The 144,179-nt window shown below is 45.5% G+C and overlaps 1 protein-coding gene and 1 long non-coding RNA gene across 2 annotated transcripts; one reads left to right on the plus strand and one right to left on the minus strand.

Moving 5' to 3' along the window:
* The first annotated feature begins 9,773 nt into the window (after positions 1–9,773).
* On the plus strand, positions 9,774–45,715 carry LOC132835102 (uncharacterized). Its single transcript, XR_009647282.1, has 3 exons — positions 9,774–9,900; positions 23,555–23,626; positions 43,120–45,715. It is a non-coding gene; the product is annotated as an uncharacterized LOC132835102 (long non-coding RNA).
* Positions 45,716–49,899: 4,184 nt separating this feature from the next.
* On the minus strand, positions 49,900–112,759 carry LOC132835101 (uncharacterized). Its single transcript, XM_060854415.1, has 7 exons — positions 112,262–112,759; positions 71,271–71,321; positions 62,747–62,826; positions 61,176–61,994; positions 56,066–56,246; positions 54,153–54,300; positions 49,900–51,964 (listed from the first exon to the last, which is right to left on the minus strand). The coding sequence occupies exons 1-7, from the start codon at positions 112,289–112,291 to the stop codon at positions 51,660–51,662; spliced, it is 1,614 nt and encodes a 537-aa protein (XP_060710398.1). The 5' UTR covers positions 112,292–112,759; the 3' UTR covers positions 49,900–51,659.
* Between the last annotated feature and the right edge of the window lie 31,420 nt (positions 112,760–144,179).

Consider the following 144,179-nt stretch of genomic DNA (forward strand, 5'->3'; position numbering starts at 1 on the left):
TTGACTGCTGCAGAAATACAGGCAGCAAAACCCCACAATAACTGGGAGGGTGGGAAATGCAGAACAGGGGCAGCAAAATTAATCTTTACCCTGCAGTCTAACCTACTTCACCAGGCTGGAGCTCATGGGATCATCCAGTTCTCCACACACACACACACACCCACACACACTCACACGCACTCACACTTTCACACAAACACACTCACACATATACACACTCACTCACACACATGCACTCACACTCACACATACACAAACACTTTTGCACACACACATACTCACGCTTTCACACACACTCACTCACACATACACACACACTTTCACACACACACACTCACACATACACACATTTTTGCCCACACACACACTCACTCACTCACACTCACTCACACACACTCACTCATTCACTTACTCACACACACTCACTCACACTTTCACACATGCACTCACACTCACTCACGTACACACACACTCACTCACACACACACACTCACTCTCACACACACATCCTCACTCACTGACATACACACACATACTCACTCACACACACAAACACACACACACTCTCACATAAACATAAACACACATACATACACTCACACATACACATGCACACTCACACACCTACACACACACATACAAACACAAACACACTCACACACACGCACATTGGTAAGACTGAGCTGATCTCTGCAATTTTAAGTGAAAGATAACATCTGATTGTGTAAATTTCCCATTATCAGGAGTTACCACTGTTGTTAGCAATCACCTCATTCACAGGACACTCTCTTTCAAGGTTACTCAAGTTGATTTCCAGGTGCCCGATCCTCTCGCTTTGTGAAACTCCGAGAGCTCAGAGAGATTCTCAGGGAGCACGCCCCAAACGCACAGACACTCAGAAACAAAGAGGCATCTCGTACATGGATACACCACCACTCCAAAAGTTCCTTTCAGCACATTAATGATTCAAACTTTGAAATCAAACAATTTATTAATGACACCAAGTTGTGTGGACTGGGAAATTAAGGAAGACTGCACCAGATTACAGGAGGGACTTTAGCAAACTTGGTGAAATAATTGATAAATGAGATTAATACAGATAAATGTGAGGTGGTTCATTTTGGAATGGAGGACAATAGAACATTATTTAAATGGAGAGAAACTGCAGAACGCTACAATACAAGGGAACCTGGGAGGGGGACTTGTGCACAAACACAGAAAGCTAGCAGCCAGGGGGTAGCAGGTAATCAGGAAGGGCTAATGGAACGTTGGCTCTTATTTCAAGGAGGTTGGAGTATGAAAGTAGGGAGGCCTTACTGCAACTATACAAGGTGTTGGTGAGACCACAGCTGGAGTAATGTGAACAGGCTTGGTCCCCTTATTGAGTTGAGCAACAACTTATAAATCCTTTCAAAATATGCTGGTGGCAAGCAAGAGGAATAGGAGAGACTCCTGATCACCGCCGTCGCAAATTCACCTGCGCCTCCACACACATCATTTACTGCATCTGCTGCACCCGATGTGGCCTCCTCTACATTGGGGAGACAGGCCACCTACTTGCGGAACGTTTCAGGGAACACCTCTGGGACACCCGGACCAACCAACCCAACCGCCCTGTGGCTGAACACTTTAACTCCTCCTCCCACTCCACCAAGGACATGTAGGTCCTTGGTTTCCTCCATCGCCAGACCCTGGCAACACGACGCCTGGAGGAAGAGCGCCTCATCTTCTGCCTAGGAACCCTCCAACCACAAGGGATGAATGTAGATTTCTCCAGCTTCCTCATTTCCCCTCCCCCCCACCTTATCTCAGTCCCAACCCCTGGATTCAGCACCGCCCTCTTGACCTGCAATCTTCTTCCTGACCTCTCCGTCCCCACCCTCTCTCCAGCCTATCACCCTCACCCTCACCTCCTTCCACCTATCGTATTCCCAGCGCCCTTCCCCCAAATTCCCTCACTCCCCACCCCCCCCCCACCTTTGATCTCAGCCCGTTTGGCACACCAGCCTCATTTCTGAAGAAGGGCTTATGCCTGAAATGTCGATTCTTCTGCTCCTCGGATTCTGCCTGGCCTGCTGTGTTTTTCCAGCACCACACTTCTCAACTCGAGACTCCTGATCAGTCTTGAAAGAAATTTGGTGATTCCACCATTACTGTCTGTAACAGAATGTTCAGGAGCTGGTAGCAAAGGTGAGGGAAGGCATTGAGCCGGGCAGCTCAAACAGTTGTGTTGGGACATAGATTTGCCAGGACTTGTCATTCAGAAATATTCCACACATCTCTTTCTCCCATTAAAGTGGACAACCTCACACTTTTTTTCCCAACATTACCTTTCATTTTCCATAACTTTCCCCTTCACTGATTCTGATCAAATCCACCTGAAATCTTCCTCGCTACACAAACTTCCAATTAGCTTTGGATAATACGCAAATATGGAAATATTACATTGCCTACCCATCTCTAAATCACTGATAAGTATTGCCAACAGCTGGGGCCTAAGAACCAGCGCATGATGGTGATGGAGAGCAATTAGAGCAGTCAAAAGGACCTTCCCTGATGGAAAGGGTATGCTGGGGGAAAGGAGATCTCTTGGGAACCAGACAAACATGTGAATCATGGGCTTAATTCTATATCAATACTGTGTCTTCCATTTTTAATCTTAACTTCCTTACATGTTTCTGATGCCAGTGGAATAAAGAATCCCTGCTTCATGATCTTTGGGCCATCTGTGTGTCCAAATCTGATGTTACATTTCCATAGCTCCAGCCAACCACACACATGTATATCCGGTGGCTCAGAGGACAGCACAGGGCCTCAGTGGTTAGCACTGCTGCCTCACAGCACCAGGGACCCAAGTTCAATTCCAGTCTCAAGTGACTGTCTGTGTGGAGTTTGCACTTTCTCCCCGTATCTACGTGGGTTTCCACCGAGTGCTCCGGTTCCCTCCCACAATCCAAAGATGTGCAGGTCGGGTGAATTGGCCATGCTAAATTGCTTATAGTGTTCAGGGATGTGGAGGTCAGGTGCATTAGTCAGGGGTAGAAAGTAGAATAACAGGGTAGGGATATGCATTTGGATGGAATACTCTTCGGAGGGTTGTTGTGAACTTGTTGGGCTGAAGGGCCTGTTTCCACATTGTAGGGATTCTATGATTTAAATGATATGTCACCACAACAACTCTGACTCCATGTGGGGTTGGTTAGCTTAGTTAACTAGTGAAGACCAGACCGGTAAAGCAACACGTCCTTATTCCAGCTGGCCTAGCTTCAGGAGCCACCTCCTGACCCTGAGGTCATGGTGCTGTGGGTTGGCCCACCTTCCAGGAGAGACCTCAAGAAGAAAACACTCAAAGGACAAAGTAACATCTGTGGGAATGAGAAGTGATGACACCCCATCGCAAAGTTAAAGATGTAACAGCTCCTAACCCAGGAAGGAGTGGTGAGAGAAGGGCAGAACCAAAGGGGAAATGACGGACAAGGATCAGTGACAGATGGGATGATGGTGTGAGGTAAAAGGGAAATGGCAATTGGACAAGTAAGAGAGTGTTTATATGAGGTAAAGTTGGAGGAATAACACCTCATCTTTCACTTAGGCACATTACAGCATTCCCCAATGAAAATGCTACTTTCCTGCTCCCATTTATTCGAGGGTAAGGGGAATTGGCAATTGTCACTAACATTTCCTCAAGCCCCATCTTCTCTTTCTGCATTTGGTCAATTTCCATCCAATTTCACTTTCATCTCAAGTGACAGGCAGTGCGACATTTATAACCATGAAAGGTGCTCTATAAATGTACAACGTTGCCTTTGTTGTTATAGTGAAGCTCTATAACTTCACTATATAAATTAAATTCGATTAGATTCCCTACAGTGTGGAAACAGGCCATTCGGCCTAACCAGTCCACACCGACCTTCTAAAGAGCAACCCCCCCACACCCATTTCCCCTTGACTAATGCACCTAACAGTATGGACAATTTAGCATGGCCAATTCACCTAACCTGCACATCTTTGGACTGTGGGAAGTCTACAGTCTGAAGTCTGTCGTTTCTGAAAGATTTCCTATAAAACCGTCGGTTATTCTGGCCAGATTGAACCCTCAGGCAATGAGGTGTGCCGGGTCAGTGCGAGGGCAGATGCAATCTTTACAGAGTTCCAGAGCTGTAAAAACAGTCCAGTTCAGTGTGAATCTGAAATTGACATGCAATCTTTTCGACTTGAGGCTATGGGAAATCTGGAGTTCAGTCCTGAAAGAGTATGAATGTTAGAGCACCAATGTAAATACGTTTAAGATAGATAGCTGCTTTGCTGGGTAAGTAGACCAACAGGTTGTTTCCCCTTTTCTAGGAACAGATAATCACAGAATACACGGTCACACCAGAGGGCATAATCTCAGAATACAGGGTCACACCAGAGGGCATAATCTCAGAATACAGGGTCACACCAGAGGGCATAATCTCAGAATACAGGGTCACACCAGACAGTATAATCTCAGAATACAGGGTCACACCACAGGACATAATCTCAGAATACGGGGGAACAGCAGATGGGATAATCTCAGAATACAGTGTCACAACAGAGAGCATAATCTCAGAATACAGGTTCACACCAGACAGTATAATCTCAGAATACAGGGTAACACCAGAGGACATAATCTCAAAATACGGGGTCAATTGGCCATGCTAAATTGCCCATACTGTTAGGTGCATTAGTCAAGGGGAAATGGGTCTGGGTGGGTTGCTCTTCGGAAGGTCGGTGTGGACTGGTTGGGCCGAAGGGCCTGTTTCACCACTGTAGAGAATCTAATCAAACCTAATCTGATCTAACACCAGACAGCATAATCTCAGAATACAGGGTCACACCACAGGGTATAATCTCAGAATACAGGGTAACACCAGAGGGCATGATCTCAGAATACAGGGTAACACCAGATGGTATAATCTCAATATACACGGTCACACCACAGGGCATAATCTCAGAATACAGGGTCACACCAGAGGGGATAATCTCAAAATACAGGGTCACACCACAGGGCATAATCTCAGAATACAGGGTCACACCAGAGAGCATGATCTCAGAATACAGGGTAACACCAGAGGGGATAATCACAAAATACAGGGTCACACCAGAGAACATAATCTCATAATACAGGGTAACACCAGATGGTATAATCTCAATATACACAGTCACACCACAGGGCATAATCTCAGAAGACAGGGACACACCACAGGGCAAAATCTCAGAATACAGGGTCACACCAGAGGGGATAATCACAAAATGCAGGGTCACACCAGAGAGCATAATCTCAGAATACAGGGTTACACCAGATGGTATAATTTCAAAATACACGGTCACATCACAGGGCATAATCTCCGAATACAGGGTCACACCACAATGTATAATCACAGAATACAGGGTCACACCACAGGGCATAATCTCAGAATACAGGGTCACACCAGAGGGCATAATCTCAGAATACAGGGTCACATAACAGGGCATAATCTCAGAATACAGGGTCACACCACAGGGCATAATCTCAGAATACAGGGTCACATCGCTGGGCATAATCTCAGAATACAGGGTCACACCACAGGACATAATCTCAGAATACGGGGGAACAGCAGATGGGATAATCTCAGAATACAGTGTCACAACAGAGAGTATAATCTCAGAATACAGGTTCACACCAGACAGTATAATCTCAGAATACAGGGTAACACCAGAGGACATAATCTCAAAATACGGGGTCAATTGGCCATGCTAAATTGCCCATACTGTTAGGTGCATTAGTCAAGGGGAAATGGGTCTGGGTGGGTTGCTCTTCGGAAGGTCGGTGTGGACTGGTTGGGCCGAAGGGCCTGTTTCCACCACTGTAGAGAATCTAATCAAACCTAATCTAATCTAACACCAGACAGCATAATCTCAGAATACAGGGTCACACCACAGGGTATAATCTCAGAATACAGGGTAACACCAGAGGGCATGATCTCAGAATACAGGGTAACACCAGATGGTATAATCTCAATATACACGGTCACACCACAGGGCATAATCTCAGAATACAGGGTCACACCAGAGGGGATAACCTCAAAATACAGGGTCACACCACAGGGCATAATCTCAGAATACAGGGTCACACCAGAGGGGATAATCTCAAAATACAGGGTCACACCACAGGGCATAATCTTAGAATACAGGGTCACATCAGAGAGAATGATCTCAGAATACAGGGTCACACCAGAGGGGATAATCACAAAATACAGGGTCACACCAGAGAACATAATCTCATAATACAGGGTAACACCAGAGGGCATAATCTCAGAATACAGGGTCACACCGGACGGTATAATCTCAGAATACACGGTCACATCACAGGGCATAATCTCAGAATACAGGGTTACACCAGATGGGATAATCACAAAATACAGGGTCACACCAGAGAACATAATCTCAGAATACAGGGTCACACCACAGGGCATAATCTCAGAACACAGGGTCACACCACAGGGCATAATCTCAGAATACAGGGTCACACTGGACGGTATAATCTCAGAATACAGGGTCACATAACAGGGCATAATCTCAGAATACAGGGTCACACCACAGGGCATAATCTCAGAATACAGGGTCACATCGCTGGGCATAATCTCAGAATACAGGGTCACACCACAGGACATAATCTCAGAATACGGGGGAACAGCAGATGGGATAATCTCAGAATACAGTGTCACAACAGAGAGTATAATCTCAGAATACAGGTTCACACCAGACAGTATAATCTCAGAATACAGGGTAACACCAGAAGACATAATCTCAAAATACGGGGTCAATTGGCCATGCTAAATTGCCCATACTGTTAGGTGCATTAGTCAAGGGGAAATGGGTCTGGGTGGGTTGCTCTTCGGAAGGTCGGTGTGGACTGGTTGGGCCGAAGGGCCTGTTTCCACCACTGTAGAGAATCTAATCAAACCTAATCTAATCTAACACCAGACAGCATAATCTCAGAATACAGGGTCACACCACAGGGTATAATCTCAGAATACAGGGTCACACCAGAGGGGATAATCTCAAAATACAGGGTCACACCACAGGGCATAATCTCAGAATACAGGGTCACACCAGAGGAGATAATCTCAAAATACAGGGTCACACCACAGGGCATAATCTTAGAATACAGGGTCACATCAGAGAGAATGATCTCAGAATACAGGGTCACACCAGAGGGGATAATCACAAAATACAGGGTCACACCAGAGAACATAATCTCATAATACAGGGTAACACCAGAGGGCATAATCTCAGAATACAGGGTCACACCGGACGGTATAATCTCAGAATACACGGTCACATCACAGGGCATAATCTCAGAATACAGGGTTACACCAGAGGGGATAATCACAAAATACAGGGTCACACCAGAGAACATAATCTCAGAATACAGGGTCACACCACAGGGCATAATCTCAGAACACAGGGTCACACCACAGGGCATAATCTCAGAATACAGGGTCACACTGGACGGTATAATCTCAGAATACAGGGTCACACCACAGGACATAATCTAAAATATAGGGTCACACCCGAGAGCATAATCTCAGAACAGGGTCACACCGGACGGTATAATCTCAGAATACAGGGTCACACCACAGGACATAATCTAAAATACAGGGTCACACCAGAGGGGATCATCTCAAAATACAGGGTCACACCAGAGGGGATAATCACAAAATACAGGGTCACATCAGAGGGCATAATCTCAAAATACAGGGTCACACCAGAGGGGATAATCACAAAATACAGGGTCACATCAGAGGACATAATCTCAGAATAGGGGGGAAAACCAGAGGAGATAATCTCAGAATACAGGGTCACACGGGAGGGCATAATATTGGAATACAGGGTTAGCCAACAGGACATAATCTCAGAATAGGGGGGAACACCAGAGGGGATAATCTCAGAATACAGGGTCACACCACAGGACATAATCTCAGAATACAGGGTCACACCAGAGGGGATAATCTCAAAATACAGGGTCACACCAGAGAGCATAATCTCAGAATAAAGGGTCACACCAGATGGTATAATCTCAGAATACACGGTCACATCACAGGGCATAATCTCCAAATACAGGGTCACACCACAATGTATAATCTCTGAATACAGGGTCACACCACCGGGCATAGTCTCAGAAAACAGGGTCACACTAGAGGGCATAATCTCAGAATACAGGGTCACATCAGAGGGCATAATTTCAGAATACAGGGGCACACCAGAGGGCATAATCTCATAATATAGGGTCAGGCCAGAGGGCATAATCTCAGAATACAGGGTCACATCACAGGGCATAATCTCAAAATACAGGGTCACACCAGATGGGATAATCTCAGAATACGGGATCACACCTGAGGGCACGATCTCGGAATATAGGGTCACACCAGAGGGGATAATCTCAAAATACACGGTCACACCAGATGGTATAATCTCACAATACAGGGTAACACCAGTGGGCATAATCTCAGAATACATTGTAACACCATCAGGCATAATCTCAGAATACAGGTACACACCAGAGGGCACGATCTCAGAATTCAGGGTCACATCGCTGGGCATAATCTCAGAATACAGGGTCACATCACAGGGCATAATCTCAAAATACAGGGTCACACCAGATGGGATAATCTCAGAATACGGGATCACACCTGAGGGCACGATCTCGGAATATAGGGTCACACCAGAGGGGATAATCTCAAAATACACGGTCACACCAGATGGTATAATCTCAGAATACAGGGTAACACCAGTGGGCATAATCTCAGAATACATTGTAACACCATCGGGCATAATCTCAGAATACAGGTACACACCAGAGGGCACGATCTCAGAATTCAAGGTCACATCGCTGGGCATAATCTCAGAATACAGGGTCACACCACAGGCGATAATCTCAGAATACAGGATCACACCACAGGCGATAATCTCAGAATACAGGATCACACCAGAGGGCATAATCTCAGAATACAGGGTCACACCACAGGCGATAATCTCAGAATACAGGATCACACCACAGGGCATAATCTCAGAATACAGGGTCACACCAGAGGGGATAATCTCAGGATACAGGGTCACACCAGAGGGGATAATCTCAGAATGCAGGGTCACACCAGACGAAGTGGTGGAGGCTGGTACAATGACAATATTCAAATAGTATCTGGATGGGTATATGAATGGGAAGGGTTTTAAAGGGAAATAGGCCAAATGCTGGCAAATAGGGCTAGATTTGTTTAGAATATCCGATCAGCCTGGGCAAATTGGACTGAAGGGTCTGTTCCCATGTTGTTATATCTCTCTAACTCCGGCATTTTGACTTTTCTCCCTGTTCAACCTGCTCTCGCTGAGGTGCACCTTCTAGAGAGAGGAATTCAAATACTGAACGAATGCAAGCAGGGGGCAAAAGGAGTGACTCAGCGATCGCCAGGCATTCACTCTTTTTTAAAAAGTTATCAGGGATCCAAAAGTGGTCCTTGATTCACTTACTGGCCTTTCAATCCAGTTGAAAGTGAATTATTCACCGTTCCTTTTTCTACAGAAACTGCTGGATATTTCCGGGATATTATTTTATCTTTCTCTCTCTCTTCAAAAAGCAATAGGGTGAATACATAGAAAAGTACTTTTGATTGACCAGGAAATGTATTGGGTTTCAGGGGAATTCCACCCCCTGCTGGGGGTTACTGAGAGGTGCCATTGTCTTCGCTTTCTATATAAAGGTTGCACTCAGTTCGCTTGTTGCTGTACACTCTCATCAGGAGACGGTCAGGATGAGGACTCTCCCTGTCCTGTGCTGTGTGGTACTGATGGTTCTCTGCATGTCCTCGCTGGGTGAGACTTATGTTAAAAAATTAAGAGGTGAGTCGTGGTGTATTTGAATGTCTGGCGTGAGTGGAGAGACTAAATTTATCCTACTCTCTGTAATACAGGTGCAAGTGACTCAAGTGATCCTTAACATTGCATTGGAGCCACAGGTTTAGACTGAGATGATCACACTGCGTTTCAATTCGGTTCCGCTCCGTTTTAAAGAGTTTTGCTTTGTTTTTATTCGTAATTGTTGGGAGAGTGGTGCCCATCCGTTTAATTAAATGGGAATCCCTTGTTGAACCCACTGATACCCACTGCCCAATCCCATCCTCTCTGCTAAAGGGAGCGGGACTGAGGTTAAGAACCATGAGGCTTCCTGACTCTCTTACTTCTGAGGTACAACAACCTGCATTCAGATAGCACCTGGAACAGGGGTGTTATTCAGTGTTATTCAGCTCAACCCACACCAACCCCCGCCCTCACCCCCACCTCGTCCAACAGCCACATGCGGAGGTAGTGCATAGAACAAGCAAGCTGGTGGGACAAGCTGGTTTAAGGAGCTTCTTAAGGGTTGAATCATAGAAACAGTGCAGATTGAGACCATTCAGCCCATTGACTTCATGCTGAGTCTCAATCCTACGAAGACAGTTTGGATCAGTTAGGATTATACTCGCTGGAGTTCAGACAAATTAAGTTGGGATCGCATATAAAATTCTAACAGGACTAGACCAGGCAAACACAAGAAGGGTGCTCCCAATGACCGGGGAGTCTAGAACCAGGAGTTACAGTCTAAGGATGCAGGGAAGACCCCTTAGGACAGAGATGAGGAGAAATGTCTCCACCCAGAGAGTGGGGAGCCTGTGGAATTCTCTGTCACAGAGCAGGTTTTCAGGAAGGAGTTCGATATAATTCTTCGAGCAAGTAGGATCAAAGGCTTGGGGTGAAAATGGAAGCAGGGAACGGAGTTGGACAATCAGCCATAATTACAGTGAATGGTGCAGCAGGCTTGAAGGCCGAATGGTCTCACCGTGCTCCCGTCTTCTCTGTATCAGTCAGTCCCATTCCTCCTGACCTATTCCTGTAATCCCTGTGAGTTTATTTCCCTCAAGCCCCCAGTTAATTTTCTTTAGAAAGCATGCACCCTCTTCATCGCCCTCATGGGCAACGTGTTCCTGACCACTGACTACCTGCTCCATTCGTACTACATTCACTTCCTTGAAACATTGAAGTCTGTTCCCCACCCCACCACAACTGTGGGAGTCACAAGAGACAAAGCTGGAGAGAGGGAAGAGTGTCAGTCTCAGTAACTGAAGACAGAGCCAGCAATGGTGGAGCTATTAAAATCGGATGGGCGCAAGGCACAAGCTTAGAGGAGACCAGATACCTAAAGAGTTGGCATCCAAGTTCAACAGCTGGAGGTACTGTGTGCATTTCTAGTTACCCTCCTATAGGAAGAATATTATTAACTTGGAGAGGGTGCAGGTAAGATTTATCTGGATGTTACCTGCACTGGAGGGTTTGAGTTATGAGGATAGGCTGGGACTTGTTTCCCTGGAGCATCTGAGGTTGAGGAGCGACAATACAGAGGTTTGTAAAGTCATGAGGGACATAGATAAGGTGAATTACCGAGGAATTTCCCCTTGAGTAAGGATGCTCAAAACTAGAGGGCATTTTTTTTGCAGTGAGAAGGGAAAGATGCAAAAGGGGCCTGAGGGAGATCGTTTCCATACGGTGCATATATGGAATAAGCTGCCAGTGGAAGTAATAGAGATAGGTACAGTTACAACGTTTGAAAAGTATCTGGATGGTTATGTCAATAGGAAAGGTGTAGAGGGATATGGGGCACATGCAGGCAAATGGGCCTAGTTCAGTTCAGGAAACCTGGTTAGTATGGACAAGTTAGACCAAAGGGTCAGTTTCTGTGCTGCATGACTCTGAATGGACTGTTGGCCTTTATTTCAAAGGAAATGGAGTATAAAACAGAGAGGTTGTGGTCCCTTTATCTAAAGACAGATTCACTGGCATTGACTGGTAGAGCAGCCCCAATGGGCTGAATGGCCTGCTTCAGCTCCTGCAAGTGAATGGTTAATTTTTCCATTCCACCAATGGCAGAGAGTTTCCTGGTCAGACAGGGACATGTGATACCTACAGTTCCTGAGCTCTGTTAAAGGACACCACAGGCACACACCATCAGCAAGGGTCTCCCTCATCACAACCAGGGAAGGACCATTCACAGTGTGGCCTGTTAACCAGTCTCTACGTACCAACTTACACATCACAAATAGGCCATTCAGTCCTTCAGCATGCTGTACAGAGCGTTGGTCAGGCTACAGCTGGAGTACATTGTGCAGTTCGGGTCACCTCCTACAGGACGCATGTGATGACACTAGGGGGGTTCAGAGGAGGTTCACCAGGGTGTTGCCTGCGATGGAGAAATTGAACTATGAGGAGAGACTAGATGGGCTTGAGGGAGAGGCTTGAGGGGGGGACATGTTTGAGATGTAAAAGATTGAGGGATATGAACAAATTGACTAGACAACAAGGTGGCATGGTTTTAGGGGAAGGGGGAGGAGATTCAGAAGAGATTTGGTGAAAAACCCTTTTCACTCAGTGGGTGAGGGGAATCTGGAATGCACTGCCTCAGAAGGTAGTGGAGGCTGGAAACTTTACAATGTGTAAAAAATATTTGGATAGGTACATTGCATATCATAATGTTCAAGGATATGGGACAAGTGCAGGAAATTAAGATTAATGCACTTTTAGTGTCGGTTATGTTGGTGCAGACTCGATGGGCCACCTTGTAGGAATCTGTAATCTATTCAATAAAATCATGGCTAATCTGATTGTATTCCTGATTACTTTTCACCCCTTTGTCTTTTCAGGAAAGATTCTAAAGACTTCCTGAGATAAAATAAAAATGCATCTCCTCTGTGTTTCCAATGATTTTTAAACGGTGATCCCTCGTTCTAGGTTCTCACAGAAGAGGAGATCCTCTCTCAAACCTACTCTGTCAAAACTCCCTCAGGACATTATGTTTCATTCAAGTCACCTCCTTCTAAATTCCAGCAGCCTAAGCTGTCCAACACTTCACCACATGAAGACAGCCTCAAGTTCTATGTGTTAGTCAAATGAACCTCTTGAACTGCTTCAACACATTTATATCCCTCCATAAATAAATTGACTTATGCTGTCCACACTTCTCCACTTATGGTCTCACATCTCCTGTATAGCCTCTCTGCTTCTGTCTGCTTCATTACTGAAAGTGCTGGAGATGTTCAGCAGGTCTGCATGGTGGCACAGTGGTTAGCACTGCTGCCGCACAGCACCAGAGACCTGGGTTCAATTCCTGCCTCAGGAATGTTTGCACATTCTCCCTGTGTCTGTGTGGGTTTCCTGTGGGTGCTCTGGTTTCCTCCCACAGTCCAAAGATGTGCAGGGTAGGGGAATGGGTCTGGGTGGGTCACTCTTTGGAGGGTTGGTGTGGACTTGTTGGGCCGAAGGGCCTGTTTCCACACTGTAAGTAATCTAATCTAATCTGTGGAGAGAAAACTCATTTAACGTTATGAGTGTTCTTCTGAATTACAGTTCCGAACGAGAGTCATACTAGATTATAGAATCCCCGGTCTGTGTAGGCTTACTCTGGTTTCCTCCCACAATAACAAAGATGGGCAGGTTAGGTGAATTGGCCATGCTAAATTGTCCATAGTGTTCAGAGATGTGTAGGATAGGTACATTAGTCAGAGGTAAATATAGAACAATAGGGTAGGGGAATGGGTCTGGGTGGGTTACTCATTGGAGGGTCAGTGTGGACTTGTTGGGCCAAATGACCTCTTTCCACACTGTAGGGATTCTATGATTCTTCTGGGATTGGATGTTACCCCATCCCCTCGGAGTTGTTGCTCTGTCTCTGACCCGGTGAGTTTACAGTGTAGCACCCCATTGTCCAATCCTCATTTGTTAGCTCAGACTAAAATGGTGGTTAACCAACAAACCTAACCGAGCCCTAGTAGGAAAGACATTTCAGGGTGCAGTTTTCATGCAAACGTTGCATCAACCACAAGATGTTCTAACTTGTTTCTTCTGTACGAAAATAATACTTATAAACACTTTAACTTTTGTGCTTATATGCAGTTAGATGGCCTATCAGTCAAATTGCCATGAATCATTACCATGGTAATCAGATATCAGGCCCCCGAGCCAACCAGGTTTGAGGCTTGTCAAATCAAGTCATGGAATCTTGGAGACCTTTTGGCCCACCATGGTTGGATATGTCAAATACTTAGTTGCATTGCCCTGCCCTATCCTGTGTTTTTCCCTTTTCAATCGTTTGCCCAACTTTGAAATATACTGTTGGTCTCCAGCAACCCCCCCCCCCTTAACCCCCTTTCCCCCCCCCCCCCATCCATCATGGGGCACTAGCATCAGGTCAGGGGTAGAAAGGAGCTGTTGCACTGGGGCGGGCTTCACTTGATCTGTGCTGGGGCCAGTGTCTAGCGAATCGAATACCTAAGGCTGGGATTTAACTTAAAGAACGAAGAGGGACATCAGGCGAGGGAAAACATTGGCTTGAAACCAAGAAGATGCATGGCTTTAGTGGGTGGCTAATTTGATATTAATACCCAGAATGGAACAGGAAGTGAAAGAGTGTACAAACATGAAAACAAGGAACAAATGGGATCAAAAGGGGGAAGAATGGTAAAAAGGTAAAATTAAATACTCTTTAATCAAACGCATGTTGTAATTGGAACAAATTAACAGCATAAATAGAGGTTAATGGGTGTGGTCTTATAACCATAATGGTTACACTGAGATCAGAGCTGTGAACTAAATATTCAGAGGTATTTGACTTTTTGGGAGGACAGGCAGAAAGGGAAAGGTGGTAAGATAGTTTTGTTATTTCCAGAGATGGAATAAATACAATAGGAAAAAAATAGTTTTGGATCAGATGATTTCCCAGAGGTTTCTGGGAAAGGAGGGACTTCTTATTTATATTTCCATCCTATATAAGTCAGTGTTTTCTAGGGCTCAGACAATTTTAGACCTGGTAATGTGTAATGAAGCAGGCTTAACAATTCATCTTAGTAAAAGATCCCCTCGGGAACATTGACTATAGGAAGGTAAAATTCAATTTGAGGGTGAGAAACTTGAGTCAGAAACAACTATCCAATTATATATAACTGTACAACTACATATAAGCAAGTTATATCAATAAACATAATTTTGTAGGGATATGGGCAGAGTTGCCTACAGTAGATTGGAAAAGGAGGCAGAAGAGAGGACCAAGGATGTTTAAGAAAATAGTTTCTGACTCTCAGCAAAGATATATCCCAGTGTGGAAGAAGGGAATAAAGTGGAAAATGTGAGATCATGTACTTTGGCAGGAAGAGTAGAAGAGGTGAATATTATTTAATAGAGAGAGACTGAAAAGAGATACAGCATAAAGTTATTATAAATAAACATCTAACGTACAAGTTCAGCAGATAAAAGGGAAGGCATATGCTGGCAGTTATTTCAGAGGGAATTGAGTATAAATTAGGTAAGTCTTGTTAAGACTATGCACAATACTTGTTAGACCACATCTAGACCACTGTCAACAGTTTTAATTCCTTTATGTGAGGGAAGATATACCGGCATTGGAAACAGTCCAACTCAGGATCACTGGGTTGATTCCAGGATGTTCTCATAAGGAGAAGTTGAGTAGTTTGGGCTTGTACTCTTTAGTATTCAGAAGAATGAGAGGAGACTTTATGAAAACATCCAAAACTCTTCAGAGACTTGACAGAGGATAGGTTGTTTCCCCTTGTGGGACAGTCTAGGACTAGAGGGTATAATCTCAGAATAAAGGAGTCGTCCACTTAACACAGATGAGGAGAGATTTCTTCTGATAGAGGGTAGGGAATCCTTCACTCCAGAAGGCTATCAAGGCTGGATCGTTTAAGTATATTCATGGCTGAAATAGATACATTTTTAATTGGTTAGGGAATTAAGGGTTATGGGGAAAGGCAGGAAAGTGGAATTGATGATCAGGTCAGCCATGATCTGTTTGCGGGGAAGAACAGATTTGATGGGCAATGACCCAGTTGTGTGTCACACCTAATGGTCTAAGTGTCTCATCCAGCTCCTGCCAACATTTTGCCCACAGTTAGCAGCTTTTTCTGCACAGGATGGCAGCTGCCCAGGGGAGGGACATGCTTTTCCAAGATCAAACCCCCTTTATGTCCACTGGTCTCTCAGACCCGCTTTCCAAGCCACCCTCTCCCACTCACTCCAGCTCAAGCCAAACCCGCTCTGGTAGACCAGACCGGCCTATAACACAGCCTCCATCAGCTCCTCTTCTGCGGACAGTAGTCTCAGTAGTTCGCCACTGTTGGGGCGTCAGGTCCAGTCTATCAAGATGGGCCTTCTTCCCAAATTGAGTCAAGACCACACACTACTTTCTCGTGGGTTGAGGGTGTGGTGCTGGAAAAGCACAGCAGATCAGGCAGCATCCGAGGAGCAGGAGAATCGACATTTCAGAAATAAGCCCTTCATCAGGAATAGAGTAGGATTGAAATCAACCAGGAGCAAGTGAGGACTGCCGATGCTGAAATCCTTTTGCCCGAAACGTCAATTCTCGTGCTCCTCGGATGCTGCCCAATCTGCTGTGCTTTTCTAGCATCCCACTCTTGATCTGCAGCATCTGCAGTCCTTACTTTCTCCTAGGCTTTCTCATGGGGCTGTGGTTGGGCAGGGGTTGGGGTCTCTGCAGGGAATGAAGGTGCTCCGTAAATATAGCCCTTGGGTTCGAATCCCACCACAGTAGCTGCCAGAATAACTCTCGAGGTGAAAATCCGGTCTCCGTGACAGTGATCATGAAACACCTAGATTGTGGGAAAATCCCACTGGGTTGAGAGGTGCTCTTTAGGGAGTGCAGTCTGCTGTCTTTACCTGGTCTGGTCTGTAGCTGCAGGTGACTCCAGACCTCAATGAGGTTGATCTTTTAAATGCTCTCAAGCCATTCAGTTGCAGTCAACAATGTTGGTCCCCACCTCCTTCTCAAGGACAACAGGGAACAAATACTGGCCAGGCATATTATTTAAAAATCCTTTGTGGGAAGTTAAGATTCTGCTGCTACACATTGTCACAATAACCGGATGAATAGTTATGGATGAGATTCGAACCATCTACAGTAAATAACTATTTTAACTGTCTGGTCACAGAGCTGAGTGGGGAGTGCACAGATCAAACAAAATCCAGTTGGAAGTGCAGCTCAGAATTAACTGAAGCCTTTAGCCCTCTCAACTCCCACCTTATCGGCAACGAAACAGTTGATTAAAACCTTGCAAACACTCTCAATGTTTACACTGCAAGGGTACAAAATAACACAAGGCACACAGGGTTTCCATTTTAAATATTGATTGATCACTGAGAACTATTTAAAGAATGTAGTCCCATTGTTACAGTACAGCAAACTGAACAATCCCGTTTTACAACATAGAACAGTACAGGCCCTTCGGCCCACAATGTTGTGCTGAGCAATTATCTTAATCTAAGATCCACCCAACCCACACACCCTTCAATTTACTGCCATCTATGTGTTTGTCCAGCAGTCACTTAACTGTCCCTGACTACTCCCACCGCTGGCAGTGCATTCCACACACCCACCACTCTCTGTGTAAAGAACCTACCTCTGACATCTCCCCTAAACCTTCATCCAATCATCTTAAAATTATGATCCCTCGTGACAGCCATTTCTGCCATGGGCAGAATTTTTAAAGTCAATTTTATCTAATTTATTTTCATAAAATAGGTTTAGTAGCTACTCAAGGATGCTGGGGACAGCACCAAAACAGAATTGTAAACGAGTATGTTTGAGCTATGGAGGTTTGGCATGGTTCTGTTGGTCACAGGTTCTGTTGGACTTGAGCTCAGAGGTTCAAGATCAACACTTCAGCGCCATTCTGAGGGGGTGCTGTCAACTGATGAGATGTTAAACTGAGGCTCCTTCTCTGCCTAACTGAGTGAAGATGTGGAGGTGCCAGTGTTGAACTGGGGTGGACAAAGTCAGAAGTCACGTGACACCAAGTTTAAAGTTCAACAGGTTTATTTGAAATCGCAAGCTGTCGGAACGCTGGTCCCCTCATCAGATGAAGTGGTACTTGAGTGAGCGCAGAAGGTCCCGTTGACACTCTTTCAATAAAGAACTGGCTAATTCTCCCCAATGTTCTAACAAATGTTTATCCCTCCATCAACACCACTAAAGACAGGCTTCTGGCATCTGTGGGATCTTGCTGTGCACAAATTGATCTGCTGCATCTCCAATGTAACGATAATGATCACACTTTAAATGTTCTTCTTTGGCTGTAGAGTGTGTTGAGGTATCAAGCGATTGTGAGAAGCTGCTGTGTAAATGCAGATCTTGCTTTATTCAATAAAAACCCAAAGAACTCCCAGCGGACAACACTGGAAATCGGAAACAAAATCAGAAATTGCTGGAAAAGCTCAGCAAGTCTGGCAGCATCTGTGGAGAGAAATCAAAGTTAACATTTTTGGGTCGAGTGACCTTTCCTCAGAAATTGCTCTTTGTTCTTGCTTTACTCATTCGGACAGCTCTTCCACAGATATGATGGGCCAAATGGCCTTCTCTCAATGCTGTAGGTCCCAAGATGTCGATGTCTTACATTGGCGCACTGAATCCAGGTTTGCACCAGGGCGATTATTTTGTTGTGAAGTTGGATTCAATAAATCTGGTCATTTATGAACCAATAAAAGGTCTAATATTGTAATTGAGGACAGCAATTTCATTGACATCTCTATGTAGAGGTCAGGCCCTGACCCCCTCCCACAACCTGGTCTGGCCTACGTGACCACAGTCTCTGCTCTCAATATTTATATGTTCGGTGCTCTCTGCTGAATCACTCCACCGTGCCAACAATCACAGAGACTCTCACTGTGAGGGCCAGGCAATAAACACCATCTTAGAAACTTGAGGACAAATTAAATGGTGCTATGTATTTGATTCTAGTTGTGAACTGCCATACAGTGTTCGTCCCTTGGGGGATTTGCTAAAAGGAGTTTGTCACAGCAGAAGGTGGGACACAAAATGGCCGCCTCTTCTTGCCCAGCTGGGAGCAGCCAAATGGTGACTGAAGGCCCAACTGAGGTCAGGCACAATCCTGAATCTGACAGCAAGGCAGCTATTAGATGCAAGTTTATAACACAAATGACCAGAGACCAATAATATGCTTGACAGGGTGAACAAAGGGCATTCCATCTGTTAAATTAGAAGATTAAGGAATGATATAATTAAGATGATTAAAGGAGTTAATATTGTATTTGGGAGAAACTATTTTCTCTAATATTTGAAAGTGGGGAGTTTAGAGAGCTATGTAAATAGGGCTGGACAATGGCACTAACCTTGTAGCTCTCTCGGGAACCAGTACTGACATGACAGGCCAAAGGGTCCCCTTCTACAATGTAAAATTCTGTAATTACATGATTCTAATTAGGAGAGCCCAGAACAAGGAAGCATAACCTTAAAGTTCAGAAAGACTAAAGTGGTGGAAACAGGAGGAAATATGTTCATTCTGAAGATCAATGGAACGTGTCAAAACTAGGAGTTCGAGTGAAAATAAACATTTTGTTTAAGGTTTGTCATTTTGCGTACATCAGAATGTTTGCTAGAAATTCTAATGTAAATTCCAACAACATTTTGATGCTTACTGTTTGAGAAGTGGGTGTTGATTGGCTGGCAAGTGGTTTCTGATTGGTAAAGGCATTGCATAGCGAATGCAACAGTCAGATGATAACTGACAGTTAACTGCAAAGCTGTGTTTAAATTTAAAACAGGCTATTTGACTCTAATTGGTCAATTTCCTTGAAAAGTGAATTCGACAATGGCTGTCACCAGTTTTGTTGAGTTGAATCCTGTGCCTTATATGTACATGTCCTTCCTGTCTGCAAAGATTTGGTCTTGCGTATTAAAATATCTGGTTTCCAGTAAATACCGATGCACCACATTGTGAGCCCAACTAACAATCTTAAATTGGTTGCCATCTTAATTAATAGCACGGTCTGGATTATTCAGAAAATGATGTCCAATCATATAATCAGACATCATTTTAAATTTTGTAAACACGGGCTGATTGGGTGTGAACAACTGAAGGGATATGCTGTTTGATACAATGCCCTAGTCTTTGGGATTTCCAGCATACCCACTCCCCCACCCCCTCACACACAGGGTACTCTGAGGTGTGCTGGGTATTTTTCAGGACTGGCTTTTAATTCCTTTTTGTGATTTATCCAATCTGCATGCTCTCCACGTTCAGTATAAAAAGGTAAATTCTTTAAGTCGGTAATCTTGCAAATGTTCTGAAGAGTGCAAGTTAAGAAACTTTGTCAGAATATGTCTCTCTTCAGTTTAGCTCATAGAACCATACAATCCCTACAGTGTGGAAGCAGACCCTTCAGCCTAACAAGTCCACACTGACCCACCAAAGAGTAACCCACCCAGACCCACTCCCCTACCCTGTTATCCCCTGATTTCTGCACCTAACCTACACATCCCAGAAGACTACAGGCACGGCCAATTCGCCTAACCTGCACACCTTTGGATTGTGGGAGGAAATTAGAACACCCAAAGGAAACCCACGCAGACACAGGGAGAATGTGCAATCTCCACAGAGACAGTCGCCCAAGGTTGGAATTGAACCTGGGTCCCTGATGCTGTGAGGCAGCAGTGATAACCACTGAACCATTAATATCCTGTGATTACTGAGATTACTTGTCAAGGCCACTAAATATCTTTTTGTTTTAATTCTCTGATGGGATGTGGCCAACACTGGCAAGACCAAAGTTTGTTCCGATCCCTGGATGCCCATTTCACTTAAAGAATCAACCACATTACTGGGTGGTGGTGGTGGTGGTGGTGGGGGGGGGGGGGGGGGAATGGGGGGGGTCTGGAGTCACATGTAGGCCAGACCAGATAAAGATGGCAGATTTCCTTCCCTAAAGGATATAATTGAATCTGATAGGAGTTTAAAGTAATACTCAATGACACGTTTGCTATTATTGAGAGTAGCTTACAATTCCACATTAAGTGAGTTTCAATTCTTCCAGCCACCATGGTGTGGCTTGAACCCAGAGTGTTAATCTAGGCCTCTGAATTTCTAGCCTATTGACATGACTACTAGATCACCAGCATCCTCTGGGACCACACTGAGGAGCTGGTTTAACAGACATCCAGCCATAGACTAATTGAATTGCGGAACAGGGTGGAGGGGCTAATTTAGTCACTGATATAGGTTCTGCAGCCTAGCAGACTGGAGAAGACTCTGAAAAGGAATCCCATCAGACTCGAAACATTAACTCTGTTTCTCTCTCCGTGGGCCTGCTGAGTTTCTCCAGCATTTTGTCTGCGGTCTGGGATTGCTTCAAATGGACGCCAGCATTTTGCTTCGAGTCACAACGACTGACGCAGTCCGGCGCTGCAAAGCCAGCTCGTGAATTAATTTGGAAGCATGAACAGTGTAGCTCCTTCCAGAACCATCAACATCCCCTTGAAACAGGCGGTGATGGGTACACCCCGGAGTGGCGTTGTGTCATAGGGTTAGACAATGATGGATAGGGCACCGGGAGCCAGTCCACAGCTCCTGGTGTGGAGTTCAGTGGAGGGTTAGCCTGGCACTACTCTTTGGCCATCTGCCCTTTAGTTAGCATGAGCTTGGCCTCCAATGCCCAGTGGGGGAGGAAGCCCTGTCTCTGTGAGCCAGCTACCAAACCATTGGCTGGCAGCTCAGCGGTGCCTCCAGAAGCCGTGGCTCCTTCTGGGATTGCAGCAAGTTGCAGAGGGAAACGATGGAGCCGGACTTTAAAATGGGACAGGGGTCTGGGGTGGGCAAGGTTGGCATGTCCTTGACGGGGGTGTGGTGATGTGACTGGACAGAAAAGGGGCGAAAAGAGAGAGAGACAGAGAGAGAACTGGGGGGTGGGGGCCGTAGTGGAGGAGGTTCAATTGGGTTTGTGATATCTGGGTTTAGCTTTCACTTCCTCCACCCTAGCCCAGTGAGTGAAGTTCCAGAGGTTACCCTGAAATGGCCAGCTATTTCCTGTCTATCCCTACCTATCCCTGAACAGAGTGACTTCTCACGGCCATTTCACACCCTACTTAAGAGCCACTTGGGATCCTGGAGTCATGTGAAGGCCAGACCTGGTAAGGATGGCAGATTTCCCTCCCTCAAGGGTGTTAGTGAACCAAATGGGGTTCTTTCACAACAACATTCCTCAGGTTCAATTGTATTTGCCAGTTTTCTGCTCCCTCCTGTCCAATCCGTTGAGATATTCCTGCAATTATCTTCCTAACTATCAACCAAATGGTTTCTATCGTCAGAAACATTGTGACCACAGTCACAGTGTTTAAGAGTAAATCTCTAATACGTATACATCATAAACAGCAAGAGAAACCATTGAGTTCTGTGGAACCCAAGCACAATCTGGAAGACAGACCAATCCCCCACTAGGGCTCCTTGAAAGCGAAAAGGGCAGAGGGTTACTGGGAAGTGGGATTAAGAGGATACTCTTTCAGAGAGCTATCCAGGCACAAGGGAAAGAATGGCCTCCTTCCGTGACAGTGCCAACCACTTACTGACCAGAACGGGAGAGGGACCGATACTAAAATGAAATACCGTGGATGCTGGAAACCTGAAAGCAAAACCGGGAAGATTAGATTAGATTACTTACAGTGTGGAAACAGGCCCTTCGGCCCAACAAGTCCACACCGACCCTCGGAAGAGCAACCCACCCTGACCCATTCCCCTACATTTACCCCTTCACCTAACACTATGGGCAATTTAGCATGGCCTAACCTACACATCCCAGAACACTACAGGCCCGGCCAATTCACCTGACCTGCACATATTTGGACTGTGGGAGGAAACCGGTGCACCCGGAGGAAACCTACGCAGACACGGGGAGAATGTGCAAACTCCACACAGACAGTTGTCTGAGGCATGAATTGAACCCAGGTCTCTGGCGCTGTGAGGCAGCAGAGCTAACCACTGTGCCACCGTGCCAGGAAAATTGGAGAAACTCAGCATCTGTGGAGAGAGAGAGAGAAAAACAGTTGACATTTTTGAGAGCCATACAGTACGTGGAACATTAGCTCCGTTTTCCCACTGCACGGATTCTGCCTGATCCACTGAGTTTCTCCAACATTCTGTGTTTGCTTGACTCTTAACAGCCCCAGAGTGACTAGATTTCCCGAATTCAGCTGCGCGTCTTGCAGAGGTGGGCTTTGAACTGTCTGTGTGGGTTTCCTTCGGGTGCTCCGGTTTCCTTCCACAATCCAAAAATGTGCAGGCTAGGTGAATCGGCCATGCTAAATTGCCCATAGTGTTAGGTTAAGGGGTAAATGTAGGAGTATGGGTCTGGGTGGTATACGCTTCGGCGGGTTGGGTGTGGACTTGTTGGGCCGAAGGGCCTGTTTCTACACTGTAAGTAATCTAATCTAGAACTCTTGGCTGGTGGATTCCTGAGATCACTCCCCCACCCCGCCCAACAATATTGACCAGAAGGTGGCTGTGGGTGAAGGTAAAGGGTAGATGCACGTGGGGATTGTAGGCAGGGTAGAGTGAGTGTGGATGGGTGGGGGGAGGCAGTGAGCTGAGCGAGGGGGTCTGTCCATTTATGAACGATTGCACATCCCTCCATGACTGTCTCTTTGTTTCAGGCGGAGGCATCTTGTGCTGCAAGAAGAAGCCCATCAGTTGCCTTCATTGTCCAACTGCACCAGCTCAAAAAGGTAATTGGAGCAGCCCCTGATTGGACACAGCGAATGCATTTAGAGAACGAATGGCAAGCTGACACCATGACATGTCCAGGTGCTCAATGGGTCAGAGGTCAGGTGAGGTTAGTGGAGCAGATACATGGAGGGGTCAAATCTTACCATGTGAGGGGTCAGAGGGTAGACACATGGGAGGTCAAGAGGGTAAACAGAAAGGAGGTCAAGAGAGCAGATATGTGGGAGGTTAGAGGGCAAGCTCTTTGGAGATCAGAGGATAAATATAAGAGAGGGCAGACCCTCATAATAGGACATTTTAACCAGTTCACAGGAAGGGCATACAATGGGATTGAGTGAAATTCTGGATTTGTAGCCACCCTGCCAATCCCCACAGGAGACTCAGCCCAGCATTTGCCCTGATACCACCCATCTGCTAGTGGGCATTGCTGGGTCACCACCCGGACAGTCCTGAGGGGCATCAACATTCCTCGGAGAGCCACAGGAGCTGCTCCAATCAGGAGGGCCGAGGGAAAAAGGGCTCAGCCATTTTCTCAGCATTCTTTTGTTGGCCTAGAAACCGGCTCCTGAGCTTTTCGCTCATTTAAAATCACAGAAAAAGATCAAAATTCCTCACTTTGAAATATTATACTTCAAACAGAAAAATACAGAGGGCTGGTGGGTTAAGAGGGTTAAGAGGATAGCTCTTTCAGATAGATGGTGTTGGCATGATGGGTGAATGGCCACCTGTGTCACATGATTCTGGAACCAGTGTTCCAGCGAAAAGGATAAATAGGGTGGTCGGTGGGGGGGGGAAGGGAAAAGAAAAACGACAGGGAGTATGATGGTAAATAAAAAGTTAAGCATCAGGTTAGCATGTGTGCAGGAGGGTTTCAGCTCAAGGGGGACTATGAAAGAAGCAAAAAGGAAGACTAACTCAGGAGATATTATTTAAGATGTTGTGAATTCATGGGGATGAAGAAAGCTAGCATAAGGACACTTTACCTAGATGCTCGGAACAGTCACAACAAGGTTGATGAGTTAACGGCAGAAATCATTGCAAATTAATCTGATTAAGTAGCCATTACAGAGAAATGGTTACAGGATGGTCACAACTGGGAATTAGATATCCAGGGCTACAGACTATTCAGAAGGACAGGCAGGAATGTAAGGGAGGTGGTGAAGCTCTGATATTCAAGGATGGCATCAGGACGGTGCTGAGAGATGATATAGGTTCAATGGAGCATGAGGTTGAATCCATTTGGGTGGAAATTAGAAATTCTAAGAGGAAAAGGTCTCTAAGTGTAGTCTATAGGCCACCAAATAATAACAGGGCAAAAGTGAGGACTGTAGATGCTGGAAACCAGAGTTTAGATCAATGTGGTGCTGGAAAAGCACAGCAGTATCCGAGGAACAGGAAAATCAACGTTTCGGGCAAAAGCCCTTCATCAGGAATACCAAATAATAACATCACATCGGGGTGGGCAATAAACAAAGAAATAACTAATGCCTGCAAAAATGGTACAGCAATTATCATGGGGGATTTTAATCTACATGTCGATTGGTCGAACCAGCTCAGTCAGGGTAGCCTTGAGGAGGAGTTTGTTGAGTGTATCCGTGATAGTTTTCTTGAACAGTATGAAATGGAACCGACCGAGGGAGCAAGTTGTCATAGGTCTGGTCCAGTGTAATGAGACAGGAATAATTAATGACCTCATGGTTCGGGATCTTCTTGCAAGGAGTGATCACAGTATGGTTGAATTTAGAATAACAGCTGGAGAGTGTGCTGATAAAATCCAATCTGGATCAGTGGTGCTGGAAGAGCACAGCAGTTCAGGCAGCATCCAAGGAGCAGCGAAATCTACATTTCGGGCAAAAGCCCTTCATCAGGAATAAAGGCAGTGAGCCTGAAGCGTGGAGAGATAAGCTAGAGGAGGGTGGGGGTGGGGAGAAAGTAGCATAGAGTACAATAGGTGAGTGGGGGAGGGGATGAAGGTGAGAGGTCAGGTCATTGTTTTTAACCAGATAAAATCCAATATCAGGGTTTTTTTTATTCATTTGTGGGACCTGGGCATCGCTAGCTGGCCAGCATTGATGGCCCATCCCTAGTTGCCCTTTGAGAAGGTGGTGATGAGCTGCCACCTTGAATCGCTGCAGTCCCCGTTGTGACTTTCTCAAATTGACACAACTGAGTGGCTTGCTCGGCCATTTCAGAGGGCAGTTGAGAGTCAACTACGGTGCTGTGGCTCTGCAGTCACTTGTAGGCCAGACCAGGTAAGGAGGGCAGATTTCCTTCCGGAAAGGACATTAGTGATCCAGATGGGATTTTCTGACAATTGCCAATGGTTTTATGGTCATCAGTTGACCCTTAATTCCAGATATTTTTTGAATTCAAATTCCACCATCTGCCGTGGTAGGACTCGAACCCAGCCCCCGCCCCCCCCCCAGAACTGTGTTTGAAGAAGGAGGACTACAATAGAAGGAGAGAGGACTTGACTAAAGTAAAGTGGAAACAAAGATTTTACGGTGTGCTAGTTGATAAGCAGTGGAGGACTTTCAAAGCAAACTTTGAAAGGGCTCAGAAAAAGTATATTCCAGTGAAAAGGAAGGATTGTAAGAAAAAGGGGTAATCTCCCATGAGTGTCTAAGGAAATAAGGGACGCTGTCAAAGTGAAAAGCATACAAAGTAGCCAAAAACAACATGAAACTAGAAGATTAGGAAAACTTTAAAGGTCAACAGAAAGCCACAAAAAGATAGAATGTGAGAAAAAACTAGCACAGAATATAAAGGCAGATAGCAATCGTTTCTATAAATATATAAAATGTTGGTCCTTTAGAAGATGAGAAAGGGCATTTAGTTTTGGGATATGATGAAATGGCTGAGGCATTGCCCAGATATTTTGTGTCAGTCTTCACAGTGGAGGATACTAACAACATGCCAGTAATTGACAAAGAGACAAAGGTCGGTGAGGACCTGGAAACAATCATTATTATGGAAGAGGTAGTGTTAGGCAAACTAACAGAGCTAAGGATAGACAAATCTCCTGGCCCTGACAGAATGCATCCCAGAATACTAAAAGAAATGGCGGGAGAAATAACAGGTTTACTGGCAGTAATTTTCCAAACTTCGCTGGCCTCTGGGGCAGTCCCAGTAGATTGAAAAACAGCAAATGTGAGGCCACTTTTTAAAAAGGGAGGGAGACAAAAGATGGGGAATTATAGACCAACAGGCTGTAGTGGGGAAGATGTTTGAGTTTATTATCAAGGAAGAAATAGCAAGGCATCTCAATGGAAATTGTCCCATTGGGCAGAACGGTTCATGAAGTGCTGGTCATGCTTGACAAATCTTTTGCAATTCTATGAAGACATTATGAGTAAGGTGGACAATGGGGACCCAGTGGATGGGGACCTAGATTTCCAAAAGGCCTTCGACAAGGTGCTACACAAGAAGCTGCTGCATAAGATAAGGATGCAAAGCTTTATGGGTAAAGTTTTCGCACGTATAGAGGATTGGATGACTGACAGAAAGCAAAGAGTGGAGATAAATGAGTGTAATTCTGGTGATGTGGCTCAGGGATTGATGTTGGGACCGCAATTATTTACAAGTTATATTGATAATTTGGAGTTGGAGACGTAAGGTGTAGAAGATGACACTAAGATGAGTGGCAGAGCAAAGTGTGCAGAGGACGGTGAAACTTTGCAGATACATTGGGTGAGTGGATAAAGGTCTAGCAGATGGAATACAATGTTAATAAATGTGAAGTCATACATTTCGGTAGCAGTGCCAGTAAAAACCATTATTACTTGAACAGTGAAAAGTTGCAGCAGGCTGCTGTGCAGAGGGACCTGGGTGTCCTTGTGCATGAATCACAGAAGGTTAGTCTGCAGCTTCAACAGGTAATGAGGAAAGTAAAAGGAATGTTGTCCTTCATTGCTGAAGGGATTGAGTTTAAAAGCAGGGAGGTTATGTTGCAGCTATATCGGATGCTGGTGAGGCCATACCTGAAATACTGCGGGCAGTTTTGCTCTCCTTACTTGGGAAAGGATGTACTGGCACTTGAGGGTGTGCACAGGAGGTTCACAAGGTTGATTCCAGAGTTGAGGGGGTTGACTTATGAGGAGAGACTGAGTAGCCTGGGACGACACTCATTGGAATTGAGAAGAATGAGGAATATCTTACAGAAACATAGAAATTTATGAAGGGAATAGACAAGGTAGAAGTAGAGAGGATGTTTCCACTGGCAAGTGAAGGTAGGACAAGAGGGCTTAGCCTCAAAATTAGGGGAAGTAGATCGAGGACTGAATTGAGAAGCAACTTCTTCAACCAGAGGGTTCTGAATCTATGGAATTCCCTGCCCAGTGAAGGAGTTGATGCAACTTCAATAAACGTTTTTAAAGCTAAGGTAATTTTTTTTTTAATAGTTAAGGGATATGGTGAGAGCACGGGTAAATGGATCTGAGTCCATGAAAAGATCAGCCACGATCTTATTGAATGGTGGAGCAGGCTCGAAGGCTGGGCGGCCCACTCCTGCTCTTCGTTGTTATATATGTTCTTATATAAAACATAGAATTACAGTGCAGTACAGGCCCTCGATGTTGCACCGACCAGTGGCACCAATCTGAAGCCTATCTATCCTTCACTATTCCATTATCATCCATATGCCTATCCAATGACCATTTAATGCCCTTAAAGTTGACGAGTCTACTACTGTTGCAGCTAGGGCGTTCCACACCCCTACTTCTGAGTAGAGAAACCACCTCTGACATCTGACCTATATCTATCACCCCTCAATTTAAAGATACGTCTCCTTGTGCTAGCCATCACCATCCAAGGAGAAAGGTTGAACAGTGAGAACCTATCTAATCCTCTGATTATCTTATATGTCTCAATTAAGTCACCTCTCAACCTTCTCTCTAAAGAAAACAGCCAAATGTTCCTCAGCTTTTCCTCATAAGACCTTCCCTCCATACCACGTAACATCCTAGGAAATCTTCTCTACACCCTTTCCAAAGCTTCAATATCCTTTCTATAATGCACCGACCAGAACTGTACACAATCGTCCAAGTGCGGCCGCGCCAGAGTTTTGTACAGCTGCAGCATGACCTCATGGCTCTGAAACTCAATCACCGTACAAATAAAAGCTAACACACCATATGCCTTCTTAACAACCTTATCAACCTGGGTGGCAACTTTCAAGGATCTATGTACATGGACACCAAGATCTCTCTGCTCATCTACATTACCGAGAATCTTACCATTAACCCAGTATTCTGCATTCCTGTTAATCCTTCCAAAGTAAATCACCTTACACTTTTCCACATTAAACACCGTTTGCCACCTCTCAGCCCAGATCTGCAGCTTATCTATGTCCCTCTGTAACCTGCAACATCCTTCAGCACTATTCACAATTCCACCAACCTTGTTGTCATCCGCAAATTTACTAAACCATCCTTTTACACCTTCATCCAGGTCATTTATAAAGAATGACAAACAACAGTGGACCCAAAACAGATCCTTGTAGTACAACACTAGTAACTGAACTCTAGGATGAACATTTCCCATCAACCACCACCCCCTGTCTTCTTCCAGCTTGCCAATTTCTGATCCAAACCACCAAATCACCCTCAATCCCATGCCTCCATATTTTGTGCAATAGCCTACCGTGGGGAACCTTATCAAACACCTTACTGAAATCCACATACACCAAATCAACTGCTTTACCCTCATCCACCTGTTCAGTCACCTTCTGAAAGAACTCTAAGGTTTGTGAGGCATGACCTACCCTTCACAAAACCGTGTTGACATTCCCGAATCAACTTATTCCTCTCTAGATGATTATGAATCCTATCACTTATAACCTTTTCCAACCCAAGTAAGGCTCACTGATCTATAATTATCAGGGTTTTCTCTACTCCCCTTCTTGATCAAGGGGATAACATTTGTTATCCTCCAGTCTTCTGGCACCATTCCTGTAGTCAATGATGACATGAAGATCAAAGGCAAAGGCTCTGCAGTCTCCTCTGAGTTCCCAGAGAATCCTAGTCCAGTAGCCTGTATCGCAGCATTCTCCTTGATAGCATTTTTCTTCCAATGTGAATACTGACGAAAAGTATTCATTTAGTGCTCCCTCTGTCTCCTCGGACTCCATGCACAACTTCCTACTACTATCTTTGATTGGCCATAATCTTTCTCTTGTCATTCTTTTATTTCTGATATACCTATAGAAAGCTTTAGGGTTTTCCTTGGTCCTATCAGCCAATGACTTCCTATGTCCCCTCCTGGCTCTTCTTAGCTCTCTGTTTAGGTCTTTCCTAGCTAACTTGTAACCCTCAAGTGCCCTAACTGAGCCTTCACATCTCATCCTAACATAAGCCTTCTTCTTCCTCCTAACAAGAGATTCAACTTCCTGAGTTAACCATGGTTCCCTCGCTCGACCACTTCCTCCCTGCCTGACAGGTACATGTTTATCAAGGACACACAGTAGATGTTCCTTGAATAAGCTCCACATTTCAATAGTGCCCATCCCCTGCAGTTTCCTTCCCCATCCTATGCATCCTAAATCTTGCCTAATCACATCAAAATTGCCTTTCCCCCAGCTGTAACTCTTGCCCTGCAGTATATACCTAACCCTTTCCATCAATAAATTAAACATAACTGAATTGTGGTCACTATCACCAAAGTGCTCACCTACCTCCAAATCTAACACTTGGCCAGTTTCATTACCCAGTACCAGATCCAATGTGGCCTCGCCCCTTGTTGACCTGTCTATTTACTGTGTCAGGAAACCCTTCTGCACACATTGGACAAAAACTGACCCATCCAAGTTACTTGAACTATAGTATTTCCAGTCAATAGTTGGAAAGTTGAAGTCCCCCATAACAACTACCCTATTAGTCATACTCCAATGTAAAATCGTCTTTTCTATCCTTTCCTCTACATCTCTGGAACTATTCAGAGGCCTATAGAAAACTCCCAACAGGGAGACCTGTTCTCTCCTCTTTCTAACCTCAAGTAAAAAATGAGGTCTGCAGATGCTGGAGATCACAGCTGAAAATGTGTTGCTGGTCAAAGCACAGCAGGTTAGGCAGCATCTCAGGAATAGAGAATTCGACGTTTCGAACATAAGCCCTTCATCAGGAATGAGAGAGAGTAGCCAAGCAGGCTAAGATAAAAGGTAGGGAGGAGGGACTTGGGGGAGGGGCGATGGAGGTGGGATAGGTGGAAGGAGGTCAAGGTGAGGGTGATAGGCTGGAGTGGGGTGGGGGCGGAGAGGTCAGGAAGGAGATTGCAGGTTAGGAGGGCAGTGCTGAGTTGAGGGAACCGACTGAGACAAGGTGGGGGGAGGGGAAATGAGGAAACTGGAGAAATCTGAATTCATACCTTGTGGTTGGAGGGTTCCCAGGCGGAAGATGAGGCGCTCCTCCTCCAGCCGTCATGTTGTTATGTTCTGCCGGTGGAGGAGTCCAAGGACCTGCATGTCCTCGGTGGAGTGGGAGGGAGAGTTAAAGTGTTGAGCCACGGGATGGTTGGGTTGGTTGGTCCGGGCGGCCCAGAGGTGTTCTCTGAAGCGTTCCGCAAGTAAGCGGCCTGTCTCCCCAATATAGAGGAGGCCACATCGGGTGCAGCGGATGCAATAGATGATGTGTGTGGAGGTACAGGTGAACTTTGGCGGATATGGAAGGATCCCTTGGGGCCTTGAAGGGAAGTGAGGGAGGAGGTGTGGGCGCAAGTTTTACATTTCCTGCAGTTGCAAGGGAAAGTGCCGGGGGTGGAGGTTGGGTTGGTGGGGGGTGTGGATCTGACGTGGGAGTCACGAAGGGAGTGGTCCTTGCGGAACGCTGATAGGGGAGGGGAGGGAAATATATCCTTGGTGGTGGGGTCCGTTTGGAGGTGGCGGAAATGACGGCGGATGATACGTTGTATGCGGAGGTTGGTGGGGTGGTAGGTGAGAACCAGTGGGGTTCTGTCTTGGTGGCGGTTGGAGGAGCGGGGCTCAAGGGCGGAGGAGCGGGAAGTGGAGGAGATGCGGTGGAGAACCTCATCCCATTCTACCTCGTACAAGTCCTCAAAATCCTTTCTGCCACCATAATACTGTTCTTGACTAACAATGCCACACCTCCCCCTCTTTTACCATCTTCTCTGTTCTTACTGAAACACCTAAATCCTGAAACCTGCAGGAACCATTGCTCTCCCTGCTCTATCCACATCTCCAAAATGGCCACAACATTGAAGTCCCAGGTACTAACCCATGCTGCAAGTTCACCCACCTTATTCCAAATGGAGTAGACACACTTCAGACCAAGTTCCTGCTTGCCAGTACAACTTTGAAACCTCATTTCTGACCTCAGTATTCTCAACCTCCTGGAAGCTGGAACTACAATTTAGGTTCCCATCCCACTGCTGAATTAGTTTAAACCCTCCTAAAGAGTATTAGCAAAGTTGCCCCCAAGATATTGGTACATTTTTGGTTCAGGTGTAGGCCATCCTGTTTGTAGAGGTCCCACCTACCCCAGAATGAGTCCCAATTATCCAGGTATCCGAAACCCTTCCTCCTGCACCATCCCTGTGGCCAAGTGTTCAACTCCTCTCTCTTGTTCTCTCTCTCTCTCTCTCTCTCTCTCTCTCTTTCAGTCTCCCCATTCCTCGTTTCGCTAACACATGGCATGGGCAACAAACCAGAGATAACAATTCTGTTTGTTCTAGCTCTAAGCTTCCACCATAACTCATTGAATTTCTGCTTTATACTCCCATCCCCTTTCCAACTTATGCCATTGGTGCCTCTGTGGGCCACGACTTGGGGCTCTCCCATTCCCCCTCCCCCTCCAGGATCCTGACAACACAATCCGAGGCATCACAGACTCTGGCACCTAGGAGGCAACACACCAACTGTAAGTCTCTCTTGTTCCCCCAGAAGCTCCTGTCTGTCACGCTAAATGTGGAGACCCCAATGACTCTGCTGCTCTCTACCCTTCCCTTATGAGCAACAGGGACAGACTCTGTGCCAGAGACCTGTACCCCATGGCTAAGCCATCTCCCCAACAGTATCCAAAACAGTACACTTGTTGTTGAGGGGAACGGCCACAGAGGATCCCTGCACTGTCTGCTGGTTCCCTTTCCGTCCTCTGACAGTAACCCATCTGCCCCTTCCTTGTACCTGAGGTAAGACAACGTCCCTGTAACTCCTCTCAATAACCCCCTCCATCTCCCGAATGATCCGAAGTTCATCCAGCTCCAGCTCCAGTTCTCTAATGTGGCTTTCAAGGAGCTGGAGTTGGGTGCACTTCCCGCAGATGCAGTCAGCGGGGACACTACTGGTGACCCTTATCTCCCACATGCTGCAGGAGGAGTATTTACCTGCCCTTACCTCCACTCCCATTGTTCTAAGTTCCCAAAGAAACTGTTGAAAAATAAAGAATAAAAAAAAATTAATTACTTCACCAATCCAATGCACAAAACCATTTTTTTTTGGCTAGAGGAGGAGGGTGGGAGACACTACCTAAGTAATGTTTCGAGTAACGCAACAGCCCAAATATATTACTTCACTTACCCAGCAATCCCGTCTCTGCTCCTATTCAGCGTGTCCTCCGCCTATTCACTAGATAAGTTTTGAAATCAGTGGTTCACCTTCCCGTCACCCCCTGGTCAACACTCCCGCTCTTCCTGCTACTGAACACAAAATGGACAATGTACAATCCCAACCAATCACAGGCCAGACTGCAAGAGAGACGGAAACTAAAGTGAAATACTGCAGATGCTGGAAATCTGAAATCAACACAGACAACGTTGGAGAAACTCAGCAGGTCTGGCGATATCTGTGGAGAGAGAGAAATAGAGTTAACATTTGTGAGAGACATACAGGACTCCAAACATTATTATGTCTCTATCAAATCCCCTCTTCATCTTCTTCTTGCCAATGAGAACAGGTTCAAGTCACTCAGCCTTTCCTCATAAGACCTTCCCTCCAGATCAAGCAACATCCTGGTAAATCTCCTCTGCACCTTTTCCAATGCTTCCACATCCTTCCCGAAATATGGGGACCAGAACTGTACACAATATTCCAAGTGTGGCCGCACCAGCGTTTTGTATTGTTGCAGCATGATATTGCGGCTCCGGAACTCAATCCCTCTACGAGTGAAACCTAACACACTGTATGCCTTCTTAACAGCACTATCCACCTGAGTGGCAACTTTCAGGGATCTATGTACATGGACTCCAAGATCCCTCTGCACATTCACACTACCAAGAATCTTTCCATTGACCCAGTACTCTGCCTTCCTGTTATTCTTCCCAAAGTACATCACCTCACATTTAGCTGCATTGAACTCCATTTGCCACTTCTCAACCCAATTCTGCAGTTTATCCAAGTCCCCCTGCAACCTGTAACATTCTTCCACACTGTCCACTACTCTACCGACTTTAACGTCGTCTGCAAATTTACTAATCCATCCACCAGCAGTGGTCCCAAAACAGATCCTTGTGGCAAAACCACTAGTAACCAGACTCCAGGCTGAATATTTTCCATCAACCACCACTCGCTGCCTTTTTTCAGAAAGCCAGTTTCTAATCCAAACTGCTAAATCACCCTGATTCCCATGCCTCTGTATTTTCTCCAACAGCCTACCATGTGGAACCTTATCAAAGGCATTACTGAAGTCCATGTATACCATGTCAACTGCCCTACCCTCATCAACATGCTTGGTCACTTTCTCAAAAAGCTCAATGAGGTTTGTGAGACATGACCTGCCCTTGACTACCTGAAATTAAATTGTTGCTTGCTAGATGATTATAAATGTTATCTCTTATAATCCTTTCCAAAACCTTTCTTACAACAGACGTAAGGCTCACTGGTCTATAATAATCTGGGTCATCTCTACTGCCCTTCTTGAACAAGGGCACAACATTTGCAATCCTCCAGTCTTTTGGTACCAAACCTGTAGACAAAGATGACTCAAATATCAAAGACAAAGGCTCTGCTATCTCCTCCCTAGCTTCCCAGAGAATCCTTGGGTAGATCCCATCCGGCCCAGGGTACTTGTCTACCTTCACTCCTTCTAGAATTGATAACACCTGTTCGTAACTAACCTCGATCCTTTCTAGTCTAATATCATTCTTCTCCTCTACAATATTTTCCTTCTCCTGAGTGAAAACCGATGAGAAATGTTTGTTTGGCACGTCTCCGATCTCCACAAGGTCCACACTCAACTTCCCACTTCTGTCTTTGACTGGCCCTATTCCTACCCTAATCATCCTTTTATTCCTCACAAAGCTATAGAAAGCTTTAGGATTCCCCTTTATTTTATTTGCTAAAAACTGCTTGTGTCCTCTCTTTGCTCTCCTTAACTCTCTCTTTAAATCCTTCCTAGCTGGTCTGTAACTCTCCATCGCCTCATCCGAATCATCTTGTCTCATCCACACATAAGCCTCATTCTTTTTCGTAACAAGAGATGCAATTTCTGTAGTAAACCGCGGTTCCCTTACCTTGTCACTTCCTCCCTGCCTGACAGGGACATACCCATCAAGGACACGCAATATCTGTTCCTTAAATCAGCTCCACATTGCCCTGTTCCTTTAGCTAATGGGAGTGTAACAAAGAGAGAAAGAAAGAGAGAATGAGAGAAAAAAAGAGACAGAGAGACAAAAAGAGAGAGAAAAAGAAATAACTTGCAGCTTGCATTGTCCTGTGCCCTCTCCAGCTAGTCTTTCCAACCTTTGCTTTACTGGAATTCTGGCTGGGGAGGACATTCATAGTCTTAAAATAATTCACAGAATAATACTACACAAATGGAGGCCATTCATGCTGTCCTGCCAGTACTAGTCTTTGAAAGAGCTACCTAATTAGTCCCATTCCCCTGCTCTAGCCACTTGCAGAAGGCAAACCCAGTAAAACTGGTGAATGAGACACATTGGCCTCACTCCTACACTTCATTTCCAAGTATTACCTTTTTTAAATCATTGATATTGCCATGCAAATCTTTCCTTTTGCTGTATTTATCCAATTCTCTTTTCATTTTGATCCTTGCATCCATGGCCTTTCAGGATGAGCACTCCCTTTGTCCCCTCCTGCCACAGTTACCCCTGGATAGAGTTATAGAGATGTACAGCATGGAAACAGACTCTTCAGTCCAACCTGTCAATGCCGACCAGATATCCCAACCCAAACTAGTCCGACCTCCCAGCACCCAGCCCATATCCCTCCAAATCCTTCCTATTCATATATCCATCCAAATGCCTCTTAAATGTTGCAATTGTACATCCTCCACCACTTCCTCTGGCAGCTCATTCCATACATGCACCACCCTCTGCATGAAAAAGTTGCCATTTTGGTCTCTTTTATAACTTTCCCCTCTCACCCTAAACCTATGCCCTCTAGTTCTGGACTCCTGACCCTGGACTTTGCCTTTCCATGCCCCTCATAATTTTGTAAACCTCGTTAAGATCACCCCTCAGCCTCTGACGCTCCAGGGAAAACAGTCCCAGCCTAAACAGCCTCTCCTTATAGCTCAAATCATCCAACCCTGGCAACATCCTTGTAAATCTTTTCTGAACCCTTTCAAGTTTCACAACGTCTTTCCGATAGGAAGGTACCAGAATTGCACGCAATATTCCAACAGTGGCCTAACCAATGTCCTGTACAGCCACAACATGACGTCCCAACTCCTGTACTCAATACTCTGACCAATAACCAATTATGAAAGCCTCACATGGTTTCTGCAGCCTCTCCTGTGTGTTGCTGTGCTCTGAGCAGGACAATACCAGCTTATTCAGCCTCTGGACACAACTGAAGACTCTCATGTCTGGCACAATTCTCTCAAGTCTCATCTGCTCCCTCCCCAAGGTCCAACAGAATGGAGCCTGACTTGCTAAGTTTAAGGGCATTTAAATGGTCATTGGATAAACATAGGGATGATAATGGAATAGTGTAGGTTAGATGGGCTTCAGATTGCTTTCACAGATCAGTGCGATATCGAAGGCCAAAGGGCCTGTCCTGCAGTGTAATGTTCTATGTTCAAAACTTGAGGTGGATTCCTGCAGTTTGCATCCCAGTCAGGAGAGGGAGCACTTTGCAAACTCTCCAATCAAGATGGCCATGCCCCTGATGACACGTACACGGAGGGGATTAAGATTTTAAGCAGAATAAATCTCTCAAGACACAAGGAGATAAACTTGTTCCTCCTATGGGCTTGACATTTCATATTTCCTGAATGGAATCAAGAATATAAGGCTTGCATTGTGGCTCTTCTTACTCTTGTAGGTAATGTCCCTACCTCTGAGTTAGGAGACCCGGAGTCAAATTCCACTATCCCAGAGGTGTGTCAGACCATCTGTTAAAAATATCAATCAGGCCTCATCTGCGCAAGTGAAGCCAAACAAGGCATTGGTTCAATTCAGCAGCACCACCACCAGTCCCTCTTCAGTACTGCAGCTAAAGCAAGCTTAAAAAGAAATTTTCGAAAAGAAATTCAGTATTTTCATGTCCAGTTTCCATTTCCCTCAATTCTTCACCCCTCTCCATCTCCGCCTATCCCTCTGAGGAGGAGTCCTGGTTGGGATTTTCCCTTTTTTTGTTACTAAATTGGGAGCTGGGTGGGTATTAGATGGAGATTAGCCAGCTCCTCCCCACCACCCCCACCCCCGCCCCGTTCCCATGGTGACCCGCTAAGAGGTGACAGTGGAGTGAGGGTGGGATTCTCACCCTATCACAGCCTTCGACCTTGGCATGCCGATTAGAGGCCAACAGCACCGGCCTAATCTGGATGGGGTCCGGTACCGAGAACGGTGGCCGACGTTCATCGTCTTGTTGCAGGTTTGGGGTCATGGGGAATGGGATGGGGGGAGGGCCGTGCGTGGGGAGTTTGCAGGGTCAAACGCAAGGGCAGAGGATTAGCTTTCAGGGGTCACCCTCTTATCTGTGATCGGTGCCTCTGATTGGCCCCAAATCAGGGCAATTAGAGGACCCCTCAACGCCACAGGAGGTCACCCTGGTTGCCCAGAAGAATGACTCAGAGAAGAGAATTGGTCATTTTGAAGATTGAGGAGGAGGGCAAATCTCGCAACAAGCTATAACCTTCGAACAGGGACTTGACAGGGTAGATGCAGGAAGGTTGTTCCCAATAACTGGGGAGTCCAGAGCCAGGGAGTCACTGTCTGGAAAAATGAGGTCTGCAGATGCTGGAGATCACAGCTGCAAATGTGTTGCTGGTCAAAGCACAGCAGGCCAGGCAGCATCTCAGGAATAGAGAATTCGACGTTTCGAGCATAAGCCCTTCATCAGGAATCTGAGACAAGGAGAGATTTCTTGCCTTGATGGTATGGAGCCTGTGGAATTCTCTGCCACAGAAAGTGGTTGTTGCCAAATCATTGAATTTTCTCACAAATATAATTATCAGGGCTAAAAGGATCAAAGGGTATGGGGACAGAGGACTGCGTTGGATGATTGACGATGATCATACTGAATGGTGCAGCAGGCTCAAAAGGCCGAATGGCCTACTCCTACACCTATTTTCGAGGTGTTACTCTTTCTCGTCTGCTGGGAAGGTGGGGTGGCTCATTGAGGCCGTTGAAGTGCCCATTTATTGACCACGTTAGGGCCTTCATTGCTGGCAACTTGAAAGGGCTCCCAATGAGCCTCTGGCATGGAATGGTAGGGGTTGCACAGAGGCATTGAGTTTCTCTCTGGGATGGGGTCAAACCCACCCAATTATTTCCACTTCTCACCATACACTTCTCATGCCACCGACAGAGATGGGAAAATTCCACCCTCCGTGTTTACATTACCCAGGCAATATAGTACAGGAACAGGCCATTCGGCCTAACCAGTCCACAATATAGTACAGGAACAGGCCATTCAGCCTAACCAGTCCAGAATATATTACAGAAACAGGCCATTCGGCCCAACCAGTCCACAATATAGTATAGAAATAGGCTATTCAGCCCAACCAGTCCACAGTATAGTACAGAAACAGGCCATTCAGCACAGTCAGTCCACAATATAGTAGAGAAACAGTCCATACAGCACAACCAGTCCACAATATAGTAGAGAAACAAGCCTTTTGGTCCAGTCAGTCCAAATTATAGTACAAAAAGGACCATTCAGCCCAACTAGTCCACAATATAGTACAAAAACAGTCCATTCGGCCCAACCAGTCCACAATATCCTACAGAAACGAGTCATTCGGTCCAGTCAGTCTACAATATAGTACAGAAACAGGCCATTAAGCCCAACTAGTCCACAACATAGTATAGAAACAGGCCATTCAGCCCCACCTGTCTACAATATATTACAGGAACGGGCCATTCGGTCCAATCAGTCCACAATACGGAGCATGGAGAACAAGAGTTGGCAACCTATGTTGCAGCTATATTAAATCCTTGTTAGGCCAAATTTGGAATATTGTGTGCTGTTTTGGTTGCCACACTATGAAGGACATGGAAGCTTTGGAGGGAGTGCAGAGAAGGTTCACCAGGATGTTGCCTGGTCTTGAGGGCATTGTCTGTGAGGAAAGGTTAAAAAGACTAGGATTGTTTTCACTGGAAAGACAGCGGCTGAGAGAAGACCTGATAGAGGTCTACACAATTATAGATAGGGTGGATAGTCCGAGAGTTTTTCCCCTAGGGGAAGTTTCAATTAGAGTAGGGGCACAGGTTCAAGGTGAGGGGGGGTGAAGTTTAAGGGAGATGTGCGAGGGATGTTTTTCACACAGAAAGTGGTAGGAGCCTGGAACGCACTGCCAAAAGTAGTGGTGGGACCAGGCACATTGGCGATATTTAAGAGGCATCTGGATGGTGACATGAATAAGGAGGGAATAGAGGGATATGGACTGAGTAAGGGCAGAAGGTTTGTTTTTTTAGTTTAGCTAGGGCATGATGATCAGTACAGGCCTGGATCCCTCCGTGCTGGACTTCTCTTTTGTTCGTTTACTCTAATATAGTACAAAAGCAGGCCATTCGGCCCACTCAGTCTCTGCTATCTTTATATTCCACTCTCGAGAGTGTGGTACTGAAAAAGTACAGCAGGTCAGGCAGCATCCGAGGAGCAGGAGAATCAATGTTTTGGGCATAAGCCCTTCATCAGGAATGAGGCTTGTGGGCCGTGGGCTGAAAGATAAATGGGGTGGGGTTTGGGGAGGCTGGGGTTGGGGGAACGTAGTTGAGATTGAGATAGGTAGACGGAGGTGGGGGAGAAAGTGATAGGTCAGAGAGGAGGGTGGATTGGATAAATGGGAAAGGTAATGGACAGGTCAGGAGAGCAGTGCTGAGTTGGAGGCTTGGATAATGTGGGGGGAGGGGAAATGAGGAAACTGTTGAAATCCACATTGATCCCTGCAACCACACGGCTTATGCCCAAAGCATCGACTCTCTTGCTGCTCAGATGCTGCCTGACCTGTTGTGCTTTTCCAGCACCACACTCTAGACTCTGATCCCCAGCATCCACAGTCCTCACTTTCTCCTTATACTCCACTATGTCTTGTTCCCAGGTTTCCAAAGTGTAACATTGTAGCCCACCTCAACTCTTCATTTGTTTGTCAAGCTGCTCCCTAATTCATTGCTGCTACTGCTATCATTGACAGCCAGTGGTTTGATAGTAAGAGGTCTGTACGATTATATCTCAGAGATTATACGTGCAGCAGGTGTATGTGTGTGTCTGTGTCTGCGTGTATGTGTATCTGAGTGCACGTGAGTATGTGTTTGTGCACGCCTGAGTGTGTGCGTGCCAGTGTGTGTGTGTGTGTGTGTGTGTGTGTGTCAGTGTGTGTGCGCGTGCCTGTGTGTGTGTGTCAGTGTGTGTCGATGTGTGTGTCTGAGTGTATGTCTGTGTGTGTATATGTCTGCATGTGTGTGTCTGTGCGTGTCTATCTGTGTGTCTGAGTGTGTGTGTCTGAGTGTATGTCTGCATGTGTATATGTCTGCATGTGTATGTGTCTGAGTGTGTATGTGTCTGAGTGCATGTGTGTGTGTGTGTTCGTGTGTGTGTCTGTGTGTGTCTATGTGTGTGTCTGAGTGTGTGTGTGTGTGTGTGTGTGTGTGTGTCTGTGTGTCTGTGTGTCTGTGTGCATGTGCGTGTTGTCGGGGGGAACGGCATTACCCAACCTTTGAGAAATATCTGCTCTGTCATTTTGACAGCTGTTGTCTCAGCTTCATTTCCTTTCCTGACTGACCCATCACAGGGAGCTCAGAGAAGTGTGAACAGACAGACATAATCGAACGCTGAGCACCGCAGTCAGTTCCACACTCTGGCTGAAGATGTTCCTGCTCCTTATTGGATTTTGTGACTACTTTGTACTGATGGGCCTCTAGTTCTGATATCCCTCCAAATATCAGCTATCCCCCACTTCCTTCTCCCAATGATATCTGTCGGGTCAGCAGTCTGGATCCTAAGCTCTGGAAATCCACACCTCAAAATTGCCACTTCCCCGAATTTATTTCTGTCTTCCTTGTTCCATTAGAAACTTATTCTGTCATAATCTTTGCTTTGATGTCTATTTTTTCTCCAATTAGGCTCCTCCAGAGTGCCTGGGGGTGTTTCAATAATTTAAAGGGGCTATATAAATACAGGTTGACATTCAACAGGGTGGAGTTGAAATGTGAACAAAGATACTGGAATGAAGGCGGTAAACAAAGTTAATGCTCGCAATAATTTGCATTAAATACATTACCCGAATTGTGTTCAAAACGCTGTTCCAATGAGCAAGCCAATCTGAAGCATGTTTGTATAAGAGTTAACAAAACAGCAAGACACAGATCTGTAGCAAGGTGGTGTCAAATCTGAATGCAGGCAAGGGGTATAGAATCTCGATGGGCCAAATGGCTTCTGTTTCCCAGCAACTAAATTGAGTGAGATTACACACGGGTTTCACCCTGCAGTTTTAGTCCCACTGGTTCTCTTTGTCACTGGAATAATTTTGAACAAATAAATCTCACATTGAGATGGTGACTGAAGTGGCAGGTACTGAAGGGGGCAGGCGCTGGGGATTATCAACTCAGCCATGATCTCTTCAAATGGCGGAATTAATCCAGTGGGCTGAAATCCTGTGTTTACGGGAAACCTCCACCTCCCTGTCCAGTCCCTCAGGATCATTGAGATTTTTTGGCTCTTGTTTCGAGAGTTTTTACAGTGACATGGAGTAAAATTGCCAGCATTCATTTGGAGAGGGCTAGAATGCAAGAGGAGTGATGTACTGCAGGAAGGCTCTGGTCAGACCGCATTTGGAATATTGAGAGCAGTTTTGGGCCCCATGTCGAAGGAAGGATGTGCTGGCCTTGGAGGGAGTCCAGATGAGGTATTTCAGAATGATCCCAGAGTTGAAGTGCTTGTCATATTGAGGACGCCGAGTCTGTACCTGATGGCTTTTAGAAGGATAACAGGAGGGATCTAATTGATGGAATACTGAGAGATGTGGATCATAGAATCCCGACAGTGTGGAACCAGGCCATTTGGCCCACCGAGTCCTCACTAATCCTCCAAAGAGCATCCCACCCAGACTCAGCCCCCCTACTCTAACCCCATATTCTCCATGGCCAATCCATCTAACCTACACATGTTTGGACTGTGGGAGGAAGCCGGAGCACTCAGAGGAAACCCCCGCAGACACGGGGAGAATGTGCAAACTCCACACAGACAGTCACCCAGGGCTGAAATCAAACCCGGGTCCCTAGTGCTGTAAGGCAGAGGCGCTAGCCACCCTACTATCCCAGAGCGGATGTTGAGAAGATGTTTCCACTAGTGGGAGAGACTAGGACCCGAGGGCACAGCCTCAGAGGGAAGGGACAGCCCTTTAGACTGAGAAGTAGTATTTTCTCAGCCAGAGGCTGGCAAATCTGTGGAATTCATCGCCATAGAATGCTACAGAGGGCAAGTCATTGAATGTCTTAAAGGCAGAGATAGATAGGTTCTTGGTTAGTAAGGGGATCCAGGGTTACAGGAAAAGACATGAGAATGGGGTTGAAAAATGTATCAGCCATGAACGTATAGTGGAATGGACTCGATGGGCCAAATGGCCTCATGCTGCTCCCATGGTCTATGACCATCACTGCGTAACCCTTGATTCCAAAGGAGCGCTGGCCATGAGTAAGGCTCCAACTGAAAGCGAACCTGGGTATTGAGGAAGGCTCAAACTTGGTGTGAGGCCCACGCCTCACCTGACCTTGACTCCAATGCTGCAGTTGTGAGTAAGACAGGACAGGGTTTAGGAGGGGAGCTGAAGAGGGGAGCTGAAAGCCAGTGCAACTGGAGGTGAGTCACTGGGGAACCCATTCCGGCTCGGGGTGGAAGGACACTAAGATTAATAACAGCAGGAGCAGAGTCATGGAGTATGGTCTGGGTTTTAACCCACTGGGGTTGCTGAGAGAGGATGATGACTCTCAAGTCTTGATGCCCTGTTGAGTTGGAAACCGGATATCCTCCCATTCCCCTTCCTGTTTGTCCAGTGTGAGATGCTGCAGTCACTATCTTGAATGGAGGGATCCAGGGGGTGAACGTTCTTCCCTGACCTCTCTCTTTGTTTCCTTGCTGTTACAGCCAGGGCTCCAAAGGAACTGATAAAAGGGTGTGTGAGGTGCTTGAAGGTGGAATCTCGCAAAATCCGCAAAAGACACAGGTCTCCGATCATGCCGCTGCCCGGAGTCTAGAGGAGGATCCCAGCCCTCGGGATCATTCCAAAAACCTTCTGTCAGCAAGAAATATATATCTCTTTTTTTTACAGCACTTCAAAATGGCACCATGCTTTCCCAACTGTAGCATCTTCCAGTAAAAAGAATGAACTCATGTGCTGCATATCCTTCATCCATAGCTTCCTCATTATTTGTCGAGGTAATGTCCAACAATCTACTCCATCCACTACTCAGGATCATAGAATCCCCGCAGTGTGGAAATAGTCCATTCGACCCATTGAACCCATGCTGACCCTCTGAGGAGCATCCCAGGCAGACTACCCTGTTCCCGTAACCCTGCATTTCTTATGGCTAACCCACCTAGCCTGCACATCCCTGAGCACTATGGGAAATATAGCGTAGCCAATCCATCCAACCTGCACATCTTCGGACTAAGTCGGAAATCACATGACACGAGGTTATAGTCCTACAGGTTTGTCTGAAATCACAGGTTTTTGGAGCATATTCTGTTTGTCAGGTCATTTCACCTGATGAAAGGGCTACCCTCTTTGAAAACTTGTGATTTCAAATAGAACTGTTGGACTATAACCTGATGGCATGTGATTTCTGCCCTTGTCCACCCCAGCCCAACACCAGCACCTCCACTCATCATCTTTGGATTGTGGGAGGAAACTGAAGCACCCCCACGCATAGAATATACAAACTACACATAGTTGCCTGAGGCTGGACTCAAATTCGGGTCCCTGGCACTGTGAGGCAGCACGCCTGGAATATCCAATCCAGCATGCAAATGACACATACTGATCCAACTTGTTTTGTATCTCTCAGAGCAGTGTTCCAAGACAACCAATACATTCATGTTGCTGTTTTGTTGCTAACTGGTTACCAAACAGGATGATGCATGAATTATGGCTGAAAATGTGTTGCTGGAAAAGCGCAGCAGGTCAGGCAGCATCCAAGGAGCAGGGGAATCGATGTTTCGGGCTTGAGCCCTTCTTCAGGAATCTTCCTGAAGAAGGGCTCATGCCCGAAACGTTGAGTCTCCTGCTCTTTGGATGCTGCCTGACCTACTGCGCTTTTCCAGCAACACATTTTCAGCTCTGGTCTCCAGCATCTGCAGTCCTCACTTTCTCCTCCCTGATGCATGAATTAAGCCAGTTACAGCCATTCATGTCTCATGGATGTCAGTGGGAGTTTCTGTCCCATGTAGCTTTCCTCCCACTATTCCCTTGCCCCACTCTATCCTGCTCCTGTTTTGCCTCAGGCATTCCCAGTCTCTCCATTCTGGGACCCCCCTTTCTGATGTTACCGTTGAATCCCTACCATGTGGAAACATTCGGCCCAACAAGTCCATACTGAACCTCCAAATAGCAACCCACACAGACCCACTGCCCCACCCTATTACTCTACATTTGTCCATGACTAATGCATCTAACCTACACACCCCTGGATAGTATGGACGATTTAGCATGGCCAATCCACCTAACCTGCACATTGTTGGACTGTGGGAGGAAACCGGAGCAGCCGAAGGAAACCCATGCAGTCACGGGGAGAATGTGAGGATAATCTCATTGATGGAAATCTCAAGGGGACTGAGAGGGTGTGGGGGGAGTGTAGGTGCAGGAGACTAGAACTCTGAGGCACTGTTTATAAAAAAGGGCTCCCCCACTTAAGATGGAGAGAAAAAAAGTTTTACTTTCCTCTCTCTCTCTCAGACGCCCCTGAGTCTATGGACTCCCAGAGGGCACCCTCTTTCAGCCTTCTTCGAAGGTCCAATCAGATGCTCTTACTGAATAACAGCCAAATGGCCTATTCCTGCTCCTGTTGGTTCATACTTTCTACTGAATCTGAATCACCAGCAAAACAAAAGTTGAAAGATAACCATGAGCTTTCTCCTGGGCTTAACGTGTCGCCCCTCCCACATTGTTCCACTGAGGTGGGGGGGGGGGTGTCCATGTTGGTGGGGGGATCACGGCTGGGGAAGACCTGCGCAAAATCCTTCCGTCATCTCGTCGATCAGACAGCTCATTCTGGTAACTTACTGGCATCGAGCCTGCAGACAGCTCCCAAATGGGTTAAGAAGCTGTGATGGGTTCCCTGAAGTTCATTGGTGTCAGATAATAGGCTGCATATGTCCTTGAATGGTCCAATCCTCTATATCAGGCAGTGCTGAGTCGGGAATACTGATAGGCCTGAGCATTTCTCAACATATCGTTGAGGCCTAAATATGCAGAGCGTGAACTTCATTACTAGTCCACAAATGTAACAACGTTTGCTCATTTCCAAATTCTCTGAAACTCATTGCTATCTCAAGAACAACCTGCACTGGTGCATTCACAAAGCAACAAAGGGCATTGGTACAACAATGTAACAATACCATAGTGACAAAGCATTTGCTTTCTGAATGACTTGTAGGTTTCTGTCGTATGCCTGTGATTAATGGCTGTGCATAAACTTTCAAATTGAGAGCATTTGATTCCTTAATTAAATACATTTACCCTTCACATGTTGCTTTCTTTGAGAAGTTGTGCGACTGGAAAAGAAATCGCTCTCAACAATGTTCCTCAGAATCTGAACGTTTCTTGCAATCTCCTAAAGCCGCATCTTCCAGCCAGTCAGAATCCCATTGTGTCCACTTCAGGTCAAGTTAAATGTTCATAAAGAGAGGGGAGTCTTCAAAGAACAGTATCATCTAACGGCTAACTGTGTGGTGGAATGAATTAGTCAGGGGGGTAGGAGGAACCTAGACTTGCTTGGGGAAGAGAGGGCATCTCAGAAGTGGGGAGAATGTTTCCCCTTGTGGGACAATCTAGAATGAAGGGCAATGGCTTTAGGATAAGGGTTAGCAGATTTAAAATAGAGATGAGGAGAAATTATTTCTCTCAAAGGGTCATGAATCTGTTGGAACTCACACTCCAGGTGGCTATCAGGACACTGAAAAACCTAAACAGGAAATAGACTGATTTTTAATTAGCAATGGATCAAAGAGTTATGAAGAGTACTACGCGACGAAAATGATTTGAGGAATGGCCAGTTTATTGTCCTAATGGGTTGCTATCCTCTAACTCTGAGCAAAGGCTAGAGGATTTATGAGGAGGAGGCTTGTTGCAGCCAACACGATGTAGGGAATCCTTCACAGACTGTTCCATGTGGCGATAGGAAATATAGATGGGGCTGAAACACAATAAGGGAAACATGCTGGGACTAGTAACCACTCTCTGTAAATAGTTCTGGAAGAGCTCTTCAACAAAGTGGGTAGCGTCCCTACCTCTGAGCCAACACTTCTAGGTTGAAGTCCCACTCCAGGAGCTTGATGAAGGAAGGTGATGTGGCCAAACTGGTTGAGCATCAACCTTCCAATGGACACCAATGGCTGGGCCAAAGAGTGGGAGAGGGTCTGGTCAGTCATGTGACAACGGCCTCAATGGCACTTGTGTCAATCCATTATTGACAACCAAACATGCCTTGTAAACTTTCAAAACTCGATCGATTTATTGTTGTCACATGTACTGAGATACAGTGAAAAGTGTTGTTCTGCATGCTATACAGGCAGATTGTACTATACAAAGTGCAAAGTACACAGCCACAGAGAAGGTGCAGAGAGAGCAAGAGATCAGAATTAACATTTGAGAGGTCCGTTCAAAAGTCTGATAACAGTGGGGAAGAAGCTGTTCTTGAACCTGTTTGCACATGTTTTCAAACCTTTATATCTACACAATGGCAGAGGGTGGAAGAGAGTGTAACCGGGTTGGGAGGGGTCTTTGATGATGTTGGTTACTTTCCCGAGGCTGTGGGAAGAATAAATGGAGTCAATGGAATGAAGGCTGGTTTGTGTGATGGACTGGACTGTATCCATAATGCTCTATAGTGTTCAGAAGAACAGTTGCCATACTGAACTGTGCTGCATCTAGACAGGATACTTTCAATGGTGCATCTACAAAAATTGGCAAAACTTGATAAAAATTGGTCAAACTTCAAACAAATTGGACACTTGTCCTCTTTTGAAGTGTCAACCTTACCTCCTAGTTACCGCCCGTTATAATTCCCCCTCCCAACATGACCATCCTCAGCCTCCTTCATTGCCACAATGAACCAAACCGCAAATTGGAGGAACAACCCCTCATCTTCCGTCTGGGCAGCCTACAGCCCAGAGAACTCAACATTGAGTTCTCCAAGTTCAAATAACCTTCCGTCCCCATCCCCAGTTCCGTTTCCAGCCCCTCCCCCTCCCTTTCGCTCCACCGACCGACCCTTCCTTTCAGCCACTGACTGGATGCATTCTTCCCATTGACCAACCAGGTCATACCCTCTATCTGTGTTCACCTCACCACTCCACCACTGTCACACAAAACCCTCCCTCACTGCCTCCTCGTTTACCTGCAGCTCCCTTTACACCCAGCCCAGTCCTGAAGAAAAGTTATACCCGAAATGTCGACTTCTCCACCGCTTAATGCTGCCTGGCTTGCTGTGATTTTCCAGCCTCCCACTAGTCTACTTTGGAGTGTCTGAGGGCTAATAGTCCATGTACAAATGTTCCCAGAACCAATCTCAAAAGAGGACTTATAAACAGTAATCTCCCCCTGCGAACCATCACTGAGTAATGAACAGTGTCTTCAAACCCAGTCCCTCTGTAAACAAGCTAAACTCGAATTCCCCTCACTTTGACCAGAGACACTTAAAAAAGCGAGCAACCAATGAAACAAACATTCCAGTAAGAAGGGGCACTGCAACCAAGCAATAAAGAAACCCGAACTGAAACCTCATTCCCGGAGGTGGTTCAAGCGATGCCCATTGGGTTGTGAGACATCTCAACTGGGACATTGTGCACAGCGCAGGAGTACATCAGCTCGGATGTAAGTTCAGGGGAGGGGGGAGCAGACACGGGTTCGTTGGGTTGAACAAACCCCTCCACAGCCATCTTGGCCAGACCCAGGAGGAGGTCTACTCGTTGGACTGAAGGGTCTGTTTCCATGCTGTATGGCTCTGAGTTACCCCAGACGGAGTGACCAAAGATCAGGAGCGTTGAGCTAAAGTCAAGAAGCAACCCCTTCAAATAAAACACCAATGAGGTGCTACAATCTCACCGAGCCTGCGGCCATGCAGGAAACGGACACAAGATCTTAAAAAAGACAACTAACCTGGGATCGCCCTGACCGCTTTGGCCAAAGTGATTGGTGGAGATCATGTGGAAACAGAGACTTGACGGTCTATTTAACCTTTTTTTTGAAGGTGGTGGGATAGGCTGTAAAAGCCGGCTTCTCTGAAAACAAAGAGACTAGGTTTTGTTAAACCTTCAATAAACACTGGAAACGTTCCAGTTGCTTTAGTTTCTTCAGCACGTTAAGAGGGTTATCAAAGCCTGGGAGATGCGGATTAACTAGAATGGGAGTGGGTATGGGGCACCTCAGACTGGAAAAGCGGAGGGAAGCTGTTCTATTTTGAGCAGGGAGGTCAGGTTAGATTTGATGGCAATGTTCAAAATTATCGATGGAGTAAATAAAGAGTTTCTGTTACCAGATCAGAGTCAAAACCAGATTTTTTTTAATTCATTCATGGGAATGGGGGTGTCGGTAGTTAGACCAGCATTTATTGCTCATTCCTAATTGCCTAGAGGGCAGCTAAGAGTCAACCACATTGCTGTGGGTCTGGAATCACATGTAGGCCAGACCAGATAAGGATAGCAGATTTCCTTCCCTCAAAGACGTTAATGATTCAGGTGGACTTTTCACAACAGTCAATTCATGGTCATCATTAGACACCTAATTCCCGATTCTTTACGGCAAGATTTGAACCCGGACTCCAAAACATTAGCTAAGTTTCTGGATTAATAGTCTAGCAATAAATCCACTGGGACATTGCCTCCCCAATGGACTGTGACTGGTGAAAATAAGATCAGAGATAACAGGAGAAAACATTTTAAAAACTAAAGTGTTTGTGTGAGCTGATGCCCGAAAAGCTAAAGGGTAATCGGGTAATAATGGGATAAGCAGTATATTAAGAGGGGTAAGTGCCATGGGGTAAAAGCACTGAGTTCGTAAGCCTGAGGCCTAGCTCACTATTTTTGGAACGTATGTTCAAATCCCAACACGGAATTTAAACACTCTTAGTAAAATCCAGAATTAAATGCAAGTTTCAGTGATGTAACCATGATTGACTGTTGCAAAATGAAAATTCCGATGGGTTCACTCATGTCCTTTAGGGAAGGAAATCTGTGTTCTGGTCCACGTGACTCCACACCCACAGCAATGTGCTTGACTCTGAACTATCCCCTGAAATAGTCTAGCGAGCCACTCAGTTCAATTAAGGTTAGGAATAAAGATGCAGGCCTCACCCAGCGACGTCCACGTCCCACAAAGGAATAAAAAAAAACACAGACAAAATGATTCCAGGGCTACAAAGAGGTAGGATTAGATGTGACAAAAGGGTTAGACCACTCCTATTGACAGACAGGTAGAAGCTGGAGTATAATATTGTCCTCAGGACACCCAGACCGGGTAGGGAGGGGAAGTAGTGGGAAGCCCAGTTGTCATTGTCTGATTTGCACTGGAATGTGCAATTGTGAATGTCAGAGTGAATGCAGGATTGTGATGCTCCCACAGTCAGTCCCTGCCTATTCCAGTTCAATTCAGGTTCAATCCAAGTCCACAAATAAATCACACATGTACAACAAAGTCAAAGTTTATTGGGAAACTATGCAACAATGTAGTAGACTATACATTTAATACTGTACTGTGAAATAAAAACACAATGAAGTACAAAACTATACATTTTAAATACAGTTCAAATGACTGTACCAAGAAATTCCTTTCACCCAACTAATGAACTAGGTGCAATTCTCATCCCAAAGTGGCACTGACCACTCCTTGAACAGCCATGGAAATCCATTCAAACAGGAGCCTTGAATTTAATTTAGCTTTCCTTTTTAAAAAAATGCAGAATTGCAAACGCAGGCTAGAGCCATTTGTGACGACATTCACAAAAAGTCAGGATTGGTGATGGGTTATAGCTGCAATGTAGTTAAAGAAGAAACAATGGCAAGAATACTTTTGGCAGGTGAATCTTTTTTCCAGGTAATGATATCGTTCTTCTTTCACATTGTTAAAAAAATGTATCATTTTCTTTGAAGGAATGCTTTGATTAAATGTTTCGTGTTTATGAGAAATTGGTTTTGCTAATTGACAATCCTGGGCGTCTTGGCAACATAGAAAAGATCATAGAATTTCCTCCCTCATAAAATGGTATATTTCCAGATTCCCTGACAACAAAAGGGGAGTTTGGCTTTAATCTCCATGGCAACATGAGCCTGGTGGTAAGTCGGCCATTTTGGAGGCACGGCCTGCATATAGGTACTGGGCGTTTGAGTTCAAAGGTCAGTGGTAAGTGGCCACACAATGCCCTCAAGTTCAAATATTGGTGGTGACAATACAAATTTAGAAACTTTAGATGCAAAAAGCTGCTACATTTATAAACAAATAGAAATAAATGATATCTTAAAATTTATATTAATAACTTATAGAAGTAGTATTTGTTTCCCTTTGTCTTGCTGCTTATAACAATGACTAAATAACAAACCTGCATATAAAAGGAAAGATTCTGGTCCCAGACTTTCCAAGTGCATCTTTTTACACATGTATTTTCCAATAAATAATTATCCAAAACAATGGAAAGACAACAGAAGGAGCTGGTTTCTAAAAATGGAGACATCATAATATTAGAAAAGAAACAATTCAACAAAAAAAGGGGAATAATTGCACTTGAGATGTAGCCAGTGAGATTATCTTGGTAAATAAAATCTTTCTCAAGGACCTTTTGGAAGAATCATTGAAAATAATAAACCTGACTGTCGCGAGGTTTAGTTATCCCCAGTCTGAAATTATTACAACTTTCGTCAAAAACTTCTTCAACATGAAATAAAAAATATTGGGACTTATTTCCATACAATCAGAATTACACCGAAACATACTGTCACAGGACACACAAACTTTGATACAAAAGAAAAGCCTCATTAAAAGTGCTAGTTTGCTACTTGGTGTTTCGGTAATTGTGGAGTCTATTTTGTTTTTTGCAAAGTCACTGGCAAAACAGAGTCTTTGTTTGAGATTGCAGTGATATCAGCAAACGATCACCTCAGTAGTATGTTGAAATGTTGTTTGGAACGGTGGATTCCCGAAGATCAGAAGTACCTCTCACCCTGTTGCAAAACTTTAGAGTCACAGAGAAACAGAGGGAAGAGAGCGAGAGAGTGTGAGCGAGAGAGAGAGCGAGCAGGGGAACAATCTTAACCATGATTGCCAGACATGACGTGATCACCCTGTCCAGTCCATCTTCACTGGAGATCAAAATTAGGCCTAGCTGGAAATCTAGTGTTGCACACCATCTCAGCAGTAACTGACAGGGTACGTTGGGTCAAATCTGCTCCCCACATAGAGAGTCCATGTAGTGTAAACCCTACACATTTAGTATCCCCACCCCACAGTCCTCAGGCTCTGTGCAATGCAGAGAGTTAATCCCTAACCGTTGGACCGAAGATTCTTCCTTGTTCTCCAGGTTCTGCTCAGTCAGTGGCGGCTTCTCCCCGACGCATTTCCTGCTGCTCTCTGGGCAGTTCTGCACGTAGATGACCCTGTTGTATGCCTTCAGTCTCTTCCACAGTTGCACGTACACTTTGCACTGCACGTACATGAACACAAGTCCCCCAGTGAAGCCAATTGCCACAACCACCAGCTTAGTCCAGAATGGCCACTCCAAAATACCTGCAAGGATGATTAAAAATACGTCATTTAACATGCGGTCATCACCGGTTCACGTTGCCGTGCACTTGGGCTGGAAGATGGAAAGAAAAACCATCAAATTATTCCTGATACTATGAGACTTTAATTCCCAAAGCACCACCTCAATATCTTAGTCCCTCAGCCCTGCCTGCCTGAAACCACAGACACATGAGGAGCATGAGGAGGCCATTTTAGGCTGCGTTGTCTTTCCATAAGATCGTGGATAGTATGACAGTGTTTTGCATTCTACCTTCCCATCCACCCCTGATGATCTTTGATTCTCGGGCCTAGCAAGACCTGAGCTATGTCTACCTGAAATATATTCAAGGACCGCAACTCCAGTGCCTTCTGAGGCAGAGAGTTCCAAAGTCACACAGTACTCAGAGCAAAGACCTTCCCCAGGGCTTTCTACATCTCCATATCCAACCCTCAGCTCCCACGTTCCTCTCAGCCATTCCTACAAGACTCCCCTATGCCATCCGCAGCCAGTTTCAGCCCGAAGGTCATCACACACCTCCTCCCTCTGATATCATTCCTGAACGTCTGCGAATCTTCAGGTCCCACCTTTCTGCAACATCTGACCAATCTTACTCAACTCTTCACTCCTCAGAGTCAAAAAGTGTGGGACTGGAAAAGCACAACAGGTCAGGCAAGCATCTGAGGAGCAGGGGAGTTGATTTTTTGGGATGAAGGGCTTAGGCCCAAAACATCAATTCTCCTGTTCCTTGGACCTGTTGCGCTTTTCCAGCCCCACACTCTTCGGTTCTGACTCTCCAGCATCTGCAGTGCTCACTTCCCCTTCACTCATCAAATCCGGGCTCACATTCCTTCTAGTCCAACATCTGAATCAGGAGATCGCACTGTCACACTGAACACACTGAAAACCAGTACTGTACCCCAGTGTTATACAGTGACAGACCTGTCCCCACCAGTACTGTACCCCAGTGTTATACAGTGACAGACCTGTCCCCACCAGTACTGTACCCCAGTGTTATACAGTGACAGACCTGTCCCCACCAGTACTGTAGCCCAGTGTTATATAGTGACAGACCTGTACCAACCAGTAAGGTATCCCAGTGTTATACAGTGACAGACCTGTACCAACCATACAGTACCCCAGTGTTATACAGTGACAGACCTGTCCCCACCAGTACGGTATCCCAGTGTTATACAGTGACAGACCTGTCCCCACCAGCACTGTACCCCAGTGTTATACAGTGACAGACCTGTACCAACCAGTAAGGTATCCCAGTGTTATACAGTGACAGACCTGTACCAACCATACAGTACCCCAGTGTTATACAGTGACAGACCTGTCCCCACCAGTACGGTATCCCAGTATTATACAATGACAGACCAGTCTCCACCAGTACTGTACGCCAGTGTTATACAAATACAGACTTGTCCTCACCACTACTATACCCCAGAGTTACACAGTGACAGACCTGTCCCCACCAGTACTGTACCCCCATGTTGTACAGTGACAGACCTGTACTTAATGGTATGAATGATCAAAGGTCTGCCACAGAGAGAAGTACCAGGAACTAGCAGTTCCCAATTTTAACTGAGGAGCTGAAGAGGCAGAATGAAGTGTCATTGACAACTGACAGGGTCATGCTCCCACCCCAGCTCCGCCACATGCCCCCAGTGCAGCCAAGCTACAGGTTTAAGGGAATGGATGAGATATCCACCCAATGCAACCCCCCAACACCCCCCTCATATAACCACATATTTTTCAAAAAGAACTGTCCCAAAGGGAGTTCTCCACTGGGAGCCATGAGGAGGATCTCAGTCTCGTCTCGATGAGTTCAAGCAGGCAATTCAGCCAAGCCTCAGCAGCTAGGCCTCAGCTGTCTCAGAACCGCCTCCTTCCCCCTCCAACCCAGAATGGGTGAGATATCAGTTGCACACTGAGGGAGGAGGTGAGGATTTAGTGAGGCATGGATTAAGTGGAGGTGCAGAAATTAGAAACACCCAGCGACTTCATCCCTGGCTTCAACAACTGGGTTCCTAACCCACATCCCAAAGGGACAGGCCCAGAGTTAAAACAAGCCGTTCTGAGAGATTTACCTTTCAACTCACAGGTGGGAACAGAAACATTCCGAAAGGTATGAAGAATCTCTCAGATATTTGGAGGGGAGGACAAGAAGGAGGAGGGGTTTGCACGTACCACTGGTCTGGCCTTGTTTTATCTCCTCCGCTGTCCTGTCAATGAGGACATATAGTGACCACACCACACAGGTAATGGCGATGATATGGAATGTGACAGAGCACAGTATCTTTCTCCTCTCACTGGACGTCATCTGCAACCTCTCCCACTGTGTAAAGAAAGATGACAATCATTAGACTGAAAAGAGGTCATCAGACCATAAGCTATTGGAGCAGAATTTGACCTTTCAGCCCACTGAGTCTGCTCCACCATCCAATCATGGCTGATTATGTTTCTCGACCCTATCCTTTCTACAAACCGCAAAAGCACCAGCTCAATCTAACTTTCATTTCTAGATTCACAGGAATGTCAAAATCTCGGTCATTGATGGACAGCTTGGCTCAGTTGGCAGATTTCAGCCGTGCCAGAAAATGGCCTGTGTCAGCCCAGGCCATGAACACAATCTAGATCAATACTTCAGTGCTACACCAAAAGGGTATATCCAGATACCCCCTGGTCAGCTCAGGGCTACTTTGAATCCCAGGTAATTATCACCCAATGAACTTCGCTAACTCTGCCTCCATGCGCGATCTTATTCTGCACACATTGGTTGATATGCTCGCCCACTGACTGAACTTCATACATACATTAGGAAAACTGTGCAATGGTTTTGAACAGGTAAAGTTGCTATTTATATATGGATTCTCTCTTTTCAATAGACAGACAGGCTAATGTAGATTCAATCCTTGACCAACTCACTTCTGGATGTGAACAGCACAAAGTGGGAGGCACCCTTGGGCACAAAGTGCATTGTCTCCCTGTCCCTGTAACAAGGACAATTTGCCCTGTTCTGAGAACAGGCTTTCCTCCCCCCACCGCCATCACACGCACACAGACACACACACATGCGCACACATAGACAGAAGATATACACACACATAGAGACACACAAAGGCACACAGTCACAGAGAGATACACACGCACACACTGACACATGCACACAGATACAGCCAGAGAGATACACACACACAGACACCCGCACACAGATACACACACACACACCATTCACACAGACATAGACAGAGAGATACACACACACACACTCTTACAAGCACACAGAGACAGATACAAACACACACACAACCCACAGCTAGAGACACACAGACACACACATAGACACACAGACACAAACACAAAGTCATTGCATAGCAGAACAACAATCAGAAAAATAATTTAAACAAAAACAAAATCAGAGTGTGTGTCTCTGCAGCACCTTCCACAGCCTCAGGATGTCCTGAAGGACTGCATGCCCGGTGAAATACACTTCTCAACTGCAATATGGGAGCAGGGAGGGGTCCAGACAATCTGCACACAGCAAAATCCTGCAGTTTTTGAGGGGTTGGTTCAAGGGATAAACGTCAGTGTGGGCACTGGGCCCTCTTTTCCAAAATCATCCCGATGGGACCTTTGCTCTAGCTGGGATACTGCCACAGCAGAAACTGGCACAGTTCCCTCCGGTCACTGGCTGGTTTGTCTTGTGCCAGGAGGAGTGGGTGAGGGCTCCTAATGTCTGATCCAGAGGGCGTTAAAGTAAAACAAAAAGAGGTGGCAAGATGACGCCACACCCTGGAATTCCTTCCAGTATAGCTTGGTGCATCTGTTTCTGTTTCAAAAAACAGAAAATGCTGGAAAAGCTCAGCACGTTATGGAGAGAAATCAGAGTTAACGTTTCGGGTGGAGTGACCCTTCCTCAGAACTGTGCCTACAGGAATGTGTGACGTTAATTGTGGGGGGAGGAGAAAGGCCACCTCCTTTCTGGAGAAAGCCTATATTCTCCTCAATGACTTTTACCAAATCTATAGGCAAAAGTAGGTAGTCCCACTCTGTTCTTCCCTCACCCACAAATCCCTACATCCTTATTGCTTTGTACTTACTTTTCTCAGTGGTTTTAATTTGGTTTCCATGATGAACTCATATTTGCAGAGCTCACAGCAGCGAGTGTCAGAGCTCTTGATCCACTGCTGGAGACAGGCTTGGTGTACGTAGCGGAGGCTCCCGGTGCAGTGACACGGCGTGATGAGGGGTCCTTCATCATCTCCTTCACAGTGACAGATCCTGAATAAAGGGTAGAGTCCATTAATCACCGCGGTCCAACTCACACACAACTGCGTTAGGTTGCTGCTTTGCTTAAACTGGGGTTATGCACTACCTTCTCTTACACAGAGCTTCATCTACCGCGGCCAAACGTCAGCATAAACTATTCACTACAGCAGCGGCAAGTATTAATAAAAGATAATCGGGGGACAGAATTTGAATATCACTGAGAAAAAAAGACATTTTGTTGAAGCTTGCATCAGGACACTTCACAAGAATGCCAGAACACAAATAATTATACTACATGAGAGGACGGCGCTTACTGGTTGGCAAATGGAGTCTGACTGTTTGACATGTTTCCATGGAGAATACATCAGTTAATTGACTGATTATTACCTGGTGCATTGTCCATTGCAATGCCTCTACCAATTGGAGTCCACTTGCCAATCAATTAACATTCCTGATGAAGGGCTCTGGCCCGAAACGTCGAATTCCCTGTTCCTTGGATGCTGCCTGACCTGCTGTGCTTTAACCAGCAACACATTTTCAGCTCTGATCTCCAGCATCTACAGACCTCACTTTTTACTCTAATCAATTAACATTCTCCTGTACAGTATAAATATTGATTTTTCCCTTCAATTTGTATTCTTGTGAATTGTTCTGATTCACCAATGTTATCCAAACAAGTTTAATCAAGGCACTCATGTAAAAGTTGAGCCATCGCTTTTGTGCTAAACTCAACTGGATGAGGAACACAAAGTGACTGTGGTCAAGTGGACAGGGATTGAGATTCCAAGAGAAGGAGGCAGGAGTTTTATGGAAATGGGAAAAGCAAATCTTTCTTCAGAGCAAGTCAACTGGCCTCATTCAAAGTGCAGCCCAAGGAGTTCAAAGTTCACAGTCAATATTTGACAACCACAGACTGGTAACATCATGGTTCCTCCAATTTCCCCCATTATTGGGCCTCTTGTACTTCATTCAGGTCAATAAAGAAGCGCAGGTTAAAATAATTCCCACCTAATGCCACAGTCGTTCACTCACTGCCTCTGGCATAAACCTCCTCCAGTCCATGTCAAAGTCCTTGGAAAATGCCACAATCGCTTTACATCGAGACTTGATGGCCCAATCCAGTCTGGATTATAAATTCCAAACCAGGTCTCGATTCCCTCCAGGATGAAGGTCATATGCAGGCACCTCAAAACGTGGAAAATCAAGAAGGGCAGCATCCCACCAAATCCCATCTCCTCAAAAAGTTTCCTCTCACTCTCATTTGCCCCAACTTTTTAAAAAATTGTTCTTCCAATGGGACGTGAGGGCAGCATTTGCAGCCCTGGTATTGAGAGACTTGCTCAGTCATTTCAGTTAAGAGTCAATCACATTGCTGTGGGTCTGGAGTCACATGTAGGCCAGACCAGGTAAGGATGTCAGATTTCTCTCACTGAAGGGAACCCGATGGGTTTTTCCAACAACCATTCTCATCACTGAGTCTTGGATCACTCAGGCATGTGAGGTCTTGACCATGTTTGGGTGGTTAGTTCAGCTAAAGGCTTCCTTCAAGATCCTCAATTGTGTCTGCACCTCCGAAAGCTCGCGACTTCAAGTGAACCTGTTGAACTATAACCCGGTGCGACACGACTTCTGGCCTTGCCCACCTCAATCCAACACCGGCACCTCCACATCAAAGAAGCAACAAACATTTCATTGAATATCTTTTAAAAAAAAAGAGCTTGTTGCCAGCTCTCACTAGACCCCAGAGGCAAAGCAAATTCAAAAACAAACTTAGATCCGAACGTGCCTGCAATAACAACATTCAAAAGCCGCTCATGACTCGACAATTTCCTTTTGAAAATTTGAGCAAAACACAAATGTTTATACAGGAGAGGAGAGTGCTTATTGGTTGGCAAGTGGAGTCTGATGGGTTGACGTGTTGCCACGGAGAATGCACCAATTAATTGACTGATTGATCTGGAATAAGCAAAGGCTTTGCATCACCAAGCCACAGAAACAGGCCCATCACAAATGGGACAGTGCGATCAAACCAGAGCCTGGAGGTCACTTGGCCCTAGTCATCTTTCTTCCAGTTTCTGATGGGACCTCCGCTGATGATAAGCCTAAGAAGGGCTTGGAGGGAGGTAGACCAGAGGTGATTGTTGCAGCCCTCAGTAATATTTTGATCCAGAAAAGCAAATACTGGAAGCTAAATGGTGACATCCACCCCCACCATCACCCCAGCACCATCCCTCCACCCCCACACTCCTCAATTCTCACTTACTGACTCAGGACTGGGCAGCCCTACTCATTAAAACAGTGAACACAGAAACTGGGCATCTGCCCGAACAGGTCCATTCTTGTGCTTATATTCTACAAGTGTTTTCTCCCATCTGTGAGAACTTCTTTTAATCTCTTTTCCTTCATAGTTTCATCTAACGTCCCCTTAGACATCGAAGTGTTTCCCCTTCAATGGCTTCTGGTGATACTGAGTTCCACATTCTCAGTAAGTCTCTGATTAAAGAGGTTTCTCCTGAATTCACCATTGGATGTAGTGGTGCCTCTCAGATAGCCCCTGGGTTTAGAAGCCCCCAGAAATTGGAACATCTGAATCAATTCATCAAGTGCCAACCTGGAGTGTGTTAGGTGTTGAGTACAGTGATCTCGCCAGAGAGCAAATGCCATGGGGAATGAATAAGTTTTTGCAAGGTCTCCATTCCTCTTTAAACTCCAAAGGCAGCCATGTTGAAAATTGGGTAAACCATTATCTGCCTCATTTAGCTTCTGAGAGTTATTCTCTTCAGGGAGTTGTCAGGTACATGGCAGTGAGGGGAATGTTGGCCTTGGTAAATGACGTCCCTGGGCCCAACCCCAACACTGTACTCCAGAGTGAAACACATCATTGTGTACTGGCTGACCATTACACACAGCAAACTTAATGGAAGTAAAAACCTTGAGAGATGAGTTCAAAGATATGCAGGCTAAGGGGATTAGCCATCCTTAACTGCCCTGTGATGTCCAGGGGGGGGATTGGCCATGGGAAATGCAGGGTTACGGGGATAGGGTAGGAGTGTGGATCTGGGTGAGATGCTCTTCAGGGGGTCAGTGTGGACTCGATGGGCTAAATGGTCTCTTTCCACCTTGTAGGCATTCGATGATTCTATAAGTGGCTGAGTTTCAGCTGACTGTCAATGACAATGATACTATGTCAACACTTATAGCATCTGCCTCCAGACTCACTCACTCTCCAACGCAGAAATCAATGAGCTGAAAAAATGCCAAAGAGCCAGTACATCAAAGAGACAGAGTGAGAGAGATCTTAAGTCAAGAAACAGCAACAGGGTCAACGGCCAGAAAATCCTGATCTTACAGTGGAATGGCTCATGCACAAGACACACATAGTAGCAGCAGTGAGTCACTTGTGTCTACACCACCATTTACTGGGATCATAACTGATCTGACTGTGGTCTCAACTCTGCTTTCCTGTCAGTATAGGCATAGCTTTAAGGTGAGAGGGGAAAAATTTAAAAGGCACTTAAGGGGTAACTTTTTCACACAGAGGGGGCTGCATGTATGGAATGAGCTACCGGAGGAAGTGGCAGAGGCTGGTACAATTACATTTAAAAGGCATCTGGAAGATTCTGATTCCTGATGAAGAGCTTATGCCCGAAATTCCTGCTCCTCGGATGCTGCCTAACCTGCTGTGCTTTTTCCAGCACCACACTTTTTGAATCTGGATGGGGACATGAATAGGAAGGGTTTAGGGTGATATGGGCTAAACTCTGGCAAATGGGACTAGATGAGTTTAGGATTTCTGGTCGGCATGGACAAGTTGGGCCGAAGGGTCTGTTTCCGTGCTGTGTGATTCTATGACTCTATGATTCTACATGGTCTTACCACAACTGTAACGAGGGTTGGTTGTTCTCAAAAGCAGAAGTAAATCAATTCAGTGAAGCATTACCCTTGCTACTGACAAGTTATCTTTATATACAGAGCCACCAATTAAACCTCTATCACTTCTGCACAGCCAAACTAAGGGACGTCTATTCTCTAACCAACCCCTTCAGAGACTTTAGGACATACCTCTGGAGCAGGTGTGACTTGAACCCAGGTCCCTTGGGCCAGAGGTAGGCATACTACTGCTGGGTCACAGGAACCTAACCAAGGGACATCAATTCTCTAAATAGCCTGTTCAGAGATGTTATGAAACAACACTGGAGTAAGTGAGGCATGAACCCAAACAAGGGACATAACAAATGGGTTGATATTTGCCTGCAGGGTGTTCACTTTAATATTGAGATGTTTTATAGAATCTCTACAGTGTGAAAGCAGGCCATTTAACCCATCAGGTCTATACTGACCAGCATCCCACCAAAGACCCAACACCCCCCATCCTGTTGCTATATTTCCTAAGACTAACCAACCTAACCTGCACATCCTTGAACACCACGGGCAATTCTGTGTGGCCAATCCACCCTAACCTGTGCATCTTTGGACTGTGGGAAGAAACCGGAGCAAACCCATGCAGATACAGGGAGAATGTACAAACTCCACACAGATAGTCGCCCGAGGCTGGAATTGAATCTGGGACCCTGGCGCTATGAGGCAGCAGTGCTAACCACTGAGCTATCATGCCGCCCCCCCAAGTCCCCCAGTTTCAGCCGTATTTCAGACTCCTGTTACTCGATAATCAGGCTCCTCCTGGTGAAAATGAAACTTTGGAAGATCTAGAGTGGGCAGTTGCTCTCATGAGCAAAGAGCAGGAATCCATTGACCGTTTTAAAAGCAAGCTCCTACCAAGCACCATGTTACAGTCTAGCCAATCACGGAAAGGAATAGCGTAGCACAGCGAGAGGTGTAGATGGCTTACAGTTTAAGGAGGCTTTAAGGGAGGGTGTGAGGTGGGGTGGGGGGCAATGGGAGGGGTGGGTGGGGGCGGGGGCTATTATTTGAAGAACCAACCTGCACACTTCCCAGGATGGTGAGAGAGGGGACGTGGGGCACCATTTCAGAGACGTCAGGGAAGGACGTTCAAGGTCGCTGTCTCCCTCGAATGAGCAAAGAGGAGCTCGCTGGTCTCCAGCGTTCACTTCCAAACCAGCAGCAGCGGAATCATCTTCAAAAACATCGTCGTCTCCGATGTCGCCGGAGCAGAAGGAGTCGGCAGACGACTTGGCGACGGGCAATCGCGGGCTGCACTGCTTGGGCTCCAGGAGGGTCCTCAGTGTGTACCCACTGGGGGCGCGCGAGGAAGGGAAGAAGCAGCGATACAGGTACGACATCCGAGTGCTGGGCTCGCCGTCGCTGACTGCAACTTCCACGACACACAGGCCGTCTTTCGTCAAGCGGCTGTTGTTTAGGCCCGAGCCAGAGGGCAGCACCTGAGAGCTCAGGCTGTATCTCCGAGCCTTGGAAGAACGCTCCTGCTTTTTGCCGCGTTGCAGTTTCTTGGTCCTCGTCCCCAGCAATGGCGTTAACTTGCCATCGGAGCACGTCTTGTCACCAAAGCTCAGGCCGCTGTCGGTTCGATCGCGGGGCTTCGTGTGCATGTCATTGAGAGACTTGGAATGGTTCAGCCGATCCCCCGACCAAAGGAAATGGGCCAACTCCTCTCCCACAGAGCTTCGCTTCCTGGCTCTCGGGGTCAGGTCTTGCCTGATGACGGTGCTGGTGGTGGCAGCCCCAGGTGGCAGGGAAGGGCTGCCATCGGGCCTACTCAGGAGGACAACCGCAGTCTGCACAGGACTGTGTGCCGCACGCTCACGGGGAACAGCGTCTGAGCTGCATGCAGGGAAAGCAGGGAGCATGAACAAACGGGAAAAAGGAGGGGGAAGAAGAAATGAAGAAAAACAAAAAAAAAACTCAGGATAGATTGTATTTACACTCAGGCCGGCTCTGCCAAAGTCGCTTGTAGGGACTTTTCTTTGAGCTTTGGCAGCACAAAAATATGGGGGGGGAAGGATATGCTGTTACACACCGGACACAATGGGCCAAAGGGCCTCAATCCATACTGTAAGAACTCTAATGTGCCAAAATAAACATGCTATCACATTTTAAATAGAGCACACTGTCCCATTTTAAAAGGGATTACCTGCAGCCAAAAAAAAGGAAGTTTTTGTACTAATTTAATAAGGTATTGAGACATTGTAATGCTAATAGTTCTAATCTCAAAGTTGTCCTTTTAACCAATGACCTGGGATGATGTGACTATTTGACTAGTGAAGCATCGCTGTCAACACTGATGTCATCTCCAACAAAAGACCACTGGATTAAAGAGAAAGGAATTTGTTTAACCATCTCCTCCACTTCCAAGGAGGTAAATCCAAGTGCCTCGAGTAATGTCATGCTGGGATTTTAGTTTGCACCAGACTAGACTATCCCAGGTACTAAAGCTGCAATGATCGCAGCCTACGTTGCATCAGTGCTTCTCAAAGCAGCTATGCATCCAGACGGATGCTGAAGGGGAGAGAGAAAGGACAGCCCCAAATATTAATGATGTTCACTCAATGACGGAGGACGTAAGTGAGTTTTACCTGCAGATGTCCTGGTCCGAGGGACTGACCGAGGTCTGGGAGAAACTGCGAGGAGCGGTCACTGAAGTCGGGCTACCAACCTGCCATGACACCAGACAAGGCACGTTACTACAACAATGCAGCCGTTTTCAACTCCCTCCCACATAAAAACAGTACCTCGCCCAGTATCATAACTCCCTTCTGCAACTGGCAGAACCACCAGAAAGTGTCGAGGTGAGAACATGCACTGTGAAGAATTAGAATTAGAATTCCTACAGTGTAGAAACAGGCCCTTCGGCCCATAAAGTCCACATCGGCCCTCCAAACAGTAACCCACCCAGACCCATTCCCCAATGAAATATACTCCTGACTAATGCACCTATCACCATGGGCAATTTAGCTTGGCCAATTGACCTAAACTGCACATCTTTGGATTGTGGGAGGAAACCGGAGCACCCAGAGCAAACGCATGCAGACACGGGGTGAATGTGCAAACTCCACACAGAGAGTTGCCCGAGGCTGGAATTGAACCTGGATCCCTAGTGCTGTGAGGCAGCAGTGCTAACCACTGAGCCACTGTGCCACCCCCTGGCACAATGCACTGCCCAGTGCCAACTGCAACCCTCAGACACAGCAGGGCAGCTGAGCACCAGTCCCCAGGCAGCACAGCACAGCGGAGCATTCCCAGTTCACATTGACCTCTGGAGAACAGCAGGGATTTCAGCGCCATCGCTCAAAAGGTGACCCAAATAATACTTTTATAAAATAAACCTGTCCCGTAGATCCTGTGCTGCAGAAATCATCCTGTGCCATGTGACAGACATGCTCTGTCACATCATTGATATTATTCATTCTCATCACTGGCAAGGTCAGCACTTGTTGACAATCCTTGAGGTGGTCACAGTTGACCAGCATCTGCAGGAGCCTCGGCTGTTTTTAAAACACCCGCTCACAGGGTGAAGGCATTGCTAACTCGGTCAGCATTTATTGCCCGTCCCTAAGTGCCCTGGAGAGGTTGGTGGTGAACTGCCTTCATGAACCACTGCTCGCCATGTAGTGTACCAACAAAATTGTGTGGGAGGGAGTTCCCGAATTTTGACCCAGCGCTGAAGGAACGGGGTCGATATATTTCCACATCAGAATGGGGAGACACTTGGAGGGGGATTTGCAGGTGGTGGTGTCTCCCAAGTATCTGCTGCCCCTGTCCTTCTAGATGGTGGTAGTTGTGGGTTTGGAAGGCGCTAACAAAGGAATTTTTGTGAATTCCTACAGCGCATCTTGAAGAGGGTACACACTGCTGCGACTGGTGGCGGAGGGAGTGAATGATGATGGTGGTGGTGGATATGTCTAGAGTTTCTTGAATGTTGCTGGAGCTGCACTCATTCAGGCAAGTGGGGAGTTTTCCATTAGAGTCCTGACTTGTAGATGGTGGAAAGGCCTTGGAGAGTAAATTTCCCAGCCTCTGAGCTGCTCTTCTGGTCACATAGAGCTGTACGACATGGAAACAGACCCTTCAGTCCAATCCGTCCATGCCGACCAGATATCCCAACCCAATCTAGTCCCACCTGCCAGCACCCAGCACACATGGCTGGTCCAGATCAGATTTTGATCAATGTTAACCCCAGGATGGTGGAGGACCTCAGTGTTGGTCATGCAACACAGGAGTACAAAAGAGACATTGCTCCACTGGCATTTCAGAGCAGATTACATAGAATGGGAGCTATTGGAAGCCCCAGACCAGACCAGGGCTTCCTTCCTTGTAGGATATTGGTCCACCCAATGGGTTTTGATTATGTCTTCGGGTGGTCACTTTTATGGACGTCAACTTTCGCATTTCAGCTTTTATTAAAAGAATGAAGTTCAAATTCTCAGACACACTCCATGGGATCAGAAGGCCAGTGGTCGCAGTAACATGGCCACAGTACAACTGGATATTTCCAGTCAAGTTGCAGTGTTCTTTCAAATGTTCTTCCCTGGCGAGCTCTGCACTTTGTTTAGTTGCAAACTAGCAGGGCATTAAGATACAAGCAGGCCACTGTGATATTATTATGGGTTGGCAGTGGCATAATGGTAATATTCGCCACCACCCCCACCCCCACCCCCCAACTAGTAACTCAGAATGCCAGGCTAATGTTGAAACAGGGCAAAAGATGTGGTGCTGGAAAAGCACAGCACGCTAGGCAGCATCTGAGGAGCAGGAGAATCAATGTGTCAAGCAGAAGCTCTTCATCAGGAATGTGATGAACTGTTTATGCTCAAAACGTTGACTCTCCTGCTCCTCGAATGCTGACTGACTGACAGTGCTTTTCCAACACCACACTTTTGGACTCTGAACTCCAGCATCTGCAGTCCTTACTTTCTCCTAATGTTGAAAAGGCATGGGTTCAAATCCCACTCCTGCAACTGGTGGCATCTCGATTTAATAAATAAAATCTGGACGAGTAAAGTTAGTCTCAGTAATGTTGACCGTAAAGCGATCATGGATTGCAAAAACACATTTGGTTCAGTGATATCCTTTAAGGAAGAAAATCTACCATCCTTACTGCTCTATATGTGACTCCAGAACAACAGCAATGCGATTGACCCTCAACTGCCCACTGAAAACTTCAAGCAAGACACTGGAATAAAGGGTAAGTTGGAATGGGCAACAACAGCACCCTCCCCCCACCCCCCCACATCCCATGGAAGAATACCTTAATGGTAGGTAGGCTTTACAAGCATAGTTCCAGGAATGAGCAACTTCAGTGATGAGAATACATTGAAGAACTGTGACTGTTCTCCTAGGGATGACATGGTGGCTCAGTGGTTAGCCCTGCTGCCTCACAGCACCAGGGACCCAGGTTCAATTCCTGCCACGGGCAACTGTCAGTGTGGAGTTTGCACAATCTCCCCGTGTCTGCGTGGGTTTCCTCCAGGTGCTCTGGTTTCCTCCCACAGTCCAAAGGTGTGTGGATTGGCTGTGTTAAATTGCCCATAGCATTCAAGGATGTGCAGGCTAAGTGGGGTAGCCATGAGAATGGGGGTGATCTGGGTGGGATGCTCTTCAGAAGATGGTCAGTGTGGAATTGACTGGCTGAATGGCCTGCTTCTACACTGTAGGGATTCTATGAGAGAGCTCATAGAAATTTTCACAACCACGAGTGGGCTGGGAAGTTCAAGAGAGAGAAACTGCTTGAACTCTTAAAACAAACAAGAATAAAAAGGATATAGATATAAAATGACATGCAAAAGAAGCAAGAATGATTTTGTTTCACACAGCGAGTAGCTAGGGTCTGGAATGCGCTTCCTGTAAACTTGGTGGAGGCAGGTTCAAATGAGGCTTTCAAGAGGATATTGGATGGTTAGTTGGATAGAAACTGTGAGCAGGAAAATGGAGCAAAAGCAGGACATTGGGACCAGGGAATTGAACGTTGCTGTGGGTCTGGAGAGCTGCATGTAGGCCAGATCAGGCACATAGCTGGTGTTCTTCTCTGAAGGACATTAGGTACATTGGGCCAAAAGGCCTCCTTCTGCACCACAACAATCCCAAGATTTGATTAAGTTACACTTTTAGACATTTTCGTTTTGCTCTGGAATCTTTTTAAGAGGACGCTTTGAAACATTGCTGTGTCTGTATCACCTTTGAAAGTAATGCCCATCAATCCTGTGAAACCACAGCGTTACACCCTCACCCCTGCAGGGAACAGCGAGCACCAGCATATTCCAGACAAAGGGAAAGCAGCGCTATGGAAAGCTCACTCAGATTGCTGGGTTCTAAAGGGAGGTAGTTAAAGGAGGGAAGAGGATGAAAGGTTATGGGTCGGGAGTCACATGTAGCCAGACCAAGTAAATATGGCAGCCTCCTTCCCCTGAAGCACATCATTGAACAAGATGATTCTTTTTTAACTGCAATGGTTTCACGGTCATCCTTAGATAGAACATTACAGCGCAATGCAGGCCCTTCGACCCTCAGTGTTGCGCTGTCCTATGGAACCAATCAAAGCATATCTATCCATTTTCATCCATATGTTTATGCAATGGTCATTTAAGGTGGGACTAGATTAGGGTGGGATATCCGGTCAGCATGGACAGGTTGGACCGAAGGGTCTGTTTCCGTGCTGTACATCTCTATGACTCTAAATGCCCTTAAAGTTGGCGATACTAGACTCTCAATTCCAAATTTTTGTTAAATTTAAAATTCACCATCTTTTGAACCTGAACATTCTCTGGATTAGTAGCCCAACAATAATAGCGCTAGGCCAACGTCTGGTGTGTTGACTTTGTGAAGTGTACCCCACAATTTGACCCCTGTAGACCTGACCACCATTGGTGAGGCAAACAAAGTTTGAGGGGAGGAGCTACAGAAAAGACCAGAGTCACAGGAATGGCAAGTTCAGGGTGGGGAGCAGCAAAGGGGTTGGCAGGATTGTAGGACATTAACTCAACAACTGTGTGGTCTGCAGCATAATATCCTGCGATAGGGCAGGGAAGCACCCATCTATCTCTCCCACAGCGACTACTCAATGTCAATGAGATGGCAGTGTTGGAGGCTGATTGTTAAGACTTCACCAATCGCCTACGGTTCTCTACCAGGAAAATAAAGCTTTGGGATTAAAACAAAATCAGCACACATTGTAATCTGCTGAAGGGATTTCAATCCCTGAGTATGCGAGAAGATTGAAAACTGACTGGGCCCACAGCCTGGGTTATCCTAATCCAGAGAACTGTCAAAGGCACAAGGTTTCAGTAGCAACTTCAAAAGGAGGTAGGCCGAAGTGGAAATCCAAAACCTTCAGGCCCAGGATGCTGACAGCATGGCAACCAATGGTGGTGTGATTAAAGCCAGTGGCACATTGTGAGGTGGGGTGGGAGGAGAAAGGGGAATGTTAAAGGAAGACAAGTTAAAGGAAAGATCTCTTACGACTCCTGGTCAAACCATACAGGCGCCAGTCAGTTTGTAGCCCACCTTACGAGCAACTAGGGCCGTGAGACACAAGTGCATAAGAGATTCTGAGGGAAAGCTCCATCAATGAGTTTGAAAATTGAGGCCCAAACCCAAGGTTCATTTAGACAAAGCAGTTTTATGATATCTCTCTGTGATTTTTTTAAAAAATCATTCACAGGATGAAGAGTGTATCTGGCTAAGCCAGCATTTATCCCATCCTAATTACCCAGAGGGCAGTTAAGAGTCAACCACATTTCTGTGGGTGTGGAGTCACATGTAGGCCAGACTGGGTAAGGATGGCAGTTTCCTTCCCTAAAGGACATGAGTGAACCAGATGGGTTTTTCCAACAATGATTTCATGGTTATCATTAGATGAATGATGACATTAGACACTTAATTCCAGATTTTTATTGAATTCAAATTTCACCATCTGCGATGGACGGTTCAGAACCTGGATCCCCAGAACATTGCCTAGGTCTCTAGAGTAATAACCCAGCGATAATACTACTAGGCCAATTCCTTCCCATTATAGTATTAAATTTAACTTTTTAAAAAGTGATTCTAGTTGGAATGCGTGAAGGATACAGGTCCTTGAGCTGAGCAATGCCTCAACTTGTTCATTGATACAAATCACAAATCACCAGAGAATCTCCTTTAGGTTTTTGGACCCTTTTATCGTCAAAGTATAAAAGTTGGTTTGTTCTCTCACTAAATAAATAGCAATCTGACCTATTAGAAAGGGTCAGGCTGTAGCAAAGCCGTGATCACTGCCAGTTTAATTCCCTCAGCACTTGCTCAATCACTTAATGGTGCTTTCGGAGAGAACAAAATTGCGATTTCATTTCCTCCCCCACCCTGTGACACAGAGGTAAGTAGCTGGTGAATTCAACTTCTGGTCCTGAAGGCCTGGGAATGCAACAGTTGGGTATTTAGGCTCTGTCTGAAGTGGTTAGGCCTCAGGGGAGCAGGAAGAGGCCTGTGGTCAAACTTTGAGCCTCATGTGGGTTCTGTGCTGTGCTGTGCATAGTTAAGATCTAGGGCTTGCAAAAAGAAACCAGAAGGCTACAAAAAAAAACTATTCATAAATTTTAAACAAAAAGGTCATGATACTGCATAATCTAGCAAAGGAAAGATAATTAGTGATGAGCTTCTGTTTGGATTTACCAGAATTAAAAGGAGAGTGTTATCGAAGAGCTTTGTGAAGAAATGTTGTTTGGCCAAATGTCTTTTAAAGGTTTTAATCCAGAGACAGAGAAACTCTCAACTGAAGGTAATCTTCTGAATGATTCTAAACATTAAAAAGCAGATGTTGAAGTAGCTGAATTATTGTGAATCAGATCAAACCATGGAGCTGCAAAACCCAGCACCCTAGCACAATACACGAACCCCACATGACCAGGGATTTGTTTGCCTCTGAACTGTAGCAGCACGGTAAGCAGCTAGAGATGAGCAGTGAACACTGCCCTTGATTGTCACACCCAAATCCAGGATCGAATTTTCCAAATGAAAGCCCATGTGGAAGTTGAGTCAGCTGTATTGGTTCAAGGGAGATCGGAACAGAACAGCCAAGGTGTGTCAAGGCAAGTGAATAAGGTATGTCTCCTGGAGGTTATTGCCCACATTAAACAGTTGGGCAACAAAGGAATTGGGCCGTTAAAATGGTCACTGAAGCAAGACAGGCAAATGACGTCAAGAGGCAGGCCAGGGTCTGGTCGAATTAGCTAAAAATACCAGGGATGCTGAATTAAATCTGAAATAAAAATAGAAAACGCTGGAGAAACTCAGCAGCATATGCGGAGAGAGAAATGGAGTTAACACAGAGTCTGATATGACTCTCCCTCAGGCATGATTAACTCGCCTTTTACTAGATTCCCCTGAAGATGTGACAGGGGGGCCCTGTCAATGTGTGCTTTGCAATCAAAACTGGAAAACAACTCGGCAACTCTTGCAGGTTCCAGAAATCATACTTCTCTGGGCTCGCTTCTTCATTAGTGGCAGCAGTGATTAACTGGTTAATTGTTCCAAGTGCCAAGGACAGCATTAGTCAGCCATTATCTTAAATCCAAAAGGACACTGGTGTCATCCTCCTGTCAAGTCAATCAGTCAGTAGAACTTTAACCAGCGGCTGATGGGACTGAGGTTTTTAATCCAAGGAAACGTACACCAGGACATGAGGAGCCCTTGTGGCTCAGTGATAGTGCCCCTGTTTCCGAGTCCAGGAGATTCTGGTTCAAGTCCCACCTGCTCCAGGGGTGTGTAATAACTGGTTGATTTAAAGTAATTATATTTAAACAGGAGTACAGCTACAACAGCAACAGTGATTTATAATTAAAGTACCTTAATTGTTTTCTAGCAGTTTGAAATATATCAGTTCTTGGGGTGCAGAGGTACTGTCCCTACCTCTGAGCCAGGAAGCCTGGTTTCAAGCTCCCCCCATCTGCTCCAGAGGTGTGTAATGACATCCCTGAACAGTCTAGTTAGGGAAATGTCGATATCGCGTCTTGTATGGAGCTAATGCTTCAGTTATCAAGGCACTCGTGAGAGCACATCTGGAGTACTGTGTACAGTATTGGTCTCCATATTCAAGGAAGGGTGTAAATATGAGGGGCCATGTTTTCACACTGAAGGTGGTGCTTGCATAGAATGAGCTGCCAGCGGAAGTGGTGGAGGCTGGTACAATTACAATGTTCAAAAGGCATCCGGATGGGTATATGAATAGGAAGGGTTTAGAGGGATATGGGCCAAGTGCTGGCAAATGGGATGAGGTGAGTTTCGGATATCTGGTCGGCCTGGACGAGTTGGACCGAGGTTAGAGGCAGTTCAGAGAAGCTTTACTAGGTTAATACCTGGTATGGAATGGAACATCCAGTGATGAAAGGTTGGGCAGGTTAGGCTTGTATCTGGTGGAGTTTAGCAGGGGGAAGTGACTGATTGAAACAGGAGTTTCTTGGGATGGTGGAGAGTCCTGACAAGCAGGAGAATCAGGATATCTAGAACTAGGGGTCACTGTTAAATAATCAGAGGTCACCCATTTAATTTTTTTTTCTTCTTTTTATTAACCCCCACACTAGTACCTAACTGAGGTAGTGCTTATTTTTCCCAGCACCCATGGTGTGTGTGTGTGCAGGTGTGAGACACCATGAGAGACACAAAGTGCACAAATCTTTATTCAATTTCCATCACCAGGAAGATAGGAAAACACCCGGGTGGCCTGTGACAGGCAGTGCCCTTCACATCAAAGGGCAATGCTGTGTGATCAAAACAGTGAAGGGGAGGGCAGGGACTAAATCAAAATAGAGTTGGAGAAGGAAATGATGCACTCCACTCCCTGCGGCGCCCACCTCTCCCTAGGTCACCCATTTAAAACAGAGAATGGGCAATTTTGTTTGCTTGGAGTTTTACTGAAAGGTTGATGGAAGCAGAATTCTCAACTATTTTTAAGACGAGGTGAGTAGATCCTTATTAAAAGGGTGAAAGGTCATCAAGGCGCTTGTCTGGAATGTGGATTTAAGGCCCAATCAGCTCAATTGGGATCATATTGAACAACAGAGCAGGCTTGAGGGGTAGAATGACCAACTGTAAGGTCAATGGCAAGGCAGACATCAGAAATTCAGGACATACCTTTGAGATGTTGCTGGAACGACTGGCAGAATGGCCCAGAGTCTTTTCATTCTGTAAAGGAAAGAAACAATGGTGTTATTTCTCCTCTTTAAGATGTTGCTGAGTCAAAGGTTCGCTGATGGAAACTGTGCCCTTCAAAGCCAGCTTCAGAGCTGACACACATCTGGAAAACCAAGCGAGAAACAAACAAAACCTGCATTTATGCAGCACCTACTACATGTCCCAAAGCTCGTCTTTTGGTCGCCATTCCTCCACATCTTGTGTACACAGCAATCTTCTTTTATTTTCAAGGTGATAACAATCCAAGCAATTGGATTCAGTGATCTGGCATGAAGGATAAATATTGGCTGGAACTTCAAGGAGACCTTCTCTTCCCATTCAAGGAAAAATAGCACCACAGGATTCTTTCCTGCTACCTCAAACTCCAGGGAGGCAGTGGCCTAGTAGTATTCTTGCTGGACTGTTAATCCAGACACTCAGCTAATTGTCTGGGGTATCTGGGTTCAAATCCCACAATGGCAGATGGTGAAAATTAAATTCATTTTTTTAAAACTCTGGAATTAAGAGTCTAATGATGACCGTGAAGCCATTGTCAATTGTCAGGAAAAGCCTATCTCTTTCAGGGAAGGAAACTGCCATCCTTAGCTGGTCTGGCCTACAAACATGTAAACTCACATACCAACAGATTCAAAACTAGCTTCTTCCCCACTGTTATTACATTTGAGCAACGCTTAGATTCCCAACAGTGTGGAAAACAGGCCATTAGGCCCAACAAGTCCACACTAAGCCTCCAAAGAGCATCCTGTGCAGACCTATCCTCCTACTTTATAACCTTACATTACCCACAGCTAACCTGCACATGTTTGGGCTATGGAAGGAAACCAGAGCACCCAGCAGAAACCCACACAGACACAGGGAGAACGTCCAAACTCCATACAGACACCCAAGGGTAGAATCGAGCCACTTTGAGCCATCGTGCCTACTTTCTGAATGGCCCTCTCAAATCTTAAGTATAATGTTTATCTTGCTCTCCATGCCCTTTCTCTGCACTGTGACACTGTATTCATCACTCTGTTCTTTTAACCTACTGCATTTCTGGTCTGCCTGTACTGCACACAAAACAAAACTTTTCACTGTAAATAGGTACATGTGACAATAAATCAAATCATGTGACTCCAGACCAAAAGCAACATGGTTGACTCTTAACTACCCTCTATGGATGGGCAAGAAATTCTGGTCTAGCCAGTGACACTCACATCCTGCGAATGAATGAATTAAAAACAAAACGTGACAGGGAAATGCTACTTCCACTTTAGCAAACTTAATTTTGTTCAGCTCTCAAATTCAGGGACTTGAACTCACAACCTTCTAAAGGCGGCTGCCCACTGAGCTGATCAATTGGTCACCTGGGTTTGGATTCACTGCAGGTTAGAAAAATGAGAACGGATCTCACTGAAATGTACAAACTTCAGACAGACAGGGATGAACAGACTGGATCCAGGAATGATGTCTACTTTGGCCAGGGATGTCCAGTACAAAGGTTCCTACTCCTACTTTTGAATCAATGTGGGAAAAGGCCACTTGGTCCATCAAGAGCGCACTGACCCTCCCACGCAGATCCAGCCCCCAACCTTATCCTTGTAACCCTGCATTTCCCATGGGCATTCCACCTAGCCTGTACACCCCTGGACAGTTAAGCACGGCCAATCCACTTAGCCTGCACATCTTTGAACTCATCTCTCAAGATTTTTACTTCCATCACCCTCGCCGTGTGTAATGGGCAACCAGTGATGTGTTTCACTCTGGGGTATAATGTTGAGGTTGGGGCCTAGGGATCTCATTTACCAAGGCCAGCATTGTCCTCGTTGCCAGCCTTTGTTTAGCAGAAGCAGCCATGTACCTGGCAACTCCCTGTAGAATAACTCTCAGGAGGCTAAATGAGGCAGGTAACTGTTTACCCAATTTTCAACATGGCTGCCTTTGGAGTTTAAAGAGAAATGGAGACCTTGCAAAATCTTATTCATTCCCTGAGGCACTTGTTCTGTGGCAAGATCACTGTACTCAATACCTAGCCTTCACACACTCTTTAGTGGTCACCCTGCATTTCCCATGGCTAATCCACCTAACCTGCACACTATGAGATAATTTCCCTTTACCAATCCAACTAACCTTCACATTTTGGATCGTGGGAGGAAACCCACGCAGACACAGGGAGATGTGCAAACTCCATACAGGCAGTCGCCCAAGGCTGGAATCGAACCTGGATCCCTGGCGCCATGAGGCAGCAATGCTAACCACAGAGTCACCATTCCACCCTTCTAGATCATCTGGTTTTTCTAGATTTCTAACCAGAGCCCTACGCGACAGAGGATCGTGAAACATGAATCTATTCTGGTGGAGAAAAACTCAAAGGATACTGAGCTTCAGCTGTCGGTGAAATAGGATAAAGCAGAGTCTGGTCCCAGATTGGGTCCCAGCAGCCGAGCAGACCTCCCTCATTCATTGGCTGCTGAAAACCACATGATTGGCTACCCAGCAGATTACAAAGGGCAGCTGGCCAATGCAATGCGAGTAAACAGGGCGTGAGAATGGTTATCCATTGAGGGCATCCTACTTCGTTTCCTCTGGGTATCCAAGAGGAACCTCTAAGCGATGGGATTCAAAATTATTTGGTCCATCTACAACAACTATTCATATTTATGCTGCACCTGTAAGACACAAAACAATCCAAGCCAGGATCTTATCAGATTAATTAATGCCGAGCTAAAGGCAGAACTCTTGGCTGGAGAAGTGTTGCCCAAATTTAATGGTGGTGGTTCCACTGACCAGACAAATCCCATAGCAGCCATTTCCAGGGGCTCTGAGTTAGGTTTATCAGGCCGTGAGCTGTCTGTCACCAGGCCTTGAAAAGGTGAATGGTCTATCTCCAAGCAGCAGGAGGTGCTGCAGGTGACAACCGAGCCAGGCGTGGGGAGACAGGCACAGAGAGCAGCCTCACTGCAGCGGGGAGATCAACCAGGTAAGTGCTGGTGGACCAGACAGGGTTAGTGTGAAAGGCTAGTGAGAACTCTTGAAGCAGGGGGAAGATGGCATTTGCTGCCAGAGTGACATCAGTGGGCACCCAAGGCCCGGCCCCCAAACACCACAGGGCAATGCCAGCATGTCCCTGCACACATGGAGTGGAGCAGGCCTTGACTGGTAAAGGCGCAGCAGAGGTGGCAAAGAAATACAAGCCTTAAGTTGGTCATCTCGATCAGAAGACTCTGATTTGGTGGCAGGGAGAGGTTAATAAATGCCAACCCACAAATCAGGAGTGAGAGTAGGCCACTTGTTCTGCCATTCAACAAGATCATGGCTAGATCAACTGTAGCCTCAACTCTACTTTCCCTTTGACTCCATTGGCCAAGAGCTGCCTTAAACATATTCCAAGATTCTATCCCCCAGGAAAAAGTATTCTACAGACTCACGATCTTCTGGCGGAAAATATTTCTCCCTAACCTCCATCGAAAATGAGAGATTGTGTCCTTGTGTTCCAGTCTCGGCCCCTAATGCCAAACATAACTTCAGCATCCGTCTGACTAAGTCCCTGAGGATCTCATCTGTTTCAACACCTTTCGACTGGATCTCTACCACACCTCTTTCCACCCGGCCACATACCTCCCCTGTTTCCGGGACTCTTCTAAAAGGGACATTAATCAACTTTCAAGAATTCTAATTGTTGGGGAACAGAGATCATAAGGTTTCGGGAGGTCATTGCATTGTCACCAACAGTGGGGCAAATAGAGAGGACTTGAACAAAGTTCCAAACAAGACTCTAAGTAGGACCAGTTTATGTTGCACAAATCTGAGTGGACATATTCTGGGTGGTCTGACAGATATAGAAGCAGAATTAGGCCATTTGGCCCATCAACATCATTCAAACACGGTTGAACTGTTTCCCAACCCTATCTCCTGCCTTCTCCCTTTGATCTCCTTACTAATAAGAAGATACTTGTTTGGTAATGCCCTTGCATTCACCTCATCAGCATCAGAGAAGCTAAGAATCAAATGCCATCACTCTCAGTTTTAAGCCAAGGGATTTTGAGAACTAGAAGGTTTCCTGTTATCAGGGAAAGCAAATTCAAGGGTTACTCTCAGCAATACCCGAATGAGCCATCTGCTATCTCTGCAGACTCCTGGACCTACATCTACAATCCTGTCCACCAGGCACAAGTCAGGAATGTGATAGAATGCTCCCCACTTGCCTAGATGGGTGCACCTCCAACAACGGTCAAGAAGTTAGACCCTATCCAGGACAAAGCAGCCCACTCAATTGGCACTACATCCACAAATATCCACTCCCTCCACTACTGATGCTCAAAAGTAACAGTGTGGACCATCGAGAAAATGCACTGCAGAAATTCACCAAAGATCCTTAGACAGCACATTCCAACACCACAACAACATCCACCTCAAAGGCAGCATATAGATGGGAACACCGCCAGCTCTCCAAGTTCCTCTACAAGACACTTACCATCCTAACTTGGAAATATATCGCCATTCCTTCACTATTGCTAGGTCAAAGTCCTGAAATTCCCTCCCTAAGGGCAGTGTGGGTCCATCTACAGCACATGTACTGCAGTAGTTCAAGAAAGCAGCTCGCCAACACCTGCTTAAGGGAAACTAAGGACAGGCAATAAATACGAGGGATGCCCATGCCCCATAAATAAATGAAAGGAAATTCTGGGATGGTCGACAACCCAAACTCTAACCTGCTCTTGTTGCTTTTTGTCTGGTATTTTTCATTTCAAATCAGTTAGCACCTTGGTCTACTGTATTTCTCGAGAATGATCACATTCCCTCTTCAGCCAGATACTTTATTCTAATACAATCAGAATATTAAATATTACTTCCTTCCGGACATCTTTATGTTTTCACCTTATCATTTGCAAATCACACTGTCGCTACAAATTACAATTCCATGGCTAGGGCCACTGTTATGTTCAAGCTGAAACTTTGATGTAAAATGCATTGGTTTGTGCATCGAACACTAATTTCCAAGCGTGAAATTTTAAAATTGAATTGTGCAGCAAAAACAATTGGAGGTGGTTCCTAATTGTCTAACGAATCGGGGTGAGAGGAACTCCAGGGCAGCTATTGGGTATTTAATAGCCAATCTCTCAGGAGCATTCAATTCGCTGATGAGTGACTTCACCAGCAGGAAGCACGCTGTAAGGACCTGTAGTCACTTCCATCATGTGAGTGGTTCACGGTACATTAGCTCAGTAAGACAGAAGCTGAACCTGAAATGATGGTCTCAGTATTTTTATTGTTCAAGCATATACAGGGGCAATTGTGTTGGCAAAAGCATTTAACACTAACTGTCATCACCTAACTATAACCACTAACCCTTCCCTGTAATTACTAAACCTAAACCCTCATCTCAACCACTAACCTCTCTCCTTCACCCTCAACCCAAATTCCAAAAATCCCATCCTCAACCATTAACTCCAACCCTCATCCTTAACCATTGATCTCAGACCCTCCCCCCAACCCTAAATTGCATCTTTAACCAGCGACCCATAACCCTCACCATTGACTCTCTATCTCTCCATCTGCCACTCCTCAGCCCATCCAACCAAGAGTGTGTTGTATTTTCAGATCACCTTCTTCACTGCCCACTATGCCCACAACTTTGATGCCATCTGGAATGAGAGAAAATGAATTACAGTAAAATTACAACATCACTGTCCCATTTGTAAAAGGATCTGGTGTGATTGAGGATTGGAGAGAGCCAGTGAGATTGAATGTTAGAGAAATCTAGTGATCTCAAAGACCAGGGAGGTTCTGATAAGATTGAGAGTCAAGGGGATCTAGTGAGATTGAAAATCAGGATGATCTGGTGAGATTGAGGGATAGAGACATCTCGGCGAGATTGAGTGCTGGAGGGATCTCGGTGAGATCAAGGGTGAAAGAGATCTTGGTGAGAGGGATCCTGTGAGTCAGAGATGTACAGCATGGAAACAGACCCTTTGGTCCAACCTGTCCATGCCGACCAGATATCCCAACCCAACCTAGTCCCACCTGCCAGCACCCGGCCCATATCCCTCCAAACCCTCCCTATTCATATACCCATCCAAATGCCTCTTAAATGTTGCAATTGTACCAGCCTCCACCACTTCCTCTGGCAGCTCATTCCATCCCGACACACTCCGATGTCCAGCGATACATGAATTCAACAGCAAAAGGCAGTAACTGCTAACTCTGTCAGTTAGCAATGTGGGTTTCTTTCTCTTTCTCCTGCACTGACCTCACCATTGAAGGGGAAAGAAATCTGGGTGAGATTGAGAGTAGCCAAATGTTGCTGGGTGCCTATGAGACTGTTCTAATGAGACTCCATTTATATAGCACCTCAATGCAAGGCGAACAGTCCGCTGGAGAGTCAAGTGACCACAATCCTGTCTGATGTGCCATTATTTTAAATGAGATATTAAACCAAGGCATCAAGGTGGAAATTATTGACAGAAGAACGGAGATGTTCTCTCAGACATTCTGATCAATATTTATCTCTCAAGCTAAAACTCACTAAAAACAGATTATTCATGCAATGCCTGTTGCGGGACCTCTTTGAGCACAAATAGAATCCAGCATTCCATATGTTTTATATAAACCACAAAATCACTGAATTGGTAACAAAGGACAGGGATTTTGGGACATCATGAGGTCAAAGTAGTTCAGAGAAGATTCACTTGACTCATTCCTGGGATACATGTCATTTCTTATCAAGGGTTTTCAAATTATAAATGCTGAGGGGACACGGGCTGGGTAGACACAGGGAAAATGTGGGAGAGACTTAAAACGAGGAGACGCAACCTAATAATAAAAGGTTGGCCCTTTGAGAGAGAGAGAGAGATGAGGAGTTTTTTTTTAATCTCAGAGCTGTTAAAAATGGAACTGCTAAAAAACAATGGAGGCTGGGTTTTGTATTTATTCAAGGCTGAGAGAGATAGGTTTCCGATAGGTTTCAGATAGGGAGTCAAGGCTTTCAGACAGAAAAGTGCACCACAAGCAGATCAGCCATGATCTCATCAGTGGTAGAGCTGGTTTGACAGGTCAAATGTCCGAATCTAGCTGCTTTGTTCATAAAAAGACTACTATAGTTGCAAGTCTTTCTTTTGGGATCAGCAGGTGGTGAGTGGGAAACTCAACACTGGTGCATGTGCACAAAAGATCATTTATACGAATTCTGAAATACCTCCATTCAGGCACACTACAGTCGCAAGTTTAGAATTATATTTCACGCTGATCTTCTCCCCGGCCAGGTATCATCTGCTGACAAATACTAACTGCACGGAAATGTACAAAACAGACCATTCAACCCAATGAGTCCACATTGTATTGATACTCTACACAAGCCTTCTCCTCCCACTCTCTCACCTTCTAACATTTCCATCCCCTCTCTCTCGTGTACTGACAATACACTTTTTTAAAGGCTGCGATATTACTGGACAAGTAAAACTGTGGTTCCAAGTGTAACAATCAAAGACTTGAGGCCGACACGACTTGAAAATCACTCTGTCCCAAGATGGAGGAGTTAAGAGTTGAAAGTGCAGTCGTAAACAAAACATTAGGTATTTCCCTTTCACATTGTTGGGGGGTGGAGGTGGGAGGGGAACGGTATAAATCGGGAACAGAACCATTCCAATTGGAATGATCACCCAGGACTTTGGTGAGGGAGAGGCATGGGTGGTTGGATTTGCTGGAAGCATTTAGGAGGAACTGGAGACCTCTGAGGGGAATGGAGAGGAGGGGAGCAGAGTGACCTTTGAACAGGTGAGAGTAGCATTGTATGATTTGCTCAAGGGGACCCCCCTGGAACAGCTCTGATAGATAGCAGTGAATTCGTGTATTGTATATGAATGCTCCCATTTCGTTAAAATGCTCCTTTTTTCTGTTCTTTCGTGGAATGAGGGCATCACTTGCATTTATTGCCAATCCTTAATTGCCCTTGAACAGAGTTACTGCCCTTATTGCAGAGGGCAGTGGACCTGGAGTCACATGTATGCCAGACGGGGTAAGGAAGGCAGATTTCCTTCCTTAAAAAAGGAGATTAGTGGATCAGGTGAACATTTATAACAGATCAACATTACTGAGACTAGTTTTCAATTCCGGAATTGTCAATTGAATTTAAATTTATCTAAATGGTGGTACTCAAATCCATCGTCTTCAGAGCACTAGCCTGGATTATTGACCCAGTGACAATACCACTACACCCCTGCATTTGTAAAACAAAACAAAACAGAAAACATGACAAATATTCAGCGGTCTGATGAAATGGCATTAAATGGAAAGGCTGTCTCAGCATCCATCATTACAGATGCCTCTGGAACTGTAAAGTGCTTCAACCACAATCTTTATTACGATGCATTAGAAATTCCTTGTTACCAACCTCACGGGATTCTGAAAGAGATTGCAGGACATAACTGTGTGCAAGAGCTGTAGCTAGGTTAAGAATATTGCGTTCATTTTAATTTATATTTTTGAACACATTTGATTTTTAGTTGTACCTGCATGGCTCAGAATATTCAATTAAGTGGATAAACGGACACTGCAAGTAGATTATTTTCATTATTTGTTTGTGGTTGTTGCCGGATAGGCTAGCATTTATTGCTCTGAAAAAGTGGTAATGAGCTGCCTCTTGAACTGCAGCAGTCCGTGCCCTGTAAGTTTACCCACAATGCCCTTAGGGAGGGAGTTCCAGGATTTTAACCCAGCAACAGGGAAGGAGCACAATATATTCCCAAGTCAAAAATGGTGAGTGTCTTCGAGGGGAACTTGCAGGGGGTGGTGTTCCCATGTATCTGCTGCCCCTGTCCTTCTAAATGGAAGTGGCCATGGGTTTGGAAAGTGCTGTCTCAGGACCTTTGGTGAATTTCTGGAGTGCATCCTGTAGATTGTACACACTGCTGTTACTGAGGGTCAGGGGAGGGAATGGATGTTTGTGAACATCATGCCAATCAATCTGCTATTCCACGTGGTGTCGAGTTTTCTGTGTGTTGTTGGAGCTGCACCAATCCAGGCAAGTGGGGAATATTCCATCACACTCCTGGTCTGTGTCTTGTAGATGATGGGGACAGGCTTTTTGGGGGGTGGTCAAAATAAGATAAATGGCCGTCCTCGCAAGAGGATTCATGTACAGGAGCAGGGTTACCTTGCTGCGATTGTACAGGGCTTTGGTGAGACTATTAGGTGCAATTTTAGCTTCACTACCTGAGGAAGGATGCTCTGGTTATGGAGGGGAGTGCAACAAAGGTTTACCAAACTGATTCCTGGGATGGCAGGACTGATGTATGAAGAGAGAGTGGATCGGTTAGGACTATATTCACTGGGGTTTAGGAGAATGAGGAGGGATTTCATAGCTATAAAATTCTAACAGGACTCAACAGGGTTAGGATAGAAAGGATGTTCTCAATGACCAGGAAATTTGGAATAATGGGTCATAGTATAAGGACATGAAGTAGGCCATTTAGGACAGAAATGAGGAGAAATATCTTCACCCAAAAAGTCGTGAGCTGTGGAATTCTCCACAGAAAGTGTTTGAGGCCAAAAACATTGAATGCTTTCAAGAAGGAGTTAGATATTGCTCTTACAGCTAAAGGGATCAAAGGGTATGGGGAGAAAGTGAGCTGAAAATGTGTTGCTGGAAAAGCGCAGCAGGTCAGGCAGCATCCAAGGAGCAGGAGATTCGATGTTTCGGACATGAGACCTTCTTCAGGAATGAGGACAGGGTACTGAGTTGGATGATTCAAAAGGACTGAATGGCCCATTCTGGCTCCTATTTTGTGTGTTTCAGTGTATTCCTAACTGCATGCTGCACCAGCACATTGATTCTCAGTGACTTATGAGCAAGGACACTTCAGAATCTCATTTAAGAAACAGTTATACTTTTATATGTGTACAGCCTCACACTTCTCCACATCAAATGCCATCTGCAAGCTTCACACCCAGCCCATTCAGTCCATCCAAGTCCCCGTGAAGACTCCTTGCAACATCTCATTACACACATTCCCACCTCAATGTTTCAGGGCACTCTCTGTCATTGCAAGTCCCACATTTAAGAAATCACGGAATAGTAAAACACAAAACAAAGGCATTGAGTTGATCGAGTGTGGACTTGCTCTTTCAAACTGCACCCATCTCTGTAGGAGACAGAAAAATAGCTCCTGACTGGATTCATTTTAAATTGATTGCTCCCTCATTCTGGTCTCCCTGGCAAAAGGAATCAGGTCTATGATTTTAAGTGCCAGTGTGATTCCAGGTAACAGGTAAGTAAGGTGGATTATTTCAAATTGCACTTCCCTTCAAACTCCCCAGAAAGCAGGACTCAAGGTTCATTGCACCTTTTCCAAATCGACAAATGCAAAAAGCACACATGGTAAATTCACCATGACTAATCATAGCCAATGTCCAACCAATAATTACTTCTCTTATGGAATAATTAGATCAGTATGGAAACAGGCCCTTCAGCCCAACAAGTCCATGCCAACCCTCCGAAGAGTTACCCACCCAAACCCATTTCCCTCCCCTAAACTTACCCCTGACTAATACACCTAACACTATGGGCAATTTAGCATGGCCAATTCACCTGACCTGCACATCTTTGGACTGTGGGAGGAAACTGGAGCAACCCCACACAGACACGGGGAGAATATGCAAACTCCACACAGACAGTCACCAGAGGCTGGAATCGAACCTGGGCCCCTGGCGCTGTGAGGCAGCAGTGCTAATCACTGAGCCACCGTACCACCCCTAATTATTGCTGTTCCCTTTGAAGTCTGATATTCTTGCTTCCTGTTTATAATATATAAAAGAAAAAAAGCTTTGAAAGCACATTTGTTTCATCCAGCAATACTTTGTAAAAAATGCACAAGATTGGACGGTACTCCAGTTGATGTTGAACGAGTGTTACTTCAAGGTTCATCAAAACACCTTTGGTGTTGTACTGTATACTTCCATTTTTACAACCTGTATGAGTTTATAACTGCCTTCTCTGCCTGATCTACCATGTTCAACACTGACTTTCAAAAGGAACTTCATCCTTGTATTTATCATTGCTTAAATTGACAAGACAGGATATAGGTAAGACCATAAGAGCTTATGCTAAAGGAGCAGAATCAGGCCATTTGGCCCATTGGCTTTGCTCTGCCATTCGATTATGGCTGATGTTTCTTAACCCCATGCTCCTTCGCTTTTCCCCATCACCCTTGATAAAGGTTACATGGATAAGAGAAGAAAGACAACAGGGGACCAAGGGAATGCTGGGATAGGAGAATGGTGAGAAACATGGTGAAGGAAGTTCTGAAAAGGGTCACCTAAAAGGCTGATGGTCGACAGCTCAAGTGAAATGCTGACTCAAAAAAAAAAGGATGGATGCAGTGCATGAAGACAACAGCCTGTCCTAATATCAGGAATTGCAGTCTGAGGACCTTCTGAAAACAAAATAGACAATCTCGCTCCATCCACAGTAAACTGCCCATATACAGAAAAACCCACCCAGCCTCCTGATCGCCAGGGTGGCCCTCTCACCTCCAACTCAGAGGTTCATGGGTTGTTCAGAGTTGACAAGACTTATATAGTGGTCTCCTCTACATTGGGGAGATAGGGCATCAACTCATGGAACATCTCTGGGACACACGCACCAAACAAGCCCACTACCTTGTGGCTAACCACTTCAAATCCCCCTCCCACTCCGCCAAGGACATGCAAGTCCTGGGCTTCCTCCACTGCCAAATCCAAGCCACCTGACGCCTGGAGGAAGAATACTCCGTCTTGGGACCTTCCAACCCCATGGCATCAACATCAACTTCACCAATTTCCCCATCTCCCCTCCCTGGATCTCATTCCAGATCCAACCCTCCAACTTGGCACTGCCCTCATTAACTATCCGACCTGTCCATCCTTCCCAGCTATCCGCTCCACACTCCCCTCCGACCTATTACCATCAGCCCCACCTCCATCTACCTATCGCCTTCCCAGCTATCTCTACCCCACCCCCACCCTCCTATTTATCTCTCAGACCCCTTTCCCCACACCACCCCCACATTCCTGATGATGGGCTTATACCCGAAATGTCAACTCTCCTGCTCCTCAGATGCTGCCTAACCTGCTGTGCTTTTCCAGTACCACAATTTTCAACTTATACAATCTGATAACTCACAGCAATGCTAAGGAAGACATTAGGAGACTTTTAGAATTCTGCATTCAATTCTGGTTCACGTTCTATAAGTAGGATGCCATTAAATGTGAAAGGGTGCAGAAAATATTTACAAGGGTGTTACTGGCACTGGAGAGTTTAGGCTATAGGGAGAGGTTGGATAGGCTGGAGCTATTTTGTCTGGAGCTTCGATAAATGATGGGTGACCATATACACGTTAGCACTGCTGCCTCACAGCGCCAGAGACCTGGGTTCAATTCCCGCCTTGGGCAACTGTCTGTGTGGAGTTTGCACATTCTCCCAGTGTCTGTGTGGGTTTCCTCCGGATGCTCCGATTTCCTCCCACAGTCCAAAGATGTGCCGGTTAGGTGAATTGGCCATGCTAAATTGCCCATAGTGTTAGGTGAAGGGGTAAATGTAGGGGAATGGGTCTGGGTGGGTTGCTCTTCGGAGGGTCAGTGTGGACTTGTTGGGCCGAAGGGCCTGTTTCCACACTAAGTAATATAATATAATCTATAAAATCATGAAGGGCATAGACCAGGTGAATTTCCTAGGTCGGTGGGGGGGGGGGGGGGGGGGGAGAGAGAGAGAGTCCAAAAGTAGACAGCATAGGTTTAAGGTGAGAAAGGAAAGACTGAGAAAGGATGTGAGGTGTAACTTATTAATGTAGAGGGTAGTGTGTGTCTGGAATGAGATGCCAGAGGAAGTAGTAGAGATGGTTACATTTACAACATTTAAAAAACATCTGGATGGGTATATGAATAGGAAGGGTTTTGAGGGATATGGGCCAAATGCAGGGACTAGATTAGGTTGGGAAAACTGGGAAAATATGAGGACTGCAGACTGGAGATCAGAGCCAAAAAGTGTGACGCTGGAAAAGCACAGCAGGTCAGGCATAAGCCCTTCAAGTTTAGAAAAAAACCTGGTCAGCATGGACGGAAGAGTCTGTTTCTGTGTTCTGTGACCCTAGCACGTTAGGAATCCATAGCAGCACCGTGCAAAAGAACAGGGAAGTTCACACAGGGTTTCTGCATAACCTTCAGCCCTCACTCAGTGTCGTCACTTAGACACAACATCACATAGCTTCCAGCTCACTAGCCCCAAGTTTTGAAATCACCTTTATTCCTGATGAAGGGCTTTTACCCAAAACGTCGATTTTCCTGCTCCGCAGATGCTGCCTGACCTGCTGTGCTTTTCCAACACTACTCTAATCTTGACTCTGATCTCCAGCATCTGCAGTGCCCTCTTTCATCAAACTTTGAAATTCCCACCCTCAGGTCTCTCCCTCTCTATTCTCCAGAAAGACGCTCTCAGATTTCTCCCTTCAATCAAGCCTCTTCTCAACTTCTCTCATATGGTTCAGCATCAAATTGGATTCAGTCATCATCATCATCCTGAATTGAATTGAATTTATTGTCACATGTACCGAGGCACAGTGAAAAGCTTTGTCTTCTGAACAATGCAGGCAGATCACAGAGTTAGGTAACATCAATAAGTAAATAATAGGCAAACAGCAGCAAAAACAGGCAAATGTTAAGTTTGTGAGTCCATTCAGCATTCTGCCAGAGGAAGTGGTAGAGGTGGGTACACTTACAACATTTAGAAAAACATCTGGATGGGTGCATGAATAAGAAGGGTTTTGAGGGATATAGGCCAAATGCTGGCAAATGTGATGTTTGACTGCTTTGAAAGTGTTGTATAAATGCAAGTTGGTGTTATAACTGCTATTGGTAGAAGCTTGCATTGTTCGAATTCACTGTGATTTTAAAAAAAATTGTCCATAGGATCACGGCATTGCTAGCCATGATTGTCCACCTTTGTTGAGCTGCTTTCATGACCTGCCAGACTCATTGACTTGTAGCTACAGCCCACAATGCTGTCAGGGAGGGGGATTTCAGGATTTTGACCCCGTGACACTGAAGACACGGTGATATATTTCCAAGTCAGGATGGTAAGTGGCATGAGGGGTGTGTGGTGTCCCCATGTACCTGCTGCCCTGGTCCTTCAACAATAACTACATTTCAATGCAGTGCTTCACAGAATGTAAAACGTTCCAGGATTGACTGGGGTCACTGAAGGTGCTATACAAATACAAGTTCTTGCTTTCGGGAGACACACTTGCTCTTAATGAGAAAGTAGTCAGAGTCCTACACACAGAGACAGGCCCTTTGGCCCAAACTGGCCCATACTGACCAAAATGGCCATCCATACTTACCCCATTTTCCCTACTCTTGGCCCATACCCTTATAAACTTTTCCTATCCACGCATTTGTCCAAATTCCTTTTAAATGTTGTTAATGTACCCGGCAACCACTTCCGCTGGCAGCTCATTCCATTTGCGTACCACTCTCTGTGTAAAAAAGTTGCCCCTCAGGTTCCCTTTTATTCTTTCCCCTCTCGCCTTAAACTGACACCCTCTAGTCCTCGATTCCCCAAACCTGGGAAAAAGACTGAGTGCATTCACCCTATCCATGCCTCTCATGATCGTATATACTTCTATAAGGTCCCCCCTCAGTCTCCTACATTCTAAAGGAAAAAGTCTTCGCTTGTCCAACCTCTCCCTATAACTCAGACCATTGCGTCCAGGCAATATCCTTCTAAGTTTCTTCTGCGTTCTTTCCAGTTTAATAAGATCCTTCCCATAGCAAGGTGACCAAAACTGAACAATACTCCAAGTACACAATACTCACCAACATCCTGTATAATGCAACATAACTTCCCAACGTCTATCCTCAGTGCCCTGACTGATGAAGGCCAGTGTGCCAAAAGCCTTATTCACTGTCCTGTCTATCTGTGACTCCACTTTCATTGAACCGTGCACCCGAACTCCAAAGTTCTTCTGTTCCACTGCACTCCTTAAGGTCCTACCATTCACCATGAAACTCCTACCTTGATTTGACTTTCCAGAATGCAAGACCTCACACATATCTATATTAAACTCCATTTGCCATTTCTCGGCCCACTTCCTCAGCTGATCAAGGTCCTGCTGCAATTCCTGATAACCTTCCTCACTGTCCACGATACCGCCTATTTCAGTGTCATCTGCAAACTTACTAATCATGCCTTGTACATTCTCATCCAAATCATTGGTATAGATAACAAACAATGGGCCCAGCACCAACACCTGAGGCACTCCACTAGTCACAGACTTCCAGTCTAACAAGCATCCTTTCACTCTGCTTCCTACCATCAAGCCAGTTGTGTATCCAATTTGCCACTCCACCTGGATTCCATGTGATCTAACCTACCAGAACAGCTTGTCATGGGAGTCCGGAACTAGAGGGCACAGGTTAAGGGTGAGAGGGGAAAGATATAAAAGGGATCTAAGGGACAACTTTTTCACACAGAGGGTGGTACGTGTATGGAATGAGCTGCCAGAGGAGGTGGTGGAGGCTGGTACAATTGTAACATTTAAAAGGCATTTGGATGGGTATATGAATAGGAAGGGTTTGGAGGGATATGGGCCGGGTGCTGGCAGGTGGGACTAGATTGGGTTGGGATATCTGGTCAGCATGGATGGGTTACGACTCTATGTGGAACCTTATCAAAGGCCTTACTGAAGTCCACATGGACTACGTCTACCGCCCTGCCCTCATCAATGTCTCTGGTCACTTCTAAAAAATTTGTGAGGCATGATCTCCCACACACAAAGCCGTGCTGATTATTCCTAATCACACTGTGTCTTTCCAAATGGATGTATATCTTACCTCTTAAAATCTTCCCAAGTAACTTTCCGACCACAGACGTTGGGTTTACTGGTCTATAGTTTCCGGGACTCTTCTAAAGGTCTACTGGTACATTTGCTACCCTCCAGTCTTCCGGGATCTCACCTGTGGTTAACGACGATGCAAAAATAAGACCCAGGGTCCCACAATTTCTTCTATAGCCTCTTGTAGTGTTCTTGGATTTATCTGGTCAGGACTAGGAGATTTATCCACCTTCATATACTCTAACATCCCCAACACCTCATCTACTGGGATATGGACTGTCCCCAAGACATCACCACTAACTTCATTGTTATCAAAGCCTTACACACTTCAATAAGGGGTTATATGAGCAGATATATGTAGACTGTACCACTTTCTCTAACCGTGTACAAACTGGGTAGCTCATCATACCAGGAAAAGACAGTGGATTGCCTACTAATTGGCAGCTCTCTTTGTGCCACGGTATAGCCCATACTCCGGGCTTTGACACAAAAGCAGCCCGTAACACTCATCGTGTTAACGTGAGCATTGCAGTTCTCTCTTTTGGCAATGAATCTGGAACAAGTCACAAAGGAAATCATCTATGCGACAGTTGCTAGGAAACCATGAATCTCAGGAGCATGTATGAGTGATCACTGCACAGCACAAAGCTGCTGACAGCTTTATCAGTTTACCTTTACACTCACCTTTCGAACCAAAAAATGAATCACAAGACCAGAGAGTTTCCAGCAATACAAACATTGTTTCTGCCTCCAAGTCTCTCCTGCAACTTCTGGTTTGCAGAAAGAGGTTTTTTTTTGGGGGGGGGGGGTGGGGGGGGGGGGGGGGGGGGGTAAGAATCAAGACACCTTCAGTCCGAGGCCTGTTTGCCCAGGCTTCATTTGTGGGCAATAAACAGGCTGTTTGACCACAATCATTCAACAGTGAGCTACCCTCGAGCACTCTCTTCCTGCCCCACCATCACCTGCTTTTGCTTCCAAGTTCCAGCCCAACAGGGAGGACTTGGAACAGGAAGGTCTGGTGATTTATCTCATTCATTCCTAAACAACGAAGGAGCGTCACTCAACCCAGAACGTTAACTCCGATTTCTCTCCACAGATGCTGTTCAACCTGCTGAGCTTTTCCAGCAGTTTCTGATTTACAGCATCCGTGGTTCGTTCGGTTTTCATTCAGAACAGAAAGGAGTGTGATCTTTCCAATTTTACAACTCAACGATGCTGAGTGATCGCCGACCAAAATGTATTAAAGGGGAGAGAACGATAAGGAGAAAAAGGACAATAAGGCAGGCTTACGCTTAAATAGCACCTTTTGTGACAGTGTGTGTCAAAATGCTTGACAGCAAACGGAACACCTGCAACTGCTGTACTGTCTGACACCAGATGCTGATTTGCGCACAGCAAGATTCCACAAACAGCATCTCGATCTCCCCACATTATCAGCTCCAGCTCTGCTAGCTGAGGAATAATATGAGGCAGGGAACTCCTCTCTCATCACTGAACAATGGTAAAGGATCCTCTACCCAAAAGGTTACCCAGATCCTCAGTTTAACATCTCATCTAACAAACGGCATCCACCTGAACAAGGTTGGGTGGCAGGGTAGGCAGTAGGCCTCTGGAGTGGAGTTTGATGCTATGAACTGCTGAATGTTAAGGCTTCCGACTGAAGGTTGGGCGATGCCATAGCAACAGTGAGTCTGAGGGGCAGGAAAATGGCTGCAGATCCATCATTGGCTAAGGAGATTCCAGCTTCACGGAATCTGGACTGGGTTCCACAATTCCCAGCAGATTGTATAAGACTCTGGTGTGGCCGCATCTGGAGTATTGCGTGCAGTTTTGGTCGCCATACTATAGGAAGGATGTGGAGGCACTGGAACGGGTGCAGAGGAGATTTACCAGGATGTTGCCTGGTATGGTAGGAAGATCGTATGAGGAAAGGCTGAGGCGCTTGGGGCTGTTTTCATTGGAGAAAAGAAGGTTTAGGGGTGACTTGATAGAGGTGTACAAGATGATGAGGGGTTTAGGTAGGGTTGACCATGAGAACCTTTTTCCACTTATGGAGTCAGCTATTACGAGGGGGCATAGCTTTAAATTAAGGGGTGGTAGGTACAGGACAGATGTTAGGGGTAGATTCTTTACTCAGCGAGTCGTGAGTTCATGGAATGCCCTGCCAGTAACAGTGGTGGACTCTCCCTCTTTATGGGCATTTAAACGGGCATTAGATAGGCATATGGAGGATGGTGGGCTAGTGTACGTTAGGTGGGCTTGGGTCAGCGCAACATCGAGGGTCAAAGGGCCTGTACTGCGCTGTATTTTTCTATGTTCTATGTTCTATTCCAGGTTTGGAATTGTGGAACCCAGTCAAAATTCCGTGAATTCCTGCAGATTAGCAGCAGGAGCTTGGATTAGATTACATTCCCTACAGTATGAAAATAGGCCCTTCAGCCCAACAAGTCCACATCGGCCCTCCAAAGAGTAACCTACCTAGAGCCACTCCCCTTACCCTGTATTTACCCTGACTAATGCAGCTAACACTATGGGCAATTTAGCTTGGCCAATTCACCTGACCTGCACATCTTTGGATTGTGGGAGGAAACTGGAGCACCCGGAGGAAACCCACACAAACAAGGGGAGAACAAATAAACTCCACACAAACAGTCGCCTGAGGTGAGTATTGAACCAGGATCCCTAGAACTGAGAGACAGCAGTGCCAACCACTGAGCCACAGTGCCACCCGTGGTGAGGTGTGAGAGAACATGGTCCATCCGTTCGCTAAACAGGAGTGAAGCTGGCTCCTCAGTGCTGCAGACTCGCTCTCCAAGAATGAGTCAGGGTTTCAAAGGACAAATCACTTCGAGTAGGAGACTGGGTGATCTTCCAGTTTCATCAGGGGTGCCTGAGTTCGAGCCCAATGTAGACTAGTGGATAGAGGGTTCCTCTGTAAATTGACTGTAGACACTGGGCAAAATGCAAAATAAATTCACTGCAAAAGTGGAAATGGCAGCTTAGTTAAGTGCCCAGCTTAGTCCAATCTGTCACTGCAACTGCAGGAGAAATTAAAAACATGACACACGTCCCTTTCTGTTGACCTGAGCAACTCGGCTAAACAAGTCTCAAATGTGTTCTCCTGCTCCTTAAATGCTGCCTGACCTGCTGCGCTTTTCCAGCAACACATTTTCAGCATCTTCACTGCTGATCCAATCGTGGCCTCAACTCTACTTTCCCACCTACCCCTGGTTAACTTTTGATCCTCTGGAACTGTTCAATTGCAGCCACACAATCACAAGCAAAAACAGAAATTGCTGGAAAAGCTCAGCAGATCTGGCAGCATCTGTGGAAAGAAATCAGAGTTTTCCTCCGACCATTTATAATGGTCAGTCCATTTTCAGATTAAGATCAACAGAAACCCCAGGACGTTATGAACAACGAACAACAAGAGGCCATTTAACCCTTGAAGCCTGTTCTGCCATTCGGCTGATCTAATTTTACCCTCAACTTGATATTCCTGCGTAACCCCTATAATCTTTCCTCCCCTTGGTAATCAAGAATCCAACTGCATCTGCCTTCAAAATATTGAAAGATTCTGCATCCACTGGCTTTTGAGGACGGGAATTCCAAACTCAAAAAGGAAAAAAGAAATCTCCGTCTTAAATGGCCAACTTTTATTTTTAAACTATGACCCCCTAGTTCTTGCTCTTCCACGCGACGAGACATATTTTCCACATCCTCCTGAATCCCTTTAGGGTCTTATATGCTGCAATTAACTCACCTCTGACTCTTCTAAACTCCAAAGGATAGAGACCTAGCCTGTCTAGTCATTCCTCATCTACTCATTATTGTTCACAGAAGGTTTATGTGACTAGCTTCCAATGCATTAAGCTTCTTCCATTAAGTATGGTACTGCACACAATAATCTAGATGCAATCTCAAAGTTGCCCTGTATAACTGAATCATAACCATCCTACTCTTGCATTCAATCCCTCTCACAATAAACCACAATATTCTATGAGATTTCCTGATTATTTGTTGTTGCAGAGTGTGGTGCTGGAAAAACACAGCAGGTCAGGCAGCATCCAAAGAGGAGAATTGCCATTTCGGGCATATGCCCTTCATCAGGATTATGTGCTGCACCTGCACACTAGCTGTCATGTACTAGGACATCCAGATCTATCTGCATCTCAGAGCTCTTCAAAACCTTCACCATTTTAATAATATGCTTCTTTCTTCCAAAGTGGACATACTATCCCACATCGTGCTCCATTCACCAGATCTTTGCTCATTCTTTTAATCGATTGCAGGCTCTTTATCTCGTCTTCACAATTCATTTTCCAACCTGCCTGTGTGTTACTTTAACAGTGGGACACTCAGGTTATATCGCTGATATTGAGGGGGAGATACCCTTTTTGTCTTACAACTGTTCCTTGTGATGCGATATTGCAAGCTATGTCAGCATTTTTGCTCACCCCTAGTTCAAGAAACTAACTACTTTAACTGCGGCAGTCAATAGGGGTCTTGTTGGAGATATTTTGAGGAGGGGTGGTTAGTGATCTTCACTCAAATATTCACTTCAGATATCTGCAATGTCAAGGTATATGCCAAAGTATCCTGCTAGATCCCAGGTGGGATTAGAAGGCAACATGTTAGGATCACTATTTCCAAGGGAGCTCCAACTGAGATATCTCTAACTAATCAAGGGCACCTAGCTTTGCAGCTTTGCTCAGATGAGGCATGGCACTCATCCACAGATTCAACCAATAAGCACATCGACCTGGACCCAATATACTGGCCACTGCAACAGACAGCTGGAAGTGACAACTGGAAGTGGCAGATTCAAACCACTACAAATGCCGGAGGAAAGATCACAGAAGCGCTTCACAGGAGGCCCCCAAGCACTGAGGATGTCACCTAGACAGGGGATGAAACGTCTGCAATACAAATTCCCAGCTCGGCGAACAGAACCACAACAACGAACAACTGAGCTACAAATCTTCGCACAAACCTTGAACTTGCTCAGTCTCGAAATCTGGCCCCTGCAGCAGTTGGCTTTACACGTTTTTAAAAAAAACAAAATCTCTTCAAACCCCTTTCTACTCTCATCGTACAAACCCTCCCCCATCCACAGCACCCATCCAACCCCAGCTCCTACAGTTCCCAGTGTTGAAATGGTGGGAGTATGTTTGTAGAGATGTCACTGACAGGAAAGCACTAAACTTTGGGCCAACACTTTTCTGGAAGTCATTATCAGATGGTTATGGTCTAACAGCACTTGTGCACAAGGCCTGCAGTCAGTCCCACCTCCTGAAGCTCCACTGGTTAGCCTGTTACGCTGCGTCTGATGTCACAGAGTTGCCCTTCACTGGGTACAACTAGCAGCGAGGACAGAGTTATACAGGGAAAGATAAAGATGGAGAAATTGTCAGAAACCTGAAAGCTAGCCAGGGGAATGTTGAAGACACATATTGAGAAGCATGTTGAGTAGGCCCACCAATATTAAGGCAACATGTTAGGATCACTATTTCCAAGGGAGCTCCAACTGAGATATCTCTAACTACTTAAGGGCACCTAGCTTTGCAGCTTTGCTCAGATGAGGCATGGCACTCATCTACAGATTAGGTAGAACATTCTTTCAATAATGCAACAGTACACATTACAGCTCACAATACATTGACCTGGCAAGGTTATGGTGTATGGAACCTCAGGCTAACATTCAGAGGACCTGGGGTCAACTCCTACTGTGGCAGATAGTGAAATGTGAACTCAAAAAAAACAAAACTGGTTTAAAACATGACCATGTAATCATTGCCAATTGTCGTAAAAACTCACCTAGTTCATTCATGATGCTCATAGAAAGAAATCTGTCATCTTCACCTACAGCAATCTGGTTGGCCCTGAACTGCTGTCTGGGGATGGGCAATAAGTAGCCAGAGGTGCCTACATCCAATGAACACATTTTTAAAAAGGGAAGATTCAAGCTTGATATTTCAGAGATACCATGTCGTTTTTAGTCTATGTAATAAAGTGTTGTATAGATACCCAATCCTGAAGGAAGTCCTTCAGTTGGAAGGTCAGGAGTGTGGATTAGAAAGTGTAATGAGGAGAATGAGCTTTGTCTTCTCAACCAGTCTATATTGACCCCAAACCTATGGATGAGCATCTCAAGCCACACAACAAAAGATCAATTTGTTAGGAGTATTGCCTTCCCCTCTGCACCACTTGTCAGGGGCAACGAGTCCTTCTTGCCCATACAGGAAGAGTTCCAGCCCACTGGAACAGAGAATGAAGAGGTGGCAACAAGTTGGTAACCTTGGCGATGGAAGCCTCTACAACTGTACCTATGAGCAGCAGTCTCAGACAGCTAGACCCACAAGAGGCAGCGAATAACTGAACCAGGCTGACTCTCCATTCATGGATAGACCTGTCAGGGGGACAGTGGTCTTTCCCGCTCAGGTCCTGACATGCCCGGTGGTAAGATATTAGCTTTTAGTGTTCTCCTCTCCAAACCAGAAGGTCATGGGTTCAGGTCTCACTCCAGAGCCTGTCGTACTATCCACAGAACAGGAGACTCCTCGGTTGAATTCTGGCCAACATTTGCAGCTAATCCCATCATTACCATAATGTGGGTGCTTGCTGTGTCAAAGTTAATTGCTGCTATTTCCATATTACAACAGGGACTTTGCTTCAGAGAGTTTGACTGCAAGGTTCCACCCTGAGTGATATGGAGAGAGATTCAGGTCTTTTTGTTGCAAGATTGGACTCTCCTGACCCAGCCTCCAGGCTCCCTATCCCTGTCAGCAATGGGGCCCCTAGGTCAGGGGATTGGCCCTTCCCTTTAGGAATAAATACCTCTATTTAAAAGTGCAGATTCAGAACATGAGTGTTGCAGATTGGCTATGATAAGTAGCAACTGTTAGGGACCACCATCTGCGTGGGAGACTATGAGGTTAGATGGTAACTCTGATCCCAATCCTATACTTTCCTCTCAGCAAACCAACCAGAGTCTGCGCTGGGTTGTCCTCTCTCAACATGGGGTGTGGAAGGTTCCAGACAACAGATTGGAATGAGAGGATACATTCCTTGGAGGTTTGCAATCTGTAGAAATTGGAGCCAGATGGACGTCTCGGTTCTCCTTTGTGTGTTGGGGAGTATTTCAAATGTGAGTCAGCCATCGACTGACCACAAAAAGGAAGAGGAAAAAGTCTCTTTGCATGACCAAAACAACAAAAAACAACTCTGCCTTTGTTGCTTCTTAACTGAGAAAGGCCCTAAAGATGGAGCGGTCTCTCCAGAGATTGGAGTCATTCCTGTTACACAGTGCAAGTGCTTCACTTGGGATTTACTCCTCCCCAGAAATGCCGGATGCGATGTGGGATCTCTGATCTCCACTTTCTAATACAGCCCTCCCTCAAATGAATGATCATAGTGGTAGAAGGGTTCAGAATTACATGGTGCAATTGATGGGAAATGACTCAATGATGAAACAAAAGCTGCCAACTTGTGGCACTATGCCCTCCCCAACTGGGGTGCCATTCATGATGACTTTAGGTGCCCCTGGGCTGAGTCTGGCTGGTCAAACTCTGTGCCCGCCCCCAGAGGAATGGCCTTTGGTAAGTTGGCATTCCCCTCTGACACTCTCTCTCCCACCACAGCCTTCCGCTGAACTGTGACACCCAGACTGTAGTGTGACGACTGGAGAACCACCTGGTGGCTCAGCGGTTAGCACTGCTGCCTCACAGCGCCAGGTTCGATTCCAGCCTCAGGCGACTATCTGTGTGGACATTCTCCCCATGTTTGCCTGGGTTTCCTCCCACGGTCCAAGGATGTGCAGGTTAGGTGGACTGGCATAAATTGCCCATAGTGTTCAGGGATGTGTAGGTTAGGTTCATTAGTGAAAGGTAAATGTAGGGTAATAGGGGAATGGGTCTGGGTGGGATACTCTTTGGATGGTGGGTGTGGACTTATTGGCCCAAATGGCCTGTTTCCACAGTGTAGGGATTCTAGGATTCTGTTAGATGCATAAACACAAAATAAAGCAGCACAGATGCTGGAGAGAAAAGCAGAAACTGCTGGGAGATAGTCAGCAGCATCTGGGACAGTTCAAGAAGGGTTACTGGACTCAAAGTTTTAACCCTGCTTTCTCACCACAGATGCTGATTGTGTTTCAGCAGCAATTTGTGTGTTGGTGGGGGGAAAGAGGGGAATGTTAAAACTTGTAAAATGGTACTTTTTTTAGCAATTTATGTTTTATCCTTACTTTACATGATTGAAGTTATTGAACAAAAGCTCAGGACTGTTCCTTGGGCTAAGCCTGATCTATTCATGTCGCTCAGGAGAAATTGGTTTGGAAAATACCCAATTGTCTGACTGACTGACTGAAACAAGGTTGAAAGTCATGTCTGAGCACCACTTCCCCATGGCTCCGACGGTGGAACAAGATTTGCCCTGTGAGTAGTCGGAACAGGAGATCGGCCCCTATCCAGTCACTCCCCCAGTGCCCTGACTAACATTCACCTCTCAAAACAACAAAAAAAAACCCATGGGTCTGACTGCGCCTAAATTGGTTGCCACATTTTCTATGCTTATAAGTGACTTCCAAAACGAAGTCATTAGTTTCAAAATATACCGAGGCTTCCTGAAATCAGAACAAGCATTTTGTAAGATCCAGCCTGTCTGTCTTTACTTCGCCAACGCCCAGACATTCTCCAGATCGATGACCAGCAATAATTAATCACCACTTGAAATATCTTCTTAAATGAGCTCAACCACTGAACAGGTCATTAATAGAGAGCAGACATCCCGCTGCATTCCCTGCTGTTCATCATTAATAGGATGATGCATCATAGCCTTATATAGGTCCAGGCAGAAGGTGATTACTGGTCTCTCTCTATCTCTATCTATCATCTATCTATATCCAACCAACCAACCAACCTCCCTCAAAATCAGATTCAGGGAAGTATGTGGCTATCAGCCCCTGACCCAGGAATTTGAAGAGAAAGTGATTACTGCAGGAGCCTAAAGAGACCCGGGCCCAGACAGAAAACTCAGCCTCTGGGAAAGCTCATTTCAAAGCACAGAAAACACACAAAATTAATGGAACAATTTTTTCCAGCCTTCCACAGCATTCCTACACTGTTGGAGCAGGCCTTTCGGCCCATCGAATCCATGCTGCCCCTCCAAAAGCATCCCACACTATCCCCCGCATATCCCATGGCTGATCCAACTGACCTGCACATCTTTGGACTGTGGGAGGAAAACGGAGCACCCGGAGGAAATCCACACAGACATGGGGAGAATGACTGTGTGGAGTCTGCACAGTCACAGTGGGGAGAAATAAAACCCAGGTCCCTGGTGACGTCGGACAGCATGTATTGCTAATCACTGAGTCACCATGCCGCATGTGCTCAAATCAGTTGCTTGGTTACAATATAAATGCTGACACTTGCCAGGGTTATTCAGAAATTCTAAAATAGCCAAGTATTTCCCATGTTCTCTCATAGGATGTTGGCATCACTGGCATGGCGCGTATTTGTTGCGCATCCCTAACTGCCCTTGAGCTGAGTAATTTGCCCAGCCATTTGAGAGGGCAATTGGGAGTCAACCACATTGGCTGTGGGTCTGACTCACATGTAGGCCTGGACTCTCACGTAGGCCAGACCAGGTGAGGATGGCAGATTTCCCTCCCCATAGGTCAGTGAGTAAATTGGGATTTTACAACCAACCAATGATTGCGGATTAGTCACTGGGATTAGCTTTCATTCAGATTTTAACAAATTGAATTTGAATTCCACTAGGCATCAGATTGGGATTTGAATTCATGTCTCCAGGGCATTAGACTGGGATCTCAGGATAATTAACCCATTGACATGACCGCTACACCACCATCTACATTTACTTTAAGTACACCTGTTATATTTCATGACTCTTTTATTCATTCTACACATTGCCTGCACTTCAAAAATTATTGTTGTCAGTTTGGCAAAATGGCCACCAATTTTGACACACCCAAACTCATCTGTTTTAAAGGTTATTGACCTAAAAGTTAAACTTCCTCCACAGATGCTGCTAGGTCTGCTGAGCACTTCCAGAATGATTTGCTGTTAGACGATAAGATGCAGGAACCGAAGTATCAAATCTACAACAATCCCCCTTTCCAGCACTAGTCTCATAGTCTTGAATGTTGACAGTAGCAGTGTTCATCCATGTACTTTTTAAAAATGTTGAGGTTTCCCATGTTTATTACTCTCCCAGACAGTGCATTCTGGATTCCCATCAACCTTCAGGTGAAAAACATCATCGTCCTACCCTTCACCTTAACATTATAGGAGGATATAAATAGATTGGTCGGATGGGCAGATGGAATTTCACCTTGAGAAGTGCGAGATAGGAGAAACAAGGAAAGGGAATACACAATGAATGGTAGGACACTTGGAAGTTCAGAGGGAGAAAGGGATCTTGAGGTGCTTGTCAACACATCCCTGAAGGTGGTGAGGCAGGTTAGCAGGTAATTAAGAAGGCATCTGAATGCTTGCCCTTATCAATTGTAGTTTCCACTTGTATGCCACAGCAATCAGTGCTGGGCCCCTTATTGCTTGTGATATACACAAAGCACAGGAAGAAATGTGGCAGGATTTGTTTGGGGGGGGGGGGAAAGAGGGTGGAGGAGTGATGACAAGTAAGTTTGCAGATGACACAAAAACTGGTCAGGTAGTTAACAGTGAGAAAAAAAAGCAGGATTTTCTCCAGGTTCAGGCACTTTAGTGGAGTAGGGAGTCAAATTATTTTCTCCAGCAATTCCAGGACATTGAAAATGTTTCTGTTTATCCCAGTCTAAATTGGCCTCCCACATATCCTGACCCCCTTGCTCTGAAATCCTAACCAGGAGGAACATCCTCCTTGCATTCAGTCTGTCTAGGCCTGTCAGCATTGTATGTACGTTCATGAGATCCTCTCTCGTTCTTCCAAACCCCAGTGAATACAGGCCTAGTTGACCCAACGTCTCCTCATGTGACAATCCTAGGAGTCAGTCTGGTGAACCTCTGCTACATTCCCCCTTTGGCAAGTACATCCTTTGTTAGATAAGGAGACCAACACTGCACACAATACTCCAGGTACAGTCTCATCAAAGCTCTGTACGGCTGCAGTAAGACCTCCCTGCTCCTATACTCAAACTCTCTTGCAAAGAAGGCCAACCTACCAATAGCCTTGCTAACACCTTGGCTGCACCCACGTGCTTATTTTCAGTGTGCACCAATATTTCTGAAACTATCACTATTTAAACAATCATCTACACTTCAGTCTTTCCAACTGAAGTGAATGACTTCGTATTTACCCATGTTATATCATATTTGGCAAGTATTTACTCATTCACTCAATCTGTCTAAACCACTCTCACGCTTCTTCACATTCTCTCCAGTCACAATTCCTTCTACTCCAGCATGGTCAGCAAATATTACATTTATTCCCTGATCCAAATTATTGACTATACATTATAAGTAGCCGGAGACCAAGCACAGATCCCTGTGGTAACCTATTAGTCACTATCCTTCACTCCAAAAAGACCCTCTTATTCCTACTGTGTTTCCTGTCTGCTAACCAATCCTCAAACAATGTCACTACATCTCCTGTAATCCCATGCGTTTTAATTTTGCACATGAACCTTTCATGTGGGACTTTATCAAAAGCTTTCTGAAAATCCACATTGACTGATACCCTCTCTATTCTGCGAGTTTACATCCACAAAATCTCCAGTTGGTTTGTCAAGCATGATTACCCTTTCATAAATCCATGCTGACATTGTGTAATCCTATCGAAAAATTTCTAAGTGCCTTATTAACACATCCTTTGCATTTTCCTTGCTACTGATGTTTCACTAACCAATTTGTCATTCTGTTTTTTCCCTCCCTTCCTTTTGGAAGTCACATTTGGAATATTACATGCTGTTCTGGTCGCCACACTACCAGAAGAGCATGGATGCTTTGGAGAGAGTGCAGAGAAGGTTTACCAGGACGTTGCCTGGTCTGGAGGGTTTTAGTTATGAGGAGAGGTTGGATAAACTCAAATTGTTTACAGACAGGGTGGATAGTCAGAGTTTTTTTTTCCCAGGGACGGAGAGGTCAACTACAAGAGGCCCCACATTCAAGGTGAGAGGGAGAAAGTTTAGTGAAGAGGTGTGGGGAAATTTTTTTTAAAAAGGGTGGTGGGTACCTGGAATGCACTGCCAATGGGGGTGGTGAAAGCAGATATGTTAGGAACATTTAATGTGCGTCTTGATAGACATGAATGGGAGGTAAACAGAGGGACGGAAACCATGCATGGACAATACGTAACGGATCTAAATAAGGACTAGAATTGGCACAGACTTGGTGGGTTGAAGCTGTGCTACATTGTATTGTATCATATATCTAGTTATTAATCTCTTTTGGTTCCTCCTTCTCATCATAGTCTTGGTTCCCTTACATTTCTGGAAAGTCATTTGTGTTTTCTTCTGAGAGGTCAGCACAAAAGTAGTTGATTAATTGCTTTCCCACTTTCTGGTTCTCTGAGATCACTTCTCATATTTTAGACATTAGGAAGCCTTTGCTTTCACAATTTTTTTTACATAATTGCAGAAGCTTTCATAATTTTATAATGAGCTCCGGTCCTCTTTGCTGGATTCTAAACTGCTCCCAGTCCTCAGGCTTGCTATTTTGTCTAGTTACTTCACACAACTTCTTATTGGATCTAATAATTTATTTTGTTAGCAATTGTTAACTTATCTCAAGAGGGTTGGAATATAAAAGCACCGTTGTGCTACTGAGACTTTATAAAGCTCTGGTTAGGCCCCATTTGGAGTACTGTGTCCAGTTTTGGTCCCCACACCTCAGGAAGGACATACTGGCACTGGAGCCTGTTCAGTGGAGATTCACACGGATAATCCCTGGAATGGTTGGTCTAACATACGAGGAACGGCTGAGGATCCTGGGATTGTATTCATTGGAGTTTAGAAGATTAAGGGGAGACTTAATAGAAACTTACAAGATAATACATGGCTTGGAAAGGGCGGACGCTAGGAAATTTTTTCCGTTAGGCGAGGAGACTAGGACCCGTGGACACAGCCTTAAAATTAGAGGGGGTCAATTCAGAACAGAAATGCGGAGACATTTCTTCAGCCAGAGAGTGGTGGGCCTGTGGAATTCATTGCCGCAGAGTGCAGTGGAGGCCGGGACGCTAAATGTCTTCAAGGCAGAGATTGATAGATTCTTGATGTCTCGAGGAATTAAGGGCTACGGGGAGAATGCGGGTAAGTGGAGTTGAAATGCCCATCAGCCATGATTGAATGGCGGAGTGGACTCGATGGGCCGAATGGCCTTACTTCCACTGCTATGTCTTATGGTCTTACATCACTTAACATGCTGTGTTTTTGTTTACACCAGAAAGAAATACATAACTGCACGCTCATGCCTGAAGTATTATTTCAATATTTATCATTGCCTTTCCAGCATCATGCTTTTATATGAAGTTTCCCAATTTATTGTAGTCAAATCAATCCTCAAATCTTCAGAATTTCCTTTATTTAGATTTAGGACACTCGACTGGGCGGCCTCATTTTCCATCCCAATGAAGAATTCCAGATGTTACGTATGAAGGAATCCATGTACAAAAGATTATAAATTAACTCATCACTGCCAAATCTAAGATAGCCTGTTCCGTTGTTGGTTCCTCAATGTGCTGCCAAAACACAAATCACTCCAGGAACTCATCTCCACAAGTGTTTGCCCAGGTTGTATATAAATTAAAATCACCCTTTCCTATTGTCACACTCCTGCTAAAAGCTTCTCTAATTTCCCATGCAACACCATCCTCGGTCTCATCAGTAATGTTTGGAGGCTTGTAAACAACAGGCACGGGTGCTTTTATTTTGCCCCTTATTTCTTAACTTCCCCGCTGACTGATTCCACATCGAGATTTGCTGCGACAATATCCTTGCTCACCATCGTACTGACGTCACCCCACCTCCTTTTCGCTTCTGCCTGTCCTTTCTCAATATTGAATACCCTTGGATATTCAGTTCCCAACCTTGATCACTCAGTGATCTTCCTAATCACAGTCATGTCTTAGAATAATTTGCGGTGCTATTCCATGCATTCAGGTGCAGTACCTGCAGGTGCGTCATTTTAATGTTTTTACTATTTGCCGCTAATCTTTATTTGCTGTGCCTTCCTACTTTTGTTGTGTTTCATATCTGTGTGTGTCTCCGCCTCTCACGTGTCCATGCTCAGGTTCACACATGCCCTCCTGCTCCTCTAGTTGAAGCCCGCCCCATAGGACCAGTGAATGCCCTAGTGAGGATATTGGTACCCGTCCTGTTGAAGTGCAAGCTTTCCAGCTTGTACAGGCCACATCTTCTCCTAAAATGAGTCCCAATGCCTCAAGAGTCTAAGTCCGTCCCTCCTATATCATCCCTCCAGTCCACACTTTCTTCCAGTCTGTCCTCCTATTCCTGATCTCACTCGGACCTCGCACTGAGACCCATCAGAAATCGGGGCAAACTCTTCACTGGTTGGAGTGATACTTGGCATACAGGAAGATGGTCGTGATTGATGGAGGTTAGTCATCTCGGTTCCAGGACATCTCTGCAGGGAGTGTCCCTCTCATCATAGTGTCCCAGACCCAATGACCTTTAGCTGTTTCATCTACAACTGTTCCTCCATCAGAAGGTCAGAGTGAAGGTGTTCACTAATGACTGTACAATGTTCAGCAACACCCGTGACTCCTCAGATACCGAAGCAGTCCATATCAAAATGCAGCAAGACCTCGGACAACATCCTAAGTTGGGCTGACCAGTGGCAAGTAACATTTGCGCTACTCAAATGCCATATAAATCCTATGCAATAAAAACAGATCAGGTGCTTGGAATCCTATTGGAAGTAACTCCCGACTCCCCAAAGCTTATCCACCATCTACATAGCTCTAGTCAGGAATATGATAGAATCTACCCCAACAACACTCAAGAAGCTTGACACCATCCAGGACCAAGCAGCTTACTTAATTGGCATCACAGCCACACACATCCATTTTCTCCATGACCGGCACTCAGTACTAACAATGTGTACCAGCTAGAAAATATTCTGCACAAATTCACCAAGGCTCCTCAGACAGCAGTTTCCAAACCCATGATCTCTGCCATTGGTAAGAACAAGGGCAGCAGATACATGAGAACACCATTACTTGCGAGTTCCCTTCCAAGCCATTCGCCATCCTGGCCTGGAAATCTATCATTCCTTCACTATTGCTGGGTTAAAATTCTGAAACCACTCCCTAACAATGCTGCGGGTGTACCTAAACCAAAATGCAGCTATAGAGACAGCTCTCTGACATTTTCTGGTGGAATCCCCTATCATTAATGCCACCCACTCTCATTTCTCCATCAAAATGTGGTGCCAATGAGCCACTCATGGACTTCTCTGTGGCTGCATCCTCCTGCTAAATCATTTCCACCCCACCCACCCCGCCCCATAGTATCCAAACTGGCAATTGTGATACAGGAATACATGGAGGACTTTAAAGAATACTATACTTTGCTCCCCATTAACACAAAAGATACTAGCAATGCTAAAATGACCAAAGACGAGAATCATCCAACTGGGAACCAAGGGTCTGTTTGGATGCCATGGAGTGTGGATAAGCAGGACACACTGAGGTTGAGAAACTAGGGCATTTGATAACAGAAGTTAAGTGGGGAAGATGGTCAGAGGTGGCACGGATTGATAAATTCTTAATCTCGCAAGGAATTAAGGGATACAGGGACTCTGCGGTTAAATGGTTGAAATTCCCATCAGCTATGATTGAATGGCAGAGTGGACTTGATGGACCGAATGGCCTTACTTCCACTCCTATGTCTTATGGCATGTCACATGATGAAACTTCCAAGTTGACAACTGCAGCCTGGTTGTTGAGCATGTATTTTATCTTTTTGCAGTAATAGAACCTGCCTGCTTACTTCCACTCCCCTCAACGTGAACCCTTCCAAAAGGTGGAAAAGCTTCCTCTGTTTTCATATTTCCAACAGTTGACTGGGGCCTGAGCTAATTTCAAGCTTCCAGCTCAGTTGACAATCTGCCTTCGCACCTGTTTCAATATTTCTCGCTGCATTTCCTCTCCGCTGATCAATTTGCCTTCACCACCTGTCACTAGGATAGTTACCACCCACGAGAACAGACCCAAGTCTGAACTAAAGGCTCCAGATGCAAAGGTGTTACAGTTCCCCTGTAGACATCAAGGTCTCTGGGACTAAAGTTACAGTTCCCCAGTCAACATCAAGACCTCTGGGATTAAAGCTCAATGGGTTCCACAAGACCTCCACAATGTCACAGAATGTTGTGTGAATGATGGAATATTCCAGTGTTTGATATATTTTTAGTTTCATGTGACAAGTGAGGGTGGGTTAACATGTAGGTCATTAAAATGGATGCATGTTGTCAGAGAAAACTGCTTAACAATTTGTTCGCTTGCTTTTGTTGTCCTATAATTGGTAGGTTTTCCACTGTTTTGCTGCAGTCACTGAGTAATGCTTTCTTTGATGTCATGATTTCTCTCTCAGATAGTGTTTCAATCCACAGGGGATTTGAAGCAACAACCATATTTTGTCTCAAACTGAACTTTTAAAGGTGTGACGCCCTTTGAACAAGCTTCAGGCAATGACTTAATTACACAGGAGGGATGCCTTTGGCTTTACAACACACTACTGAAAACTCTCATCCTGGTTTCAAATCTTCGCCGGGCCCGCAGCCTCCTCTAGCCAAATAATCCTCCAAGATTTTCCAGAGCAGGTCCCTTTTTATCCTCTTTCATGAGACGTGGGTATTACTGGAAAGGTCAGGATTTGTTGCCTGTTTCTTGGACGGAATGCTTCTTAGGCTACTTCAGAAGGCAGTTAGAAAACAGCCAAATTCCTGTGGTTTGAGAGACGCATGTCGGCCAGACTGGGTAAAAACGGCAGATTTTTGTCCCTAAAAATGAGATATTATTTCAACTAGGCAGGCGTTTTTTTTAATATTCAATCACGAGATGTGGGCATCACTGGCTTGGTTTAACTGGCCAGAGGGCACTGGTGTGGATCTGGAGTCACATGTAGGCCAGACCAAGTAAGCAGAACAGACTTCCTCCTCTAAAGAGCATTAGTGAACCCAACGGATTGGTGCAACCATTCACATTTACAACACGGTCACCATTAGATTAGTCGCGATCACATATTCCACCATCACACACAGCAACGTGATAAACGGTCCGATCACATATCCCACCGTCACACACAGCAATGCGATAAACGATGTGAGCACATATCCCACCGTCACACACAGCAATGCGATAAACGATGTGAGCACATATCCCACCATCACACACAGCAATGTGATAAACGATGTGAGCACATATCCCACCATCACACACAGCAATGTGATAAACAGTGTGGTCGCATATCCCACCATCACACACAGCAACGTGATAAACGGTGTGATCACATATCCCACCGTCACACACAGCAATGCGATAAACATTCTGATCTCCTGTCTGAGACATGTTGGTTGGCGGTACACTATTCTCAGGAAAAGCTTAACTGCTGTTAAAGTCATAGAGATGTACAGCACGGAAACAGACCCTTCGATCCAACTCGTCCATGTGGACCAGATATCCCAACCCAATCTAGTCCCACCTGCCAGCAGCCGGCCCATATCCCTCCAAACCCTTCCTATTCATATACCCATCCAAATGCTTTTTAAATGTTGTAATTGTACCAACCTCCACCACTTCCTCTAGCAGCTCAGTCCATACACGTACCACCCTTGGCGTAAAAATGTTGCACCTTAGGTCTCTTTTATACCTTCCCCCACCCCACCTCTCACCCTAAACCTATGCCCTCTAGTTCTGGGCTCCACCACCCCAGGCAAAAGACTTTGTCTATTTATCCTATCCATGCCCCTCAATTTTGTAAACATCTAAGTTCATCTCTCAGCCTCCGATGCTCCAGGGAAAACAGCCCCAGCCTGTTCAGCCTCTCCCTGTAGCTCAGGTCCTCCAACCCTGGCAGCATCCTTGTAAATCCTTTCTGAACCCTTTCAAGTTTCACAACACCTTTCCAACAGGAAGGAGACCAAAATTGCACGCAATATTCCAACAGTGGCCTAACCAATGTCCTGTACAGTAGCAACATGACCTCCCAACTCCTGTACTCAATACTCTGACCTCTTCTCTGAAAAGTGAAGTTTGACCATTAATAGCCACCTCACAGGGCAGTGAGGGTACTGCTTCACAGTGTATCTGATGAGAGGCACTTCAGACAGTGTAGCACTCCCTCAGTGTCAGGCAGGAGCAAAACTCAAAGTGATAACCCTCTGGGAGTGTTGCTGAAGTGCAAGTTCATAGCTGCTTGAATGTGGAGTCGCAGGTAGCTAGGATAGTGAAGAAGGCATTTGGTATGCTTTCCTTTATTGGTCAGAGTATTGAGTACAGGGGTTGGGAGGTCATGTTGCAGCTGTACAGGACATTGGTTAGGCCACTGTTGGAATATAACGTGCAATTCTGGTCTCCTTCTTATCGGAAAGATGTTGTGAAACTTGAAAGGGTTCAGAAAGGATTTACAAGGATGTTGCTCGAAAAGCGCAGCAGGTCAGGCAGCATCCAAGGAGCAGGAGAATCGACGTTTTGGGTATGAGCCCTTCTTCCTGAAGAAGGGCGTATGCCTGAAACGTCGATTCTCCTGCTCCTTGGATGCTGCCTGACCTGCTGCGCTTTTCCAGCAACACATTTTCAGCTCTGATCTCCAGCATCTGCAGTCCTCACTTTCTCCTTTTACAGGGATGTTGCTGGGGTTGGAGGATCTGAGCTGTAGGGAGAGGCTGAACAGGCTGGGGCTGTTTTCCCTGGAGCGTCAGAGGCTGAGGGGTGACCTTATAGAGGTTTACAAAATTATGAGGGGCATGGATAGGATAATTAGGCAAAGTCTTTTCCCTTGGGTCAGGGGAGTCCAAAACTAGAGGGCATAGGTTTAGAGTGAGAGGGGAAAGATATAAAAGAGACCTACGGGGCAACTTTTTCACACAGAGGGTGGTACGTGTATGGAATCAGCTGCCAGAGGATGTGGTGGAGGCTGATACAATTGCAACATTTAAGAGGTATTTGGATGGGTATATGAATAGGAAGGGTTGGGAGGAATATGAGCCGGGTGCTGGCAGATGGGACTAGATTGGGTTGGGATATCTGGTCGGCATGGACGGGTTGGACTGAAGGATTTGTTTCCATTCTGTACATCTCTATGACTCAGAGGCAACTCTGCTACGAGCTCCGTCGTGATACTGTTTAAAAAGTTTGGTTCAGAAAGTAACAATTAGATCCAGTGGCCGTCAGTACTTCTGGCTGCTTGACAAACGCCATCTCCAAAACCAGAGATTCACCGTGCTCAAAGTCCTGAAGGTTGGGACACAATCTGGCAATTATCCAATAACAGTTAGCTGTTGGAGTGGGTAACACCCTCTTGTCGGATTCCTACCTCACTCCATAGACCGGAGCACACAATCCAGACAGAGCCTCCAGTGAAGCACTGGGGGAGCACCATGCAATCAGATACCGTCTTTCAGACAAGATGGTCAACCATGACACCCCTGCCATTTTCTTCGAGGGCCATAAAAGAACCCAACACCTTTTTACACAAAGACCTCCCCGTTCTTCTTTTGGGGTCACGGTCAATTGAATTGAATTGAATTCATTGTCACGTGTACTGAGACACAGTGAAAAGCTTTGTTCAAAGTTTGTGCGAAGATTTGTAGCTCGGGTGCTTGTTGTAGTGGTTCTGTTCGCCGAGCTGGAAGTTTTTGTTGCAAACGTTTCGTCCCCTGGCTAGGAGACATCATCAGTGCTCTGGAGCCTCCTGCGAATTCGACTGGGAAAACACTACTATCATAGGGCAAGCCAGACAGAGAACAGCCAGGGAATTCCTAGAGGCATGGCATTCATCCACAAACTCCATCAACAAACACATCGACCTGGACCCAATATACCAACCACTACAGCGGACAGCTGAAACTGACACCCGGAAGCGGCAAGGACAGACCACTATAAATACCGGAAGAAACATCAAAGAAGCGCTTCGCAGGAGGCTCCAGAGCACTGATGATGTCTCCTAGCCAGGGGACGAAACGTTTGCAACAAAAACTTCCAGCTCGGCGAACAGAACCACTACGAAAAGCTTTGTCTTGTGAGCAATACAGGCAGATCACAGAGTTAAGTAGCATAGATAGTAAATAATAGGTAAACAGCGGCAAAAACAAAAACCCAGGTACAGGCGAATGTTAAGAGTTTGATAATCCATTCAGTATTCTAACAATAGTAAGGTAGAAACTGTTTCAAAACTGGCTGGTGAGTGTGTTCAGGCTTCTGTACCTTCTCCCCGATGGTAGAGGGTGTACAAAAACATTGGATAGATCTTTGGGAATGCTGGTGGCCTTTCCTTAACAGCGGGTCTGGTAGATGGATTCCAGAGATGGGAGGTTGGCCTTTGTGATTGGCCAGGCCAAGTTCAGCACTCTCTGTAACCGTCTCCAATCTTGAATGGTACAGTTGCCATACCAGGTGGTGATACATCCAGACAGAATGCTCTCGATGGTGCACCTATAAAAGTTGGCGAGGGTATTCGCCGTCATGCCAAATTTCCTCAGCAGCCTGAGGAAGAAGGGACGTTGTTGGGTTTTTGTAACCAGTGCGTCCACTGGTTTCCCTCAACCCATACTTTTCAACAGACATTAAACACAGAACGCAGGAAGTACTCAGCAAGTCAAGCACCATCCATACAGAGAGAAACAGAGCTAATATTACAAGTCAATGGGTCTAGACCAATAGTCTAAAAAACAGAAGCACGAGTAGACTGTTAGCTCCTCAAACCTGGGCCACCTTTCAATAAGATCCGACTTTCCTTCCTTTTCCCCATAACCCAGTGATTCCGAATCGGTCAGGTCCCTTGATTGCCTGGTCATTTATTGCTGTGCACACATCAGCTCCCATGTTACATTACAAGCACCTTCCCAAATGAATTTGCGTTTCACTTGCTGCACAGAACCAGCCACCTGGGTTCAACTCCAGCCTCGGGCAATTGTCTGTGTGGAGTTTGCACATTCTCCCCATTGTCTGCGTGGGTTCCCTCCCATGGTCCAGAGATGTGCAGGTTAGGTGAACTGGCCATGCTAAATTACCCATTGTGTTCAGGGATATGTAGGTTAGGCACATTAGTTAGGGGTAAATATAGGGTAGGGGAATGGGTCTGGATGGATTACTCTTTGGAGGGGTGGTGTTGACTTGTTGGGCCGAATGGCCTGTTTCCACACTGTAAGGATTCTATGATAACCTCCAGAAAAATGGATTAGAGTTATTTAATGCTGCACTTGTATCTGTAAACTCCTCCCATTAGTTAGAGAGGTACCAGTAACTACATTTGTCCAACCCCTCCCTTTCCAATGGAGCAGAATTAAATATCAATATTATTGGAGAGTCAAGGACAAGAGGGCATAATCCCAGAATAAGAGGGCATGCAATTAACACAGAGAAGAGGCAGAGTTTCTTTTCAGTGGATCCTGCATCTTAATGCACTGGGCGATCAAGATTAGTGACTAAATGTAATCATGGCTGAGATAGATGATTTTAAAATAGTTAAGGAATCAAGGATTTTGGAAAAGACAGGAAAGTGGATTTGAGGATCATTGGATCAGCCATAATCTCATCAAATGGCACAGCAGAATCGAGGGGCTGAATGGTCTACCTCTGCACTTACATCCCATTGTCATAAGGCCACTCCATAGAGATTCGTTGTGATGTCCTTGACGCCTCTATTTATAAAAGCTAGGACCCCGCATGACTTTTTAATCACGTTCTTAACCTGTTCTTCCACCTTTAATAACTTGTGCATAAAAACCTGTGGGCCTTTGTGAATTTGGACTGTGCAATGATTAGTTTGTGCTAAACTGGGGGAGGAACAGATCTCAGATGGAGAGAGAGAGGGAGGGGGGAACAGAGCTCTCAGATGGAGAGAGAGAGGGAGGGGGGAACAGAGCTCTCAGGTGGAGAGGAAGGGAGAGGGGGAACAGAGATCTCAGATGGAGAGCGAGGGAGGGAAACAGAGATCTCAGGTGGAGAGAGAGGGAGGGGAACAGAGATCTCAGGTGGAGAGAGAGGGAGGGGAACAGAGATCTCAGGTGGAGAGCGAGGGAGGGAAACAGAGATCTCAGGTGGAGAGAGAGGGAGGGGAACAGAGATCTCAGGTGGAGAGAGAGGGAGGGGAACAGAGATCTCAGGTGGAGAGAGAGGGAGGGGGGGGGGAACAGATCTGTATATAGTTAGCAGTGCTGATGCAGTACACCCTCAGTCAGCCCAAGACTGCAAACGAAGCATTCAAGAAGGAACCAGACCATGACCCAAAACAAATGTGCGGGGTCACAGGGAGAAGGCAATAGAATGACACTTGATGAATTTGGAGTGCAAGGACACAGACAGTCGGGTGAAAGGCTGAATGATCACAATGAGACAAACCTGTGATTGGTTAAAGCAGGCACTAGAAACAATTCTAGGCCAATGCTGCGCTAGTAACCGTGTGACCATTTAGTTAGACTCACACTAATAAGTAGACTCCAAGTTAGTTAATTTGTCTGCAGGTAACTTACTATAAACCTCCACTCCCCATTCTGAAGCATGTTAGTGAATAAATAGTTCCATCGAGCCTAGTTATTTCTAAAAGAGACATCTACAGACATGTATTTCATAATTAGAGGCTTTTTAAAAATAAATGCAGGTCAAAATCATCCAGAGGAAGCTTCTCTCAACATTTCCCTCCCCACCCTCAGAGTTAGTCCGTTAGTTAATTACTGAACTGGCAGTGTTAACATGGGCTGGGATTGACAACTGAGAATAAACAGAGGGCAGATTAAATCCCTGACACAGCACGAAACAGGAGCTGCCCAGCTGCATAAACCTACCCGAACCAAGATGCCAAACCTGATTCAGGTGCTACTCATAGCAACTCTACCTGAATTTAGATAGCACCTTGAACACAGCTTTGTTTCAATTCATTCACCGGCTGTTGTCCAGCCCTAATTGCCCTGAGAAGTTGAGAGTCACCCACATTACATGTGACGCTAGAACCATTGCAACGACAACAATTTCCTTCCCTAAAGTGCATTAGGGAACCAGATGTTTTTTTCTTAAAAACCACAAGTGACAACATTAGGCTCATAGTTCCAGTTTTTATTGAATTCAAATTCCACCATCCTCTGTGGCAGGATTTGAACCAATAATACCATTCGGCCATCACTGTCCCACACTAACACCTCACTTCACAGGAGCATTATGAAGCAAACAGTGCACACAACACAGCCACAGTCAGGACTGGTTATCTGTTTCCGGGAACCTTTTAAAAAGGAGGGAGGACAGACTGGCTTAGGGAAGAAATTCCGAAGCTTTGCACCAAAGCAGCCAACGGTGGAGCCTTTAAAAACTGAAATGCTCAGAAGGTCAGGATTTGATGAGTGCACATTATCTGAGAGGGTTGTGGGACTGAGACAGGGGGGAGAGGCGAGGTGCATGAAGGGAACGGACATGAAAGAAAGGATGGGAATTTTTGAAAAGGAGGCCAGGAATCATTGTTGGTCAGTGAACTCTGGGTGAGTGGGAGTTGATGCAACTGAGGCCAGTGCAGACACCAGATTATCACGACAGTTAGATTCACACGGCCCTCAGAGAGATTTTGGTGCACTCTCTGAGTGGGGATGGGGAAAGGGATTCGTTTTCCCATTACAACCCCACACTGTATCGAAGCCAAGTAAAGCCACTAGCCATAATCCCCTCGCTGCAGGCCGCCGTGCACAGTTTGGACGGACGGCTGCACTCCCGCGGTGTGGGACCGCGGTTCCGGGCGGCGCCATAGCAATGCAACTCTTCCCACTCACGATCTCTCGCTGCCGGTTGGAGGTTCAGCAAGAACCCACTCTTCACCATCACCTCTCCCCCCCACCCCCCACTCCAACGATGCCGATAAAGGGACAGAACCCACGGCACCAGCTGCAAAAACAGTCGCCCAGTTCATCCGAAGAAATCGTGTTGTTGAGATTAACCTGTAATGTGCTGCATTTGAAAAGATCATCCTAGAATTACAAGCAGCAATATTGGATCTCAGGACGACTCAATCATTTTCCTAAGGTTTCTAGTGGGAAGCAGACAAAACATGTCTTGTGCATTATTTTTTGGGGAGATATAAGACCCTACAGAAAAGACAAAAGCTCACTAATCTGTTCAGGAGGTAGTTCAGGGATGGAGGGAGAAAGCTATTGGGAACAGCACCTGCTGCAAACCACACACACAGGTCTGCTGCTGAGAAACAGGAAAAACACAACTAAACCAAACGTGGCAGCACAAAAACAAAGACAGCAGGAAATGGAGGGCCAGCCACGCTCACTAATTTACCCTCTTCGTGTCCAAAAAAAACCTGCTTATTCTAATGACAACTCAGGATTCGGCCTCCATGTTTAAACAGCAACTCTGAGGACACAGACACAATCCAAAACACACACATTCTGCAACACCCCCCGCCCCGCATTAACACATACTGCTTCTTATTCAATACAGCAATCACTCAGCCCCCTCCGCATTCCTGATGAAACCCTGGGGTGGGGGTGCATTATGCATTTTTTTAAAAATTGACACATTTCAAACAAACAAAAAGATTCATTTTTCACTTTTCACAGCCGCTCAAGGGCTCCGTTTATCAAAGAGTCGTGTACCTTTCAACAAAACGGGAGGGGGGGGGGAGGTGGACACCCACAAACAAACCTAATGCAGACCAACACCAAAATAATGTCGAGCTCTCTGAAGAGGGCTGTCAGATCAGGCTGGACCGACAAACAGGAAGAAGCAGATTCAAAACTGCCTGATGAAGGCAGCTGCAGAGATGTCTGATCCCACCAGCACTGTCTCTTTTGTTCAGGCTGACAGGGCGAAGGCGACAAAAAGGATACCAGAGCTGCCCAGGGTTGTATCCAGGTTATCCCTCCCCTAGGCGCCAGGAAGGCAGGATCCTGACAATAATACCTGCAGTTTCATTTTCCAGCAGCTCTGCATCTGCGTTCCCGGAGACTCGAATATTTCCTCCCTTCGTTATCACATGTTTCCTTTTCGATGCTGGGAGGGGGATTTAGGGGGTGGTTGGTGAGGGATGAGCGATGACCCAGACCGACTGCCCTACATTTGTCAGCGAGGAGCCGCTGGAAAGCGGGAGCTTGCCTGGGCTTGTTTCAGACGCTGCAGTGTCAAAGCGTTGTCATGATCAGCCCCCACGGTGCGCTCTCTTCCTCCAGCTGATCGCCAATGAAAGAGGCGAGAGTTATCAATTATTCAGGCCGCTCCTACCATTCCCCTCCCCTCTCTGATCTCACTAACCCTGCTGTTTCTCTGCAGCAGCTGAGACAGACAGAGAGAACAAAAAAAAACATATTTCCTGTCCTTCACACAGAGGAAACTCTGCTTTGCTGCTGGCCAGAACGCTCCAGTTTCCTCCCTCTCTGCAGATTTTAACCCTGTCCAGAAGTTGCCAACACTCTTGCAGCGCCGGCCTGGAGTCTCCAGGAATGGGTCGTTTCCTTTCTAAGGTGGAGAAGCCCATTTGAGACTGCCCCTCCCATCCAGTCATTGAGCTGCACAGGGGAAAACAAAGGCCCTTCGGCCATCGCGTCTGTGCCAGTCACCAGCTAGTCTGATCCCATCTTCCAGCATCGGTCCCTGCCCTTGGCATCCGGTGCAATCAATGGCTGACCAACTCCATCCCCTGTTCCTGCTTACTCCCCATACACTTACAAAGTCAGCAGGGGCAGTGGGAGGGTGAATAGCCCAATGTCTTTTTCTTAGAGTGGGGGGAGTCCAAAACTAGAGAGCATCAGTCAGGGTGAGAGGGGGAAAGATTTAAAATGGACCTGGGGTGGGGGGGAGAAGGTGGTGCGTGTACGGAATGAGCTGCCAGAGGATGTGGTGGAGGCTGGTACAATTACAACATTTAGAAGGCATCTAGATTGGTATATGAATTGGATGTTTAGAGGGATATGGGCCAAGCGCTGACAAATGGGACGAGATTAATTTAGGATAGCTAGTCGGCATGGACGAGTTAGACTGAAGGGTCTGTTTCCGTGCTGTACATCTCTATGACTTTGATCCACAGGACACAGTTGCAAACAGCAATCCCAGCAAAAGCAAAACCAGAAAGGCTGTTTAAATTCCCTTTCTCTTTTTTTTCTGTCCAATGCTATGAAATGATCATTTCTAAAAACGTAATAAGGCTGGTAACCAAGTATTAGCCAATCCTTTGCTTTCTGATTGGGGACTGTCACAGAGATGGACATATCGGGTGACCAATGGCTGGAGAGTTGGGAGGGGTGGGATTCTCCAGGGCTCCATCCAGCCAGAGGTGGTAAGTCTGCTCCCCATGGAGATGGGTTCCTTACTGTCCACTGTATCCCGTGGTTTTAACCCACTTCCCACAGCAAGGAGTTCACTTGATAAACATCAACTTCGTAATTCAATCATCACTGACAATGGTTAGTGCCTAATTATCCTCAAACTGAGCAGTTTACCTGCAAGGTTGGAGTACACCACATTGCCATTGATTTCCTTCCCTAATGGGATGATGGGAACAAGATGGGTTTTTAACAAAAAGAAGATACTTCTGTGCTGTCAATTGCTGGAACTGTCTTTTCATTTGAAACATTTTGATTGAATTAATTTAAATTCCAGCCAAATGCCATGGTGCAATTTGAATCTGTGTTCTGACAATTTTAAACTAGATCCCTGGATTACTACAGTTCCCACTACACCACATTCTCCCCAGAATCATAATGGCGACTTGTAAACTTTTCACTGCACTCATGTGAATACATGTGACAATAAACCAAATTCATTCATTTATTCTTACTGACATGAGGAGGGGTGACCTGAAAAATGGGAGAGTGGATGTTGACTCCAATGGTTGGTACATGCTTTTCTAAGGTTGCACAAGGAATCCTTGGGTCTCCTTTCATAGAACCCCCAACAATGTGGACCAAGAAGTCCACACTGACCCTCCAAAGAGTAACCCAACCAGACCCATTCCCCTCCCTTTATTACTCTACATTTACCCCTGACTAATGCACCTAACCTACACATCCCTGAACACTATGGGCAATTTAGCATCACCAGTTTACCTAAGTTGAACAACTTTGGATCATGGGAGGAAACCAGAACACACAGACACGGAGAGACCGTACAAACTCCACACAGACAGTTGCCCAAGGCTGGAATTGAACCCAGGTCTTGGTGCTGTGAGGCAGCAGCACTAACCACTGAGCTACTTGTTTCCCACACTGACTTCCCAAACATCTCCCTTCCCAGCTGACCTGCCTGATGGTCAGCAGGACAAAGCATCGACTCAGTTTGATAGCAAGAACCGATTGTGGATTGAACCCAGGGTTTGCAATGGCACAGGCTCCTTACTCAGTGATAACAAATCAGCATTCAGGCTTTAGTAAGACAGCTGCAGCTCAGGGTGCATCAGGAGCTAGATCAATGAAACAGGCAGCTAGATCAATGAAACAACAGTGTGGATTGACATTTTATAACTTTCAAAAAGGTGCTAGTGAACTGCAGAGCATTATCTCCATCCTTTGTAGACAGTCTAAGGTGAGGGGGAAAGATTTAAAAGGGACCCGAGGAGTAACATTTTCATACAGAGAGTGTTGCATGAGGAAGTGGAGAAGGCTGGTACAATTATAACATTTAAAAGGCACCTGAAAGGGGAAATGAATAGGAAGGGCTGAGAGAGATATGGGCCAAATCTGGGCAAATGGACTAGATTAGTTTAGGAAAGCTGTTGGGCATGGACGAGTTGGGCCAAAGGGTCTGTTTCTGTACTGAGTGACTCTCGGAGAGAAAGGTTTACATATTTTGAATAGTGGGGCAATGGGGCTGTTCAGGCAACATTGTTGAGCTATCCTGCAGAGTTTGGAACGAGCAACAAAATCGGGAGGATGGTGGTGTAATGATAATGTCACTGGGCCAGCAATCCAGAGGGCCCAAGTTCTATGGCCGAGGTTCAAATGTAAATTAAATTAATATAATAAATCAGGAATGTCAAACTAATCTCTGTATTGGTGACCACAAGAACAATGTTGATTGACATAAAAATCCAATGGCTCATGATCCAGTCTGGCCAGCTTCTGTCTCCAGACCTACAGCAATGTGCCTCTGGAATGGCCTGCACTCATAGAGTCATAGATGTACAGCTTGGAAGCAGACCCTACAGTCCAGCTTGTCCATGCCAACCAGATATCCAAAATGAATCTAGTCTCTTTTGCCAGCATTTGACCCACATCCCTCAAAACCATCTACATGCCTTTTAAATATTGTAATTATAGCCGTCTCAATAGCAATTAGGAATGGCTATTAAATGATGGCTGCTATTTCTTCATTTGCGAGATGTGAGTGTCATTAGCTGGACAGCATTTATTGCCAATCCATTATTGCCCTGAGGTGCTGAGCTGCCCTGTTGCATAGCTGTGGTCCGTGAGATGCTAGGAGGAAGGAGTTCCAGGATTTTGACCCAACAACAGTGAAGGACTGGTGATATATTTCCAAGTCAGGCTAGTGAGTTTCTTGAAGGGCAGAACACAGCTGGTGATGTTGGCAGGCACTTGCTGCCCTTGTCCTTTGAGGTAGTGGAGGTTATGAGTTTGGAAGGTGCTGTTGAATGAGCCTGGGTGAGTTAATGCAATGTACCTTGTGGAGGGTACATACAGCTGCTACTGAGCATCAATGGCAGAGGGAGTATTGATGTTAGATAAGGTGCTAATCAAACAGGCCGCTTTGTCCTGGATGGTATCTAGGTTCTTCAGCGTATGAAAATGGAGGGTATTCCATCATAGAAATGTAGAGGATAGAACCAGGAGTAGGCCATTCGACCCCTCGGGGGTCATGGCTGATTATTGAGCTCAATCTCCTCACCCTCCAGCCCCATATCCCACAATTCTATTAGCCACCTACCTCCCTCTTGAAAACACATGATGTTTTGGGTTCAACCACAGACTCGCCACTCCCTGGGTAAAGTGCCGGAAAAGCACAGCCGTTCAGGCAACATCCGAGGAGCAGGAGAGTCGATGTTCCGGGCAAAAGTCTCTCTGCTTCTGTCTTCTTCATTACTGAAAGTGCTGGTGATGCTCAGCAGGTCTGCCGTGGTATCACAGTGGTTAGCACTGCTGCCTCACAGTGCCAGAGACCCAGGTTCAATTCCCGCCTCAGGCGATTGACTGTGTGGAGTCCTCCCTGTGTCTGCGTGGGTTTCCTCTGGGTGCTCCGGTTTCCTCCCACAATCCAAAAATGTGCAGGTTAGGTGAATTAGCCATGCTTAATTGCCCGTGGTGTTAGGTGTAGGGAATGGGTCTGGGTGGGTGCACTTCGGCGGGTCGGTGTGGACTTGTTGGGCCGAAGAGCCTGTTTCCACGCTGTAAGTAATCTAATCTAATCCCTCATGAAGGGGTTTTGCAGGAAATGTCGACTCTCCTGATCCTCGGATGCTACCTGACCTGCTGTGCTTTTCCAGCAACACACTCTTAACTCTAATCTCCAGCATCTTTCTCCTTCTCTCTGAGTGAAGACATTTATTTCCATCTAAAAGGTTTATCCCTTCTCCTTAGACTATGATCCCTGGTTCTGGATTCTTGTACCATCGGGAGCATCCTTCCTGAATCTAACCTGTCTGGACTTGTTCCAATTTTATAGGATTCTATGAGATCCCCCCCCCCCCCCAACCTCATTGTTCTAAACTCCCGTGAATATACTCCTAACTGATTCAATCTCTCCTCATACATCAGTCCTAGTATCCCAGGAATCGATGTGGTAAACCTCTGCAGTACTCCCTCTACAGTAAAAACATCCTCAGTTTAGAAGATCAATACTGCACATAATCCTCCAGCAGTGGTCTCACCAAAATACCTGTACAATTGCAGCAAGACATCCCTGCTCCTGGTACTCAAGTCCTCTCACTATGAAGGACAACATACAGCATGCCCTCTTCACTGCTTGCTGCACCCACACACTCACTTTCAGGTGACTGGTGCAGGAGGACACATTGAACATACCCCTTCCTCAATTTACAGCCATTCAAATAATAATCTGTCTTGCTATTTTTGCACCCTAAGTGGATATTTACCCACCATTACATTGTGTTTGCCCACTCACTCACCCGGTCCACATCACATTGCAATATCTCTGCATCCTCTTTACCCTTCCAACACTGTTTCATGTCATCTGTAAATCTTCATTTCGTTCCCTCGTCTAAATCATTAACATATATTGTGAATAGTTGGGATCCTAGAACCAATCCCTGCAGTGCCTCATTAGTCACTACCTGGTATTCAGAAAAAGAATGGTGGGGGCATGGAATGCGCTGCCTATGGGAGCGGCAGAGTCAGAATCATTGGTGACCTTTAAGCGGAAATTGGATAGGTACATGGATAGGTGCTTAATCTAGGATAAATGTTCGGCACAACATCGTGGGCCGAAGGGCCTGTTCCATGCTGTATTGTTCTATGTTCTATGTTCTACCCATTTATTCCTACATTTTGTTTTCTATCTGCTAATTAATTCTCTACCCATCTCAACATGCAACCTCCAATCTGATGTGCGTTAACTTTACACATTAATCTCTCATGTGGGAGCGTTCACCTTTATTCCTTTATTTTTCCACTTAATATTAGGAAAGACTGTAATGTTAGCCTTTAAATTTATTTTTCTACTTATACTAAGGAGAACTGTAATGCTTCGCGTTTAATGTTATTTCTCTATGTTACCACACATACCTAAGTTTTGTACCTAGCTACCTCATCCCTAAGATAGCACAGTGTGTGGTGACACTATTCACTTTACCCCTGCACTGTACTTCTATACTTGAGTACATGACAAGAAATCGTAAATCTTGTCAAAAGCCTTTTGAAAGTCCAAATAAACCACGCCCACTGGCTCCTCTAATCAACTCTACGAGTTACATTCTCGAAGAACTCAAATACATGTGTCAATTATGATTTTCCTTTTGTATATCCTTTCTGACAATATTTGGCTCTATTGTTTTCTAAGTGCTTGATCATATACTCCTTGATAATGGACTCTAGCCTCTTCCCCACTACCGACATCAGACTCATTGGTCTAAAATTCCCTATTTTCTCTCTAACTTCCTTTTAAATAGTGCAGCTACATTAGTTACCCTCCGATCTGTGGGAACTGTTCCAGAGTCGAGAGAATCTTAGAAAATGACCACCAATGCATCCACTATTTCTTGCTCAACTTCCTTAAGTACTCTGGGATGTAAATTATCAGGCCCCGGAGATTTATCGGCCTTCAATCCCATCAGTTTCTCTAACACAATTTCTCTGCGAATACGGATTTGCTTCAGTTCCTCCCACTCACTAAGTCCTGTGTCCTCCAACATTTCCCTAATATCCTCCTTTGTTAAAACAGAAGTGAAGTTTGAATTTAATTTGTCAGCCATTTCTTTGTGCCTACAATATAACTTCCCCCATTTCTGCCTGAAATGATTTGTCTGAATAAGTGACCTGGGTTCAATTCCAGCCTCAGGCAACTGTCTGTGTGGTGTTTGCACATTCTCCCCACATCTGTGTGGGCTTCCTCTAGGTCCCTCCCACAGTCCAAAGATATGCCGATTAGGTGAACTGGCCATGCTGAATTTCCCATAGTGTTCAGGGATGTGTAGGTTTGGTGCATTAGTCAGGGGTAAACGCAGAGGAATGGGTTTGGTGGGATACTGTTAGGAGGGTTGGTGTGGACTTGATGGGCTGAAGGGCCTGTTTCCACACTGTAGAGACTCTGTGATGATTCTAAGTAGAAACTGTTGCTATTTCCAATCATAGCTAGACTTGCCCAATCTGAATTGGGGTGGAGGAGAGAGTAGGATATTGCTAATATCTTTGTGCTAGTAATCCAGAGGCCCAGGTAATTGCTCTGGGGGGCATGGGTTCAAATCCCACCAGAGCAGCTGGTAATGTTTAAATTCAACCAATAAAATCCAGAACAAAAAGCAGCAAATGGTTGCCATACTACTAATAACAATTTTTGCAAAAACCCACCTGGTTCACTAAAATCCTTCAGGGAAGGAAATTTGCCATCCTTACCTGGTCTGGCCCACATGCGAATCCAGCCCCACAGCAGTGTGGCTGATTCCTAATTGCCCTCTGAAATGGCGTCGCTAGCCAGTCAGCTGGAGATGGGAGACAGATAACAAACACTGGCCTTGCAGGTGATGTCCACATCCCATGAAAGTGTATGTCTGAAACAATTCCACAGAGATCAGTATCTGTCACCAAGCCACCCTCTATTTACACATCAACAGCCCTCAACTTTCTTACTGCTCCTTTCAAAGTCAAGTGTTGTTACCCGGTTACCGCCCACGACAACGGTCGTTGGTTCAGCTCAAGGAGGAAAAGAGTCAAGTCCGTATCCATAAACAATTGACTTTATTGCTCAGTTAGAACAGACATACAATTCACACCATTTGGTTATGAAAGGGATAAAAGCAGGCAGGCAACTCATCCAAAACTAAAATCTACGCACACGCCAACTAGGTTTCTCAGACATTCCCTGAACAGTCACAGAAAATAAAGACTATTACCTGGAAAGAGGACCTCACTCTGACCAGGCCGTTCCCAGCTTCTCTGTGTAATCTCCTCATTTCCAAACCTAGGGTTCTCCACTTCGGAGAAGGTTAACCTCCGGGTTTTCCACAGCTGGCACGTCAGAAACCTTTCACTTTTATCCTTTTCCCTTATCTTCCTGAACTGTGGTGTCTTGCTCTCGTTGGTTCTGGTTCATCTAGCGAGCCTGTATCTTTTCATTGTCGGCTCCGACCCAAGGACGCTGCTCATTACCTCATTACTCTTCCACCAAGTAAGGATTCACACCTTGTGCCGTTCCCCCTGAGCCATCCCTGGTGGAATTGGTTCCAGCCAGCACAAGACAGTGGCTGGGGCACGGGTGATTCGAGTGCACACTCTGCTGCTTTAATGTATGAGCGGCCCCTGGCCAAAGTAGCTCTGACACTGACCCTTTTTATATGTCAAGTGAAAGTGAGGACTGCAGATGCTGGAGATCAGAGTCAAGATTAGAGTGGTGCTTGAAAAGCACAGCAGGTCAGGCGTCATCCGAGGAGCAGGAAAATCGACATTTCGAGCAGGTGCCCTTCACCCATTCCTGATGAAGAGCTCGTGCTTGGAACGTCAATTTTCCTGCTCCCCGGATGCTGCCTGACCTGCTGTGCTTTTCCATCACCCCTCTAATCTTGACTTTTTATATGTCAGCCAGGGTTCCCTGATTGGATCGGATTAACAATCAGTGAACTCACATTTTATGAGGCCCAGCTAGCTGACCTCATTACAATCGCTAGAATATCCTTACATGGGCATATAGTTCTGTAAAGTGGCTATGTTTAACAGAGGTATCCCTGGGTCCTTTATCTTAGTCTGCTTGGAGGAGAGAGAAAGAGACAGAGGAGCAGTGAGTCCTGAATCTATCCTATTATACATGGCAAGGCCCACACATTATTGCCCTGATTTCAAAGCAAGGAGCAATGGACCATAGAGTTCCTCAGCCCTAGCTCGATACAGTTGAGTGATCAAGCTCTGATGGATAACCGAGCATTGAGTTATAGTGCATCAGATGTCCTCTAAATTCATTCTCTTTGCTCGAATTCTATTGGGTATAGAATCTGCAGCTAACCAGGGAAATGGCAAATTAATAATGCTAGCTTTCTACAGGATACACAATGCAAGTTAATAATCCTGTCCATGTATTGACAGGTTGAATCTAATCGACTTAAAGCAGGCATTACATAAAAATGAACATCTGAAATACTTTGCTGATTAAAATTTGACATAGAGTGAATATTTCTTACTGTATCCAATTAATATGGAGGACCCACTATAACATAGACAGGTGGCATGTGGATCAGATTAATGCCAACAGCATGGGGGGGTTGTTCTCCACTGCAGCTGAGGCAGATTCAGGGCTTCTCTTAAAAGAAATTGCAAGTGCTGAAAATCAGAATCGAAATCGTAAATTGCTGGAAAAACTCAGCAGGTCAAGCAACAAATCTGCGGAGAGAAAGCAGAGTTAACGTTTCGGGTCCCATGACCCTTCTTCATAATTCAAAGTAGGGTCTAGTTCTGAAGAAGGGTTACTGGACCCAAAATGTAAACTCGCATTTCTCTCAACAGATGGTGAGTTTTTCCAGCAATGCAATACTTTGTTCAGGGTCTCTCACCCCAAACCCAGAGCTTAGCACTGCCGTCTCACAACACTGAAGGTTTGACTCCAGCCTTGGGTGATGGTTTGTGTGGAGTTTGTACGTTCTCCCCATGTCTGGGGGTGGGGGGGGGGAGATGCCCTCTGGGTGATCTGGTTTCCCCCTACAGTCCGAAGATTTGCAGGTTAGGTGCATTAGCCATGGGAAATGTGGAGACATAGAGTCAGGATGGGTTTGGGTGGGGTGCTCTTCAGAGAGCCAATGCAAATTCAATGGACCAACTGGCCTCTTTCCACACTATAGGGATTCTAACATTACCTGTATTTTTTTTCTGAAATGGCTCAGTGTATAATGACCTGCCATCGGAATGAAGACTGAAAGAGGAGTACAATAATTGCATCAATAGATAAAATTAGATTTGTGTCAATTTTGCAACTTTCAAAATTAATGTTTATGTAGCATTTATATTTTTATGCATTTTCTTGAATTTATTTTTAACAAGCTAATTGAAGTTTTGACTGCTTCAAACGCAATGCCTGTTCTGTTTGGATTAGCCCTTACAGATAATCTGAATACTTTGCTGCTTCTTTTTGTTGGTTCTTGCTGAGCTAGAAAGTGCCTGTACTTTATCACAGAGCGTAAAAGATGAAGGCTAATGTATCGGCCGAATGAACCTGCTATGGAGCATCACGCTACCTCCTGTGTGCAAGTAGGAGCCTACGAACAAAAATAATCTAAAGAGAGGGCTTGTAGCAAAACTCCCAAATTGTTACAGTCAGGAGGTAATTCAGCCCATTGCTTCTCTTCAAATGAGCACCTTTGTAAGCTGCTTAAGTTCCTGCTTTATTTTCCCATGCACTTGCGTGTTATTTCTGTTTAAATAATTATCCAACGCCCTTTCAAATGCCTCAATTGAACCACATCTCCAGGGAGTGCATTCCAAAGTACTGCTGTATGATTTTTTTTGTTCCTCTCTATTACAGTTCCTTGTCTTGTAAATCACTTTAAATCCATTCCCTCTTGCTCTTGTTCCTTTCATGAGTTGGAGCATCTTCTCCCTATTCTACTCTACCCAGTCCATTCATGATATTGAAAACCTCGGTAAAGTCTCCTCTCAGTCTTCTTCACTTCAAGAAGAACAGTCTCAACTTTTTCAATCCATCCTCATCACTGAAGTTTCCTATTCCTGGAGCCATTAGAGTCATAGGGTCATTAAAGTCATGCAGAAGCCGACCATTAGGTCCAACCAGTCCATGCTGACCATAATCCCAGACTATACTAGTCCCATCTGTCTGCATTTGGCCCATATCCCTTCAAACATTTCTTATTCATGTGCTTACCCAAATGTCTTTTAAATGTTGTAACTGTACCTGCATCCACCACTTCCTCAAGAAGTTCATTCCCCACACGAACCACTCTCTGTGTGAAAAGATTTCCCCTCACGTATTTTTTAAATCTTTCTCCTCTCACCTTAAAAAATGCCCCCTGGTCTTGAACTCCTCCACCCTCGGGAAAGACATCTCCCTTTTACCTTGTCCACACCCCGCGTTTTTTATAAACCTCTATGAGGTCACCTTTCAACCTCCTACGCTCCAGTGAAAAATGTCCAGCCTATTTGGCTTCTCCTTATAATTCAAACCCTATTCTTGTAAATCATTTCTGCAATTATTCCGACGGACCACATCCTCCCTGTAATGTGGCTCCCTCAGTTGTACACAATACTCCAGCTAAGGTATAACAAGTATGTTGGCCCAGGTTCAGGTATCGCCCGCTCCAGCATTGTGTAACAGCATTTCTGAAGAGGTTGATTAAAAAATATCTGCAGGTTCAACATCAGTTCTTTGCTCTTGTACTTTATACACATATTAATAAAGCTGAGAACACTGAATACTTTATTAACTGTTCTCTCTGCCTGTCCTGCCACTTACAATGATCTGTACACATGTCCACCCAGGTCCCTCTGCTCCTACACCCCTTTAGAATTGTACATGTTATTTTGTGTTGTCTTTCATGTTTAACCTACCAAACGTAGTGTAAGGATGCTCAGGTTAAGCAGGTGTATATAGCAAGCCTGTGGTAAATATTCCAAGTAAAGCCAAAGAGTATTTCTGGTGAGGCAGTGTGTGAGGATGTAGTGGATAAGTAAAAATATTCCTTTTAGTAGATGGGATGCAGGATGAGGAGAATGTTAGTGAAGGAGAGGCTAAGAAAAGGGGAAAAGATAGAGGGCACGGTGGCTCAGTGGTTAGCACTGCAGCCTCACAGCACCAGGGTCCCAGGTTCAATTCCAGCCTTTTGCAACTGTCTGTGTGGAGTTTGCACATTTTCCCCGTGTCTGCGTGGGTTTCCTCTGGGTGCTCTGGTTTCCTCCCACAGTCCATGCTGAGTTGCCCAACGTGTTAGGTGCATCAGTCAGAGGGAAATGGGTCTGGTTGGGTTATTCTTCGGAGGGTCGGTGTGGACTGGTTGGGCCGAATGGCCTGTTTCCACACTGTAGGGAATTTAATCTAAAAAAAGTGTCTTGATTGTACTGTGTATATGGAACCTGTGATCCCACACAATGTTTTGGAAAGCTGTGCCTTCCTCACCCTTTAATGTCTGAGCAGAGCTCATGATGGGAGACTGTCAACTGAGAGATTGCATGTTATGACCAAATGCATCCTTCTGTAATTTGTCCGTGTGAAACGCATTGGCTAATCATGTAACCCTCTAACAAAATTGAGCACAGCTCACATCAGAGCTCCATTCTACCCTCGCTGTTGACAGGCACTTGATCAGCTGATCAGTACAGACCTATCACCTCATTGCTAATGAGAAGAGCCACTGATAAGTATCCTGCCAAATACCCCAGTGGGTAAAATGCCCCTCTCCCTCCCTCAGTGCCTAACCTTCTGTGCTGTTTCTACACTGCCAGGCTATTCTGAGGTGACTTAAACTGTCTTTGGGAATTGCGTTGGCAGTTCGGCAATTTTGTTTGTGGATTCTTTCCATATTTCTCTTAAACAGGAAATATGTGGCATATCCATATCCGGGGAGATGAATCATCTTATCATGGATTTCTTCATTGGCTCTCCTTTACCAAATTTAAGAGTGGTAATAGGTAACACAGATTAGATTAGATTCTCTACAGTATGGAAAAGGTCATTTGGCCAAGTCCACACCAACCCTCCAAAGAGTAACCCACCCAGGCCCATCCCCCTACGTTATATTGTATCCCTGACTAATGCATCTAACACAATGGTGACCAATTCACCTGACCTGCACATCTTTGGATTGTGGGAGGAAACCCACGCAGACACAGGGAGAATGTGCAAACTCCAAAGAGACAGTCACCCAAGGTGAGAATCGGACTCAGGTCCCTGGTGCTGTGAGGCAACACTGAGCCACCGTGCCGCCTATGATGGGGAGATGGTAGCCATGGGATATCACTAGACTGTTAATCCAGAGATCCAAGAAATGTTCTGGGGACCTGCGTTCAAATCTTGCCACAGAGTTTGAATTCAATAAAACATCTGGAATTAAGAATCTAATGGTGAATCTGTTGTTAGGAGAAAATCCATCTAGTTCACACGTGATCTTTAGGGGAAGGAAACTGCCATCCTTACCTGGTTTTATATCCACGTGACTTCAGACCCACAGTAATGTAGTTCACTCTTAACTGCTGGCAATGATAACTGGACAATCAATGCTGATCGAGTCAGTGATGACATCATCCTGCGAATTAATGAATGACTTAACGAAAAACAAACTTCTGACAGTGTGGACACGGAAAGGAGTTACCCTTTAACTGGAGGTCAAGGAATTTCTTTGGAATTTTCTTCTCCCTGAGTTTATGGAGGCTCAGTTATTGAATATATTCAGGACAGAGATCAATAGATTTCTCGATACTAAAGATATTAAGAGATATGGGGTTAGTGCGGTAAATTGTGCTGAGTTGGAAGGTCAGAAGTGGTTTAGTCAAGGGACAGAATAGCCCATTCCTGTTATTATTTCCTATGTTCCTAACACCTTAACTGAGAAGCTCTCAATATACTGGAGAGACAATTGTATCAAATGGTTACATATGCAAAATCAGCTGGGTCAGATCTCGTCCTCAGAAGTCAGAAACAACACCTTCCCAGGAAAATAGGAATTATCAATGTTTACCAGCCACATCCAAGACAATTCATTTTTGTAAATAATATAATATCTTAAAAAATACCATTAGTTCAGGGCTGGTATAGTTAAGCCATGATGGAAGACAAAAATGTGGCAATGCTAAGCCAGAATTTGATCACGTGAGGAATGTTTTGACCACCTCTATTGGATATGCTCTAACACAGTAAGAGAGACTTGGCCCAGACATTGAGACATCAGCCTTGCACCATCAGAGGGTTTACAGGGGAAGGCTGGTTAGCCTTGACTTGCATCCACATGGATTTAGAAAAAATGAGAGCTAATCTTATTGAGGCATTTAAAATTCTGAGGGACTTGAGAACTGGACGGTGAAAGGATGTTTCCCATTGTGGGAAAGACTAGACCTAGGGGTACAATTTAAAATTAAAGTAATCTTATTAAGACAGAGAGGAGGAGGAAAATTTAGGGTTTCTAACTTTCCAGAGTTATTGGAACTTTCTTCCAAAGAAAGGTCTGGAGACAGCGTCATTGAACATTTTTAAGGTCATGTTGGATAGATTCTTAGCAAGCAAGAGGGTGAAAGGTTATTGAGAATAGTCAGGAATTTGAAATAATCAGATCAGTTATGAAGTCATTGGATGCTGGAGTAGGCCTGAGGGCTGAGTGGCCTACTTAAACTCCTAATTTGTAAGATAGAATCTTATTTTGAATTACATTGTTATTCATCATCAAGCAATTGAAAAGAGCCCCATTAATCTAATGTAAAGCCAGCATTATCTGTGAGGAAGTGGTAGTGTAGTGATAATGGTTTGTTTGATTAAATACAGGCACTTAGACAGCAATGGGTTGCACAGATGTGGTGCTGTAATGGTATGGTCATTTCAACAGTAGTCTGGGATAGCAAGCTGGGGGCATGGGTTCACATCTCCTGTGGCAAGTCATACAATTTTAACAAAGCACAGAACTGTGGATACTGAAACAAAAACAGCAATTGTTGGAGAAACTCAGCAGGCCTGACAACATACATTCTGGATTAGTGGTGCTAGAAGAGCACAGCAGTTCAGGCAGCATCCAAGGAGCAGCGAAATCGACGTTTTGGGCAAAAGCCCTTCATCAGGAATAAAGGCAGAGAGCCTGAAGCGTGGAGAGATAAGCTCGAGGAGGGTGGGGGTGGGGAGAAAGTAGCATAGAGTACAATAGGTGAGTGGGGGAGGGGATGAAGGTGGTAGGTCAGGGAGGAGAGAATGGAGTGGAAAAGGAGATAGGCAGGTAGGACAAGTTCGGACAAATCATGGGGACAGTGCTGTAAATTTGGAACTAGGGTGAGGTGGGGGAAGGGGAAATGAGGAAACTGTTGAAGTTCACATTGATGCCCTGGGGTTGAAGTGTTCTGAGGCAGAAGATGAGGCATTCTTCCTCCAGGCGTCTGGTGGTGAGGGAGCGGCGGTGAAGGAGGCCCAGGACCTCCATGTCCTCAGCAGAGTGGGAGGGGGAGTTGAAATGTTGGGCCATGGGGCAGTGTGGTTAATTGGTGCGGGTGTCCCGGAGATGTTCCCTAAAACGGTCTGCTAGGAGGCATCAAGTCTCCCCAATATAGAGGAGACTGCATCGGGAGCAACGGATACAATAAATGATATTAGTGGATGTTCAGGTAAAACTTTGATGGATGTGGAAGGCTCCTTTAGAGCCTTGGATAGAAGTGAGGGAGGAGGTGTGGGTGCAGGTTTTATAGTTCCTGCGGTGGCTGGGGAAGGTGCCAGGAGGGTGAGTCGTAGGGAGGGGTAGTCACGGAGGGAATGGTCTTTGTGGAAGGCGGAAAGAGGTGGTGAGGGAAATATATCCCTGGTGGTGGGGCGGAAGGTGGTGGAAATGTCGGAAGATGATTTGGTTTATGCGAAGGTTGGTAGGGTGGAAGGTGAGCACCAGGGGCGTTCTGTCCTTGTTACGGTTGGAGGGGTGGAGTCTAAGGGCGGAGGTGCTGGATGTGGACGAGATGCGTTGGAGGGCACCTTTAACCACGTGGGAAGGGAAATTGCGGTCTCTTAAGAAGGAGGCCATCTGGTGTGTTCTGTGGTGGAACTGGTCCTCCTGGGAGCAGATACAGCGGAGGCGGAGGAATTGGGAAAACGGGATGCCATTTTTGCAGGAGGTAGGGTGGGAAGAGGTGTAATCCAGGTAGCTGTCGGAGTCGGTGGGTTTGTAAAAAATGTCAGTGTCAAGTCAGTCGTCAATAATGGAGATGGAGAGGTCCAGGAAGGGGAGGGAGGTGTCAGAGATGGTCCAGGTAAATTTCAGGTCAGGGTGGAATGTGTTGGTGAAGTTGATGAATTTCTCAACCTCCTCTTGGGAGCATGAGGTGGCACCAATGCAGTCGTCAATGTAGCGGAGGAAGAAGTGGGGAGTGGTGCCGGTGTAATTACAGAAGATCAACTGTTCTACATAGCCAACAAAGAGACAGGCATAGCTGGGAGTCATACGTGTGCCCATGGCTACCCCTTTGGTCTGGAGGAAGTGGGAGGATTCAAACGAGAAATTGTTAAGTGTGAGGACCAGTTCGGCCAAACGAATGAGAGTGTCGGTGGAAGGGTACTGTTGAGGACGTCTGGAGAGGAGAAAATGGAGGGCTTGGAGGCCCTGGTCATGGCGGATCGAGGTGTAGAGGGATTGGATATCCATGGTGAAGATGAGGAATTGGGGGCCGGTAAAATGGAAGTCTTGGAGGAGGTGGAGGGCGTAGGTGGTGTCGTGAACATATATGGGGAGTTCCTGGACTAGGGGGGATAGGACAGTGTCGAGATAGGTCGAGATGAGTTCAGTGGAGCAGGAGCATGCTGAGACAATGGGTCGGCCAGGGTGGATCTTGGGAAGGAGGTAGAACTGGGCAGTGTGGGGTTCGCGGACTATGAGGTTGGAAGATGTGGGTGGGAGATCTCCTGAGGTGATGAGGCTCTGTATGGTCTGGGAGATGATGGTTTGGTGATGGGGGGTGGGGTCATGGTCGAGGGGGCAGTAGGAAGAGGTGTCCTCGAGTTGGTGTTTGGCTTCAGCGGTGTAGAGGTCAGTGCGTCAGACTACCACTGTGACCCCTTTATCCGCTGGCTTGATGGTGAGGTTGGGATTGGAGCAGAGGGATTAGAGGGCTGCGCGTTGTGAGGGTGAGAGGTTGGAGTGGGGGAGGGGGGTAGACAGGTTGAGGCGGTTAATGTCCCGGCAGCAGTTGGAAATGAAGAGGTCGAGGGCAGGTAATAGGCCAGTGCGGGGTGTCCAGGTGGATGCAGTGTGTTGGAGGTGGGCGAAGGGGTCCTCAGAAGGTGGGCGGGAATCCTGTTTGTGAAAGTTAGCTAGGAGGCGGAGGCGACGGAAGAATTGTTCGACGTCCCGGCGTGTATTAAATTCAATGATGCGTGGACGGAGGGGGATGAAGGTGAGTCCTTTGCTGAGGACTGATCGTTCGTCCTCAGTGAGGCGAAGGTCTGGAGGGATGGTGAAAACTCGGCAGGGCTGGGAGCTGGGATCTGGTGTGGGTGTGGAGCTGGGAGTGGGGGCGGAACCTGTAACTGGAGTGGGTGTGGTGGTGGTGGGAATGGAGGTGGAGTCATAAGCAGGGGTATTGTTCCCCTCAGGGTTCTGGGGGTTGGGGATAGTGACAGTGGGGTCTGTGGAAGGCGTGTCAGCAGAATGCAGGTGAGTGGCGTTGGTGGGGGCGGAAGTGGTGGTGACTACGGCAGTAGGGGTAGCAGAAGTCACTGAGCGTGTGGCATCAGCGATGATGTGAGGGGCGGAAGTGATGTCACGTGTGATGCATGAGGAATTGTGAGGAGTGGAAGTGGTTGTGGGAGTGGCCATGATGGGGGCCATGAATCAGCGTGAGGGTGGCAGCTGCATCAGCCACATGGCTAATGTCATCTGAGTAGTTTCCGAGGTCAGGGGAATCTTCTGGAATGTTTGAGGAGCGCTGGTTATGGAGGTGGGCAGGTAAAAGTTTGTTGTACTTACAGTTTTTGATGTTTGAGATGGAATTGAAATACTGTTTGTTGAGAGTATGAATTCTCCTGAGGATGTAGTACAGAGTGGGTCCTTTGCAATTCTGAGAGAGTGTGGCCCTCAGCTGAGGCAGGGCTGACTGTAGAGAGGTTAGGTGCTGGCGTATTGCTGCGAGTGTGGAGCGGTGGATCTTAAGGGAGAACCATTGCTGGTGTTTTTGAATCTGTAGCCTGTACTGTTTGTCCTGTTTGGGTCCGAACTCTGCTGTTTAAAGATGATCCGGAGTCCGTGTGGGATGAGTTGGTTACGGAGGCAGGCACTGAGGAAGCAAATGTGGCTGTGGTAGCGAGTTTGTTTCAGGACATGGTTGAAGAGCTTCAGGGCAGAGGAAATTACCTGGGAGTTGCAGTGGGAGAGGGACTCCCTGAGATTCTTGTAGAGAGAGGAGGAAAACTTCTTCAAGGCAGGCATCCTTGGAAGAGGATTCGCAGTAGGGTTAAAATCAACTAGGTAAAAACAATGACTGCAGATGCTGGAAACCAGATTCTGGATTAGTGGTGCTGGAAGAGCACAGCAGTTCAGGCGGTGAAGGAGGCCCAGGACCTCCATGTCCTCGGCAGAGTAGGAGGGGGAGTTGAAATGTTGGGCCATGGAGCGGTGTGGTTGATTGGGGCGGGTGTCCTGGAGATGTTCCCTAAAGTGATCTGCTAGGAGGCGCCCAGTCTCCCCAATGTAGAGGAGACTGCATCGGGAGCAACGGATACAATAAATGATATTAGTGGATGTGCAGGTAAAACTTTGATGGATGTGGAAGGCTCCTTTAGGGCCTTACAGTCAAACAACAGGGAAACAGACTTTTCGGTTCAATTCATCCATGCCAACCAGATTTCCCAAACTAAACCAATCCCATTTGCCTGCGTTTGGCCCATATCCCTCTTAATCTTTCCTATCCATGTACCTGTCTGAATGTCTTTTAAATTTTGTACTTGCCTCTACCACTTCCTCTGGCAGCTTGTTCCATACCATCCTCTTGTGAAAAACATTGCCTCTCGGGTCCCTTTCATGTCTTTCTCCTCTCTCCTTAATCCCATGCCCTCTAGTCTTGGACTCCCTTACTCTGAGGAAAAGGCCTTTATTGATGTCCCCTCATGATTTTATAAACCTCTGTAGCATCACTGCTCAGTGCTCAAGTCTCTAGAGAACCAAGTCCCAGCTTATCCAGCCTCTCCTTAACACTCAAATCCTCTGATCTCTGTAACACCCCTGTAAATCTTTTCTGCACCTTTTCCAATTTAATAATTCCCTTCCTAAAGCAGGGCAACTGGAACACTATGCAATACTCCAAAGGTGGCCTCGCCAATGTTCTGTACAGCTGCGACATCTCCTACACTCAATGTTCTGACCAGTGACGGCAAATGTTCCAAATGCTTTCTTTACCTGTCTACTTTCAAGGAACTGTGTACCTGGACTTCTCCAGGGCCCTGCCATTAACTGTGTCAGTCCTGCCATGATCTTACCAAAATGCAACACTTCACATTGGTCTAAATTAAACTCCATTTTCCACTCCCTGGCCCAGTGCCAGATAGATATGTGGTAAACTCATACAGGAGAATACTGGAGATTTTTTTTTCCTCACGATGTGCTGGCTAGGGCAGAATTTATTGCCCATGCTTCATTGACTTGAGAGGTTGGTGGCGGAAATCCAGGCATCGGGCTTGTTGTGGTGAAATGGAAACTCTAGTTGTCAGAGAGACTGTGGGTTCATTTCCGTCTCCAGAGACATGTGCATTTAATCTGATTGGTGCAGTGCAGGAGCATGATTGTTCAATCAGATGAGGCAGAAGGTGCACAGCAACAATTCAACAAGGCTCCCTCAGCAACACCTTCTGAATCCACAATCTCTACTTACAGGAGGACAAGGGCAGCAGATCCATGGGAACGCCGCCTGTTGAAAGTTCCCCTCCAAGACACTCAAGGACTGCAGCAGTTGAAGAAGGCAACTTCCTACTATCTCCCTCAGGGCAATTAATGGACATTATCTGCTACCCTGGCCTGTGATGACCACATCCCATGAACTAGTTAGAAAAGGAAGAGGTAGTGACAGCACAATCAGCAGGGTTAAACCAGTCTTCCCCCTTCAGGTCAGTCTAAAAAAAAATCATGGTATTGTCTCCCCTGCTCTTCGGTTAACATTTATTCTTTGATTAACATTAAAAAGAAACGATCTAGTCGTTATCTTGGCATCATTTGCGGGATCTTCCTGTGCCAAAAAATGAATACCAGTTTTCTTCACCACAGCAGTGACCATGCTTTAAAGTGGAGTGAAGGTATGTCGGATATCCTGTATTTGTGAACGGGCGCTATATCAATGCACATCATTTACATTTCATGGCACTGGAGTGCAGGTGCAGATATTTACTGAGCAGCTTAACTCACTGTTACTTTCAGCTCTTTTCGGGTCTGTCAGAGCTTAATTTTCTTTAAGGATATTCCCTTTCAAATCAAACTATTGTGCCCAACCAGTTTTACCAACGTGCTGTCCATTTAGGGATTGTTTGTACACACCTCAGCCTGTGCTGTAACTTGCTTCATTTGTTCATGTTACAGGTACGCTGATCATAACTGGTTTATTTTGCGACTTCAGAATTCTTTTCTCCTCCTTAGACTAAAACATAAGAGCAGGAGACCATTCAGCCCATCGAGTCTGCTCCATCATTCAATGGCTGATCTGATCATCGTCAGCTCCACTTACCTGCCTTTTTCCTATAACCCTTGGTTCTCTCCCTAATTGAAGATCTGTCTCCCTCAGCCTTGAAGATTCTTAGTGACACAGACTCGAAAGCCCTCAGCAATAAACCCTTCACCACTCTCTGAGAGGGAATCAATTCCTCTGCATCCCTGACTTAAATGGGACGACTCCTTGCTCCCAGCAACAGTGGCCTTTGTCACGACATAATGAGGAAGGGTCTCAGCTCCCCTCTTTTTTAAACTCCTCCAGGTTAGTAGCAATAAATTTTTCTGCATTTTGTTTTGCTTTTAGCACACAGCTATCATACTTAAGTGAAACTTAGCCACTCAGATCAAAAGTGAAGGCGTGTCATTCCAAAGGCTGGATTTGATAGCCTACCACACCCTCAAAAATATAATAAGATGCAGCATCAAACACATGCACCAATGTAGGGAACACTAGGGTCAGGGTTAGAGTTAGGGTTAGGGTTAGTTTGAGGGTTAGGGTGAGGGTTAGAGTTAGGCTTAGGTAAGGGTTAGGGTTAGGGTTTGGGTTAAATTTGAGGTTGGGTTTAGGGCTAGGGTTAGGGTTAGATTTAGGGTTAGGGTGAGGGTTAGAGTTAGGTTTAGGTTATGGTTAGAGTTAGGTTTAGGTTAGGATTAGTGTTTGGGTTAAGGTTAGGGCGAGGATTAGGTTTGGGTTTGGGTTTGGGTTAATGGAACACATTGCCACAGAAGGCTGTACTGTCCAAGTCATTGAGAGTATTTAAGGCAGAGATAAATATCTCCTTGATTGTGGAGAAGGCAGGAAATAGGGTCAACCACCATATCAGGCATGAATCAAATGGCAAACCAGTCTCAATGGGCCAAATGGCCTAATTCTGTTCATATATCTTATGGCCTTTTGGTTAGGATTAGAGTTGGGGTTAGGGCTAGTGTTAGAGTTAGGGTTAGGTTAGGGTTAAGGTAAAGTTTGGGATTAGGTTTAGGGTTGAGGTTAGGGTTGGTGTTGGGGTCAGGGTTATGTTAGATTTAGAGTTCGAGTGTGGGTTAGGGTTAGAGTTAGGGTTCAGGTTTGGGTTAAGGTTGGGGTTTGGATTAGAGTTAGGGTTATAGGGTTTGTATCTGGGTTCAGGTTAGGGTTTGGGTGATGGTAAGTGATAAGTTTGGGGTTAAAGTTAGGATTAGGGTTAGAATTAGGGATAGGAACAGGGTTAGGGTTAAGAATAAGGTGTGGGTTAGGATTGGGTTAGGGTTAGTGTTCGAGTTAGTGTTAGGGTTTGGGTTACGGTTAAAGTTCAGTTTATGGTTTGGATTAGGGCTAGGATTAGGGTCAGAATTTGGGTTAGGGTTAATGTTAAGGTTGGGGTTAAGATTATGGTTGCGGTTAGAGTTAAGGTTAGGGTTATGTTTCGGCTTAAGTTTGGGGTTAGGGTTATGGTTATGGTTTTTTAAGGTTGAGGTTAGGGATAGGGTGAGACTTAGGGTTAGGATTACAATCAAGTTAAGGTTGGGGTTAGGATTATGGTTAGGGTTAGTTTTAAGATTGGGGTTAGGGGTAGGGGTAGTGTTAAGGCTAGATTTAGGGTTAGTGTTCAGGTTAGGTTTAAGGTTGGAGTTAGGGTTAAAGTTAGTGTTAGGGGTAGTGTTAAGGCTAGATTTAGGGTTAGTATTCAGGTTAGGTTTAAGGTTGGAGTTAGGGTTAGTGTTAGTGTTAGGGTTTGAGTTAGGGTTAGGGCTAGGGTTAAGTTTGGGATTCGGGTTAGAGTCAGGGTTAAAGTTAGGGTTATGGTTTGGGTTAGGATTAGGGTTAGAGTTGGAGTTAGGGTTAGCGTTACTGTTTGGGCTAGGGTTAAGGTTAGGGTTTGGGTTCAGTTTAGTGCTAAGGTTAGAGTTAGGTTTAGGGTTTGGATTAGGGATAGAGTTAGGGTTAAGGTTGGGGTTAGGGTTAGAGTTAGGTTTAGGTTTGTGTTACAGTTAGTTTTAGGGTTATGGCTAGAGTGAGGGCTAAGGTTACAGTTAGACTTATTTTTAGGTTTGGGGTTATTGTAGGCTTAGAGTTAGGGTTAGGATTGGGGTCAGGGTTAGGTTTAAGGTTGGAGTTAGCGTTAGGATTTGGGTTGGGGTTTACATTATAGTTAGGGTAAGAGTTAAGGTTAGATTTAAGGTTGGGGTTAGGGTCAGGGTTAGAGTTGGGGTTAGGGTTAGAGTGAGTTTTCAGATTCGGCTTAGGTTTAGGATGAACATGAGGGTTAGGGTTAAGGCTGGGGTTATGATAGACTTAGGGTTAGAGTTGGGGTTGTGTTTAGAGTTAGGGTAGGCTTAGGGTTAGGGATAGGATTAGAATTTGTGTTAGGGTTCAGTTTAGTGTTCGAGTTAGGGTTAAGGTTGGGGTGAGTTTTTGGTTTGGGGTTAGTGTTAGTGGAACACATTGCCAAAGAAGGCTGTAGAGGCCAAGTCATTGAGAGTATTTAAGGCAGAGATAAATAGCTCCTTGTTTGTGGAGAAGGCAGGAAATGGTGTCGACAAGCATGTGAGCGATAGGGTTACGGTTAGGGTTAGGGTTAGAGTTGAGGTTAGGGTTAGTGTTATGGTTGGGATTAAGTTTAGGGTTAGGGTGAGAGTTAGGTTTATGTTTCAGGTGAGGATTAGAATTAGGGTTAAGGTAAAGGTTGGAGTTAGGGTTAGGGATGGAGTTAGAGTTAGGGTCAGGGTTTGAGATAGGGTGAGCATTAGGGTTAGGGTTAGAGTAAGGGTTAGGGTTAGGGTAGATTTCAGGTTAGGGATAGGGTTTGGGTTAGGATTAGTGTGAGGGTTAGAGTTAGAGTGAAAGTCAGTGTTAGGGTGTGGATTAGGGTTAGGGTTAAAGTCAGGTTTAGGGTTGAGGCTATCTTTAGGGTTGAGGTTGGGTTCAGGGTTAATGGAACACATTGCCACAGAAGGCTGTACACGCGATTTCATTAAGAGTATTTAAGGCAGAGATAAACAGAGGTGGTCGTTAGGGTTGTGGTTGGGGTTAGAGTTAAGCTTAGGGTTATGGCTAGGATTCGGATTAGGGCTTGGGTTAGGGTTAGATTTAGGGTTTGGGTTCGGGTTAGGGTTAGGGTTTGGGTTAGAGTTAGAGTTAGGGTTCGAATTAGGGTTAGGGTTAGGGTTCGAATTAGGGTTAGGGTTGGGGTTAGAGTTACCATTAGGGTTAGGTTTAGGGTTAAGGTTGGGGTTAGGATTTGGGTTAGGATTAGGGTAAATGTTGGAGTTAGATTTATGGTTAAAGTTAATGTTAGTGTTAGGGTTAGTTAGAGTTAGGGTTAGTGTAGGGGTTAACGTCAGGAATCCGTTTCGGGTTATGGTTAGGGTGGGGGTTAGGGTTCGAGTTGGGGTTAGGGGTAGGTTTAGGGTTAGGGTTGACTCTTGGATTAGGGTTGAGTTTGGGGTTAGGATTAATGGAACACATTGCCACAGAAGTCTGTAGAGGCCAAGTCATTGAGAGTATTTAAGGAAGAGATAAATAGCTCCTTGATTGTTGAGAAGAGCTGGGGTTAGGGTTAGGTTAGGCCTATGGTTAGGGATTGGGTTAGGGTTAGGATTAAGTTTGGGGTTAGGGATAGATTTGGCATTAGGGTTAGTGTTAGGGTTTGAGTTAGGGTTAGTGTTAGGGTTAAGATTGGGTTTAAGGAATAGGATTCGGCTTAGGGTCAGTGTTAGAGCTTGGGTTCGTGTTAGTATTATGGTTAGGGTTAGGTTTAAGGTTGGGTTTAGGGATAGGGTTTGGCTGAGGGTTAGTGTTAGAGGTGGGGTTAGTGTTAGGGTTACAGTTAGATTTGGGGTTAGAGTTTGGGTTAGAGTCAGGGTTAGGGTTAGATTTAAGGTTAGGGTTAGAATTAAAGTTAAGGTTTGGATTTGGGTTAGGGTTAGGGTTAGGGTTGTGGTTGGGTTTAGGATTAGCCTTAGGGTTAGGGTTACAGTTGGGGTTACTGTTAGGGTTAAGGTGAAGGTTGGGGTTAGGGATAGTGTTAGGGTTGAGGTTAGGGTCAGGGTTAGGTTTCAGGTTAGGATTGGCATTAGGGTTCAGGTTTGGGTTAGGGTTAGAGTTAGGGTTAAGGTTAGGTTTAATGTTAGGCTTAGGGTTAGGGTTAGAGTTAGCGTTAGGTTTGCAGTTGGGGTTAGGGTTAGACTTTGGGTTAGGGTTTGGATTAGGGTTGCTTTAGGGTTAGGGTTAGTGTCAGGGTAATAGTTATGGTTAGGGTTAGGGTTAGAGTTGGGGTTAGGGCTAGGTTTAAGGTTAGGGTTAGGGTTAGGTTCGGGGTTAGAGTTAGTGTTAGGGTTCAGGTTAGGGTTAAGGTTGGAGTTAGGGTTAGTGTTGAAGTTTGGGCTTGGGCTTGGGTTTGCGTTAGAGTTAGGGTTAGGTTTTGTATTTGGATTAGGGTTTGTATTAGGGTTGGGTTTGGGGTTAAGTTTATGGTTAGGGTCAGGGTGAGAGTTAATGTTGGGATAAGGGTCATGGTTGTGGTTAAGGTTAGGGTGAGTGTTAGGGTTATTTCCGTGGTTACGTTTAGGTTTGGTGTTAGGTTTAGTTTTAAGGTTAGAGTTAGAGTTAAGTTCGAGATTGGGGTTGGGGATTAATAAAGCACATTACCACAGAAGGTTGGACAGTCCAAATTAATGAGAGTATTTAAGGCAGAGATAAATAGTGTCTTGATTGTAGAGAAGGCAGGAAATGTGGTAGACAAACATATCAGCCATGAATCAAATGGCAGACCAGTCTTGATGGGCCAAATGGCCTAATTCTGCTGTTATATCATGTGGCCTTTTGGTTAGGGTTAGAGTTAGGGTTCAGGTTAGGGTTAGGGTTAGGGTCAGGGATTGGGTTAGCGTTAGGGTTAATGTTAAGGTATGAGTTAGAGTTAGGATTAGGGTTAGAGTTAGGGTTAGGGTTAGGGTTAGGGTTAGGGATTGGGTTAGGGTTAGGGTTACGTTTGGGGTTAGGGATAGGATTAGCGTTAGGGTTAGTGTCAGGGTTTGCGTTAGGGTTCTGGTTAGAGTTAGTGTTAGGGTTGGGGCCATGATTAGAGTTAGGGTTAGCGTTAGGGTTAGGATTAGGGTTAGGCCTGCGATTAGGGTTAGGGTTAGGATTAGAGCTAGGGTTAGTTTTCAGGTTTGGGTTATGGTTATGTTTGGGGTTAGTGTTAGGGTTAGGGTTGCGATGCGGCTAGGGTCGGAGTTCGGTTTCAGGTTTGGGTTAGGGTTAGGTTTAGGGTTAGGGTTGAGTTTGCGGTTAGGGTTAATGGAACACATTGCGAGAGAAGGCTGTGGATGCCAAGTCATTGAGAGTATTTAAGGAAGAGATAAGTAGCTCCTTGATTGTTGAGAAGGGCTAGGGTTAGGGTTAAGTTAGGGTTGGCTTTAGGTTCGGGTTAGGGTCAGGATTAGTGTTAAGGTTGGGGTTAGGGTCAGGGCTAGGGTTGGAGTTAGGGAGAGGGATCAGGTAGGGGTTAGATTTAGGGTTAGGGTCATTGAGAGTATTTTAGGCTGAGATAAACAGCTCCATGATTGTGGAGAAGCGATAGGGTTAGTTATGGTTAGGGTTAGGGTTGGGTTAGGGAGAGGGTTCAGGTTTGGGTTAGACTTAGGGTTAGGGTCATTGAGCACATCTTAGGCAGGGATAAATAGCTCCATGATTGTGGAGAAGCGATAGGGTTATGCTTAGGGTTAGGGTTGGGTTAGGGTTAGGGTTAGGATTAGGGTTAGGGTTGGGTTAGGGAGAGGGATCAGGTTGGGGTTAGTTTTAGGGTTAGGATCATTGAGCGTAATTTAGGCAATGGGGTTAGGGTTAGGGTTAGGGTTGGGTTAGGGAGAGGGTTCAGGTTGGGGTTAGGTTTATGGTTAGGGTCATTGAGCGTATTTTAGGCAGAGATAAACAGTTCCATGATTGTGAAAAAGCGATACGGTTAGGGTTATGGTTAGGGTTAGGGTTGGGTTAGGGAGAGGGTTCGGTTGGGGTTAGATTTAGGGTTAGGGTCATTGAGCATATTTTAGGCAGAGATAAATAGCTCCATGATTGTGGAGAAGGCACGAAATGGGGTTGACAACAAATTGGCCATGAATCAAACGGCAAACCAGACTCGATGGGCCAAGTGGCCTAATTGTGCTCTTATAGCTTACGGCCTTTTGGTTAGGGTTATGGTTTGGGTTAAGGTTTGGTTTAAGTTTGGGTTTAGGGTTAAGGATTGACTTTGGGTTAGTGTTAGTGTTAGTGTTAGGATTAGGGTTCGGCTTAGGGATAGGGTTAGCCTTAGGGTTTGAGTTAGGATTAGGATTAGGGTTAGGTTAATGGATATGGTTAAGGCTGGAATTAGAGTTTGGGCTAGGGTTAGGTTTAGTGATCGTTTTAGGGTTAGTGGTTAGGTTATGGTTTGGGTTAGGATTAGAGTTAGTGTTAGATTTAGGGTTAGGTTTCAGGTTAGAGTGAATGTGGCGTTATGGTTAGTGTTGGGGTTGGGGTTAGGGTTAGGGTTTAAGCTTGGGTTAGGTTTACAGTTAAGGTTAGGGTTTGAGTTAAGGCTAAGGTTGTGATTAGGGTTAGGGTGAGGGTCAGTGGTAGATTTGGAGTTAGTGTTAGGGTTACGGGCATGGTTAGGGTTAGGGTTAAGGTTGGGGTTAGGGTTTGTGTTAGGGTTAGGGTTAGATTGGTGGTAGAATTTGGGTTAAGGTTAGAGTTAGTGTAAGGGTTAGGGTTAAGGTTAAGTTGGGGGTTAGTGTAAGGGTTAGCGTTAGAATTAAAATTAGGTTTATTGTTAGGGTTAGAGTTCAGGTTAGAGTTAGAGTTTGGCTTAGTTGTCAGCTTAGGTTTAGGGTTCGGTTTAGAGTTAGGGCTAAGGTTAGTGATAGGTTAGGATTAGGGCTAAGGTTAGGGTTAGTGTTGTGGTTAGGTTTAGGGTTAGGTTTAGTGTTATGGTTAGCATTTTAGTTCGGGTTACGGTTGGAGTTGGGTTAGGCTGGGATAGTTTAGAGTTAGGGTCAGAGTAAGGGTTAGTGTTAGGGTTAGGGTCGAAGTTGGGTTAAGGTTAGTTAGGTTTAGGGTTACATTTAGGGTTAGAGTTTGTTTAGGATTAGGGTTGGGTTTAGTTTAAGGTTAAAGTTGGGGTTAGAGTTAGGGTTTGGGTTAGGGTTCATGTGAAGTTGAGGGTTAGCGTTAGGATTAGAATTAAGGTTAGGGTTAGGGTTACAGTTAGCATTAGGGTAAGGGTTATGGTTAGAGTCAGTGTTAGTATTAGGAATAGGATTGGATATTGGGTTAGGGTTAAGATTGATGTTTGGGTTTGGGTTAATGGAACACATTACCACAGAAGGCTGTAGAGGCCAAGTTATGGAGAGTATTTAGTGAGGAGATAACCAGCTCCTTGATTGTGGAGAAGACAGGAAATGGGGTCAACAAACATATCAGCCATGAATCAAATGGTAGACCAGCCTTGATGGGCCAAATGGCCTAATTCTGCTCTGGACTTTTGGTTTTGGTTCAGGTTAGGGTTAGAGTTAGGGTTAGGGTTCTGGTTAGGTTTAGGGTTAGAGTTACAGTTAGGATTAAAGTTAGAGTTAGGGTTATAGTTTGAGTTAGGGTTAGTTACAGTTTGGGTTAGGGTTAAGGTGAAGGTTCAGGTTGGGGTTTGGGTTAAGATTGTGGTTAGGTTTAGGGTTGGGGTTAGGGTTAGAGTTAGGGTTAGGGTTGAGGCTGTCGTTAGGTTTGAGGTTTGTGGTTTGGGTTAATGAAGCACATTGCCACAGAAGGCTGTACAGCTCCTTGATTGTGGAGAAGGCAGGAAATGGGGTCGGAAAACATATCAGGCATAAATCAAATGGCAGACCAGTCTCGATGGGCCAAATGGCCTAATTCTGCTCTTATATCTTATGGCCTTTTGGTTAAGGTTAGGATTTGCGTTTGGGTTTGTGTTAGGATTAAACTTGTGTTTAGTGATAGGGACAAGTTTTGACTTAGGGTTAGGGTTAGGAATTGGATTAGGGTTAGGGTTAAATTTGGGGTTAAGGATCAGGTTAGCATTAGGGTTAGGGTTAGGGTTAGGGATACGTTTGAGATTAGGAATAGGGTTAGGATAAGGATTAAGGTTAAGGTTAGGGTTAGGATAAGGGTTAGGGTTAAGGCTGGTGTTAGAGTTTGGGCTAGGGTTAGGTTTAGTGTTAGTTTTAGGACTAGAGGTAAGGTTATGGTTTGGGTAAGGGTTAGAGTTAGGATTAGGTTTAGGGTTAGAGTTAGGCTTAGCGTTAGGGTTAGGATTCGGGTTAGAGTTAAGGTTATAGTTAGGTTTGATGTTTGGATTAGGGTTAGGGCTAGGGTTGGAGTTAGGTTTGTGGTTAAGGTTAGAGTTAGGGTTAGGGTTGGAGTTATGGTTAGAGTTTGGCTTGTGGTTAGGTTTAGGATTAGATTTAGTGTTAGCGTTATGTTTAGGGTTAGGGTTAGTTTAGGGTTACAGTTAGGTTTATAGTTAGAGTTAGGTTTATAGTTAGGGTTAGGAGTAGTTTCAGGTTAGGGTTAAGGTTAGGGTTGGGATTAGAATTAGTGTTGGGTTTCAGGTTAGGGTGAAGATGGGGTTATGATTAGTGTTGGGGTTAGGGTTAGGGTTAGGTTAAGTTTGGGGTCAGGGTTTGGATTAAGGTAAGGGTTGAGGTTATCCTTAGGTCGAGGTTGGTTTCAGGGTTCGTGGAACACATTGCTGCAGAAGGCTGTACAGTCCAAGTCATCGTGAGTATTTAAAGCAGAGATAAATAGCTCATTGATTGTGGAGAAGGCAGGAAATGGGGTCTACCATCATATCAGCCATGAATCAAATGGCAGACCAGTCTCAATGGGCCAAATGGCCTAATTCTACTTGTATATATTATGGCCTTTTGGTTAGTGTGAGGGTGTGGGTTAGGTTTCGGGTTAAGGTTGGGTTAGGCTTAGGGTTAGGTTTAGTGTTAGAGTTTGCATTAAGATTACGGTTAGGGTTAGGATTAAAGTTGGGGTTAGGGTTTGGGCCAAGGTTTGAGATAGAGTTAGTTTTAGGGTTAGAGTTAGGGTTATGGTTTGTGTTAGGATTAGAGTTATGGTTAGGGTTAGGGATAAGGTTAGGTTTAGGGTTAGGGATGGAGTTAGGGTTAGGGTTCATGTTAGGATTAGGATTGAGGTTGTCGTTAGGTTTAGGATTAGGGTTAGGGTTAGTGTTAGAGTTAGATTAGTGTTAGGGTTAGGGTTAAGGATTGAGTTAGGTTTAGGGTTAGGGTTAGGATTAGGGTAAGGTTAGAGTTAGAGTTAGATTAGTGTTAGGGTTAAGGTTAGGGTTAAGAATTGATTTAGGGTTAGGATTAGGGTAAGGTTAAGGTTGCCATTAGGATTAGGGTTAGGGTTGCGGTTAGAGTCAGGTTAGTGTTAGGGATAGGATTGGAGTTAGGGTTAGGGTTAAGATTAGGGTAAGGCTAAGCTTGCTATTTGGGTAAAGGTTAGGGTTATGGTTGGAGTTAGGGTTAGGGTTAGTCTTCGGGTCCGGGTTAGTGTTAGGGTCTGGGTTAGGGTTAGGTTTAGTGTTAGGGTTAACATTTTAGTTAGGGTTACAGTTAGACTTAGGGTTAGGGATGGTTTAGGGTTAGGGTCAGAGTAAGGGTTACTGTTAGGGCTCGGGTCAAGTTAGGGTTAGGGTTAAGGTTGGTAAGGTTTTGGGTTAGGTTGAGGGTAAGAGATTGGTTTAGGATTAGGGTTAGGGTTACGGTTTGGTTTAGGCTTTTGTTTAAAGTTAAAGTTGGGGTTAGGTTTAGAGTTACTGTTGGGGTTAGTGTTAGGGTTTGGGTTAGGGTTAGTGCAAGTTGAAGGTTAGCGTTAAGGTTAGATTTAGGTTACAGTTAGCACTAGGATAAGAGTTAGGGTTAGGGCTAGGGTTAGAGTCAAGGTTAGTGTTAGGGATAGGATTGGGGTTAGGTTAAGGATTAAGATTGATGTTTGGATTTGGATTAATGGAACACATTCCCACAGAAGGCTGTAGGTGCCAAGTCATTGAGAGTATTTAACGCAGAGATAAATAGCTGTTTGATTGTGGGGAAGGCTGGAAATGTTCTCGACAAACATATCAACCACAAATCAAATGGCAGACTAGTCCCGATTGACCAAATGGCCTATTTCTTCTCGTATATCTTATGGTCTTTTGGTTTAGGTTCAGGTTAGGTTTAGGGTTTTGGTTAGGGTTAGAGCTAGGGTAAGATTAGGATTAAGGTTAGGCTTGGAGCCAGGGTTAGGGTTAGAATTAGGGATAGGGTTAGGTTTAGGATTAAGGCTGGGGTTCGGGTTAGGGTTACAGTTAGGGTTAGGGTTAATGTTGGGGTTAGGGTTAAAATTAGGGTTAGGATTAGGTTTAGGGTACAAATTTGGTTATGGTTAGGTTTAGGGTTCAGGTTGGGGTTGGGGTTAGAACTAGGGTTTCGGTTAGGGTAAGGGATAAGGTTGGGGTTAAGATTAGGGTTAGAGTTTGGGTTAGGGTTAAGGGTTGGGTTAAGGTTAGAGTTAGGGCTAGCGTTAGGGTTAGGGTTAGTGTTGATGGCACACTTTGCTTTTGTTGGTTGTAGAGGCCAAGTCATTGAGTGTATTTAATGCAGAAATGCTCATTGATTATGGAGAAGACCGGAAATGGGGTCGTCAAACATATCAGCCAATCAAATGGTAGACCTGTCTCAGTGGGTGAAATGGCCTAATTCTGCTTCTTTATCATATAACCTTTTGGTAATGAGCTTACAATGGAAGTGGGGATTGTGATTAAGGTGCAGAACGTTCAAGGTAAATACAGAGCACATCTTAAGAATGTTCGTGTGGTGGGAATGTGTAGACCTGAATCCAAGTGTTCAGCTATTGGTCCATTCCTTCAAACTCTGATGTGAGCTATGACCTTTCTCCAAGTTTTTTTTCCCCATTGGCACTGCTTTCTGCAGTTGAAACTGAAAGAGAGAGAGCAAAGCGTTTCCAGTTTCCTTGCTGTTATTAGTTCAGGTTGCTTTCTCTTTCTTTTTGCTCAAACGCTGTCGTGGATATCCAGTTCCTTTGTGGATCCTGCTGTTATGCCCCATTTTAAGTTGGATAGCTATCTTTCATCTCTCAGTGTGTGTGCACATTGGTTATCATTCAAATAGAAGCAAAGCAAGAAATACAAATTTCTTGCAGCCTTACCATGTTTCTGTGCCTCTTGATTAAAATGATCTTTCTAAGGCAGATAAAAACTCTCTTTAGGACTAGAGTGCAAAGAAAAATCCAGCTCACTACTTTTGGATAGTCAAGGTATGTTCAGGGATAGTCAGCACGGGTTTATACTTGAGAAGTCATGTCTGTCAAATCTTTTGGAGCTTTTTGAAGAGGTAACCAAGAGAATAGATAAGCTTACAGCAGTGGATGTTGTCTATATGGACTTTAGTAAGGCCTTGAACAAGTCATGCTTGGCAGGCTGATCATGAAGGCTAGGTCACATGGGATCCAGGTAGAATCTGTGTTGCAGACATTTCGTCCCCTGTCTAGGTGACATCCTCAGTCCTTGGGAACCTCCTGTGAAGCGCTTCTGTGTTGTTTCCTCCGGCATTTGTAGTGGTTTGAATCTGCCGCTTCCGGTTGTCAGTTCCAGCTGTCCGTTGCAGTGGTTGGTATATTGGGTCCAGGTCGATGTGCTTATTGATTGAATCTGTGGATGAGTGCCATGCCTCTAGGAATTCTCTGGCTGTTCTCTGTTTGGCTTGTCCTATAATAGTAGTGTTGTCCCAGTCGAATTCATGTTGCTTGTCATCTGCCTGTGTGGCTACTAAGGATAGCTGGTCGTGTCGTTTCGTGGCTAG

Source organism: Hemiscyllium ocellatum, chromosome 43 (assembly GCF_020745735.1).
Source record: "Hemiscyllium ocellatum isolate sHemOce1 chromosome 43, sHemOce1.pat.X.cur, whole genome shotgun sequence".
In the NCBI taxonomy this organism is placed as follows: domain Eukaryota; kingdom Metazoa; phylum Chordata; class Chondrichthyes; order Orectolobiformes; family Hemiscylliidae; genus Hemiscyllium; species Hemiscyllium ocellatum.

What these genes read in the sequence shown, in the direction of transcription:
- LOC132835101 (XM_060854415.1), bottom strand. Translation starts at nt 112,291, where the DNA reads ATGCAGAGCTGCTGGAAAATGAAACTGCAG. An exon ending in GTTCCAGCAACATCTCAAAG is followed by an intron (nt 62,827 to 71,270) that starts GTATGTCCTGAA and finishes GTGTCATGGCAG; the next exon opens with GTTGGTAGCCCGACTTCAGT. An exon ending in AATTAAAACCACTGAGAAAA is followed by an intron (nt 54,301 to 56,065) that starts GTAAGTACAAAG and finishes TTCTTTACACAG; the next exon opens with TGGGAGAGGTTGCAGATGAC.